Source organism: Patagioenas fasciata, chromosome 23 (assembly GCF_037038585.1).
Source record: "Patagioenas fasciata isolate bPatFas1 chromosome 23, bPatFas1.hap1, whole genome shotgun sequence".
NCBI classification, from domain to species: domain Eukaryota; kingdom Metazoa; phylum Chordata; class Aves; order Columbiformes; family Columbidae; genus Patagioenas; species Patagioenas fasciata.
This window is the reverse complement of record NC_092542.1, coordinates 6,233,671-6,346,381: the sequence shown is the minus strand read 5'-3', so window position 1 is coordinate 6,346,381 and position 112,711 is coordinate 6,233,671. Positions and strand designations below refer to the sequence as shown.

At 62.1% G+C, this 112,711-nt stretch overlaps 7 protein-coding genes across 35 annotated transcripts; 4 read left to right on the top strand and 3 right to left on the bottom strand.

The window, feature by feature from the left end:
• The first annotated feature begins 8,828 nt into the window (after window positions 1–8,828).
• On the top strand, window positions 8,829–21,219 carry PHC2 (polyhomeotic homolog 2). Of its 4 annotated transcripts, none has more exons than XM_065855215.2 (15): window positions 8,829–8,978; window positions 12,769–12,939; window positions 13,024–13,182; window positions 13,263–13,340; window positions 13,426–13,587; window positions 14,829–14,933; window positions 15,003–15,216; window positions 15,874–16,217; window positions 17,299–17,458; window positions 18,720–18,913; window positions 18,998–19,127; window positions 19,244–19,358; window positions 19,439–19,580; window positions 19,725–19,974; window positions 20,491–21,219. In XM_065855215.2, exons 2-15 carry the CDS (start codon window positions 12,796–12,798, stop codon window positions 20,643–20,645), a joined length of 2,352 nt encoding a protein of 783 aa, XP_065711287.2. In that variant the 5' UTR covers window positions 8,829–8,978; window positions 12,769–12,795; the 3' UTR covers window positions 20,646–21,219. The 4 variants fall into 4 exon arrangements, with proteins under 4 accessions (XP_065711287.2, XP_065711285.2, XP_065711288.1 ...); XM_065855213.2 differs by having other exon boundaries at window positions 19,668–19,974; XM_065855216.2 differs by lacking the exons at window positions 8,829–8,978; window positions 12,769–12,939; window positions 13,024–13,182; ... (4 more) ...; window positions 15,874–16,217; window positions 17,299–17,458 and adding an exon at window positions 17,900–18,050 and having other exon boundaries at window positions 19,668–19,974.
• Window positions 17,672–48,906, top strand: SVBP (small vasohibin binding protein). Of its 4 annotated transcripts, none has more exons than XM_071798528.1 (3): window positions 17,672–17,675; window positions 48,498–48,620; window positions 48,699–48,906. In XM_071798528.1, exons 2-3 carry the CDS (start codon window positions 48,501–48,503, stop codon window positions 48,783–48,785), a joined length of 207 nt encoding a protein of 68 aa, XP_071654629.1. In that variant the 5' UTR covers window positions 17,672–17,675; window positions 48,498–48,500; the 3' UTR covers window positions 48,786–48,906. The 4 variants fall into 4 exon arrangements, with proteins under 4 accessions (XP_071654629.1, XP_071654630.1, XP_065711534.1 ...); XM_071798529.1 differs by lacking the exon at window positions 17,672–17,675 and adding an exon at window positions 17,761–17,765; XM_065855462.2 differs by lacking the exon at window positions 17,672–17,675 and adding an exon at window positions 47,527–47,626 and having other exon boundaries at window positions 48,499–48,620.
• Window positions 21,172–34,468, bottom strand: ZNF362 (zinc finger protein 362). Of its 10 annotated transcripts, none has more exons than XM_065855434.2 (10): window positions 34,397–34,466; window positions 32,729–32,755; window positions 32,537–32,621; window positions 27,590–27,653; window positions 27,215–27,461; window positions 26,779–27,100; window positions 26,454–26,678; window positions 24,567–24,645; window positions 24,318–24,476; window positions 21,172–24,217 (listed from the first exon to the last, which is right to left on the bottom strand). In XM_065855434.2, the coding sequence occupies exons 1-10, from the start codon at window positions 34,404–34,406 to the stop codon at window positions 24,101–24,103; spliced, it is 1,335 nt and encodes a 444-aa protein (XP_065711506.1). In that variant the 5' UTR covers window positions 34,407–34,466; the 3' UTR covers window positions 21,172–24,100. The 10 variants fall into 10 exon arrangements, with proteins under 10 accessions (XP_065711506.1, XP_071654611.1, XP_071654609.1 ...); XM_071798510.1 differs by having other exon boundaries at window positions 34,392–34,406; XM_071798508.1 differs by lacking the exon at window positions 34,397–34,466 and adding an exon at window positions 33,597–33,636.
• TRIM62 (tripartite motif containing 62) lies at window positions 38,043–46,237 on the top strand. 4 transcript variants are annotated; one of them, XM_065855433.2, is made up of 6 exons: window positions 38,043–38,125; window positions 42,231–42,657; window positions 43,305–43,400; window positions 43,861–44,117; window positions 44,639–44,754; window positions 45,506–46,237. In XM_065855433.2, exons 2-6 carry the CDS (start codon window positions 42,250–42,252, stop codon window positions 46,054–46,056), a joined length of 1,428 nt encoding a protein of 475 aa, XP_065711505.1. In that variant the 5' UTR covers window positions 38,043–38,125; window positions 42,231–42,249; the 3' UTR covers window positions 46,057–46,237. The 4 variants fall into 4 exon arrangements, with proteins under 4 accessions (XP_065711505.1, XP_065711504.1, XP_071654598.1 ...); XM_065855432.2 differs by lacking the exon at window positions 38,043–38,125 and adding an exon at window positions 41,041–41,174; XM_071798497.1 differs by lacking the exon at window positions 38,043–38,125 and adding an exon at window positions 41,050–41,280.
• A 760-nt stretch (window positions 48,907–49,666) lies between the features above and the next one.
• Window positions 49,667–54,962, bottom strand: TMEM269 (transmembrane protein 269). 2 transcript variants are annotated; one of them, XM_065855464.2, is made up of 7 exons: window positions 52,173–54,962; window positions 51,231–51,266; window positions 50,572–50,713; window positions 50,400–50,497; window positions 50,175–50,318; window positions 49,898–50,098; window positions 49,667–49,822 (listed from the first exon to the last, which is right to left on the bottom strand). In XM_065855464.2, the coding sequence occupies exons 1-7, from the start codon at window positions 52,195–52,197 to the stop codon at window positions 49,686–49,688; spliced, it is 783 nt and encodes a 260-aa protein (XP_065711536.2). In that variant the 5' UTR covers window positions 52,198–54,962; the 3' UTR covers window positions 49,667–49,685. The 2 variants fall into 2 exon arrangements, with proteins under 2 accessions (XP_065711536.2, XP_071654624.1); XM_071798523.1 differs by lacking the exon at window positions 51,231–51,266.
• Window positions 54,963–55,086: 124 nt separating this feature from the next.
• Window positions 55,087–60,926, bottom strand: CELA3B (chymotrypsin like elastase 3B). Of its 4 annotated transcripts, none has more exons than XM_071798518.1 (10): window positions 60,809–60,926; window positions 59,833–59,972; window positions 59,111–59,305; window positions 58,961–59,037; window positions 58,792–58,889; window positions 57,572–57,706; window positions 57,355–57,491; window positions 56,471–56,616; window positions 56,238–56,390; window positions 55,087–55,169 (listed from the first exon to the last, which is right to left on the bottom strand). In XM_071798518.1, the coding sequence occupies exons 2-10, from the start codon at window positions 59,858–59,860 to the stop codon at window positions 55,152–55,154; spliced, it is 987 nt and encodes a 328-aa protein (XP_071654619.1). In that variant the 5' UTR covers window positions 59,861–59,972; window positions 60,809–60,926; the 3' UTR covers window positions 55,087–55,151. The 4 variants fall into 4 exon arrangements, with proteins under 4 accessions (XP_071654619.1, XP_071654620.1, XP_071654618.1 ...); XM_071798519.1 differs by lacking the exon at window positions 60,809–60,926 and adding an exon at window positions 60,048–60,167; XM_071798517.1 differs by lacking the exon at window positions 60,809–60,926 and having other exon boundaries at window positions 59,833–60,167.
• A 170-nt stretch (window positions 60,927–61,096) lies between these two features.
• On the top strand, window positions 61,097–112,240 carry HSPG2 (heparan sulfate proteoglycan 2). 7 transcript variants are annotated; one of them, XM_065855393.2, is made up of 94 exons: window positions 61,097–61,222; window positions 66,992–67,124; window positions 68,631–68,714; window positions 68,842–68,907; window positions 69,149–69,258; window positions 69,357–69,415; window positions 70,723–70,883; window positions 70,965–71,090; window positions 72,163–72,423; window positions 72,494–72,613; window positions 72,695–72,826; window positions 74,661–74,805; window positions 75,291–75,439; window positions 75,520–75,666; window positions 75,731–75,894; window positions 75,962–76,138; window positions 76,689–76,885; window positions 76,962–77,109; window positions 77,188–77,315; window positions 77,391–77,477; window positions 77,555–77,613; window positions 77,707–77,774; window positions 79,196–79,336; window positions 80,282–80,458; window positions 80,541–80,720; window positions 80,797–80,915; window positions 80,995–81,106; window positions 81,186–81,299; window positions 81,376–81,503; window positions 81,580–81,666; window positions 81,760–81,809; window positions 81,886–81,974; window positions 82,059–82,199; window positions 82,278–82,460; window positions 83,467–83,559; window positions 83,636–83,716; window positions 83,813–84,043; window positions 84,616–84,729; window positions 84,815–84,942; window positions 85,015–85,101; window positions 87,410–87,636; window positions 87,711–87,821; window positions 87,898–87,998; window positions 89,260–89,440; window positions 90,182–90,241; window positions 90,420–90,542; window positions 90,622–90,762; window positions 92,320–92,462; window positions 92,546–92,681; window positions 92,768–92,913; window positions 92,998–93,136; window positions 93,215–93,369; window positions 93,783–93,921; window positions 94,017–94,168; window positions 94,314–94,452; window positions 94,632–94,789; window positions 95,232–95,370; window positions 95,446–95,597; window positions 95,693–95,831; window positions 95,913–96,064; window positions 96,150–96,288; window positions 96,372–96,523; window positions 96,607–96,745; window positions 96,834–96,985; window positions 97,070–97,208; window positions 97,291–97,434; window positions 97,509–97,643; window positions 98,139–98,320; window positions 98,401–98,593; window positions 98,674–98,853; window positions 100,392–100,652; window positions 100,729–100,924; window positions 101,004–101,101; window positions 102,115–102,381; window positions 102,458–102,570; window positions 102,648–102,795; window positions 102,879–102,995; window positions 103,265–103,349; window positions 103,437–103,581; window positions 103,662–103,761; window positions 103,845–103,954; window positions 104,034–104,142; window positions 104,220–104,318; window positions 105,707–105,928; window positions 106,789–107,021; window positions 107,098–107,272; window positions 108,734–108,856; window positions 108,938–108,991; window positions 109,093–109,168; window positions 110,189–110,267; window positions 110,347–110,417; window positions 110,503–110,586; window positions 110,667–110,770; window positions 111,784–112,240. In XM_065855393.2, the coding sequence occupies exons 1-94, from the start codon at window positions 61,166–61,168 to the stop codon at window positions 111,945–111,947; spliced, it is 12,654 nt and encodes a 4,217-aa protein (XP_065711465.2). In that variant the 5' UTR covers window positions 61,097–61,165; the 3' UTR covers window positions 111,948–112,240. The 7 variants fall into 7 exon arrangements, with proteins under 7 accessions (XP_065711465.2, XP_065711467.2, XP_071654561.1 ...); XM_065855395.2 differs by lacking the exon at window positions 68,842–68,907; XM_071798460.1 differs by lacking the exons at window positions 93,783–93,921; window positions 94,017–94,168.
• Window positions 112,241–112,711: the final 471 nt, after the last annotated feature.

Sequence of the window (112,711 nt, the reverse complement as noted above, 5' to 3'; positions counted from 1 at the left end):
TCCGTTGCAAGTCTATTGCAAGCCCATTGCAAACCCCTTGCAAGCCCATAGCACATCCACTGCCAGCTCATTGTAAACCCCTTGCAAGCCCATAGCACACCCACTGCAAGCCCATTGTAAAGCCCTTGTAAGCCCACAGAGCACCCACTGCAAGCCCATTTTAAAACCCTTGCAAACCCCTTGAAGCCCTTTTCAAGCCCATTGCAATCTTGCAAACCTTGGAGGGTCACTGCAAACCCTTTGCAAGCTCATTGCAAACTCATTGCAACATGTTTGTAGAAACCTATTGCTTGCAAACCTGTGGCCAGGCCATTGCAAACACTTTGCAAACCCCTTGCAAATTTATTGTAAGCCAACTGCAAGTATATGGCCAGCCCATTGCAAACCCCTTGCAAGCCCATAGCACACTCACTGCAAGCCCATTGTAAACCCCTTGCAAGCCCTTTTCAAGCCCATTGCAATCTTGTTGCAAACCCATTGCAAACCTCGGAGGGTCACTGCAAACCCTTTGCAAGCTCATTGCAAACTCATCGCAACCCATTGCTTGCGAACCTGTTGCAGGCCCATTGCAAACCCTTTGCAAACTCATTGCAAATTCATTGCAAGCCAATTGCAAGTCTATTGCAAACCCAATGCAAACGCCTTGCAAATCCTTTGCAAGCCCCTTTCAAACCCATAGCAAACCTATTGCAAGCCCAATGCAAACTCATTGCAAACCCATTGCAAGTCCCTTCAGAACCTGTTGCAAAACCCTCCCAAACCCATTGCAAATTCATTGCAAGCCAATTGCAAGTCTATTGCAAACCCAATGCAAACCCCTTGCAAATCCTTTGCAAGCCCCTCTCAAACCCATTGCAAACCCATTGCAAGCCTCTTTCAAGCCAGTTGCAACCTCCTTGTGCAAACTGCTTGCAAACTCATTGCAAACCTGTTGCAAACCCATTGCAAACCTGTTGCAAACCTGTTGTAAGCTCGTTGCAAGCTCATTGTAAGCTGGAGCTGCTCTCAGCTCCCCGTCACACCCTATCACGGAAGCCACCCAGGTCCCCCGCTCCCCAATCCGCGTCTCCCATTATATTTTCTTTAATGAAATCTTTCCTGTTGGAAAAACGAGGGATGCGGGGAAGCTGAAAGAGAACACAGTCAAACGTGCCCTTGCCGTCCCCCTCAGCCCGCCGGGGCATCCCCCGCCGCTCCCAGCCCCGCCGGCTCAGCAGAACCCGCCGCCGGCCTCGTCGGGCCCCTGGGCCTCGTTAGGGCTCATTAACGAAGCGTCTGTCTTGCTTTTCCAAGCCGTCAGCGCCCATTACCATCCGGGTCTCCTTCACCCCGTCCCACGGGCTGGGAACGGACGGGAGCGGGAGGATCAAAGGCAACGGGTGTCCAGCTCCAGCGGGGCGGAATAATTTAATAGAGAAGCTTATAATTTATTTGTACAGGTTGTTTTGCTTTGCTATTACCAGTCTCAATTCAGCTCCGTCTGCTCCCATTCCACCTCCACCACCAGGAAAAAATGGGGTGGGTTTTTTGATTTTAATTAAGCTCAACATTTTTGGCAAATCCTGCTTGTCTCTTTCCAGGGAAATTCGGGTTTGCTGGAAAGGCCGGGCCGGGCGCGGGGAGCAGCGGGATGCTGGCGGGTTCCCGGTGTTCTGTGCCGGACCCGCTGCCGGAGCCAGGCAGGGGGAGAGGAGGAGGAGGAGGAGGAGGAGGAGGGGAGATGGTGCTGGTGCAAGCCCGTCCTGAGCATCCCCAGCCAGGGAAATGCAGGCAGTGGTGGGGATCCCAGTGCCGTGTCCAGCCTTGCAACCCTCTCCCCAGCACTGGAACCCTCTCCCCAGCACTGGAACCCTCTCCCCAGCATTGCAACCTTTCCCCACCATTGCAACTTGCTCTCCAAAATTGCAACGCTCCTTTCAGCATTGCAACCCTCTCCCCAATGTTGGAACCCTCTCCCCAGCATTGCAACCTTCCCCCCAGTATTGTAACCCCCTCCCCCCCACTGCAACCCTCTTTTCAACATTACCACCCCCTCCCCAGCTTTGCAACCCTCTCCCCAGCATTGCAACCTTCCCCCCAGCACTGCAACCCTCTTTACAACTTGGCAACCCTCTCCCAGCATTGCAACCCTCCTTTCAGCATTACAACCACCCCTCTCGGCATCACCACCCTCTCCCCAGCGTTGCAACCTTCCCCCCAGCACTGAGAACCTCCCCAGAATGGCAGACCCTCCCCAGAACCCTCTCCCAGCATTGCAACCCTCTCCCAGCATTGCAATCTTCTCCCCAGCACTACAACCCTCTCCCCACTGTTGTAGCCCTCTCCCTGGTGTTGCAACCCTCTCCCCACCACTGCAACCCTCTTTTCAACATTACCACCCTCTCCCCAGCGTTGCAACCTTCCCCCCAGCGTTGCAACCCTTTTTACAACATGGCAACCCTCTCCCAGCATTGCCACTCTCTCCCCACAGTTGCAACCCTCCTTTCAGCATTACAACCACCCCCCTCGGCATCACCACCCTCTCCCCAGTGTTGCAACCTTCCCCCCAGCACTGAGAACCTCCCCAGAATGGCAGACCCTCCCCAGAACCTTCTCCCCAGAACTGCAGCCCTCTCCCCAACGTTGCAACCTTCTCCCCACCACTGCGATCCTCTCTGCAGCATTGCAACCCACTTTGCAACATTGCCACCCTCTCCCCAGCATTTCGACCCTCTCCATGGCGTTGGAACCCTCTCCCCAGCACTGCAACCCTCTTTTCAACATCACCACCCTCCCCCCAGCTTTGCAACCCTCTCCCCAGCATTGCAATCTTCCCCCCAGCATTGCAACCCTCTCCCCAGTGTTGGAACCCTCTCCCCAGCACTGCGATGCACCAGGGCTCTTGTTTGCCCCACGTGTGGTCGGGCTCAGACTCCACTGGGAAGGTTTATTTAGAAAACCGGAGCCAGTTGCGGCCTCAGCTGGAGCCGCTTCTCCCCACGGGCTCTGGAGCACTGGGGGAGCAGTTTCACGGGTGACAAACCCCGGGCTCAGCCCCAGCGCTGGGTTCACCCTCGGGTCTGGGTAACTGAAAATCCCTCACGCCTGGAAACTCAGCAGCGCCCAGGGCCTCAGTGAGGGGTGTTGTGCAACACTGCTCCCCAGGAGCAACACCTAATGCACCAACACCTAATGCACCAACACCTAATGCACCAGAGCTAAATGCACCTACAATAAATGCACCAGAGCCAAATGCACCAACACCAAATGCACCAGAGCTAAATGCACCAACACCAAGTGCACCAGGGCTAAATGCACCGCAGTTAAATGCACCAACACCAAATGCACCACAGTTAAATGCACCAGAGTTAAATGCAGCAGAGCTAAATGCACCAACACCAAATGCACCAGTGCAAAATGCACCAGGGTTAAATGTGCCAATGCTAAATGCACCAACACCAAATGCACCAGCGCTAAATGCACCAGCAATAGATGCACCAGAGTTAAATGCACCAGAGCCAAATGCAGCAATGTAAAATGCTCCAGAGCTAAATGCACCAGAATTAAATGCACCAGCACTAAATGCACCAGGGCTAAATGCACCAGAGTTAAATGCACCAGAGTTAAATGCACCAGCACTAAATGCACCAGGGCTAAATGCACCAGAGTTAAACGCACCAGAGTTAAATGCACCAGCACTAAATGCACCAGGGCTAAATGCCCTGGTGCTAAATTCAGCAGCGCTTCATGCATCACTGCAAAACACAAAGATGCTTAATGCCCCAGAGTTAAATGCCTCTTTACTAAACGCCCCAGTGCTAAATACACCACTGCTCAACACCCTGGTGCTCAGTGCACCAACTCTTTATGCCCCGGCGCTAAATGCATGTGGTGCTTAATTCCCTGGTGCTAAACACCCCGATGCTAAATGCACCAACGCTTAATGCCCTGGGGTTTCAATGCACCGATGTTAAATGCTTTCTTGCTAAATGCACTAATGCTACATTCCTCAGATGCCAAATGCATCGATGCGAAATGCCCCGGAGCTAAATGCCCTTCTGCTAACTGCACCAGAGCTGAATGCACCAGCAATAAGCTCCCCGGTGCCCAGATGCCAAATACGCCAGAGCTAAATACTCCACAACTAAATGCCGCAGGAAATATAAACTCACGTTGCAACCAAGAGCAGCAGCTCAGTTTGGGGAGACCCCCCCATCCCGGAGGTTAAACCATTTCTGAACTAATCGGTGTGATTTAATTAACCCAAAGGAGATGATGGAGCAGACAGGAGAAGATTTAAAGCACTAAAAGGTGCTCGGTCCCCAGTGCCGATTCGGCACCCGGCGGGATTTCCAGCCCAAAAATAGGGGTTGAATCCTTCCTGCATGGATCCTATAGGATATTGATAACCTGGTAATTGTTAGCGCTAGTACATTAAGGCTGTAATTACAGGGAGGTGAATGGATCCCCCCAACTAAGCCAGTGGTTTGGGGGTTTGGGATGGATGGACAGACGGACGGTGGGAAGGGAGAGGGGGCTGGAGCTGACACCAAGAGGATGGAAATCACAGTTTCTGTTCCATGAGCAAAAAAGGGAGAATTTGGGGCAAAAATGGGGGGATTGTTAAAAAAAAAAATGACCCTGCAACGAAGCAAAATTGTGCAAAATACCCCAATTTGGAGCATCCAGAAGAAGGTGGGGGGAGGAGAGACCACGTCAGCCCGCGATTTCCTTTGGAAAAATACCCGAATCCACTGCAAATACATTAAATAACCCCCCAAAGCTGACTCAAAATATTTATATAACCTCGGTCATTGGCTTCTCCTCACTCTCCTACCCTGGAATGGAGGGATGCTGAGGACAGGGGGGCCAAAGGTGTTGGGGTGACAGTGACCTTTGCATCCCGGGATGCTCGTGCAGGGGACCGGGGGACGGACGGGGGTCCCTGGGGGGTAACGAGCTCCCAGCTTCATTAAACCACGCACCTTCGTTAAGAAAGGGATGCGGTGATGCTGCACATTGGTGACTCGGGGCCCACCGTGGTGTCCACAGGGCGGTGGGCGCCTGCCACTCACAATACCTAATTTCTCCCAAAGCAGCACCTTTTTTACCCCTAAAAAAGCCATTTCCCCCCCTCCAAAAAAAAGTCTTTCCCCCCCCAAAAAAAGCCTCTTTTCCCCATTTTTTTCCCCCCAAAAAAAGGCCTTTTTTTCCCTCAAAATATAAAACATTTTGCCCTTTTTTGCAGGGATTTCGAGCAGCTGGAGGCCGCAGGTAGGCGGATATGAACCGGCTCCGCTCACATCAGAACACATCCGGCCCCATTGTTCGGGGGGGGCCGCGCCGTGTCCGTGCTTTGTTCCCTCGGGACCTTTTTGAACCGCATAAATATTTGCAGAGCCTGCAAGGAGGCGGAGGAATTTTTCACCCCCCCTTTATTTTATTTTTTGGGGGGGGGTGGGGAGGTGGGGGGGAAGCAAATCTGCCTTTTTGTACCATCGGAGGGAAATTTCCGGCTGGAAACCCAACCCTGAGCGTGTTTGGAGGTTGAATGGTCGCCCCGCTGGGTGGAAACAATGTGGGTTTGTGCTTAAAAGCCTTTCCCGCCCGGTTCCCCGGGGCGCTCAGGAACCGCGTCCGACCGGCGGCGCCCCCGGGATGCACCGGGAACACCGGCACTTTGGCATCGCTCGGGTCCTTTTGGTTTTGGGTGGTGCGGGGCGGGGGGGGGGTTTAATGTGAAGATGTGGACCCCGGGATGGGGTGGGATGCGGGATGGGTTACCCCGAGTAAACCGCATCTCCGGGATGCTGGAGGTTTGCTGGATGAGCGCCGTTCTTACCCCGCGGTTGTACCCGATGGGGACCCCCCGCCCCATCTCTGCTGCGGTTGGTGATGTCGTTGCCCGGTGTGGCTGGTTTTTTGGGCTGAAAAGGGCAGGGTTTGGGTCGGGCGCTGCTCTGAAGTGGGTTTGGTGTGGGCTGGCAGAGGAGCTTGAGGTGTGGGGTGAAAGTAATGGGAAAATAAAAGGCGAGGGTGTGGGGAATAAAAAAGAGACAATAAAGGGGGGAGAGAAAAAGGGGGAAAGGGAAAAATGAGGTAAAAAAGGGGGAAAAAGGGAGAAATCCCGGCGGTGCGCGTGTCCCGTGGGACGGGCGGCATCGCCCCCTCGCGGCCGCAGCGTCCTGTGTTCGCCCATCGCCCCCCAGCGCTCCCCGGTAGCCCTCCCAGTGCCCCCACAGCTCCTCAGTGCCCCCCATAGGCGTCACAGCCCCCCAAGTGCCCCTATAGCCCTCACAGCCCCCTCCCCAGTATCCCCTACAGTCCCACCAGTGCCCCCCAGTACCCCATAGCCCTCACAGCCCCCCCAGTACTGCCCATAGCTCTCCCAGTACCCCCAGTATCCCCCCCATAGCCTTCACAGCCCCCCCAGTGCCCCCAGTGCAGGCAGGAGTGGGCAGCACCCACCCTGCAAGCCAAGCAAACCCATGGACCCCTTGTAAACCCACAGACCCTTTGCAAACCCACTGGCCCATTTGCAAACCCACAGACCCCTTGTAAACCCAAAAGCCCCTTTGCAAACCCACCAGTCCCTTTGCAAAACCACAAGCCCCTTTGCAAACCCACGGGCCCCTTTGCAAACCCACAGACCCCTTGTAAACCCAAAAGTCCCCTTTGCAAACCCACGGGCCCCTTTGCAAACCCACAAGTCCCTCTGCAAACTCTTGAGTCCCACGTGCAGACCCACGAGTCCCCTCTGCAAATCCTCACAGCCCACATGCAAATCCTCGAGTCCCCTTTGCAAATCCACGAGCCCCGCGTGCAGATTCTGCGAACCCTCAACTCCCGTTTGCAAACCTCAGGTTCCCGCGTGCGAACACAGGAGTCCCCTTTGCAAACCCACAAGCCCCCTTTGCAAACCCACAAGCCCCCTTCGCAAATCCTCAAGTCCCTTTTGCAAACCTTGGGTCCTGGTTTGCAAATCCTCAAGCCCCATGTGCAAACAGTTGAGACCTTTTTCCAAATCCTTAAGTTATATGTGGAAACCCGTGGGTTCCCTTCGCAAACCCACAAGTCCCTGTTGCAAACCCACACGTGCCCTTGCAAACCTCTGAACCCTGTTGCAAACCCACAAGCCCCATTGCAAATCCCCAAACCGCACTGCAAACCCACAAGCCCTGTTGCAAATTCAGAAGCCCCACTGCAAACCCACAACCCCCATTGCAAACCCACGAATCCTCTTGCAAACCTCCAAGCCCTGTTGAAAATCCAGAAGCCACATTGCAAACACACAAGTCCCTGTTGCAAACCCACAGGCCCAGTTGCAAACTCGCAAATGCCCATTGCAAACCCACAAACCCCATTGCAAATCCCCAAACCCTGTTGCAAATCCCCAAGCCACATTGCAAATCCACAGGTCCCTGTTGTAAACCCACGAGTCCCCTTGCAAACCCATGAGCGCTCTTGCAAACCCAGAAGCCCCATTGCAAACCCACAAGCCCCACTGCAAATTCAGAAGCGCCATTGCAAACCCACAAGCCCTATTGCAAACCCACAAGCCCTATTGCAAACCCATAAGCCCCACTGCAAACCCACAAGCCCTATTGCAAACCCATACGCCCCACAGCAAACCCCTTTGCAAGCCCCCAAGCCCTTCAGGAGCAGATATTGGTATTTTCCACGCTGGCAGCACCCCCAGCACCCCTGACATGTTTTATCCTCCCGGATTCGTTTCCCGACCCGGTGCCAGGTGCATGGGGCCAAAATCCAGCAGCCCCGGCGAGTGGACCCCCACCCTCCAGCTCCATCCAGCCCTGGGGGATTTGGGGTCACCTGATGGGTTGGGGGCTGCAGGGTTCTCTGGGCACCCCAGAAGAGCCCACAGTTAATTAGGTGTGATTAACCGCCCAACATTTGGTGCCCAAAGTCCCCACCAGCGGCATCGTCCCTGGGGGCAGTAAGTTGGGTGTCACCTTGGGGTGACGCCGCTCAGTGGTGGGGACACAGGGACTGAAGCACCGCCTGCCCAGCCCGGGCACCCCCAGAGCACCCTGGGGTGACAGCAGGAGACACCAGGGACCGGAGCCACCTCCCTCTGCCACAGCGTCCCCCCGGTGACACTGAGTGACCCCAGGTGGCTCAGGGGCCGCTGTCACCACCCCTCTGTGACAGCGCCCCTGTGGTGCCAGCCCTGAGCATCCCTCGGTGACCTCGGGCAGCACCGGTGACCGGTGTGACCTCCCCTGTCACATCATCCCACCGGTGCCGGCCCTGGCACCCCGGGGTGACCCCAGGCAGCAGCGGGGACGCAGGCACCGGCGCCACCACCCCTGTACTGCAGCATCCCACGGTACCATCCTGGGCACGTGGTGACGCCTGGTGACACCAAACAGCACTGGTGACCGGTGCCACCATCCCTCCAGTGCAGCGTCCCTCCCGTACCGCCCCTGAGCACCCCGGGGTGACACCGGGTGACCTCAGGCAGCAGCGGTGACCGGTGCCACCGTCCCTCCAGTGCAGCATCCAGCCGGCACCACCCCTGAGCATCCCTGGGTGACCCCGGGCAGCCCCGGTGACACGGTGACCGGTGCCCCCCACGTCCGGCCCCCCCCGGGCTCACCCGCTGCCCGGGGCGGAGCGGCCCCTCCCTCCCCTCGCCCCTCCCCGTTGCCATGGCGACCCCGCTCCCCCCCTCCCCTCCCCGTTGCCATGGCGAGGCGCGAGCGGCGGCCGCCGGCGCGGCGGGCGCGGGGCGCGGTGGGCGTGTCCCGGCGGGGCGGGCGGGGCGGCGATTGGCTGGCGCGGCCCACGTGACGCGCGGAGGAATGCAAATGAGTTATGGCATCGGGCCGCCGCGCCGCCGCCTGAGGGAGGAGGGAGCGGCCGCGGGCCCGGCCCCGCCGGCACCGGCACCGGGACCCCCCACCGCCCCCCGCCCGCCCCCGGAGCCGCCGGGGCCATGGCCGTGGCCGGCGGGAGCCGCTCCGCCCGGGCCGCAGGTACCGCGCTTGCCGCCGCTACCGGGCCCCGGCGGCTTTGTCTGGGCCGGGCCGGGAACGGGGAGGGGGGGGAAACAGAGGGGGGGTTGGGGGGGGCCGCGCCGCGCATGCGCCCCGGGACCCGCCGTGCCTCAGTTTACCCGTCCGCCAGGCCCGGCCTGGACCCCACCGGTGTCCGTGTCCCGCCGCCGTTCCCCGCCCTCCTTTGGAGCCTCCGGTTTCCCGCCCACCCCCCGTTACATCCCCCCCACTCGTGTTTCCCACCCCTCCCCATCATCTTGCCCCCCTCCTCTAATTTTACATCCCCTTATTATTATGTCCCACCCCCCCACTATCATGCCCCACTGCTTACTATCACATCTGCCCCCCATCATATTCCACTCCCTCTCGTTTCTATCCCACCCCCCATTAGTGTCCCCCAAAACTACCATATCCCACCCCCCCATCATCCTGCACCCCCCTCTGATTTTACACCCCCTTATTGTTATGTCTCACCCTCCACTATCACATTCCACTGCTTACTATCACATCTGCCCCTCCATCATATCCTACCCCCTCTATTCTATCCCACCCCCCCACTAGTGTGTCCCCCCCCAACCACCATATCCCACCCCCCATCATCCTGCACCCCTCTCTGATTTTACACCCCCTTATTGTTATGTCCCACCCTCCACTATCATCTTCCAGTGCTCAGCATCATATCTGCCCCCCCACATTATATCTGACCCCCATCTATCCCACCTCCCATTATGTCTCCCCGACTCACCTTTCCCACCCCCCCACTTTTATACGCCCTTATGATTACTTCCCACCTCCCCACTATCACGTTCCACTACATACTATCATATCTGCCCCCCCATTATATCTCACCCCCCTCTGTTCTATCCCACCCCCCACTAGTGTGTCCCCCTCACCAAACACCATATCCCACCCCCCATCATCCTGCACCCCCCTCTGATTTTACACCCCCTTATTATTACTTCCACCTCATCATGTTCCAGTGCTCAGCATCATATTTGACCACACACATTATATCTGCCCCCCCTCATTATATGTGACCCCTGTCTATCCCACCCCCCCCATTAAGTCTCCCCCACTCACCTTTCCCACCCCCTCAGCTTTATACACCCTTATTATTATGTCCCACCCCCCCCACTATCACATTCTACTGCTTACTATCACATCTGCCCCCCCGTCATATCCTACCCCCTCTATTCTGTCCCACCCCCCACTAGTGTGTCCCCCTCACCAAACACGATATCCCACCCCCCATCATCCTGCACCCCCTCTGATTTTGCACCCCCCTTATTACTACTTCCCACCCTCCACTACCATGTTGCACTGCTTAGCATCATATATGACCCCCCCACATTATATCTGACCCCTGTCTATCCCACCCCCCATTAAGTCTCCCCCACTCACCTTTCCCACCCCCTCACACTTTTATACCCCCTTATTATTACTTCCCCCCACTATCATGTTCCACTGCTCAGCATCATATCTGTCTCTATTATATCTGCCCCCCATCCCACCCCCCACTTGTGTTTCCCACCCCCCATCATCCTGCACCCCCCTCTGATTTTACACCCCCTTATTATTATGTCTCACCCCCCCACTATCATGTTCCACTCTTTAGCATCATATCTGAGCCCCCGTCATATCTGACCCCCGTTATATCTGACCCCTCCTCTCCTGTATCCCACACCCCAATTATATCCCCACTTGTGTTTCCCACACCTCCCCATCCTCTTGTGCCCCGCCATGATTTTGCACCCTTTTATTATTTCTTCCCACCCCCCGCTACCATGTTCCACTGCTCAGCATCATATCTGACCCCCCACATTATATCTGACCCCCATCTATCCCACCCCCTCATTAAATCTCCCCCACTCACCTTTCCCACCCCTCCTGATCTTGTGCCCCCCCTTCTAATTTTACACCCCTTTATTATTACTTCCCACCCCCCACTACCATGTTCCACCGCTCAGTATTGCATCTGACCCCCCCCAGTATATCTGAGCCCCCTCTATCATATTTGCCCCCCATAATTTTGCACCTCCTTTCTGATTTTGCACCCCCTTATTATTATTTCCCACCCCCCACCTCACCGCTGGCTGCCCTATCCCACCCCCTCTATCCTATCCCACCCCCCCACAATGATTTCTCGCCCCTCCATCACTTTGTACCCCATTTTGGGCTCAGCTTGGGGGGTTCCAGCTCCACAGCTGCTCCCCACACTGGCTGTGGGACCCCCCTGTGCCCCCACCCACAGTGGGTCCCGCTGTCACCCAGCAATGCCGGGATTCTGCCCCTTTTTTTGTTCATTTTGGGTGGGTTTAACGTTTTTCCAGGGGTGGGACGTGGGTTGTCCCAGTCACCCGTGGCTCAAAAGAGAGGTGGTCGTCCCTGACACCCCAATGTCCACGGGGGTTTGGTTGGGGGGGACGTGGTGAGGCGTCCTGCACTGTCCCCTTGCTGGGGGGGCTGGCTCTGGATGGACCTGGTCCCCATGTGTTGGTCGCTATGGTGGACACGTGTCCATGGACGGACAGGGCCGGAGTGTCACAGGCCACCCCCGGGGACACTGCAGGTCCCAGCAGGGGACACAACCCCCTGGGGATGTCACCGCTGCCACATCCCATGGGAGCCAGGTTGGAGGTGGCTGGTGTGGCCGTGATGTGGCCACTATGGCCATCGTGGCCACCTACCGAGGCCACCAAGGCCACCCACTGTGACCGCTGTCCATGGTCTGCAGTGTCTACACTGCTGTCCCTGGTCCTACCGCGGTGGCACCCATGGGGGTGGCACCCATGGCAGTGGTGCCCGTGGTGGTGGCACCATCATGGTGGCCCCCCTGGCCTGGTGGCACAGGGTCTGGGCAGGGACAGGGGTTACGGGTGGGTGACCAGAGGAACCTGGTGGCCATGAGTGGCTGTTGGTGGCCATGGAGTCTCGTGGCCACCGCGGTGCTGGTGGTGCTGGTGATAGTGCTGCTGCCCGCAGCCCCCGCGGCCTCCGCAGAGCCCTTGTCCTCCTCCTGTCCTTCTGTCCCTCCTGTCTGTCCCCTTCCTTCCACCCATCCATCCCTTTTCTCCCTTCTGTCTGTCCTTCCTTCCCTCTGTCCTCCCCTTGTCCCTTTCCTCTGTCCGTCCTTCCATCCCTACGTCCCTCTCCTACTTCCATCTGTCCTTCCTTCCTTCCATCCATCCATCCATTCTTTCCTGTCTTCTCTTTCCTTCTGTCTGTCCTTGCTCCCTGCTGTCGGTCTATCGTTCTGTCCATCCCTCCGTCTGTCCTGTCTGTCCGTCCTTCCCTCCCTCCCTTCTTCCATCCCTTTCTCCTTTCCGTTTACCCCTTTCCTCCTTCCGTCCTCCTGTCTGCTCTTTCCTACTTCTGTCCTCCTCTTCCTCCCTTCCTCTCTCTGTTTCCTTCCATCCCTTTCCTGCTTCCTTCTGCCTCGTCCTCCTTCCATCTGTCCATCTGTCCTTCCCTCCTGTCCTTTGTCCCTTCCTACTTCCTTCCATCATTTCCTTCCATCTGTCCTTCTGTCCCTCCCTGCATCTTCACCTTTGTCTCCCTTCCTTCCAGTCATCCCTCTGTCCATCCCTCCCTTTCCTCAGCCCTTCTGTCCATCCCTCTGTCCCTTCCCAACCTCTGTCCTTCCGTCCATCCTCCCCTTCCCCATCTCCTGCATCCTGGGGGCTCCTCCCGCCCATAACCCCTCAGACCAACATCGGGTTCCACCCTTGGGTGCCACAGGGTGCCCCCCTCACCCTCCCTTCCCCCCCAGCTCTAGCCTGACCCCCCCGACCCCACCATGGAGAACGAGCAGCTCCCGGCACCCGCGCCCGCCAGCAGCGCCGGCGGCACCGCCACGACGCCCAGCAGCACCGGCGCCGCGCGCCCGCCCGCGCCACAGATCTCCGTCTACAGCGGCATCCCCGACCGCCAGACCGTCCAGGTACCGCGCTTCGGGGGGGTGGCTGGAACCAGGGGGTGACGTTAGCGGTCGGGGTGCAGCCCGGGAACGTCCCCGCGCCCGCAGGTGATCCAGCAGGCGCTGCACCGGCAGCCCAACACGGCGGCGCAGTACCTGCAGCAGATGTACGCGGCGCAGCAGCAGCACCTGATGCTGCAGACGGCCGCGCTGCAGCAGCAGCACCTCACCAGCGCCCAGCTCCAGAGCCTGGCAGCCGTCCAGCAGGTACGGGGCACCCCAGGGGGCACCCGTGGGTGCTGCGGTGCCGCTCGCTGCTGACATTCCCCTCTTCTTGTCGTCCCCAGGCCAGCCTGGCGGCGAACAGGCAGAGCGGTTCTTCGGGCGGCAACGGCGCGCAGCCCGCACCGGCGCAGCAGCCCACGGTGAGTCCCCCGGCGCCCGTCCCGCCGGCGCCCGCGCTCCCGATCTGACACGGCACCCCGGTTTTCTCCTGCCGTCCCGTTCCAGATCAACCTGGCGACGTCCCCGGCGGCGGCGCAGCTGCTGAACCGCGCGCAGAGCGTGGGCCCCGGCGCCTCGGGCATCGCGCAGCAGGCCGTGCTGCTGGGCAACGCCGCCTCGCCCGCCCTCACCGCCAGCCAGGCCCAGATGTACCTGCGGGCGCAGATGGTAAGGGGGGGCCCTGCCCCACGGCGCCCTGGGGTTCCCCTCATCTTGTTGTGGGGTGCCCAGGACCCATGGGGTGCCCCTTGTCCTGCTGTGGGGTGGGCTGGACCCATGGGGTGCCCCTTGTTCTGCTGTGGGGTAGGTAGGACCCATAGGGTGCCCATCAGCCACCTGTGGGGTACCTAGGACCTGTGGGGTGTTCCTTGTCCTGCTGTGGGGTGGGCAGGACCCACAGGGGACTCGTCACCCCACAGTGGGGTATCCAGACCCTATAAGGTGCCCATCACCCCGCTGTGGGGTGCTCAGGACTCATGAGGTTCCCTTCATCCTGCTGTGGGGTGGGCAGGACACAGAGGGTGCCCATCGCCCCACAGTGGGGTACCCAGACCCCACAATGTGCCCAGGACCCATGGGGTGCCCCTCGGCCTGCTGTGGGGTGCCTGGGACCCACAGGGTGCTCATTACCTCACTATGGGGTGCCTGGGGACCTGTGGGGTGCCTGTCACCTTGCTGTGGGGTGGGCAGGACACAGAGGGTGCCCATCACTCCCCATGGGGTATCCAGACCCATGGGGTGCCCATCATCCTGCTGTGGGGTGCCCAGGACTTGTGGGGTGCCCTTTGTCTTGCTGTGGGGTGGGCAGGACACAGAGGGTGCCCGTCACCCCACACTGGGGTACCCAGACCCTACAGGGTGCCCATCGCCTCGGGGGTGCCTGGGGCCCGTAGGGTGCCCATTGTCCTGCTGTGAGGTGCCCAGACCCTACAGGGTGCCTATCAGACCCAGATGGGACACCCAGACCCCATGAGGTGCCCCCACACTGTTGGGGGTGCCCAAACCCCCCAGGGTGCTCCCACCCTCCTGTGGGGTCCTCAGACTCCTTAGGGTGCCTCTTACCCCCACTCCAGGGTCCCCAGGCCCCATAGGGGACATAGACCCTATAGGGTGCCCCCCGGCCCCCATATAGGGTGCTCTCTGCCCCACTGTGGGGTACGCAGCCCCACATGGCACCCACAGCTCCCTTTGGGGGTCCCCAAGCCCGGGGGGGGGAATCTTTGCCTTTTGGGGGTGTCGCCGCCCTGTGCGGTGTACCCCACCACACTGCGGGTGCCCAGTGCCTGTCCCTGGGGACATGAACAGGGGGACACGCGTGTCACCCCCTAGGAGCCCCAGGAAGGAGGGGGGACACACAGAGTGGCACCCCCAACATGGGGGCCATGCACCCGCTCTCTGTCCCCCCCCAGCTCATCTTCACCCCCACGGGCCCCGTCAGCGCCGTCCGGCCCGAGAGCCCCGCGCCGGCACCACCACCGGCACCGCCGCCCGCCCCACCGCCCGCCACCCCCCAGGTGAGACCCCCGCAGCCCCAGCACCCCAAAATCCCCCCCCCAGACCCCCCTGACCCGCTGCCATTGCAGGTGCACAGCCTGGCCCTTCGCCCCACCGGCCCCCACCTCCCCGCCCTGGCCATGAAGCCCCCCGGTGGCCCCCCACCCCGAGCCGGCCCCCCCCGGGGTCCCCCACCCGACCCCCCCGCCGAGCACCTCAAAAAAGCCGAGGGGCCTGACGCCCGCACCCACCCCCTGGCCCGCGCCGCCGCCCCCGCAGCTGCCCACCCGCTCGTCACCCCAGGTAAGGTGCTGCGCTGGGGCGGGGGGGGTCACCCGTGGGCGCTGGGGGAGCCATGGGATGGAGTGTTCACTCTGACACCTAACGATGGTTTTCTAGCCTGTATGTGGGACCAACGGCCCTATGTACCCACTTCAGGGGTGCATCGCCCCCTCCTTTGGTGCTCAGAAAATCAGGGTGAGGTGAGAAGGCTGAGCGCAGCCCTTAGCCAAACAGGGCGTTCACTCTGAAACCTAATGATGGCCCCCACTGGTGTTTCCTGTACATTGGCAGCCTGCCTGTATTTGGGACCTTGTGGGTCACACGTCCCCTCAGGGGACCTGCCTGGGAGAGTCTGAGCACCCAGAGGGTCCTGGGGTCCAGTGGGGTGCACCGGTGCAGGGCGTTGGAGCAGTGAGGGGATGGGCCAGGGGACCCCATGGGGTGATGGAGCCTGGGCGTGCTGTCCCAAAATGTGGGGGACTCCCCTGAAACACCCTGAGCCCAGCCCCCCATCCACAATAGGAGCTGGTAAAGCTGGTTGTCAGTAGGCACCAGAGTGAACAGACGCCAGGGCGAGGAGCAGCCTGGCAAGAGGGGAGGATCCTGGGAGCGGGGTCCATTGGGGCTGAGGTACCGGTGACGAGGGGGGGTCCCTGTCCCCCATCACTGTCCCCGCAGCCTACGCCCCGCTGCAGCCCCCCCAGTTCCTGCAGCAGCCGCCGAAGCCAATGCAGCCGCAGCAGCCGCAGCAGCAGCAGCAGCAGCAGCAGCAGCCGTTCGTCATCCAGCAGCAGCAGCTGGCGCCCCGCGGGCAGCCCCCCCCGGGCCCCCCCGCCGCCCCCCAGCTCCAACCCCTGCCCCCCGCCAGCCCCGGCCCGGCCCCGCAGCCCAAAGCGGGGGTTCCCCAAGGAGCGGGGGGCGAGGGGGGCCCCCCCAACGGTCACCCGGGCTGCCACGCTGCTCCCCGCAAGTTCCAGCACGCCTCGGCCGTCATCCTGCAGCTGCAGCCCGCCGGCGCCACGGTGAGGGGCGTCCCCGTGTCCCCCAGAGCCCCCCATGTCCCCTGACCCCCCGGCACCGTTTGGGGGTGCAGGGAGGGTTGGGGGTTGTCTGGGGAGGGAGCTGGGGGTGCATTGAGGGGCTGGTGTGGGAATGGGGGGGCTGATGTGTGCACACGTGTGTGCGCGTGTGCCCCTGGTCTGTGCACATGGAGGGGGCAGACGTGCCAGATCCGTGTCTGTATGTGTGCACATGCGTGTGATGTGTGTGCATGTGTGTGTGATGTGTGTGCACGCTCACGCCACATTCCGTGGGTGTGCACATGTGTGCTCGGTTCATGCACGTGTTTGTACACAGGCTGGCGGGATCCTGCGTGTGTGTGCACCCATGTGTCTGAGCCGTGCACACGTGTGTGTGCACCTGCATGCCTGAGCGGTGCACATGTGTGTGCACCCGTGTGTCTGAGCCATGCACACATGTATGTGCACCTGTGTGGTGCACATGGGAGTGTTGGGGTGTGTGGATGTGCACGTGTGCCCTTGCACCACGCATGTGTGTACACGGGTGTTTGGTCCACATGTGTCTGTGCACACCTGGGTGCACACTCATGCCAGATCCGTGCACGTGTATGTGCACGTCTGCCCCGGGTTTGTGCACGGGGGGGGTGCATGTGCCTGATCCCTGCATGTCTGCTTGATGCACGTGTGTGCACACTCGTGCCAGACCCCTGCGTGTGCGTGTCCCTGCTCTGCATGTGTGTGCACAGTGTACAAATGCGTGTCTGACCCACGCACGTGTGCCCCGCTCTGTGCACACGGGGCTGTGTGTGCGCCCGGTCCCTGCACGTGTGCTCGGTGCATGTCTGTGCACACGTGTGTACCTGCTCTGTGCATGTTTTTGCATGCGTTGGCCAGGTCTGTGACCACGCGTGTGCCCCTGCTCTGTGCACGTGTGCACCTGCGTGCTTGACCCGTGTGTCTGATCCCTGCACGTGTGTGTGCACACCCAACACATACATGCATGTGCACACCTGTGTGCTCTGCGCACACACCCACACACGCGTGTCTGACCCTCGCACACGCGTGTGCCCCCTCCCCGCCGCAGCCCCCGCTGGGGGTCCCTGAGGGCGCCCGCCGGGACCCGCTGCCCACCCCCAGGAGCACCGAGAGCCCGCCCACCGCCCCGCCGCAGCCCCCCGCCCTCTCGCCGCCCGCCGCCCCCCCGGGCCCTGACACCCCCGAGGGCGAGCGGCCCCCCACGCACGGTAAGGCCCCCCCCATCCCCCACGGGCACCCGCTTGTGGGGTGGAGCCGCCGCTACCATAGCGGTGGGAAACTGAGGCACGGGTGGGGGTGACACGGTGGGGTGGGGGTCGGGCTGAGCGCAGCGGGGTCTCTGCCCCGTTGGCTCCGCACACGGGTGGCTGCGGGGGGCGCCCCCCTCGCGTGGGGCACAGGCTACAGGGACCGCTTGGCCCCGCCCCTTCCCGAGGCTCCGCCGCACCGCACCTTGTCCCCGCCTCTCTCCGAGGCCCCGCCCCCATTGGCTCCGCTTAGTGGCTCGGCCCCGCCCCTCCCATTGGCTCCGCCCAGCGGCTTGGCCCCGTCCCACAACCCCCATCCAACCAGCGGCTCCGCCCACTGGCGGCGTGGGCGCGCGCGCGCGGCGGCAGCCAATCGTGTTGCGGGCACGGGGCGTGTCCAGCGGCGGCCCCGCCCCTCCCCGCGCAGCCGCCGCCGCCGCCCGGCCCGGCCCCGCCGCCGCCGCCGCCTTTGTCCGCGCTCGGCCGCCGCTGCCGCCGCCTGCCCGCCGCCTTTGTCCGCGCCATGGGGCCGCCGAGCCCCTGAGCGCCGCCGGTGAGTGCGGCCCGGCCCCGCCTACACCCGCCCCGCCGAGGCTCGGCCTGGTCCGGCCCGGCTCGGCCCGGCGGGGCGGCGGGCGCTGACCTCACTTCCGCATCCGCCCCTCCCTCGCGTTCCCCCCCCGCGCCGGTTCTGGCTCCGCAGCCGCGGCCCGGGCGGGGGGAGCGGCCTCCGCCGCCGGACAAAGGTGCTGGGGCCTCCCGGGCCGGGCGGGGGCGGCGCGGCCTGAGCGGGGCCGGACCGGGGGCGCCGGGGCGTACCGGGCTTGGCTGGGGCCGGTGGGGCCTTAACGGGGCGGATCGGGGCAGGTCGGGCCGTACCGGGTTGTGCTGGTGCGAGCTGGGCTGTACCGGGGCCTTGCTGGTGTTTACCGGGGTCTATTTGTGCTCTGTTGGGGCGCACCGGGCGTATTTGGGGCCTCTTGAGCCCCCGGCAGGCCCTTCGGGGGCAGCTCGGGCTCCCCGGGGTATTTCGGGCAGCGCTTTGGGGTCGGGGCCCCCCCAGTTCCCACCGGCCTCTCCGGGCCGCGCTGGGAGCGGCGGCAGCTGCTTCCCCCTCACCCCCCGCCCCCGGGCCAGCTGTATGGTAATAACGGCACCAACGGCCCCGGCGTCACCGCCCGCGTCACCGCGGCCCCGGACCCACCCGCGCGTGTCCCCGCAGAACCCGCCGAGCGCCTCCATGCGCAGCCGCCGGCTCCCGGCATGACCTCGGGGACCGGCAGCTCTGCCGCCACCGTCGCCGGCGCTGCCCCCCACAATGGTGAGAACAAACCCCCCCAGGCCATCGTGAAACCCCAGATCCTCACCCACGTCATCGAGGGCTTCGTCATCCAGGAAGGGGCCGAACCGTTCCCGGTAACGCATCCCGGGGTTTGGTTTCCACGCGAAGGGGGTGGGTTTTTATGGCGGGGGGGGGCACCCACGGGTGTTTTTGGGCAGGTGGGGCGCTCCTCGCTGCTGGTGGGGACGCTGAAGAAGAAGTATGCGCAGGAGCTGTTGGCGGAGAAGCTCCCGCCGCAGGACAACGCCACCACCACCGACTCCGAAATGGAGGAACCTTATTTACAAGGTAGCGCCCGGCCCCCCCGAAACGATTCCGAGCCCCCTCTGCCCCCATCCAAGCGACGTTTCGGGGCTGAGCTGGTTGGTTGTTTCTCTCTCTTGGTGTCCCCCCGCGCCCCCCAGAATCCAAAGAGGAGGGGAACCCCCCCAAACTGAAGTGCGAGCTCTGCGGCCGCGTCGACTTCGCCTACAAGTTCAAGCGCTCCAAGCGCTTCTGTTCCATGGCCTGTGCCAAGAGGTGACCCCCATAAACACACCCCCCACACACCCCACAGCACGGGGTGGTTGTCCCCCCCTCACCCCCGTCCCTCCCCGCAGGTACAACGTGGGCTGCACGAAGCGGGTGGGTTTGTTCCACCCCGATCGCAGCAAACTGCAAAAACCCGGCGGCCCCCCCCACGGCCGCCGCCGGACCTGCAAGGGGACGCTGCCCCCCCTCAGCAAAGACACCAAGAAGCAGGTGAGCGCAGGGGACGGGGCGGGATCCGTCCCCCAACGCGGGGTGACGCAGGTGGGCTCTGAGGCCGGGCGCTGCTCCGTCCCGCAGCCGCCGGTTTCTCTCCCGCCGGGTTCGGTGCCTCTTTCCGTGACGGCGTCGTTGCAGCTCAACCATAGCCAAGAGGATTCCAGTCGTTGTTCGGATAATTCGAGCTACGAGGAGCCGCTTTCCCCCATCTCGGCCAGTTCCTCCACCTCCCGCCGGCGCCAGGGCGAGCGGGACCTGGAGCTGCGCGAGATGGAGCTGCCCGACGTGCACGTCCGTGACCTGCCCGGCATCGGCCACCGGTTCCTGCCCAGCGAGCCCAGCAAGTGGAACGTGGAGGACGTTTACGAGTTCATCCGCTCGCTGCCGGGTGAGGGGGGGCTGGGTTTTCACGGGAGATGGAGCTGCCTGTAGTTGCGCCAGGGGAGGTTTAATGGGAGATGAAAGAGCTGGAGCGAGTTGAGAGGAGGGAACGGAGCTGGTGAGGGGCTGGAGCACAAGTGTGATGGGAGTGGCTGAGGGACCTGGGGGGTTCAGCTGGAGAACAGGAGCTGAGGGGAGACCTTCTGATCTCTGAACTGCCTGAAAGGAGCTTGGAGCCAGGGGGGTCGGGCTCTGCTCCCCAGGAACAAGTGCCAGGAGCAGAGGAAACAGCCTCAAGTTGCGCCAGGGGAGGTTGAGGTTGGATCTGGGAACAATTTCTTCCCCAAAGGGCTGTGGGGCATTGGAACAGGCTGCCCAGGGCAGTGCTGGAGTCACCATCCCTGGAGGGCTGGACAGACAGACATGAGGTTCTCAGGGACATGGGGTGGACTGCAGGGTCTCAAAACGATTCTGTGCCACCCCCCCACATTTTGGGGATGGTTCTGAGTGTGTCCTCCCCCAGGCTGCCAGGAGATCGCGGAGGAGTTCCGTGCGCAGGAGATCGACGGGCAGGCGCTGCTGCTGCTCAAGGAGGATCATCTCATGAGCACCATGAACATCAAGCTGGGCCCGGCCCTCAAGATCTACGCCCGAATCAACATGCTCAAGGACTCCTAGAGCCGCTGGGCCGGGGGGGGCACCCACGGGACCCCCTTCCCCACCCCCCTGTGCCCCTGGGGAGGGGGGTTATGGGGATGGGGGGGGCACTTTTGAGCACAACCCAACCCCGGGGCCCCCCCAGGGTGTGTACATAGCCCGTAGCTATAGTCTTCCCCCATATAGGGGGGTCACCCCCCCTTCTCTGGCAGGGAGGGGGGGTTCCCGCGTCTCCCCCGTGTGTCCCCCCCCCCCTCCCACAACGGCAGGGCGAACAGGACGATTGCCTTAATGTGTCCCCGTGTGTGTGTCCCCCCCCCCGCAATTGGGTGACCAGGCTGGGGGGGGTGGGGCGTGAGCCCTAGGGGGTTGGAGGCGTCACCCCCCACCCCACGCTGGGGCTGTTTCGGGGGCACCTCAGCAGAGGACGGTGGTGCCGGGGGGCCCCCCAGGCAGGTAAGGACCCCCCCACACCCCCCCCGGCCACCACGGTCTTTTTAAGAAAAGAAAAGAGAAAAAAAGGAAAAAAACACACAGTCCCCCCCCCTTCTCCCGTTTTTTTGTTTGTTTTTAATAAACACTGAAAAAGATCAAATTTTGGGGCCCCCCCACTTTTCCTCCCCCATTTCCGTCCTGGGTAAACTGAGGATGTCCCCAAGTACCACCGAGGGTAGTGGGACACCTGTGGGTGATGGGGACAGGGCTGGTGTCATCTCCTGGAGTCACCACCCCCGCAACCTTCACCCCCCTCACAGGATCCCCCAGGATCCACACCCATGGGGTGACCCCAAATCCCAGCACTTGGAGACACCCCCTGCGGTGTCACCATGGGGACGTGTCCTTGGGGCCTGTGGTGAGTGTCCCCAGGGTGGGTGGCCATGGTGCCATGTCCATGGGGTTGTACCTGCTGGTGGTGACACATCCTGGCAGCTGGTGGCTGTAGTGGGGACATGTCCCCAGAGCTGGTGCCCATGGTGATGTGGCCACAGAGGTGGTGGCCACGGTGATGTATCCCTGGAGGTGGCAACATGTCCCCAGAGCTGGTGGCCATGGAGATGGTGGCCACAGTGAGATGTCCCTGGGGTTGTACCTGTGGTGGTGACACATCCTTGGAGCTGGTGGTCATGGTGGTGAGGTGGCCATGGAGATGGTGGCCATGGTGACATGTCCATGGGGTAGCCATGGTGGTGACGTGTACCTAAAGCTGGTGCCCATGGTTATGTGGCCACCAAGTTGGTGGCCACTGTGAGATGTCCCTGGTGGTGGCAACACATCTTTAGAGTTGGTGGCTATGGTGGTGATGTGTCCCCAGAGTTGGTGACCATGGTGAGGTGGTGTCAATGTTGGTGACAAGTCTCAGAAGCTGGTGGCCATGGTGTGGATGCTGGCTGTAGTGGCCACAGTGAGATGTCCCAGAGCTGGTGGCCATGGTGAGGTGGCCCTGGAGGTGGTGACATGTCCTTGCAGCTGCTCCCCACGGTGGTGACGTATTGCTGAAGCTGGTGGCCATGGCAAGAAGTGTCCCCAAAGCCGGTGTCCCTGGAGGTGGTGGCCACACTGAGATGTACACAGAGCTTATACCTGTGGTGGTGACATGTCCTTGGGGCTGGTGGCCATGGTGGTGACATGTCCCTAGAGCTGGTAGCCATGGTGAGGTGACCCTGGAGGTGGCGACATGTCCTTGCAGCTGCTCCCCATGGTGGTGACGTATCACTGAAGCTGGTGGCCATGGCAAGAAGTGTCCCCAAAGCTGATGTCCCTGGAGGTGGTGGCCACACTGACATGTACATGGAGCTTGTACCTGCAGTGGTGACACTTCCTTGGAGCTGGCGGCCGTGGTGGTGACATGTCCCTAAAGCTGGTGACCGCGACCACGGTGAGGTGGCGATGGTGGTGACGTGTCCCTAAAGCTGATGACCATGGTGAGGTGTCCACGGTGGTGACGTGTCCCTAAAGCTGGTGCCTATGGCTGTGGTGCCCACAGTGACGCATCCCCAGAGCTGGTGTCCCCCAGTGCTGCTGGTCCCCAGCTCTGGCCACCGCCCCTGGGGACACCCCCAAACTGCCGGGTGACCCTCAGCTCCACCACCCCCACATGTCCCCAGGGTGGCCCCTCCCCGCCTGCGTTTCCACTCAAATCCTTCACAAAATTGATGAACATTTTTTTGTTCGTTTGTTCTGGTTTATTCTTCTTTTTTTTTTTTTATCCTTTTTTTCTGTTTTTTTGGAAACGGGCACCAATTTTGGGGGGGTTTCACTCCTTTTTGACACCGCCACCGCGGGTCTCCCCCCCCGGCTTCTCCATGAACCACAATGCAAGACAGCGGGGGGGGCGGAAAGGGCTTTTTTATCCTTATTTTCTCTTATTTTCTCTTTTTCTCCTTTTTTAATAAGGTACGAACTATCTCTAGGGACGCGTGGCCTGGATTTCCAGCGAGGAACACTTAAAAAATAGCCCCAAAACGGGGAGGGGGGGCAAGGAGGGGGGGTGTTAAGTGTATAAGAGGCGTATTTACACGGTATTAACATGCTGACAAAAAAGATTACACTATAGAGTATCGTACAACATCGAGGGGAAACGAGGAATGGGGGGGGGTAAAAAATAACGGGGGGGGTTAAAAATAACAAGGGGGGGTTAAAAATTAATAAAAGGAAGGTAAATAAAACACCCTGGCAAAAAAAAAAAACAACGAAAACAACAAACAGAAATAAAACGATGAGTTAAGGCTTAAAAAGTGTATAAAAAAATAACAGTTAATATCCAAAAAACGGAACCGAAAAGTACAGAATATAGATGAGTTTTTGTGGTTGTTGTCGCAGTTCGGCGGGGGCGCGACGCCCCCCCCCCGGGGTTATGTACAGGCGGGCACAAGGCAAAGCGATTTATGCCCCCCCCTCCCCCGGCACCGTCACCCCCCAAAGCGGAATTTTGGGGCTCCGCGGGATTTTGGGGGGGCAGATCCAGCCCCAGTTGCTCCCTGGGCAAGGAGCCAAAATAAAACCCCCAAAAATGGTTAAAAATAAGCCCCCAAGGAGGTGACGACCAAGTCCCGTTTGCTCCCGCCGGAGAGTCCGTGGGGGGGTGGCAGAGAGACACCCCCCCGCAAAGCTTCGTGTTTTCTTTTACTCCATCCAAGGTTCATTTTGGGTCTGATTTCTGTTTTTTTAGCAGCACCAAGTTCTTGGCCAATAAATATATATATATATTTGTATCCAAAAAGTGAGAGGAAGGGGGGAACACGCTCCTGGGGGGAGGAGAAACCTCCTGTGTGTGTCCCCCCCCCAAAATAAACAAAAATAAACCAAACCGCAGAGATTCAAAGTGCTCTGAAACCGTCTTTGGATGTCACCGATGTCACCAAACCTGCGGGGGGGGACACACGTCCCGCTGGGCTCTGGGGCTGCTGCGGGGGGCGTCGCTGCTTCCTCTTCCTCCTCCTCCTCTCGGCGGGGGGGTGTCTGGGGTTCCCCCCCTGTTAGATGAGGGAGATCCGGACGGGGATGCCGGGCGAGTCCGTCCGCTGCGGCGAGTGCTGGCTGACCAGGTGCTCCACCACTGTGTGCTTGGACATGTGCTTCATCAGGTAGGTCTCCTGCGGAGAGGGGGCGTCAGCGGGGAAGCAGGGGGTCAGTTTTGGGGTGGGGGGCTGGTTTTGGGGCAGGGAGTGTCCCTGGGGCGCCCCCCAGGCTCACCGAGGTGTAGGCACGGCCGCACATGCTGCAGCAATAGGCCTTGGCGTGTTTGATGGCGTGAGCCGAGAGGTGGATCTGCAGCGAGGCCGAGTCCGTGTAGGCGCGGTAGCAGTTGGGGCACTTGTAGGGTTTGTCCTTGTTGTGCTGGCGCTGGTGGGACTGTCACACGGGGGGGGACAATAAGGTTATGGTGGTGACCCCAACCCTCTGCCCCACCTCCCCCAGGGGTGTTTTGGCCCCCCTGCTGACCTGGAGGTTGGAGAGTTGCGTGAAGGCCTTTTCGCAGCCGGGGTGTGGGCACTTGTAGGGTCTGTCGCCTGTGTGGATTCTGGGGGGACATCAGGTCATTGTCACCTCGCTGTGACCACCCCCTCCCAGTCCCTGCGGTTTGTGGGGGTCACAGGAGGGAGTGGGACATTGGTGTCACGTGGAGTGATGGGGCAAAGCGGGGACGTGGGGGTGAGAGGGCATGAGTGGAGATGATGACAGTGATGGGGATGATGAAGGTGAGGGAGACCATGAACGTGGTGGATATGATGAAGGTGGTGGGGGTGACAAACATGGAGGGGACAGCAAGTGTGGTGGGGACAATGAGAGTTCTGGAGATGATGAGCATGGTGGGGAGGAAGAAGGGGGTAGGGACAATGAACACAGTAGAGATGATGAGTGTGGTGGGGATGATGAAGGTGGTGGAGACTATGGAAGCGGTGGAGGTAATGAACGTGGAGGGGACAATAATTGTGGTGGGGAGAGATGAGCATGGTGGGAAAATAAAGGTGGTGGAGATGACAAACATGGAGGGGACAGCAAGTGTGGTGGGGACAATGAGAGTTCTGGAGATGATGAGCATGGTGGGGAGGAAGAAGGGGGTAGGGACAATGAACACAGTAGAGATGATGAGTGTGGTGGGGATGATGAAGGTGGTGGAGACTATGGAAGCGGTGGAGGTAATGAACGTGGAGGGAACAATAATTGTGGTGGGGAGAGATGAGCATGGTGGGACAATAAAGGTGGTGGAGATGATGAGCACAGTGGGGATGAAGAAGGTGGCAGGGACAATGAACACAGTGAAGATGATGAGTGTAATGAGGGTGATGAAGATGCTGGAGACTATGGCAGTGGTGGAGATGATGAATGTGGAAGGGACAGATGAGCACGGTGGGGACGACAGCTGTGGAGATGGATAAGGGTGGTGGGACAACAAACATGGTAGAGATGATGAGTGTGGTGGGGATGATGAAGACAACGGGGACACAAGTGTGGTGGAGACAGATAAGTGTGGCAGGATAAAGTAGGTCATAGGGACAACAAGCGAACTGGAGATGTGTGAGTGAGGTGGGGACAGTGAAGGTGCTGGAGATGATAAGCGAGGTGGTGGGGATGACGAAGATGGTGGGGTCGATGAAGGTGGTGGAGACTATGAATGTGGTGGGGATGAAGAGCATGGTGGGGATGGATGAGTATGGAAGGATTAATAAGGTGGTAGGGACAATAAATGTGGTGGAGATTAGCGTGGGGATGACAAAGGTAGTGGGTACAATAAGTGTGGTGGGGACAGATAAGCATGGTGGGGATGAAGAAGGTGGTAGAGATTATAAGCATGGTGGGGACGGATGAAGGTGGGAGATGAGTGTGGTGGGGACAATGAAGGCAGTGGGGACAGATCGGTGTGGTGGGGATGGATGGGCCTAGTAGGGATGAAGAAAGCAGTGGGGACAATGAGCATGGCAGGGACAGATGAGTGCGGTGGGGATGATGAAGGTGGTGAAGGCAATTAATGTGGTGGAGATGGACAAGCGTGGTGAGGACAATGAAGGTGCAGGAGATGATGAGTATGGGTGGGGATGATGAAGATGCTGGAGATGACAGGTGTGGTGGAGATGATGAGTATGGTGGAGATGATGAGTACGGTGAGGATGGTTGAGCATGGCAGGGATGAAGAAAGCAGCGGGGACAACGAGGACAGTGGAGACGAAGAAGGTGGTGGGGATAAGCAGCATGATGGGGTCAACAATCAGAGCACCAGAGACACCAGGCACACACCCCACCACCCCCTAAGGGACAACAGGTCTGCAGGGCCCCTCCCCCAGCCCCCTGGGACCCCCCCAAGCCCACGGTGAGGCCATGTCCCCTCACCGGGTGTGCTGCTGGAGGTGGGAGAGCTGCCGGAAGGACTTCTCGCAGTAGGAGCAGTGGTAGGGCTTGACGCCCAGGTGGATGCGCAGGTGCTGGGCCAGGTAGGAGGCGTTGGCGAAGGACTTGGAGCAGTGGGGACACTTGTGGGGCTTGGCCTCCGTGTGCGACTTGGAGTGGATCTGCATCTCCGACTTGGTGAAGAACGTCAAGGGGCAGACCTTACACCTGCAGAGCAGGGGGACAACCCCGCAGGGAGTGGGTTGGGGTGTGGGGGACACCCCGCCACCCCCCCAAATACCCCCAAAAGGGGTGGGAGGGCACCTACCTGTAGGTCTTGCCCTCCTTGGCCGTCTCCCCCGAGGCCAGGATGGGGTACGGCACCACCAGCACCGGCGGTCCCGAGGGGTTTTCCGCTTTGATCTTCTTGCGGCCTCGTTCAGTTTTGGGGGCCCCCAACAAGCCGTGGCCTTGGATTGTCTTGATGGAGTCGAGGAGGGGGGGGCTGGTGATTCCTGAGATGAGGGTGGGCGAGGAGGCGATGAGGCGGCTCTGGCTGGTGGACGTGGGGGTGGAGGGGGTGGTGGTCCCTGTCCCCGGGCTGGACTCCGAGGTGCTGACCGCTGGCGCGCGGGACGCCAGCCCCAACCCTGCCGAGCAAAGAAAAGGGGACACACATTAATTTTGGAGGGGTTCCACCCTTCTTCTCTCACAGCGAGGTCCTAAATTCGGGGGAATTGTCCCCAAAATGTTGGTGCAGCTACCTGTGACAGTGCTGGTGGCCGGTCGGGCGTGCAGGGCCACGTCGGGCTGGGGGACGGCTTGAGGGTGGAGACCGGGAACCTGCTGCAGTTTGGGGAGGGACATGATGGACTGGCTGCTCTCAGCGGGGGAGGGGGGCACCAGGAGGGGCTGCTGGGAGGCCACCGAGGTGGGGGGCAAGTGGGGGGGTCGGATCTTCTCCGCCATCAACTGTTCCTTGATTTTGTTGATCAAGACCAGGTTGTCCAGCTGGTGGATGTTGGGGGGAGAAGAAGACAAAGAGGTGGGTCGGGGGGTAGGAACCAGCACCCCCCCAACCCCTCCCATGTCTGTATGTCCTCCCTCCTCCCCAAAATCCCACTGTAGGGGGATCCTACCTGACTGGGCATGGTGGGGGGTGGCGGCCAGAAGTAGGGATTGTTGAAACGAGGCTCCGCCATCCTGTGGGAAGAAAGTCAGGGGGGTTATGGGGAACACCAACCGCCAGACAGAGCCCCCTCCCACCTCCCCTCAGGGTTGGAACCCCCCCAATACCACCACCCCCCTCAAAAAAAAGCAACCCCCAGGCTCTGCGAGCTGGCAGGGAGTAGGTGTGGAACCTCCCTCTGGAAGCTCCTGCAGGATGCGGGTAACACCAAGCACACCCCACAGGGGACCTCGAAACGAGCGCCTGAGGATGCAATTTAGCAAAGGGGGGGGGAAGGAAATTTGGGGAAAAACCCCCAAATCTCCCAAGGTATCCATGCTGCTCCCCCGGTATCTCCAGGAGGGATTATGGAGGGGGATGAGATGGTGCGATGGGAGCAATGGCATTGAACACAGAGCCACCCCAAAAAATCCCCCCCTAATCCCAAGCGACAAGACCCGTGATGTCCGCAGGTGCGAAAACCCAGAGATTTATAAAGACGCTTAAACACGTTAGGAAAAACTAATTCGAAATCCATCTTGGGGTAACAGGAAATACATGAAAGGGGGACGGTGAGAAAGCGACAGTGGCAAAACGGTGTCGCTGCGGTGTGGCCGGGCACTGTCACGCCAGCACGTCGCGTTATGGGGCGGTTTAGGGGTAAAGTGTATAAGGGAGCTCGTGGAGCACATAGGAAAGGTCCCCGAGGAGCTCTGATATAAACCAGGCCGTGACCGGGAGAAATGAGAGCGGCGTCTCCAGCAAAGCGTGTCCCCGAAAGCCCCAGTCCCTGCGGCAGGGCTGGGGAAACTGAGGCACGGAGAGCCCCAGGTCCCAGCTGCAGGGATTCAGATGCCATCCTGCAAACGGCGCCGGTGACGCCGCTGTTGGGAAGCACCCTGGGGCTGGGATGGGGTGATGAGCCTCCGTCCTCCTCCTCGGCTTAAACCAGACCCTGAGCTCCCTGGGGTCTTCACAGGGGGGTGGGCAGCACCCAGAGGGGTCCTGGTCCTGTGGGGCCTCAGCACTCAAATAACCACCCCAGCCCCAAAAAAGAACCACTGGCTGGACCCTTCTGGGCTCATTTGTTGGGGGAAACTGAGGCAGGCAGAAGTGGATCACCCGACCCTCGCGATAAGAGCGGCGCAGGACACGGCACATTTTGGGGTGACTCAGACCGACATCCCACTCCCCGTCACCTCCCAGCTGCCCATGCACCAAACTGAGGCTTTTTCGAGCAAAAGCAGACCCAGATCCTCGCAATATCCCCAGGAACAATTTTTTTTTCCCCCATTTTCTCCCCGTCCGCTGTATTTACCCCCCACTGGCACACAGGCAGGCGAAGGGCAAAGCCTGCGCGAAATCACCAGGGTTATTAAATTCGCTTCCCTGTATGCGCACACACCCGTCGCCGGCGGTTATATACATTATATATGTACCCGCACGCCGCCTACGTGGCACGTTTACCCCCTGGCTATGTATATACATCTATAAGGCCACTCGGGGTGATGAGCACAGGACAGAGGGGTGATGGCATCAACCCCATGGCCGTGGCATGGGAAAACAGGAAGCTGGAGTTACAATGAAGAAAGGGACTTTTGGAGCTGTCCCCCTGGTGCAGCAGGTGTCCTGCGACCTCCAGCCTCCCCGGCTGTCTGTCTGTCTGTCTATCCTTCTCCCAACAGAGGCACCAAGAAGGATGGAAAGCGCCGGCACGGCTCCCAAACCACAACAGAGTCCCAGGGCCCCTCATGTAAAGCTGGAGAGGCAAAGGCGCGAAGCGCGTTTTGGGGAGAAAAGCGCAAATATTGCAGGTATCCCTTCCCCCTGCCTCCACACCTGAGGAGGTCTTACGGAATTAATTATAAATGATTTGCACAACCGGTGCGATCAGAGCTTGATGAACCTGAATAAAGAGGAAAGAAACAGTTTATGTGTGAAAAAATAAATAAATCCCTGTTCCTGTCCCGATTTAATGTTATAAATCATGTGGTGTTTCACGGGGAGCGGAGGGAGCGGCTTCCCCCTCTCCCAGGGCTGCGATATAAAGCAGATGGAAAAAAAATATATATATATATAAACTCCCTTTTTCTATATTCTCAGCTAACTATGAAAAATGGAAGCTGACACACAGCAAGGAAGAAAAAAGAAGAAAATCCATTAAAATGGAAATTATAAAGGGTGGGGAATGCTGCAGCGCATCTCCCCGTCTCTGCGGGACATGGGAGTGAGGGGTGTGTGTCAGGGATCTCTGTACCCCTGACATTTTGGCCACAGAGGGGGGAACCTCCCCCGTAGGTAACAATTTCCTGTGGCATGGGGTCCAGTGGCCCAAACCGTGGGTGGGGGAGCCCCTGGCATCCTCCGCAGGCACCGCATTCGGCCAACTCTTGCCAAGGAGACGCCAAAGGTTGTCCCGGGGGACACGGGTGGGCACAAAAAGCATCACGGCCGCCTGAGCTGGGGGAAAGGGACACAGAAAGAGCCAGCAAGAAGATGCGCAGAGCCCCAAAACAAGGGCGGAACCCCGAATCCCTGCAGAACACCGCAGCACCCAGCGTCGCCGCTCAACCGGGAGAAGCGGCAGCATCTCGGGACACCCTAAAAAGCCACAAAAATCATCCCCTCCGCAGGCAGCGGGAAGGAAGAGAGCATGAGAAGCCGGCAAGCTGGGGGGGGGACGCGGAAAGGGGTGCGTCGGCAGCAGCGGGGGGCTCGGCAGTGACGAGATAATGGCAGGACGCCGGTGTTTTGGTACTCACAGGCTGGCCTCAGAAGCCAGGTGGCCGCAGCTGCCTGGGGAGACGTGTCGATGAGGCTCCAGAGTGATGGGAGGTAGATGATGGCACGGGCGGGCACCAGCTCCCTAGAGCCAACTTCCAACTTCCTACCCCACTGCCGCTAAGTCAAGCTACAGTTCTCTAGGGAACGCCTCTACCTTGGCAGCCCTCTCTGTCTCGCCTTCGCTGAAATAAAAAGAAACAAGAGATTTCTTTTCACGGCACCGCTGGGAGAAAAGGGGCAGCTCCCCGGTAGCAGGAACCCTGAGGATGGGATGGCGTCACCCACCCGGTACGGCCGGTGAACGGGGTGGGGCTGGGAAGCAAGGGGAGGGATTTGGGGCGACCAGAGTGATGGTCGGTGTGTCTGAACGTGCCCTTGAGAAGGCGAGGCCTCAGTGTCCCCGACCACGGTGTCCTGTCCCCAAGGGTCCCGGCGAGAGCATCGGGGCACAGATCCCCCCCTCACGCCAAGCGGCGAGCGCAGGAAAGCCGACGGTGGCCCCAGACGGCGCGGCGGGCAAGAGCCAAGCGGGGTGATGTCCCCTGCGTCCCCCCATCCAAATCCCAGCACACCCTTGGCACCACAGGACAGACAGGGGATGGTGACACTGACACAGCCATGTCCCTGCTACCCACCATGGGCAGGCAAAGGTAGAACCCGCCTCTGCCCCATGCCGTGCCTCAGTTTCCCCCAAAACACGAAGCCATGGCCCTTCTCCCCGCTGCGCGCAAGCAGAGTTTGCCCAGAGCATCATTTTCAAGGGAAAGCGAGTGCCCCTCCCACAAAAAAACCCCATCCCAAAGCCACTGGGGTGGGACGCGGCATTCGGCACCGTCCGCCTTCCACACTCAGGGAAGCCACGTCCCTCCCTGAGCAGATTGTCCTGATTCAGGAGGGATTTGCCCCAAAGCAGAGGTGGCGGGAGGCAGGAACGACAGGAGAGACCCAAAACCCCCATCGCTTGGGGAGGGGGGGCCGGACTGCGCGCCAGAAGAATTCACCCAAGATGGAACCAATTAAACCCCCCGTTTCCGCCCCCTGAAGGGCCGTTAACTGGGGTTTCTCCTTCGGATTTTCAGCAAAATCCACCCATAATGAGCCCCGGTATAAAACCCGTCCTGGTGTGGGGGTCCCCATGTGGAAAAGGGGGTGTGCGGGGGTGAGGAGCCAAGCACCGTCAGGAAGCAAAAGGGGAGGCAAAGCCACACTGGGGACCACCGCGGTGTGTCCCAACCCGGCATGAAGGAGAGGGGAACTGGGGAGGCAATGCTCCGAAAAGATGGGGACTCCCAAATCCTCAGGGTCAAAACGCCGCCCATCAGTCCCATCACTGATGGGACCCACCAAAGGGGACATGGGGACAGCCCGTGGGGTGACGCGCCAAACGTAGGGGCCTGTGTCCCTCCCAAAACACACCGTTCCGCGGCGCTGGGGGGGTGAGCTGCTCTCCCAGACCCCCAAATACACTCACCCCCCTGCATGAGACCGGCCAGGCACCCCAAAAACCAGCCAGATGGGGGGGAAAGTGCCCCTGTCCCCCCCACACAGCAAAGGGGGGTCTGGGGAGCACCCATGGGTGACGCCGCGCACCGACGGGACCAGCGGCGGGTGGGGAAACCAAGGCATGAGCGGGGGGTCTGTCCCGAGGAGCCAGCGAGCGCGCGCCCGATCCAACATGCACTTGTCGTGGTGACACCGCGCCCGCCGACCCCAAATCCACATTTTTTAAGGGGGGGGGGAAATAATGAGGAGGCGGGGGGGTGGTGAGGGAGAAAAAGATGATTTTTACGCAAATAAATACATGGAAATGGCAATTCTGAGCGGACACACGCCACAAGCGGGGTCCCCCCCGCCACAGGATCCGGTCCCCTCCCCGCAAAGGGGGGGGCAGGTGGCCCCCCCCACTCCTCCCAAAATCCCCCAGGGAGGGCCAAAATCTGCCCCCGCTTATCAATAACTACATATACGCACACTGTAATATCTCTGTTATTACATGCACATATATATTATTTTTATATGCGTATATATAACTACGTGCATACACACTAAGCACATCTACGTTATTTTATGATGCAAATATGTATAAATTGGCTTTTTTATCCTCGGAACCCCTCGATAAAGCCGGTGTGCCCACCTCTGCGAGTACTGGCGTTGCTTCCCCTTATCCGCGTCCATCTCCAGCTCTAGCTGAGCCCGGGTGCTGCACGCGGGGCGTTTTTCTACGGGGGGACAAGGAGGACAACTTCACACACCCCGAACCCACCGCCAGCCCCCGGCGCGCGAGATCCCAGAGCGGAGGAACAAAAGCGAAGCGGCTCCGACCTACCCGACCCGTGGGAACGTGGGGTTTTTCCTGAAAATAGAACAAAAAAAAAAAATAATAATAAAAATAAAAAAAGCAATGCGGTTGTTTGGTTTTTGTTTTGTTGTTTCTTTTCTCAACCCCAAGGTGCCTGCGAAGCCGAGGGACGCGGAGCTGGCTGGAAAATCGGGGTTGAAATCCATTCCCTCGGCAAACTGCACGCCGCGAGGGACTGAAAACTTTTGGGGTTTTTATTTTAACTCTCCGCTAAAATATCACTTTATAATCTCAAAAGGCCTCGGGCTCGAAGCCGCTATCGCCCGCTCCATCCTCCCCGGGTTAAAAAACCACGGCCGGTGTCCAAAGGAAATAAAACCAAGAAAAAACAAGGAGCATCATCCAACCTTGCGGGGTATTTGCTGGAGAAAAAAAGAAATACAATCAAATTAATCATTCCTGGGTTAAAACGCATCTTTGGCTTCGCCACGGCCGCACAGGCTCGAAGCTCCCCCCCCCGGGCCCCCAACGTGGCCGGGAGATTATGGATGTATAAATAGTATATGGCTAAATATACGTCCAGACAGACCTCGCTAAGCACGGCCACGGAAATTTGGGTCCCTCGCTAAGGCTGCCGCATTCCTGCCAAAGCGCGATGCAAAAATGTTCCCCCCGTTAGACCTTCCAGCCAGCGAGACCACTTTCTAGACAAAACCGGTTAATGCGGAAAGAGAGGAAAGGAAAAGGGGGGGCGGGGGGGAGGAATAAAAATGATAATAATAATAATAATAACCACCCCCCCGCGCTTCTTCCGCCACCCCCTGCGTAAGAAAAAATCAGATGAAAAAGCAAACGCCAGCCCCCCCCAACATGCAACATCCACAAAAATAGGTACGTTCGGCTGCAATTAACTTTTCCATTAGACCATCCAGAGGGAGAGAAAAAGCGAAAATCCAGCAAAATGGGGATTTTCCTGGATATCCCCCCCCCCCCTTTTTCCCCCCCTCCCCCTTTTCCTTCTTCTTCCTCCTCAGCGAAGGTGGCGGGGGAATAAAATATATATATATTTTTTTTTTTTAAAGAGGTGGAAAAAGGCGAAGTTTGGCGTTAAGTGAAGTTGAAATCCTCGACCTGGGAGGGGAGATGGGGGGGTGGCCTTTTTTTTTTTTCCAGACAAAAAGGCCGGGGGATGGGGATGGAGCGGGGGGGCTGGGGGGGGTTTGGCCCGGCCGGGAGCTTCTGCCCCCCCTTCATCCGCCGCCTCTCCCACATTCTCAGACGGTTTTATTAAAATTCGCAGACAAAAGGAAAACAAAAATGGCAGCCCCGGCTTATTTTTAAAACGCTAGGACGGGGACGCCATATTCTGCAGATCTGCGAGGAAGGGAAGGCGGGGGACGAGGGGAAAAATGTGAGAAAAAATGAGAAAAAATCATTTAAATTTTTAAAAAAGAAATAAAGCACCCAAACGCAGCGTGGGGGGGAGGGGGGGGAAGGAGGGGGGTGTGGGGCCGCCCGCCCCCCGCTCGTACCCGGGTGAGAGGGGTTGGGTTGGGGGGGTGAGGTGTTTTGGAGGGATGGATGTTGGGGGGGGAAAGCGGGGGGAAGGAAGGGAAGAGGAGGAAAAAAAAAAGGGGGGGGGGGGGGGGAGAAAAGAAAATGAAGGGGGGGAAAAAAAAAAGACACTTCCTATACCAACAGCCATGCTGCCCCGCCGCGTCCCGCCGGCTCCGCCGCACGGAGAAGATGGGCGCCCCGCGCCGCCGCCCGCCCCCGCGCCGCCCACACCCCCGCCCAGCCCGGCAGCGCCGGCCCCCCCACACCCGGGAAAGGGGTGGAGGGGACGGGGTCCTGCGGGTTCCCCCAGAGCCCCTGGAAGCTTCTCAGAGCCCCCCCCGTGTTCCCTCGGTGCTCCCGGGTCGCCTCACACCCCGCTTCCCCTCAGCTCCCCAGGTCTCCTCAGCCCCCCAAATCTCACCAGAACTCTCCGGGGTCCCTCAGGGCTCCCCGGTCTCCTCAGTCCCCTGGATCCCCTCAGCACTCCCAGATCTCCCCCAGCGCACCCCAAGTTCTCCTCAGACCCCAGTTCTCCTCAGCTCCCCAGGTCCCCTCAAATCTCAGCCCCTCCAGATCTCCTCAGCCCCCCCAGTCTCCACAGAACCCTCCGGGTTCCCTCAGCGTTCCCGGGTCTCCTCAGACCCCGGTTCCCCTCAGCTCCTCAAATCTCCTCAGACCCCCAAATCTCATCAGAACTCCCCAAGTTTTCCTCAGATCCCAGTTCCCCTCATGTTCACCAAGTCCCCTCAGATCTCCTCAGCCCCCCCCAAATCTCCTCAGACCCCATCAGATTCCTTCAGCCCTCCCAGGTCGCCTCAGTCCCCCGGATCCCCTCAGTCTCCCCAGCACTCCCAGATCTCTCTCAGCACACCCCAAGTTCTCCTCAGATCCCCGTTCCACTCAGCTCCCCAGGTCTCCTCAAATCTCCTCACCCCCCTCAAATCTCTTCAGAACCCCCCAATCTCCTCAGAACCCCCTGGGTTCCCTCAGCTCCCCAGGTCTCCTCAGAACTCCCAGCTCTCCCTCAGTGCACCCCAAGTTCTCAGGCCCCGGTTCCCCTCAGCTCTCCAGGTCTCCTCAGACCCCCAAATCTCATCAGAACTCTCTGGGTTCCCTCAGTGCTCCCGGGTCTCCTCAGTCCCCTGGATCCCCTCAGCCCCCCTCAGTCTCCTCAGCACTCCCAGATCTCCCCCAGCACACCCCAAATTCTCCTCAGACCCCGGTTCTCCTCAGCTCCTCAAGTCTCCTCAGACCCCCAAATCTCACCAGAACTCCCCAAGTTCTCCTCAGATTCCAGTTCCCCTCATGTTCCCCAGGTCCCCTCAAATCTCCTCACCCCCCTCAAGTCTCTTCAGAACCCCCCAATCTCCTCAGAACTCCCCAGTTCCCCTCAGCTCCCCAGGTCCCCTCAGCCCCTCAAATCTCCTCAGCCCCCCCAAATCTCCTCAGAACCCCCCAGTCTCCTCAGAACCCCTCGGGTTCCCTCAGCTCCCCAAATCTCCTCAGAACTCCCAGATCTCCCTCAGCGCACCCCAAATTCTCCCCAGGCCCCAGTTCCCCTCAGCTCTCCAGGTCTCCTCAGACCCCCAAATCTCATCAGAACCCCCCGGGTTCCCTCAGCATTCCCAGGTCTCCTCAGTCCCCTGGATCCCCTCAGCCCCCCTCGGTCTCCTCAGCACTCCCAGATCTCCCTCAGCGCACCCCAAATTCTCCTCAGACCTCGGTTCCCCTCAGCTCCCCAGGTCCCCTCAAACCTCCTCAGCCCCCTCAAATCTCCTCAGAACCCCCAAATCTTGTCAGAACCCCCCAGGTTCCCTTGGCATTCCCAGGTCTCCTCAATCTCCCCTCAGTCTCCTCAGCACCCCGGGATCTCCTCAGCCCCAGGATCTTCTCAGCACTGCCCGATCGCCCTCAGCCCTGCCAAGTTCTCCTCAGATCCCAGGTTCTCTCAGCTCCCCAGGTCCCTCAAATCTCCTCAGCCCCCCAAATCTTGTCAGACCCCTCAAATCTCCTCAGAACCCCCCAGGTTCCTTCAGCCCCCGCTGTTCTCCTCAGACTCCCCAAACCTCCTCAGCACCCCTAGATCTCTTCAGTGCCCCAGGTCTCCTCAGCACCCCATAATTCTCTTCAGCCCCCTCATCCTCCTCAGTCCCCCCAGTTCTCTTCAGCCCCTCAAACCTCCTTAGCAAACCCTGGGTCTCCTCAGCACCCCCAGGTGTCCTCAGACCCCATTTCCCTGGGGGCTCCCCAACCCCTCTCAGGGTCTCCCCCCATCTCAGGTTCCTCCATCCCCTCTGCAGACCCCCAGGGTCCCCCCAAACCCTCAGCTTTTGCAGCCCCTTAGGCCTCCCCATTTGTTTTCTCCTCCCCACATCCCTTTCAGGGAGCATCCATTTAAATATATATATATTTACCATTTTTTTTAATCGTTTTATCCATGTGTCCCCATGCCCCAAATCAGCAGATACAGCCCATAAGGGGAGCAAAAGTGGGGGCAAAACCCACCCGCTTCTCCTTCTTCTTCTTCAAGGCCCAGGGGATGATGCTGCTTCTGAGTTTCCAAACTCAAAATAATTTTAAAACTCCAAAATTGGGGATTTTTTTAATGCTTTCCCAAAACACTGCATCACAGAGAGTGATGGAGAGGAGAAGGATGTCCTGAGTGGATGGAACTGTAATTAGCAAACCCAAATTATGCACCTGAGTGGTGAGGAGCAGGGATGGGATGGGATGGGATGGGATGGGATGGGATGGGATGGGATGAGATGGGATGGGATGGGATGGGATGAGATGGGATGGGATGAGATGGGATGGGATGGGGTGGGATGGGGTGGAGATGGGATGGGATAGGACGGGGATGGGGTGGGAATGGGATGGGGGTGGGGTGGGGTGAGCTTCCAGGGGGTCTTCACCGAAGTGCAGGGTCCGTCTGCACTTGCCCTGGGCATGAAGACCCCAGGGAAAGTCCTGGCCAAGGCGATGGCGCTGAGGAACAGGTGCTGTCACCTCCCCAGTGCCCTCTCAGGTCTGGCCGTGTCCCCCTACTCGCATCCCCACCACTTCTTTAGCACCACAGGTCTCGGACCTCCCCATTGCCCAACATTTCCCTGCCTTGGAAGGTCCCCAAATCCATTAATTATCCATGACTCAACCGAGAAGCAGAGCCAGCAGCTCGAAAACCCCCTTTTTATCTGATTTTCAGCTGTTGACACCTAGCAGTTGCGCTCGGTGCTGATGTTACCCCAAAACGGGACACAGGAGGGACCGGAACATCTCAGAGCTTCCCTGATGTCCCTTAACCACCGATATCCATCCCTGATGCCACCGAGTTCCCCCTCGCTGGGTTTACTTTCATGGTGCTTTCGCTTCCTCCCGCAGCGCCGGGGCTTTCGGCTGCTGGGATTTTTCTTTTTGTCGTGATTGTGAAACCGGTGGCTTTAAACCTCTGCACCATTTTAGGTGATTCTTGACTTTTGCAGGGGGTGTCTGACACCAAATCTGCGGTGGGAGGACACAGTGTGGATCACCCCTGAGCTTTGGGGTCCATCAAGGGTGGGTGATCATCTCCTGGGACCGTCCGTGTTGAGACTGGCTGAGATAGGCAACGCTCCGGGCTTTTTTCTGACCCTGCGTTGGGTGGATTTAATCTTGGGTGTGGGAAAGGGGCCCCTTTCCTGGGGAGGTGGTTGGTATGCAGAGATAAAAAAAAAAATAAATAGGAATAATAAAACCCTGCCCGTCTCCATCCCAGGTTGCAAAATCGAGGAAATAAGCTCTCGCCTTCCGAAAAAAATACGGTTCCAAGGCTGGTTTTGCCCCCGGGATAGATCCGACCGCGATTAAAAGGAGAGGAAGGTGGGAGCGGAGGTAAATCGCAGCCGCAAATCAGTGCCGCGGGGTTTTCGGCAGAGCTGCTACACCTGCACACCGCCCCGGGGACGCTGGCCCCGTCCCATCGCGGTGTCACCGTCAAGCCGGATCCGTCCGGCACCGCCGGCGCCTGGTAAAACCACAGCGGGTGCCTGGGTGGGGAAGGGGAGATGTTTGTGCGGGGCCACCTGGGATGTCCTCATGGGAAAACCTGGTCCCCAAGGGGTGACATGGGGCTCCCCTCTGTTTTTTTTGGTGTCCCCAAAGCCTTTGTCCGCGTCTTGGGGACAGCGGGAAGGAATTCCTTTGGGAAATGCCTCTCTGAAACTCTTCCACCCCCCCCCCGCGCTCCTTTCTTTCACACAAAATCCCTTGTTTTCCGTAAAAAGCTGGTGAAAGCACCCACTGTCTGCGCCAGAGGAGGTTTCCCCATGACAAGTGGCCATGCCGGGCATCGGTGATGCTGGCGTTCCCGGTGCTGCTTGGGCCAGATGGGTGAAAATCCACATTCCCGGCTTCTCAGGGTCAACAAACCCATAAAGCGTGTTTTTCACCCCAGAATCCCGGCGATCGGGAGGTGCCGAGGTCCTCGCCAATGCTGGAGCAAAGCATTGGGGGTGTTGGGTTAGGAGGGAGAATTAAAAAAATGAGGGTGCATGAGCTTCCTTTCTCCCTGAGAAAGGGCGGGCCATTTAGTTCTAATTAGGTAATGAGTTAATTAGGATTAATTAGTTAATGTTTGCAAAGCACTTAGGAGATGAAAAGCAGCGGCTTTGTGCATCTCCATGGATGGGTGCGGGGGGGTTTGGCTAAAATCCCTGTGACACCCTTAGGAGGGGACTTCTTAAGCCAAGCCTAGCTAGGCCAGGCTTAAAACCCAGCAAGAAGGAGGGCTGCCATAACAGGAGGTTTGGAATGGCGAGGGGCGCTCCCGGCACTCCGCCGTGGCGAAAAGCCGTGCTGGGATGGCGGCGCACACGCCGCAAGCCAAGCGAGCACGTCCCGGCGTGCCCGTGGTGCCGGCAGCGCCGGTTTCTCCAGCGGCGGGGGGAAGATTCCAGCACCGTGGCTCAGGGGCCTCCCTCCCCGGCAGCGTCCCGCGGGCACAGCCGGCACACGCGGCACACGTGGGAAGCAGCTGGGTTTTCCCTGCCCGACGGGCGCATTACCGGATCGGCCAAAACCCTCACCTTGTCTTGGCATCCTCCGGCACGCCGGAGCTGAAAAGCGGCTGCGTACCCCCAAAAAATTGAGAATCAAGTCACAGCGGAGCCCCCCCAGCTCGCACTGGGGTTACTGGGAGGTAATGAAGCCAATTTACTAATTAACTGGGATTAATTTCCCTGTTTGCCCAAACACACGGTTTCCCTTCGTGGACAATCCCAGCTGCCCGCCACGCGGTCCTGCGGGACGATGTTCCCCGTCGCCCTAATTTCCCGGGTATTTTGGGATACAAATTAAATGATAAACCAGTAACAACCCATTTTTGGACCTTCCAGGCCTGAATGTGAGCCGGGCAGGATTTGGGGTGAAAAAAGGTGGTTTTTTTTTGCTTTCCTCTGGTAGAACCGGCCCCATCCCCGGCTCTTTGATGAGATAATTTCAGCCACTCCTCGGTCCCTGGTGGGTCCCGGCGGGGAGACAGGACCTGAATTCCTAATGCAGAAAAACAAGCAGAAAGAAAAAAAAACAAACCCATGTGGGTTTATGTTTATATATCTATTTTTTTGGCTTTTTCCAAGCTTTTCGGGCCTGGCGGGAAGAGGAACCAAGCGGGTGGTTATTCACCAAAAAAAGGGGAAGGGATTTGGGGGGCACACAGTGGGGGGGTGGTAGAAAGGGGGGCACTGGCAGTTGGAGCGGGGCGGTTTGGGGCGAAAACCGAGGAGTTTGTTCCCTTTGGCTCCCGGCCAGGCATTCACATCGCCTCCAAAATATGCAGCTTGACCCCTCCCTGGGGAATTGTGTCCCCCCCCCTCTGCCTCCATCGTCCCCATCCAGCCACTGCCTGCTGTCCCCATCCTGACCCAGGGTTGGGGGGACCCATCCTGGTGTTTGTATGGCCCTTGAGGAGGGACCAGATGGGTCCCCAGGGCTCCCCAGGGACTTTTGAGGGGCGGAAAAGTGTTGCCGTGGGGCAACCGGCGCTGCCAAAGGTCCCCATAGGTCCCCATATGTCCCACAGGTCCCAAAGGTCCCCATAGGTCCCCAAAGGTCCCACCATGGCCAAACGTCACGGTGCCACGGGAGGGGACAGTGGGAGCTCGTCACCCAAAACTCCTCTCAACCTGATTTTTGGCCAACTTGGTAAAATTTGGGGAAACCCAGGTGTTTTCTCAGCGATACCTGTGCCAGCGTCCCCTGTCCCTTGTCCCCACGGGTCCCCTGCTGCTCTGGGTGGGGGTGGGATGGGGCTGACACTGGTGGGCACAGAAAGCTGGGAGGTGGACAGAAGGACAGACAGAGAGACAAAGGGGTGGGTGGAGGAGTGGCAGGATGGACAGATGGAGGGACAGGGAGGGACAGAGGGACGGAAGGACAGATGGACAAATGGATGGAATAAGGGACAGACGGGGACATGGCTGGATGGGGCCTGAGGGACGAATGGACGGACAGAAGAACGGACCCAGGGCAGGCTGGGTGAATGAGTGGCGGCTGGCGGGACAGACAGATGGACAGGGCACGGGTGGAGATGCCGCGGGAGGGGGGCTGCGGAGCTGCGGGTCGGTCACATCGCGGCCCCTTTAAGCGCCCCCCAAGTGTCGCCGCGGCCCCTTTAAGCCCTCCCCCCCTAAACGCCGGCGCGGCCCCTTTAAGCTCCCCCCCCCGCGGGAGGGCGGTGGTACGCGCCGGTGGGCCGCGCCGCGCGGGGGACAATGGGGCGGGGGCGGTACCACTGTGGCTGCGGGGGGGCGGGCAGGAAGTGCCGCGCGGCCCCGCCCCCTCCTGCTCCGCCACCCCCCGCCCGTCGCGGCGGGGCGCGCTGTGAGGCGGAGGGATCGCTCCCCCCTCCCCGGGCACCGGGAACCGGCACCGCTGCGGCTGGGTGAGGGCAGCGGGCACCGGCGGCCGGGACAGGCGGGGCCCGGTCTCGAACCTGGGGTCTTGGCGGGGCGCGGAGCGGGGAGCGGTCTCGAACCTGGGTACCTCCGGTGCGGCCTCCCGGCAGCTTCATCCCCGGAACCCCCGATTGCAGCCCCATTGCATCCGTCCCCCCCGGGTCCCCTCATATCAGCTTCACCCCCAGTCCCCCCATTGTATCCAATCCCCTCAATTCTCCCATTACAGACCCCCCCAGTCCTCTCATTGCATCCAGACCCCCCAATTCTCCGCCATTTCACCCCCACATTGCATCCAGACCCCCCAGTTCCTCCCCATTACAACCCCTTCAGTCCCCAGTTACATCCAGACCCTCCAGTTTCCCACCATTGAACCCCCCCATTGCAGCCTGACCCTTCAATTCCCCCCATTGCAACTCCCCTGTCCCCCCATTGCATCCAGACCCCATAATCCCTCCCCCATCACAATCTCCCCAGTCCCCCCATTGCATCCAGATCCCCCAATTCCACACCATCGCACCCCCATTACAGCCTGACCCCACAGTCCCCCCCATTGCAGTTCCCCCTAATCCCTCCATTGCATCCAGACCTTCCCATTGCAACTCCCCTTCCCTCCATTGCATCCAGACCCCTCAGTTCACCCCATTACAAGCCCCCAGTCCCCCCATTGCATCCAGACCCCCCAATTCCCCACCATTGCACTCCCCCATTGCAGACTGACCCTTCAATTTGCCCCATTGCAACTCCCCTGTCCCCCATTGCATACAGACCCCATAATCCCTCCCCCATCACAATCCTCCCAGTCTCCCCATTGCATCCAGACCCCCCAATTCCACACCATTGCATTCCCCATTACAGCCTAACCCCCCCTCCATTTCTCCCCCACATTGCAGCCTGACCCTCCAATTCTCCTCATTACAACTCCCCCAATTGCATCCAGATCCCCAATTCCCCCCACTCCAGCCCCCTCATTAGCAGCCTCACACCCAGGCCCCCCATTCCCTCACCCCAGGACTCCCCTTTACCATCTCCCCCCGCTCCAGACCCCCGCGGCCCCGTGCCATGGCCTGCAGCCTGAAGGACGAGCTGCTCTGCTCCATCTGCCTGAGCATCTACCAGGACCCGGTGAGCTTCGGCTGCGAGCATTACTTCTGCCGCCGCTGCATCACCGAGCACTGGGTGCGCCAGGAGCCCCAGGGCACCCGTGACTGCCCCGAGTGTCGCCGAACCTTCACCGAGCCCACCCTGGCCCCCAGCCTCAAACTGGCCAACATCGTGGAGCGGTACAGCGCCTTCCCCCTGGACGCCATCCTGGGCGCCCAGCGCAGCCCCTTCCCCTGCAAAGACCACGAGAAGGTCAAGCTGTTCTGCCTCACCGACCGCGCCATCGTCTGCTTCTTCTGCGACGAGCCCGCCATGCACGAGCAGCACCAGGTCACCAACGTGGATGATGCCTTTGAGGAGCTGCAGGTGTGTGCTCCCCTCCATCCATCCCTCCATCCTTCCATCCCTCTTTCCATCCATCCTTCCATCCCTCCATCTGTTCCTCCATCCCTCCATCCATTCCTCCATCTTCCATCCATCCATCCCTCCTTCCATCCCTCCCTCCTTCCATCCCTCCTTCCATCCATCTATCCATCCCTCCATCCATCCATCTATCCCTCCATTCTTCCATCCATCCATCCATCCATCCATCCATCCCTCTGTCCATCCCTCCATCCTTCCAACCCTCCATCCATCTCTCCATCCTTCCAGCCCTCCATCCTTCATCCCTCCATCCCTTCATCTGTCCATACTTCCATCCATCCCTTCCTTCCCTCCATCCCTCCCTGTCCCGGGAACATCATCCCTACCCTGAGCTGCTCCTCTGAGCTCCTCTGTCCCCTCTCGGTGCCAGCTCCTGTCCGTCTGTCCATGTGCCTTTTCTGGCCCCGTCAGTATCAGCCCTGTGGCATCTTCCCATCCGTCTGTCTGTTGATCCACATGCTTACCATGCCCCCGGCACCCCCTGCACCCCTTTTTCCAGGACCTCGCACCCCATGAGCTGGGTTTGTCAGGACAGCCGCCTGCTGGGATCCCTTTTTTCCCCAAATCCCCTATTTTCTGTCTTTTTCCAGCGGGAGCTGAGGGAGCAGCTCCAGGGGCTGCAGGAGAGTGAGCGTGGCCACACCGAAGCCCTGCAGCTTCTCAAACGGCAGCTGGCCGAGACCAAGGTACGAGTGTGCCCCAAAAACCTCCGTCCTGCACCCTCACCAACCTGATTTTGGGACCTCCAATGACCCCAAACCCCACAGTTTTGTGATTCTGCCCCATTTTCTCCTTCCTTGATACCCTGAAACCCACTAGCAGGTTGATGAACCTCCCTGTCATGCTGTCTTTCATTCCCTTTGGGGCTGCTTTTATTTATATTTTTAGTTCATTTTTATTTTATATTTATCTCCTTATTCTTGCTCGGGGGTTCAACTTTCAGCGAGGTCCCATTTTCTCTCCACCCCAACAGCAATGCGATTTTTTTAGCTTTTCTGTAGGGATATTGGGTCAAACACCCATCCTTGGGTGCTTGGAGTGTTCAGAATAATTTTGGTTAGTGGCGTTTATTTGGGGAATTATGGATTTGTGGAATGGTTGGGGCAGGATTGGGGGAATCTTAACAACCACCTGCACCCCAAAAAGTCCTCGGCCAAGAGCCTGCGCGTGACCATCGGGGAGGCTTTTGAGCGGCTGCACCGGCTGCTGCGGGAGCGGCAGAAGGCGATGCTGGAGGAGCTGGAGGCCGACACGGCGCGGACGCTGACGGACATTGAGCAGAAGATCCAGCGCTACAGCCAGCAGCTGCGCAAGGTGCAGGAGGGCAGCCAGATCCTGCAGGAACGCCTGGCTGAGGCCGACAAACACATCTTCTTGGCCGGCGTGGCGTCCCTTTCCGAGAGGTGGGTGACAACGAGGGGACAGCACGGTCAGTTTTGGGCAAGAAAGGCCTTGAGGTGCTGGAGTGAGTTGAGAGAAGGGAATGGAGCTGGTGAGGGGCTGGAGCACAAGTGTGATGGGAGCAGCTGAGGGACCTGGGGGGTTCAGCTGGAGAACAGGAGCTGAGGGGAGACCTGATCTCTGAACTGCCTGAAAGGAGCTTGGAGCCAGGGGGGTCGGGCTCTGCTCCCCAGGAACAAGCGCCAGGAGCAGAGGAAATGACCTCAAGTTGCACCAGGGGAGGTTGAGGTTGGATTTAGGAACAATTTCTTCCCCAAAGGGCTGTGGGGCATTGGAACAGGCTGCCCAGGGCAGTGCTGGAGTCACCATCCCTGGAGGGTTGGACAGACGGACATGAGGTTCCCAAGGACAGGGATTGGGTTAACAGTTGGACTTGATCTTGAGGGTCTCTCCCAACCAAAATAATTCTATGACACCGGGGTCTCCCGTATTCTCCCCCCCTTCTCCATCATCTCCTTCGCAGGCTGAAGGGGAAGATCCACGAGACCAACCTGACCTACGAGGATTTCCCCACCTCCAAGTACATGGGGCCGCTGCAGTTCACCATCTGGAAATCCCTGTTCCAGGACATCCACCCCGGTGAGGGTGCAGGGACAGGGGCTTCCTGGGGAGGGATGGGATGGGGACATGCTGGCAAGGGATGGGGACAGGGACATCACTGGTGAGTGATGCGAATGCATTGGTGAGGGATGAGGATGTCACCGGTGAAAGATGGGGACAGGGATGTCCCCAGGAAGGGATGAGGATGCACCAGCAAGGGATGGGGACAGGGACAGCACCAGTGAGGGGCAGGGACATTCAGGCAAGGAATGGGGATGCACCAGCAAGGGACAGGGGTGGGGACATCGGTGTTGAGGGACAAGGATGCACTGGCAAAGGATGGGGACAGGGACACTACTGGTGAGGGATGGGGATGTGCCAGTGAGGGATGAGGACACGCCGTCAAGAGATGGGGACAGGGACATTGCTTCTGAGGGATTGGAGCGCACCAGCAAGGAATGGGGGACACCCTGGTGAGGGTTAGGGACAGCCCCAGTGAGACATGGGGACAGAAACGTCACTGGTGAGGGATGGGGACAGGGACATTACTGTTAGAGGGATGGGGACATGCTAGCTCACACTGGTGAAGGACAGGGACGCACTGGCCGGAGATGGAGACAAGAACATCACTGGTGAAGGGTGGGGACACACCAGTGACCTCAGCACCGTGGTGCTTTGCAAACTGGTGGGGCAGAGCCACCTGCACCAGGTCTGGGGACCTGAATTTACACTTGTCTCCCCTTGTCCCTGTGTCCCTCTGTGTCCCCCTGTGTCCCTGCTCCCTCCCCAGTGCCAGCAGCCCTGACACTGGACCCCGGCACTGCCCACCACCGCCTGATCCTCTCCGACGACTGCACCATCGTGGCGTACGGCAACCTGCACCCCCAACCACTGCAGGACTCCCCCAAACGCTTCGACGTGGAGGTGTCGGTGCTGGGGGCGCAGGCGTTCGGCGGGGGGGTGCACTACTGGGAGGTGGTGGTTTCCGAGAAGACCCAGTGGATGATCGGTTTGGCCCACGAAGCCGTCACCCGCAAGGGCAGCATCCAAATCCAGCCCAGCCGGGGCTTCTACTGCATCGTCATGCACGACGGCAACCAGTACAGCGCCTGCACCGAGCCCTGGACGCGGCTCAATGTCAAGGGCAAGCTGGAGAAGGTGGGGGTGTTCCTGGACTACGACAAGGGGCTCCTCATCTTCTACAACGCCGATGACATGTCCTGGCTCTACACCTTCCGCGAGCGCTTCCCCGGCAAGCTCTGCTCCTACTTCAGCCCCGGGCAGAGCCACGCCAACGGCAAGAACGTGCAGCCGCTGCGCATCAACACCGTGCGCATCTGACGGGGCTTCGGCGCGGCGCCCCCTCCCCACTGGTGTGCTGGGGGAGGTTTGGGCTGATCCTGCCGCAGGAACTGGCCCCGGTGTGGGGCAGGATGCGGCCGTTGTGGCCCCACCATTGCTGGGCTGCGCTTCCAGGGGGGCTTGGGGGGCCGGGCTGCTGCAATAAAAGATTTGGAGAAAAGGGGCTGGGTGGTGAGAGCCCCGGGGGCTGCGCCAGGACGTGCCGTGCAGCGCCGTGTTGTGCATACTGCAGCCTTTTGTGCCATACGTGCTGTGCCGTGCTTATGGCACCATGCTGCGCCACACCATACGTCCTGCACTGTTGTGTGCCATACGTACCGCGCTGTGCCATGCCAGACATACTGCACCGTGCCATATGGCACTGTGGTGTGCTGTGGCGTACATACTGCACCCTCATGAGCCATACGTGCTGTGCCGTCCCACACTATATGTCCTGTACTGTTGTGTGCCGTACATACCGCACTGTGCTGTATGGCACTGTGATGTGCCACACCATGCATACTGTGCTGTGCCATACATGCTGTGCCACACTGTATGTACTGCACCATGCCATACGTGCTGCACTGGGCTGTGCTGCACCATGACGTGCCACACCATGCGTTCTGCACTGTGCTGTGCCATATGTGCTGTGCCGTACATACAGCACCGCACTGCGGTGCACCATTCTGCTCTGTGCTGTCTGTACCATGCTGTGCCATTCGCACGGCTCTGTGCCGTTGTGCACCATACTGAGCTGCACCGTATATACAGCGCTATGCCATTGTGCACCGCGCTATACCATGCCATACATACTGCCCTGTGTATAGTGCACTGTGGTGCGTCACGCCATATGTACTGCACTGTGCCGTGGTGCACTGTGCCGTGCCATACTGCGCCATGCTGTGCCATACCATGCCATTCCATGCTGTACACACCACACGTGCTGAATGGTGCCGTGGTGCCCTGTGCCGCACTGCACCGTGCCCCGCCATGCTGTGCCATGGTGTCACAGCCCTGGGGACGCCAGGGCGAGAAGGAAGGGTCCATATAGGGGTGCTGCCGACGTATAGGAGCAGCTCTCATATAGGGAATACTGCCTGTGGGGAGGGGCTGAGATGGAGGGGTATATGTATATAGGGGGGATGCGACATGCAGAGCAGGGCTCTGCTATAGTGTCCTGCATAGGTACCAGGCTGTATAGGGTCTGTGCTGTTAATATATAGCGGGTATGATCTATAGGGGGTGTGATATATAGGGGTGGACTATACAGGGCGTGCGACATATAGGAAGTGTGATGGGGGCTATATAGGTGCCGGGGGGAAGCTGCGGGTAATTGAGGGCACTGAGGACAAACGGGGGCACTGGTATCGTACTGGGAGCGCGGGGGTTGCCGCGGTTCCCCTCCCGCCCGCCAGGGGGCGCTGTTCCGCCCCCGTCACCCTCTCTGTGGCTCAGTCCGGAGCGCGCGGGCGCGCCTTCCCGCACATGCGCAGTGCCGGCGGTGAGGGCGCGGGAGCGCGCCCAGGGGGCGGGGCTCCTCCGCCATCTTGCCCCGAGCGCGGCCCCGCCGGTACCGGAGAGCGGGGGGACAGTGAGGGACCGGGGGACAGTGAGGGACCGGGGGACAGTGAGGGGCAGGGGGACAGTGAGGGACCGGGGAACAGCGAGAGGCCGGGGGGCGGGACAGGGGATGTCGTGGGGCTGGGGGACCGGTAACGGGGGGATTTGGGGGGAGATGGGGCAGTTGAGGGGACTGGGGAACATGGGGGTGTTGTGGGGAGGAGCCTGTGGGGCTCGGGGTGTCTGTGGGTCGGGGGGGCACCTGTGAGGCTCAGAGAGGGTGTGGGGGGCACTTTTGGGGCTTGGGGTGTCCGTGGGTTGGGTGGGGGGGGCTGTGGGGCTCAGGGGGGTGTGTGGGGAATCTATGGGGCTTAGGGCCCCTGTGGGGTGTGGGGGGCACTTGTGGGGTTCAGGGTGTCCATGGGTTGTGGGAGGGACCTGTGGGGCTCGAGGGGGGTGTAGGTCTGGGGGGGGACCTGGGAGGCTGTGGGGGGCTCCTGTGGGGCTCAGGGTGGATCTGTGAGGCTCAGGGTCACTGTGGGGTGTGTGGGGCACCTGTGGGGCTTAAGAGGTGTGTGGGGGGCACTTCTGGGGCTCGGGATGTCCGTGGGTTGGGGGGCGCTGTGGGGCTTAGGGGGGCGTGGGGGGAATCTGTGGGGCTTAGCGTCCCTGTGGGGCACTTTTGGGGGTCAGGGTGTCTGGGGCGCCCCCTGTGGGTCCCTGGTTTGGCTGTGGGGGTGTCAGGGTCTGTGGGGGGGCAGTGGAGCAGGGGCAGAGCCGCAGCCCTGGGGGGAAGCCCGGGGGGGCTGTGCGTGGGTCTGGGGGTGGTGGGGCTGGTGTTAGAGATGGGGGGACCGCAGGGTGACCCCCACACCCCCCCAGCCATGGAGCCCAGCGGGGGGGCGCGCAGGGAGCGCCCGAAGCCGCGGGAGCCGGCAGCGCGGCTGGAGAAAGCCAAGCAGAAATCAGCCCAGCAGGAGCTGAAGCAGCGGCAGCGGGCGGAGGTGAGCGAGGGGGGGACACGGGGACCCTGGCGCCGAATCCTGTCCCCCCATCACCTTTATTTCCCCCCCCCTTTCCAGATTTACGCCCTGAACCGCGTGATGACAGAGCTGGAGCAGCAGCAGTTCGACTCCTTCTGCAAGCAGATGCAGGCGTCCGGCGAGTGAGGATCGTGATACCCCCCCCGCCTCTGCGCGGCCGCTTTTCTAACCCCTTTTGTTATTTATTTACCAAATAACTGCTCTTTTTGTCCATGTTTTTTCTAAAATAAAATCTGTGGTGGTTCCATGTCTCTCGTGGTCCCTCGGCGAGGCCGGATCAGGGCCAGGTGCCAGAACAGCTGCGGCCGTTGGGCGCCAGCGCGACCTCGACCCTCAGTTCAGTGCCTGGAGGGGGAAGGGTCCTGCCCCCCCTGCCGCCACGATTCGGGGTCCACGTCCAGCTCTCGCAGCTGCTCAGCGCCGCGGGGGCTTCCCCGGGGACCCCCTGGGTGTTTCTCTCTCTCGGGTTGACCTTCGTTTCCTTCCTCCACCCACACACCCTTCGCTTTCCAGCCGCCGCTTTTCCAGAGAGTTCGGATCGGCGGCGTCAAACCCGCGTGTTCCCCCCGGGGAACAAACACCGAATAATGCACATCAGAGAGAGAATTTCCTTATGGTGATGGTTAAAATAATAAATAATCAAAACACTGCGGCAAATCAGGTTTCAAACAGACCCTCTGGAGGTTTGATCGGTGAATTCCCCCCCACAATCAAGGGAGGTCTTTGATTTTGGGGGTGTGAACCTTCCCCCTCGTGATAAATTCCCAATATGCGGTGGGAGCAAACCTGAAATTTCACCTTCCCCAATGTGGGGAGGGGTTTTGGGGTCCCTGTCACGGGGGGTTCGCTCACCCCCCACAAATGCTGGGGTGCGGGGAGGCTGTTTTGGGGCCTCACCCCGAGCGGAGCTTTCCTTCCCACTTCATTATTTCCCTGTTGCTTTTCTCTACGGGCTCCTCGATCTGGGGAGCGGGGACCCCGAGGAGACGGCGCTGGAGAGCGAGGAGGAGGAGGAAGACGAAGGCTTTATTGGGCGTTAGGTGGTGGTGAGGGGGGGGATTTGCAGCTCCACACGGCGAAGGGGAAGACGATGTAGGACGTCGACCACGCGACGCAATAAACCGAAGCCACCGCCGCCGGCGAGAAGAGCACGGTCACCACCCCTGCGCCGGGAAAGCACCGTCAGGATCCTCCCCTTCCCCCTCGGCGCTTTAATTACCCCATTTTAATTACCCTACCTCCGGCGTAAACCACTTTTTTCCAGAGCTGCGACTCCAGCACCTTGTCGTGGGGGTAGGAACCGCGGTCCAGCATGAAGACGCCCATGACGGCGGCGGTGACGCGCAGCACGGTGACGTCCCCCCCCGTCAGCAGGAAGGTCCCCGCCAGCAGCGAGGACGCGTAGGGACAGGGCAGCCCGCGGTAGGTGAAGGGGATCCCTGCGGGGTGCTGGGCGTTGAGCTGGGGTGGGGGGATCACCCCAAAACCCCCCTCCCCATGAGGTGCCGGGCTTACCGCTGGAGAAGAAGCAGAGGCGCGCGAACACAGCCAGCGCGTAGGCGACGGCCAGCAGCCCGTCCAGGACGCCGTGTGGCTGCAGCAGCAGCGCGGTGGCCAAGCCGAAAGTGGTAAAATCGGCAAAATCATCCAGTTTTGCACCTGTGGGCAGCACACGAGCGGCTCAGGGGGGTTTTGGGACACCCCACGGGGGTGGGTTTGGGGGTGGCGCGACCCACTCACCCAGCGCCGAGCAGGCGTCGAGCTGCCGCGCCACGGCTCCGTCGGCCAGATCCAGCAGGAACCCCACCAGCAGCAGCCAGCACGAGTGCTGGTATTGCCTGGGGGGGGCAAAACCGCTGTGAAACCCCCTTTTTAACCCCACCATGCGCCCCTCCTTGTAACATTTCCCCACCTGTTGAGGCTGCAGAGCACGGAGGACAAACCGGCTACCAGGTTGGCCACCGAGAGCCCGTTGGCCGCATTCTTCCGGACGAACTCCAGCGCCCGGCCCCGGCCCGCGCTCAGGAACAGCTTCTGCGGGGGCTGGAAAACACCTGCAAAGCGCCGCGGCCGCCGGTGAAACGGCCGAACCCCCTTTTCGCCAAAGCGGGGGGGATCCTTTAAACCCCCCCGAGGTCGCGGGTCGGCGCTTTGCTCCCCCCTCCAGCGCTGGGAAGGGGCTGGAGGAGCTGTATTTTAGGCTATTATAGGTTATTCTTGGGGGTGCTGGCGCCTGCGGGAGCCTCGCCGGCCGTTCCCCGCCTCAAACCAAAGCCCCAAAAGCGTTTTGAAGCGAGCGGTGGGTTTTTTTTTTTGCCATTTTATTTTAATATATTTTCTTTTCACGAGCCCTGCCTCTTATCTACCCACTGGACGTGCAAATAAAACCGAACAAATTAATACAAACTGCCGAAAAAAAAACAAAACCAAACCACGAAACAAATCCAAACCCAAGCTTAAGACTAAAAGCCAACCCCAGTTTGAAGCTTGATGCGTCTTATATACCTATAGGGCTAAGCTTTAGAGACAGAGTTTAAGGGTCATGTCCTACTAGTGGGCTTTGCACCCTGCCTGTGCCGCGGTCCCAAAGCTGGGGAGATCCTTCATCTGCAAGAAAACAGCACGTCAGAGCAACACAAGAGCCGCCCCCCCGCGCCCCCCCAAAACACCTCCCGCCGTGCATAGGAACACCTGCGATTGCGATGGATGGAGCTCGAGCGCTGCGTTTCGGGGGGTTACTGGGGACGTGGGGACGTGAGCGGTGGCACTGGGACCTTTGGCCACCGCGCCCCGCGCCGCCAGCACGGGCTGGGGATGGAAAATCCCTCCCGACCTGCCGGGGCGGTTGTTGCGCCGCGTCGGATTTTCCGGGATCTTTTGGGGGTTTTTTATTTTGGGGAAGGTGGGGGTTAAACCATCACCCGGCGCCGTCCCCCTCGCTCCTTTGAGGCAGATCTGGTGGGTTTTGAGGGTGAAAAGGGCAAAAATAGCCATTTTGGGGCTCGCTGTCACCATCCCCGGCATTGAGCGGGATTGGGGACCCCCCGGGGGGCGTCACCGGTGCTGCGGCTGCACCGGCAGCGTCACGATCCCCCAGTATGTGCCTGTTCTTGGCGTTTCTAAGCCCAAAAAGGAAGGGCAGGAGGGACTTTCTCAAACCGGTGCCACTGCTTTTTATTACTGTTTTTTGGGGGAAAAAAAGGTGGTTTTGGCTCTTCCCAAATGATCTTGGGGGGATTGTGTGTCCTGGGGGGGGGTCTCACCCCCCAGGGCTGAGGAGAAAAGGGGGTTGAGCTGGCAGAGGCGCAGAATTACCCTGATGTTTTGGGGCCGCTTACATTCTTTTCACACTTTTCCGCCCCAATTCACGGCGCTGAGCGAACGGCGCTCGGCCAACGACCCCGATTTTTCCGCCAAACCCCCCAAAACGGCGATTTTTGGAGGCTGTGGGGGGGGTGAGGAGGGAGGAGATGCCCCGTGAAGAGGCATCGGGAGCATGGAGGTGGCACTTACCGACCGGCGGGGACACCATCCACATGGCTGCGGCGGGGAAACCGAGGCAGGGGCGGCTCGGCGAGGGGAAACTGAGGCAGGGAGAGGTCGGCGAAGGGGAAACTGAGGCAGGGAGGGCTCGGCGGGCGCTCGCCCGGCGCGGCCGTGACGCCGCGTTATATAAGGAAAAGCTTCGCGGCTGAGTCACCCGCGGGGGTGGGTCCGGCCAGAGAACACGGGGGTTTCGGAGGCGCCTGGCACCACCGGCGAGGGAGGAGCTGCCGGGGGGGCCGGGGGCCGTGCCAGGGCTGGGGACACTGTGCCAGGCCTGGGGACACTGTGCCAGGTCACAGCACCGATGCCAGGCTCGCAGCAGCCGTGCCAGGTGTGGGCCGCTGTGCCAGGCTCACAGCACCCACTGCACGCTCACAGCACCCACTGCACGCTCACAGCACCCATTGCATGCTCACAGCACCCATTGCATGCTTACAGCACTCATTGCACACTCGCAGTTCCCATTGCACACTCGCAGCTCCCATTGCACGCTCGCAGCACCCGTTCCACGCTCACAGCTCCCATTGCACATTCACAGCACCCATTGCACGCTCACAGCTCCCATTGCACATTCACAGCACCCACGACATGCTTGCTGCACCCATTGCACAGTCACAGCTCCCATTGCACACTTACAGCACTCATTGCACGCTCACAGCTGCCATTGCACGCTCACAGCACCCACTGCATGCTCACAGCTGCCATTGCATGCTCACAGCACCCATTGCATGCTCACAGCACCCATTGCACGCTCACAGCTCCCACTGCACGCTCACAGCTCCCACTGCATGCTCACAGATCCCACTGCACGCTCACAGCTCCCACTGCACGCTCACAGCACCCATTGCACACTCACAGCACCCATTGCACACTCACAGCTGCCATTGCACACTCGCAGCACCCATGGCATGCTCACAGCACCCACAGCATGCTCACAGCACTCATTGCACGCTCACAGCACCCACAGCACACTCACAGCACTCATTGCACGCTCACAGCACCCATTGCACGCTCACAGCACCCATTGCACGCTCACAGCACCCGTGCCAGCCTTGCACCGCCCATCCTTGGCTCGCACCACCCATATCGGGCTTGTAGTAACCACACTGCTCATAGCACCCATACCGTGCTTGCAGCACCCACGCCAGCCTTGTGCCACCCACGTCAGGCTCACAGCACCCGTGCCAGGCTCGTAGCACCCGTGCCAGGCTTTGCAGCACCCCCGCTGTGTTTTGTAGCACCTACACCACTCTCACGGCACCCATAGCATGTTCACAGCACCCATGCCAGGCTCATAGCACCTGTACCGTGCTCATAGCACCCGTACTAGGGTCACAGCACCCACACCATGCTTGTGGCACCCGTGCCAATCTCACAGCACCCATACCATTCCCATGGCACCCATACCATGCTCACAGCACCCATAGCAGGTCACAGCACCTATACCAATAGCCATATCATGCCCATAGCACCCAAACCATTGCTCACAGCACCCATACCATGTTTGTAGCACCCATACCAGGCTCACAGCACCCATACCATGCCCGTAGCACCCACACCATGCCTGTAGCACCCATACCATGTTTGCAGCACCCATATCAGGCTCACAGCACCCATACCATGCCCATAGCCCCCATACCATGCCTGTAGCACCCATACCATGTTTGCAGCACCCATATCAGGCTCACAGCACCCATACCATGCCCATAGCCCCCATACCATGCCTGTAGCACCCATACCATGCTCACAGCACCTATAGCAGCTCACAGCACCCATACCACACTCAAAGCACCCATGCCAGCCCCAGCACCCCGGCACCGCTGTGTCCCCTCACCCCGTGCCTGCTGTCACCCCTGGGCACAGCACCACGGCACTCAATGGACATCTCGGCCCCGTCACCGCTCTCACGACCCCATGGGGGTCACAGCTGGTGCCCCCCACCCTGTGCCAATAAAGCGCCAGCTCAGCAGGTGCCCCTGGGCTGGGTCCCCCCTCTGGGTCCCCCGGCGGGCGGCACCCACTTGTTGGAGGGTGTCACGAGTTGGGGCGGCCTCAGCCCCCCCGTCCCCTTGAGCAAAGGGCCCGCGATAGCGGCTGGGCCGGGGCGGCCGCCGGCGGTGATGCCGGAACGCGGTGGGGAGAGCAAAGGTCCCCGGGGCACCGTGACAAGGGGACAATAAAACTTGCACAGCCCCAGTGTCCCGCAGCAGGAATTTTCCACCTGGATTCCCAGGGGAATCGGGGGGTGCGTGTAGCACCCATCCCCGCGGGGGGCTCAGGGGGGACCTGGGGGTCCCAGGGGTGCCAGCCATGGCGGGGTCGCGGGTGAAAGGGCCCTTTGTTTGCTGGTCACGCGCTGGCAGCGGTTGCGAAGCGACGGAGGGCAGGAGGCGGCGGGAGAGAAGGGCGGCCATGGGCGCCTGGCCTTGGGGCACCCGGGGGGGGACCGTCCCCAGCGCCTCGGGGCGCCTCAGGGGGCCCATTCGTGGGCGTGACAGGATGGCGCGGGGTGCCCATCACTGTGGCATCAGCGCTCAGCTGAAGGGCTGGTGCCTGTGCACATCCCCATGGCATCGTGGCATCTCAGGGTGCCCGTCCCTGTGTCACAGTGGCAGCTCTGGGTGCCCATCCCCGTGGCTTCAGGGCACCTCAGGGTGTTTGTCCCCATGGCACCTGGGTGCCTTTGGGTGCCCCCATGGTATCTGGGCACCGCTGGGTGCCCATCCCCGTGGCATCGCAGTCACATCCCCGTGAAATCTGGGTGTCTGTCCCTGTGACACTGGGGTGTCTCTGGGTGCCCATCTCCAGGGTATCTGGGCACCCCTGGTTGCTCCCCACGCCTCCCCAGGCGTCCCCACGGCCCAGCACAGGGACACACGTGGTGCCAGAGCTGCGGGTTTATTTGCCCGATGCCACGCCGGGAGGGCACTGTCACCGTCACCACGCTCAGTTCTGGCTTATGATCTGGAAGGGAGAAGCTGCTCAGGGGGGCGCAGAACCCAGGCAGCCCCCCCAGCCCTGGCACCATGGCACCCAGCACCCTTGTGCACCAGAGCCTGGACCCTGCACCCCAGAACCCTGGTACCCCAGCGCCCAGCACCCCACTATCCTGGCACCCTGATCCCTGACACCCTGGTGCCCCAGAACTCTGGCACCCAGCACCCTGGTGTCCTACATCCCAGCAGCCCAGCTCTCCCATAGCCTGGCAGCCCAGTCCCCTGGCACCCTGGTGCTGCAGCACCCCAAGACCCTGGCAACATGGGACCTCAACACCCTGCACCCTAGCACCCCAACACCATGGCACCCCAGCCCCCTGGTCCCCTGGCACCCTGCACCCAGCACTCTAGCAGCCCAGCACCCAGCACCCCAGGCACCCTGACACTTTGACACCTCGTAGCTTGGTGCCCTGACACCCCAGCACCGTGACACCACGTCACCCTGGTACCCCATCCCTCAGCACCCTGGCAAACAGCACCCCAACACCTCAGCTCCCTGGTACCCCAGCACCCCACTTCTCTGGCACCACAGCACCCTGGCACCCTGATGCCCTGGTACTCCAACACCATGGCACCCCAGTACCCTGGTCCTCTGGTACTTGCACCCTAGCACCCCAACAGCATGGCACGCTGCCACTCCCATATCCTGGCACCCAGCACCACGGCACCCAAGCACCCCAGTATCCCAGCACCCTGATGCTCTGGCACCCCAGGCACCCTGAAACCATGGCATTTCATCACCCCAACACCCTGGTACCCATCACTCAGCACCCTAGCACCCTGGTACCCTGGAACCCAGCGCCCCAACACCCCAGCTCCCTGGTACCTTGGCACCCTGTACTCAGCACTCCGGTACCCCAACACCACAGCACCCAAGCACCCCAGTGCCCTGGCACGTCAGCACCCAGCTCCCTGTCACCCCAGGCACGCTGACACCCAGCACGTGAGTCTCGTGCTACCCTGGCACCCATTGCCCCAGCACCCCTGTACCCTGTCCCCTGTCCCCTGTCCCCCTGTCCCCTGTCCCCGTCCCCACCTCGGCGATCCAGTCCTCGAAGGCGGAGACGCGGGTGAAGACGGTTGGTTTCTGGGGGGTGTCGCAGCCCAGTGATGAGACAAAGCTGGCGATGCCATGCACCTCCCATTGCCCCTCATCCCCCTGGCAGTTCAGGGGACCCCCCGAGTCGCCCTGGGGTACAGCACAGGGTGGAGGGTGAGCACCAGGGGGGTTCCCGGCGGGTGTCCCCCCCACCCCAGCACGGCACTCACGTTGCAGCCGGCCTGCTCGGCGCCGCCGGCACAGACCATGGTTTGGCGGACGGTAAGGGGGCCCCACCAGTCAGACTGGGTGCAGCGCTCATGGGACACCACGGGCATCAGTGCCTGCTGCAGCCGATCGGGCAGCGGCCCCCCCGCTGCCAGGGGGGTCAGGGGGAAAAGAGGGCCCGCCTGGTGGCCCTGGCTGTCCCATGGTCATCCATCTATCCATCCATCCATCCATCCATCCATCCATCCACCCATCCATCCATCCATCCACCCATCCATCCATCCATCCATCCACCCATCCATCCATCCACCCATCCATCCACCCATCCATCCATCCATCCATCCATCCACCCACCCATCCATCCATCCATCCACCCATCCACCCACCCATCCATCCACCCACCCATCCACCCACCCATCCATCCACCCATCCATCCATCCGCCCATCCATCCATCCGCCCATCCATCCATTCATCCATGCATTCGTCCCTGCATTCTTCCCTCCATCTCCCCCCATCCCACCATTCATTCATCCCTACATTCTTTCCTCCAGCCTTCCCTCTGTCCCTTCTCCTCCCCATCCACCACCCCATCCATCCATCCCTCCAACCATCTCCCCATCCATCCATCCATCCCTCCCTCCCTCCCTCCCTCCCTCCATCTCCCCATCCCTCCCTCCCTCCATCTCCCCATCCCTCCTTCCATCCATCCCTCAGTCTATCCTTCCATCTCCCCGTCAATCTCCCCAACTATCTCTCCATCTCCCCACCCATCTCCTCATCCATCTCCCCATCCCTCCATCTCCCCTTCCATGTCAGCATCCCTCCATCCATCCCCCGTCCTTCCATCTCCCCATTCCCCCGTGTCCCCTGTCCCCTGTCACGCACTGCTCAGCCGTCCCCAGCCGCTCAGGTAGCAGGGGTACCCATCGGGCAGGACGGTGTCCGGGGGGGGCAGCTGCACCACCTGCACCTCAGCGCTCAGCACCGCTGGGTGCTGCAGCTTCAGCAGCGCGATGTCATTGCTGCCGTGCAAGGACACGTGTCATGGGGTGGGGGGGTGCTGGGGACAATGTCCCCAACCCCCCCCCGGGACCCTGCTCACCCGCAAGACAGGCAGGAGCTTTGCCATTTGGGGTGGACAAAGATGTCGGTGGAGGCCACGGGGATGCGCTGCTCAGTGCCCTCCCCAGCACTCATGTCGTACTCGCCCAGCACCACCTCATAGGTGCGTGAGGATCTGCCAGGGACGGTAGGGGACATCAGGGGATGTGACAGCCCTCCTGCACCCCTCCTGCACCCTGCACCCCCCCATGCATCCTGCAGCCCCCTATGCACACATCCTGCACTGTACATCACCCCTGCACCCATCCTGCACCCAGCACCCCCTCCATGCAGCCTGCACTCCCCATACCCCTCAATACCCTCCATGCACCCATCCTGCACCCTTCACCTCCTCCATGTGCACCCATCCCTGCACCCCCTCCATGCACCCTGCACCCCCATGCACCCACCCTACACTCTGCACCTCCTTCCTGCACCCTGCACCCCTCCCTGCACTCATCCTGCAGTGCAGCACCCCCACACCCATCCTGCACCCAGGACACCCTGCTGCCCCCATCCCCCTCCATGCACGCATCCCTGCACAACCTCTGTATGTTCTGCACCCCCTCCTGCACCTCCCCTGCACCCTGCAACCCCCCACTCATCCCTGCACCCCCCACCACTCTCCTGCACCTATGGTTGACTCCCAGCACCCCTCCTGCACCCTACATCCCCTGCACCCCCATCCGCTGCATGCACCCATCCCTGCACCCTGCACAACCTCTGTGCACCCTGCACCCATCCCAGCTCCCCACATCCCCCTGCATCCCCCCATCCATCCCTGCTGTACCCCTCTTGCACTCTGCATCCCCCTGCACCCTCCAGCACCCTCCTGTACCTAACCCTGAGCCCCAGAACCCTACATCCCCATCCCCTCCATGCACCCATCCTGCACAACCCCTGTGCACCCTGCAGTTCCTCTTGCACCCCTCCCTGCACCCTGCATCTCCCCACCCATCCCTGCAACCCCTGCACCCTTTGCTAACCCCCAGCACCCGCCCTGCACCCTGCAGCCCCCTGCGCACCCATCCCTGTGCAACCTACATGCACCCAGCATCCCCCCTACACCCATTCCTGCAACCCCCACCCGTCCCTGCACCCCCTACACCCACCCCTGCCCCCTGCACCCCTCCCAGCACCCCCGATCCGCGCCACGCATCCCCGCACACCCTCTGTGCACCCCCACCCCCAGCACCCTCCCGTGGGTCTGGGGTCCCTCACGAGATGCAGTGCGCGGCCGTCAGCACCCAGTGGGGCGCGATGAGGCTCCCCCCGCAGGTGTGCCGGAAGGTGCCGTCCCGCTCGTACTGCAGCGAGATCTGCGGGGACAGCGGTGGGTGCCATGGCACCCATGGGTGCCACCCCCTGCCCAGTCCCCCGGCCCCCTCACCTGCCAGGGCCAGCTATAGGGTGCAGCATCCTCCCCGTTGACCACCCGCTGGTTCGGCACCAGCGCGGCGCGGCTGCCTGCGGGACACAGCACCTGTCACCCGCCTGAGGTTGGGGACGTGGGGACATGGGGGGCTTGGGGACAACTCACCGCCAGCCACCAGCAGCAGGAGGAGGCCCAGCATCATGGTCCTGGCTCGGTCAGGGTGTCCAGGGGCGGCCGCCGGCCTTAAATCCCCCCCGGTATCGGGGGCGCCCAAGGGCGGCCCTGGGAACGGGCACCCGGCACCCACCTGGCTGCGGGGGAACCGGTGACCTTGGACTTGGGGACACGTGGCAGCGGCACCTGGCCAGGGGCAGCCAGCGGAGACCCTATAGAGCCCTGTACCCCTATGGACTCCATACCCCCCTGGCCCTGGTGCCCCCATAGCCCCCATAACCTGTGTCCCTTATAGCCCCTATACTCACCTGCCCCTGGTGCCCCCATGGCCCCTATAACCCTTGTGTCCCCTATGGACTCCATACCCCACTACCCCTGTGTCCCACATAACCCCCACCCATGTTCCCCAGACTGCCCCATGCCCCTTGTGTCCCCATATTGCCCCTATGACCCCCATGGACTCAGTGCCCTATAGCCCCCATGCCCCTGGTGCCCCTATAGCCCCTGTAACCCCTGTGTCCCCTATAGCCCCTACACCCCCCCGTGCCCCTGCTGCTCCCACAGCCCCTATGACCCCTGTGTCCCCTATGGACTCCATACCCCGCTGGCCCTGTCTCCCTCGTAGCCCCCACCCATGTCCCTCATACTCCCCCATGCCCCTTGTGTCCCCACAGTCCCAGAATCCCTGTGTACCCTATAGTCTCCATACCCACCATGTCCCCAGGGGCTGTGGGGTCCCATGGGGTCACCATGTGTCCCTTTGGTGTCCTCGTGTCACCCCGGGCACCTCTCACAGGAGCACTTGTGTCCCCGGGTATGTGGTACAGGTGATGTCCCCACGCCCCTCGTGTCCCTGTGGGTGTGCACACAGGTCACCCGGGTATCCCCGTGGGCATGCACACAGGTGTCCCCAGGTGTCCCCAGGCACCTGCGTCTGCCTGTGCACCTTCACAGAGCTGCCACACAGGGTCCCCACACACCGCCGTGTCCCCGTGGAGCTTTCCAGAGATGTCCCACATTTCCTCCCTCGGTGTCCCCACGCACCTCGTGACCCCGTGCAAGTTCACAGACGTTCTCCCCCTTCACCCCGCGGTGCTCCCACGTCCCCCGTGTCCCCCTGCAAGTTCCCAGATGTGCCCCCTGCACCCCCGTTGTCCCCACGCCCCCCGTGTCCCCGTGGGCGTGCACAGACCTGTCCCCCAGTGTCCCCGCACAAGTTCATAGAGGTGCCCTCCGTTGTCCCCTCGCGTCTTCACGCACCCCCGTGTCCCGTTCCCAGAGGTGCCCCCCTGCACCCCGCAGTGTCCCCACGTCCCCCCGTGTCCCCCTGCAAGTTCTCAGAGGTGCCCCCGCCGTCCCCATGACCCCCGGTATCCCCGTGGGCGTGCACACAGCTGTCCCCATTGTCCCCACGCACCCCCGTGTCCCCCTGCAAGTTCCCAGAGGTGCCCCCTGCACCCCTCGGTGTCCCCACGCACTCTCGTGTCCCCGCACAAGTTTATAGAGGTGCTCCCCGTTCTCTCCCCATGTCCCCACGCCCCCCATGTCCCCTTCCCAGAGGTGCCCCCATGCACCCCCCGCTGTCCCCATGCTCCCGCGCTGTCCCCGTGGCCGTGCACAGAGCCGTCCCCCGGTGTCCCCACGCACTCCCATGTCCCCCTGCAAGTTCCCAGAGGTGTCTCCACGCACCTGGTGCCCATACAAGTTCCCAGAGGTGTCCCCCTGCACCCCTCGGTGTCCCCATGCTCCCCGCGTGTCCCTCTGAGCGTGCACAGAGCTGTCCCCCTTGTCCCCACGCCGCCCGCCGTGTCCCCGCACAAGTTCACAGAGCTGCACCCCGTTCCCCTCCGCGTCCCCGCACGCGTTCCCAGCGCTGCCCCCCCCCATGCTCGTGCCCGTCCCCCCCCAGCCCTGTGCGCGCCCCCGGGGCCCCGCCCCGCGCGGGCCGGGATGGGCGGAGCGGCCCCGGGGCCGGGACCGGGCGGGCGGCGGCGCGGAGCGAGCGGAGCGATCGGAGCGGCCGGAGCGGCGGGGCCGGAGCGGGCGATGGGACCGGGGGGAGCGGCGGCGCTGGGCGCCCTCCTGCTGCTCGGAGCCCTCGGAGTGAGTGTCCCCGGGGTCCCCAGGAGAGCTGGGGTCCCGTACGAGGGTTGGGGTCCCCTGAAGGGCTTGGGGTTCCCCCGCGGGGCTGGGAATCCCCCCTGGAGCTGGGGTCCTGTTCTGTTGCCTTGCAAGAGTTGAGGTTCTTTGCAGGAGTTCGGGTGCCTTGGAGAAGTTGGGGTGCCCTAAAGGAGTTGGGGCTCCTTGCAGGAGCTGAGTTCTCTTGTAGGACTTGAGGTCACTTGCAGGACTTGGGGTCCCTTGCAGGAACTGGGGTTTTTTTCAGGACTTGGGGTCCCTTGTAGAAGTTGGGCTCCCTTGCAGAAATTGGGGTCCCCTAAATGGTTTTGAGGTGTTGCCCTGTACCTGAAGGGAATTGGGGTCCCCTCCTCTGAGCTACAGGAGGCGGTGGGGCCCCCAACATCATGCCTTAAGGGAATTATTGGGGTGTGTTGCCCCCTTACCAGGGGGATGTGGGGACTCGGCCTTGCTCTGGCAGGGAATTGGGGTCCCCCTGGGCACTGAGGAGATGTGGGGTCCCTGTCCCCTGTGGCATTGGGGTGTCCCCCCCAGGAGCAGGGGTTGCAGGGACCCTGGGATCCTGCCCTGTCCCATCAGGGAATTGGGGTCCCCCAGCATCAAGGGGATGCGGAGTCACCATCCCCTAAGAGACTGGGGTGTCACCCCCCTGTACCGGGGGCACATGGGGTCCCTGGCACCCTGCTCCGGTCCCTAAGGGAGTTGGGGTGTCCCCCCCCATACCAGGGGCATGCGGGGACCCCAACATCCTGCCCTGTCCCACCAGGGAACTGGGGTCACCAAGGGGTCCCCATCCTCGTGCCCTGTCCCATCTGGAAATCGGGGCCCCCCATGAATCCGTGGCACACGGGGTCCCCCTCACCCCCCCATCCCTTCAGGGAATTGGGGTCCCCCTGGGATGCGTGGGGTCCCTGTCACTCCCCCGTCCCCTCAGGGTACCCCAAGCCCTGGGGTGGGGGGTTCCCATCACCCCCAAAGCCACCCATGGTCCTTGACCCCACAGGTCAAGCTGTGCCCCCCCGGGACCTCACTGGCCCCCTCGCCCTGGGGAGGGGGCACATATAGGGGCACGTCCTGCTTTTGGGGTGCTGCCCCCCCCCCAAACCCCATCCCCCTCTCCCGCCTTGGCTAAATTTAAAGGGTGACGGGTGGCGCCGGCCACCCTAAAAATAACGCTCCCGAAATACCCCCCCGGGAGGGAGGGGGTTGTGTGTGGGGGTGTCCCTGGGGGGTCACACCCAGCTGGGGTGCAGGGTGTGGGGGGGGTGACCCCTCTGGGTGCCCCCCGAGGGGGCACGGGGTGTGTTTGTGCTGGGGAGCTGGGAACCCCCCATTTGAGGAGGGGTCCCCAAGTGGGGTGGGGGGGCTGGTGGTGATGTGGGGGGGCCCCCCTGTGTCGGAGGGGGTGGTTTGGGGCTGGGATGGTGCCCAGGGCTGAGAACAGAGGGGGCCTTGTTGCTCGGGGCCATGCTGGCAGCGCTGCCCCCCCGCGTGGGGCTCCCACCCACGGCCCGGGAGGGGCTGGTGGGGATGGAGTGTGTGTGTGGGGGTCCCACTTTGCACCCCCCCCGCCCCATTCTGCTATGGGACAGGGGGATCTGGGGACACCCTGCTGGGTTGGCACCCCAATATCCCTCCCCCCCCCCGATGCTGAGGAATGTGCCCCCTTAAAAAATACAAAGGGGGGGCCCACCCACTGCATGGGGGGGCTGGTGTGGGGGGTGATGGGGGTGCCCCCCCCGGGGTGTGAAGGGTTAACGGGGGTGAGGGCACAGCAGGAATGTGCGATAAGATCTGCCAGGCCTGGGGGGGAAGGGGTGGGGAGCGGGGCGGGGGACGGGGGGGGCCACGCGTGTGCACGAACACGCACCCCCCGGGCACTCCCAGCACCCTCGTGCTTGCACGCTCGCTCTTGCACGCTCGCGTGTGCTTGTGCACGCTTGTGCACGCTTGTGCATGCATGTGAGCGCTCCTGCCGGCTTCGCTCGCCCCTAAACTTCTGGGGGGGGCTCGTGTCCCCCGTGGGGACCCTTGGGGACATTTGGGGACCCCCCAGGGCCCCCCCGCGAGGTCCCAGGCGCACGTGGCCCCGCGCGCTCCCGGCGCTTCGGCTCTTTCCCATCGCCAAAGATGGCCTGGCCGGGAGGAGGAGGAGGAGGAGGAAGAGCAGGGGGTGGCCAGCCCGGACGCCTGGGTCCCCGCCAGGACGCCTGGGTCCCCCTGTGCCCCCGGGGCGTTCCCATTCCCCCCCCTCGCCACCCCAAAGCCGGCTCTTTTGGGATAAATTAGGCAATGCCAGCAGGGAGGAATGCGGTGCGGGGGGGGGGGCACATATTTTGGGGCCCCCCCGTGGGAGGGACTTTGACCCCGCAGCTGTTTTCACCCCCAAATCACCGGGGGCGGGTTGAAGCAGCTGCCTGTGCCCCCCCCAGGGACCAGCATCCCGGCAGCTGCACTGGCAGCCCCCCCAAAACATGGGGGGGGGGGGTCCCGGCCTTCCCCCAAACCTGGGGTGGCTCAGCACCTCAGGGGGGTCCCTCAGTCCCTAGGGATCCCCAGGGGAGGAGAATAGGGGTTTTTTCTCGGGGGGGGAAACACCTTGTAGCTGCGACCTTGGGGGAACAATAAGGCTGGGGGGGCTGCTATTAATAACCCCCCCGGTTATTATTCCTGCTGTGCGTCACCTCCTCTTCCTCAGCCGGATGAAGTAAGGGGGGGGGAAATCCAGATTTGGTGGGGGTCATTGCAGTTGGGACAAGGGGACACATCCAAGTTGGGGTGGAGGTTCGAGTGCCCCCCCCCAGATTTGGGACACAAGGTCAGTCGAGCGACGCTGCACGTGGGCCAGGGTGGTGCTTCCTCACCCTCCTCTTCCTCAGCCCCCCCCGTTTTCCCCAGGGTGCGGGGCAGGATTTGGGCCGGCCAGTGGAAAAAGTGAGCGGCGGCGGCGGCCGTGGCGTCCGGCCGGGCGCGGTGCCCCGGCGGCGGGGGGAACCCAGGCGTCCGGCTGCGGGGCCGCGGCGCGGGGAGGCTTCCGGTAACAGGAGAGGGGTGACTGTCCCCTCCCCGGCCGCCGCCGGTGACCCACGGGACAGGCAGCTGCTCTTCCACCTCCCGCCGTGGGGCTGAGCACCCCCTGCTCCATGCGTGTGCGGGGAGAGCAGAGACCCCATGAGCTCAGTGCATGTGTGGGGAGAGCAGAGACCCCATGAGCTCAGTGCATGTGTGGGGAGTGAGAGCAGAGACCCCATGAGCTCAGTGCTTGCGTGGGGAAAACAGAGACCCCATGAGCTCAGTGCATGTGTGGGGAGAGCAGAGACCCCATGAGCTCAGTGCATGTGTGGGGAGTGAGAGCAGAGACCCCATGAGCTCAGTGCATATGTGGGGAGAACAGAGACCCCATGAGCTCAGTGCATATGTGGGGAGAGCAGAGACCCCATGAGCTCAGTGCTTGTGTGGGGAGAACAGAGACCCTATGAGCTCAGTGCTTGTGTGGGGAGAACAGAGACCCCATGAGCTCAGTGCATACGTGGGGAGTGAGAACAGAGACCCCATGAGCTCAGTGCATATGTGGGGAGAGCAGAGACCCCATGAGCTCAGTGCATGTGTGGGGAGAGCAGAGACCCCATGAGCTCAGTGCATACGTGGGGAGTGAGAACAGAGACCCCATGAGCTCAGTGCATGTGTGGGGAGTGGGGCTGAGCACCCCCAGCTTGGTGCGTGTGTGGGGAGCAAGAAGAGACCCCATGAGCTCAGTGCAGGTGTGGGGAGTGGGGCAGAGAACCCACGTGCTCAGTGCACATGTGGGGAGTGGGGCTGAGCACGTACACACTCAGTGGATGTGTGTGGGGTGATGGCGGAGACCCCCCCATGCTAAGTACATGTGTGGAGAGTGGGGCTGAGCACCCCCAGCTTCCTGCATGTGTAGGGAGTGAGAACAGAGACCCCACACGTTCAGTGCGTGTGTGTGGGGCGGTGGCAGAGAACTCACATGCTCGGTACATGAGTGGGGAGAGGGGGCACAGACCCCACACGCTCGGTGCACGTGTGGGGAGTGGGGCAGACACCCCACGTGTTCAGTGTGTGTGGGGAGAGCAGAGACCCCGCACGCTCGGTGCACGTGTGGGGGGAAGGGGCGCAGCACCCCCACGCTCCCTGCACCCGTGGGCTCCTCCGTGCCTCAGTTTCCCCTCTGCACCCCCCTCCTGAGCAGCCAGGGCTGTGCTGGCACACACGGGGTGCTGCGTCCCCCCCGCCTTGTGTGGGCAAGTGGCCACGTCCCCCCTTGTCCCCCCTTTTTGTCCCCCCCCCGTGCACCCGCTTAATCCCCCGGCGTTGTTTGCACAGCAAAGTGCTGCCCCATCGGATTCCTGGGCGCCGCGGGCGCCGGGGCCGGGGGGGCGCCCCACACTGGCACCGCACGGGTGGGGGGCACCCACGGGGGGGCACACGCGTGTGTTTGCGCGGTTGGGAGTGCAAATGGCACGTGGCGCTGTGGGGGTGCACACACGGGGGCGAGTGCACGCTTGGGTGTTGGTTTGTCGCTGCCCACGCGTGTGCGTGGGTTGGTGCACGTGTGTGCACGTAGCGCGGTGCAAATGGGTGTGCGCGGTCACGTGTGGGTGCACACGTGGTGGTGCAAATGTGTCTGCACAGCTGCAGGTTGACGCGTGCAGCGACACGGGGGTGCAGAGCCACACGCCACCGTGCGCACGCGTCCCCATGTCGGTGCATACGTGCAGTGGTGCAAACACACATGCACAGCCGTGTCATTGTGCACACGCGTCCTCGTGTTGGTGCACACGTGCAGTGGTGCAAACACACGTGCACAACCGTGTCATTGTGCACACATGTCCTCGTGTTGGTGCACACATGCAGTGGTGTGAATGCATGTGCAGCCGTGTGTCAGCGTGCACTTGTGTCCCCATGTTGGTGCAGGAGTGTAGTGGTGCAAATGCGTGTGCACAACCCTGTGTCAGTGTGTGCACGTGTGCCAGTGCGCACATGTAGTAGTGCAAACACACGCTCAGCCACACGCTACTTTGCATGTCCCTGCATTGGTGCAGGCACATAGTGGTGCAAACGTGTGCACACGCATCCCCGGGTCAGTGCACATGTATAAAGGTGTAAACGTGTGTGCACAGTCACGTGTCAGTGTGCACACATGCATCCCTGTGTCTGTGCATGCACGTAATGGTGCAAACACATGTGCACACGCATCCCCAGGTCAGTGCACATGCACAAAGGTGCTAACGCATGTGCACAGCCACGTGTCAGTGTGCACACGCATCCCTGTGTCTGTGCATACATGTAATGGTGGAAACGTGCACACACATCCCTGCGTCTGTGCATGCATGTGATGGTGCAAACACGTGTGTGCAGCCCTGTGCCAGCGTGCACACATTCCTCTGTTGGTGCACACGTACAATGGTGCACACACGTGTGCATGCAGCCATGTGTCAACGTGCACATGTGCAACGTTGCACACATGTGTGCCAGCCCGCTCTCCCCTCACCCCGTGCTGCACACACGTGTGCCAGCCCGCTCTCCCCTCACCCCGTGTTGCACACGCGTGTGCGCTGCCGTGGCGCTCAGGAATGCAGGGGGACGATGAGCTCATCCCCGCGGTGACGCCACCGCGCAGCAATGCAGCCCTGACCCGGCCCCCCGTGTCCCCCCCGCGGTGACGTGGCCGGACACCCAGCGGGGGGGTGACCGGTGTGTGTCCCCCAGGTCACCCGCGGCACCCGGGGCGTGGCCGAGACCTCCTTCCCCGAGGACACGGTGGCCGATCACGTCGGGGGGACGCGGGGACGCCGCTACTACGCACAGCTTTCCGACGACGAGGACCTGGTGGCATCCGGCGGTGAGTGACACCGGGGGGGGTGTCACCATGCGGGTGCCACCTGGGTGCTACTCGTGCTGTCCCCATTGCAGATGGCAGCGGGACCTGGTGGCATCTGGGGGGAAGGTGGCGCTGGGTGCCATGAGGCGGGGGGTGTTACCCCTGCGGTCCCCATTGCAGATGGCAGTGGCATCTGGTGGCATCTGGCAGTGAGGTGGCACTAGGTCGGTGGGTGCCGCTCTGGGTGGGTGTCACCGTGGAGGAGTGTCACTATGAGTAGGTGCCACCATGGATGGGTGCCCCCCGGGGTGCCACTCGTGCTGTCCCCACTGCAGATGGCAGCGGGACCTGGTGGCATCTGGTGGAAAGGTGGCACCGGATACCACCGTGGGTAAGGTGTCACCATGAGTGGCTGTCACCGTGGGGGTGTGCCATCATGGTTGGGTGCCACGCTGGGTGCCACCTCCACTGTCCCCATTGCAGATGGCGGCGGGATCTGGTGGCATCTCTTGGAAAGGTGGCACTGGGTGCTATGAGGGGGTGGGTGTCAGCATGGGCGCCACCCCTGCAGTCCCCATTGCAGATGACAACAGGACATGGTGGCATCTGGCAGTAAGATAGCACCAGGTGGGTGGGTGTCACCATGAAGTGGATGTCACTTTGCGTAGCTGTCACCCTGGGTGCCACCCACCCTGTCCCCATTGCAGATGGCAGTGGGATCTGATGGCATCTGGCAGTAAGGTGGCACTGTGAGGGTTGGTGCCGCCATGGATGGGTGTCACCCTGGTGGGTGCCATCATGGTTGGGTTCCACCCTGGGTGCCACTTGCACTGTCCCCACTGCAGACAGGAATGGGATTTGGTGGCATCCAGCGTTAAGGTGGCACCAGATGGGTTGGTGACACCGTGGCTGAATGTCACCATGGGCAGATGCCACTCGCACTGTCCCTCATCCAGATGGCAGTGGGATATGGTGGCATCTGGTGGAAAGGTGGCACTGGGTGCTATCACAGGAAGGTGTCACCATGGGTGGGTGCCACCCTGGGGGTGCCATCACGTCTGGGTGCCATGCTGGGTGCCACCTCTGCTGTCCCCATTGGAGATGGCAACAGGACCTGGTGGCACTCGGCAGAAAGGCGCCACTAGGTGGGTGGATGCCACCCTGGGTGCCACTCACACTGTCCCCATTGCAGATGGCAGTGGCATCTGGCAGTAAGGTGACACTGTGAGGGTTGGTGCCACCATGAGTGGCTGTCACCCTGGTTGGTGCCACCCTGGGTACCACCCTGGGTGCCACTCGCACTGTCCCCACTACAGACAGGAATGGGATTTGGTGGCATCCAGCGTTAAGGTGGCACGGGGTGGGTTGGTGCCACCATGAGTAGGTGCCACCATGGGTGCCACTCGCACTGTCCCTATTGCAGATGGCAGTGGGACCTGTTGGTACCGGGTGGGTTGGTGCCACCCTGGGTAGATGTCACCACGGGTAGGTGCCACCCTGGTGCCACCCACGCTGTCCCCATTGCAGATGGCAGCGGCGAGGATGGCAGCGGTGTCACCTGGCCACCAGCGACCACCACCCCTGTCTCCATCGACGGGCTAGCACCCACTGGTAAGGGGACGCCGTGGGGTGGCCCCTGTCCCCGGGCTGTCCCCTGTCACCGCTCTCAAGCTCTGTCTCCATCCTCCTCTTCCTCCTCTTCTTCTTCCTCCTCCTCCTCCTCCTCCTCGGGGGGCAGCGCCCGGGCCCCCCCCCGCGCCGGCGGGCATGGTGGTGGCCGAGCCCGAGGACGACCCCCCGCTCAGTAAGTGACACATTTTGGGGTCCCCCTCCTTTGCCACACCCACACTTTTCCCCCTGACTCCCATATATTCCACCAACCCCTAAGATTACAACATCTGGAAGGGGGAGGGGTGGTCACGTCTGGATGGAGGTCACATCTGGATGCGGGAGGGGTGGCACAGAGGGGTATTTTTTGGGGTGCAGATTTCACCCCCTCACCCATTATTAACCCCCGTCCCCCCATTTTTCGCCGTCCCCCCCAGTTTATTTCCGCGCGCTGGTGAACTTCACCCGCAGCATCGACTACAGCCGGCAGCTGGAGGACCCCGACTCCGAGGAGTTCCGGGAGATTTCCGAGGCCGTGGTGGATGCGGTAAAGGGGGGGTCCCCGGGACGGGCTGCTGGGGGTGGGGGACACCCAAGGGTCCATGCTGACCCCCCCATTTTTTGCTGTCCCCCCCCCCCAATCAGCTGGAGTCGGAGTATTACAAGGTGCCCGGGGAGCAGGTGGTCAGCGTGGTCTTCATCAAGTGAGCGGTTTGGGGGGGCCCGGGGGAATTTGGGGGGGCTTGGGAGGTTTGGGGTGCAAGGGGAATTGGGGGGATGTGGGGGTTGGGGTGATGGGGAGTTGGGGGGCACTGGGGAGATTGGGAGGGATTGGGGGTGCAGGGGAGGTTTGTGGGTACACGGGAGGTTTGGGGGGCTGTGGGGAGGTTTTGGGGGTGCTGGAGAAGTTTGAGGGCACAGGGAGAATTGCGGTGATTGGGGAAGCCAATAGTGAAGTTTGGGGGGGCTATAGGGGGTTTGGGTGCAGGGGAGGTTTGGGGGCACAGGGAGAATTGGGGTGACTGAGGAAGCCAATAGTGAAGTTTGGGGGGGCTATAGGAAGATTAGGGGTGATGGGGAGGTTTGGGGGTGCAGGAGGATTCGGGGGGCTGGGGAGTTTGGATTGAGGGGTTTAATGGTGATGGGGAGGTTTTGGGGGTACTGGGAGGTTTGTGGGTGCAGGGGAGGTTTGGGGGGCTGTGGGGAGGTTTTGGGGGTGCTGGGGAAGTTTGGGGGCACAGGGAGAATTGGGGTGATTGGGGAAGCCAATAGTGAAGTTTGGGGGGGGCTATAAGGGGGTTTGGGTGCAGGGGATGTTTGGGGGTGCAGGGAGGATTGGGGTGATTGGTGAGGCCAATGGAGAAGTTTGGGGGGCTATAGGGAGGGTAGGGGTGTTAGGGAGGTTTGCGGGTGCTGTGGGGGGCTTGGGGGAGCAGAGGAGGTTTGGGGGTGCAGGAGATGCTTTGGGGGTACAGGGGAAGTTTTGGGGATACAGGTGAGGTTTTGGAGTGCAGGGGATGTTTTGGGGCTGCAGGGCAGGTTGGGGATACATGTGAGGTTGGGGGTGCAGGGGAGGTTGAGGATAAAGGTGAAGTTTTGGGGTGCAGGGGATCTTTTGGGGGTACAGGGCAGGTTGAGGATACAGGTGAGGTTTTGGGGTGCAGGGGATGTTTTGGGGCTACAGGGCAGGTTGGGGATACATGTGAGGTTGGGGGTGCAGGGGAGGTTGAGGATACAGGTGAAGTTTTGGGGTGCAGGGGAGGTTTTGGGGGTACAGGTGAGGTTTTGGGGTGCAAGGGAATATTTTGGGGGTGCAGGGGATGTTTTGGGGTGCAGGGGATGTTGAGGATACACATGAGGTTTTGGGGTGCACGGGAGGTTTTGGCGCTGCCAGCAAAATTTGTGGGTACAGACCCATCCAGCAAATCAACGGGGAGATCTGGGGGTGCAGGGGAAGCTTGGGCTGCACAACCGAGCAATTTTGGGGTGCTGACCCCCCGTTCCCCCCCAGAGAGGTGGACGGCGACGTGTTCGTGGAGCTGGACGTGGGCTCGGAGGGGAACGGGGACGCGGCGCAGCTGGGGGGGGTCCTGCGGGACCTGCTGGCCGGGGGCTCCATCGCCTCCTACCACACGTCCCCCCTGGGCTTCCAGTTCCGTCACCTGGGGGCTGGTGAGCACCGGGGGGAAATGGGGGTTCTGGGGGGGTTGGGGGGCTCGGAGCACCCCATGGATCCCATCGCCTGTCACACAGTGACCCCCCGCCCGCGCGCCTGCACCCCCCTGGAGTTCCGCTGCGGCAGCGGCGAGTGCGTCGCCAGCGAGTACCGGTGTGACCGGCGGCACGACTGCCGCGACGGCTCCGACGAGATGGGCTGCGGTGAGACCCCCAGAGCCCCCCCTGCGCCCCCAGAACCCCGCTGCACCCCCAAAAAACACCCTGCACCCCTAGAGCCCCCCTGCGCCCCCAGAACCCCGCTGCACCCCCAGAATTCTGCTGCACCCCCGTTTCTCCTCATAGCCCCCCCACCCACCCCTCTTTCCCCCGTAACTGCCCCCTGCACCCCCACAACCCCCATTTCCCCCCATAACCCTCTTGCACCCCCATATTGCCCCCTTGCACCCCAATTTCCCCCATAGCCCCCCATGGCCCCCCGCAACCCCCATTTCACCCCCATAACCTCCCTGTGCCCCATTCCCCCCATAGACTCCCCCTGCATCCCCATAGCCCCTCACATCACCCCGCACCCCCATTTCCCCCCATAAACACCCTTGCACCCCCAGATTGCCTCCTCACACCCCCATTTCTCCCTCATAACCCTCCAGCACCCCATTTCCCCCATAGACTCCCCCCGCACCCCCATTTCCCCCCATAAAGCCCCCTGCACCCCCAGATTGCCCCCTCACACCCCCATTTCTCCCCCATAACCCCCCAGCACCCCATTCCCCCCATAGACTCCCCCCGCACCCCCATTTCCCCCCATAACCCCCCTGCAACCCCGTATCGCCTGCTCACATCCCTATTCCCCCCCATAGTCCTCCACAACCCCCTGCACCCCCATATCCCTCCCACACCCTCATTTCCCCTCATAAACCCCCCTCCACCCCCATATCCATCCCCTCACCCCATTTCCCCCCCATTTCCCCCATTGCCCTCCCATAACCCCCCCTACACCCCCACAACCCCCATTTCCCCCCATAACCCCCCTGCACCCCCAGGTTGCCCCCTCACACCCCCATAGCCCCCCACAACCCTAATTTCACCCCCATAACCCCCCTGCACCCCATTCCCCCCATAGGCTCCCCCTGCACCCCATTTCCCCCCTCTCACCCCATTTCCCCCATAGCCCTCCCATAACCCTCCCTACACCCCCACAACCCCCATAACCCCCCTGCACCCCATATCCCTCTCTCGTACCCCCATATCCCCCATAACCCCCCGATCTCCACAGACCCCTCCACGCGGGCGCCCGCCACCACCACCCGTCCCGCCGCCACCACCCGCCCGCTCAGCACCGTCACCGCCGCCACCACCCCCCCGCCGGTCCCCCGCCGCCCCCACACCCCCCGTCCCCCAAAACCCGCCGTGCCGGGGGGGTACAGCGGGTGCCAGGCGGGTGAAGCCGCCTGTGCCGACGGGCGCTGCGTCCCCCGCGACTACGTGTGCGACGGGGAGCCCGACTGCGCCGACGGCAGCGACGAGGAGGCGTGCGGTGAGTTGGGGGGGGACGCGTGGGGTTTTGGGGGGCACCCTATGGGTGCTGACCCCCCCATGTCACTCAGGGACCCCCTCGCCCTGCGAACCCAACGAGTTCAAGTGCGCCAACGGGCACTGCGCCCTCAAGCTCTGGCGCTGTGACGGCGAGAACGACTGCGGCGACGGCTCCGATGAGAGCGGCTGCCGTGAGTTGGGGACGCGCGGGGTTGGGGACACGCGCGGGGACGCGCCGCCCGTTTGACCGGGTGGTGCTGTCGCCACTGCAGCCACCAAAGCGCCCGGCGCGGCGTGCGGGCCGGCGGAGTTTCGGTGCGTGGCCAGCGGGACCTGCATCCGCGCCAGCTACCAGTGCGACCGCGAGCCCGACTGCCCCGACCGCTCCGACGAGGTCGGCTGCGGTGAGTGACAGCGGGAGGGGACAGCGCTGCCGGGGGGGGACAACTCGGCCAGGCATGGGGGATGTGGTGCCGGTGCTGGGGGTGCGGTGCCTGAGCTGTGCCGGGGATGTGGTGGCACCGGGCTGGGCACACTGTGCCTGAGCTTTGCCAGGGACCCTGTGCAATGGCATCAGGCTGGGGACACTGTGCTTGGGGACCCTGTGGCATGTCACCAGGCTGGGGACACTGTACTCAAGCTGTCCCAGGGGCCCCAAGGTCTGCCAGGGACCTTGTGCCCAAGCTGCCTTGTGGACACTGGGCTGGGGACACTGCACCAGGGACCCTGTGTCATGGCACCAGGCTGGGGACACTGTGCGTGGGGATGCTGTGCCATGGCACTGGGCTGGGGACACTGTGCCCAAGCTGCCTTGGGGACATAGGGCTGGGAACACTGTGACCAAACTGTGCAAGGGACCCCCAGGTCTGCCAGGGACCCTGTGCCATGACACCAGGCTGGTGACACTGTGCCCAAACTGCCTTGGGGATACTGGGCTGGGGACACTGCACCCAGAGACCCTGTGCCATGGCACCAGGCTGGGGACACAGTGCCCAAGCTGCCTTGGGAACACCATGCTGGGGACACCGTCGTGGTGGTGTGCTAGGATGCTGCATCCACAGGCTGGGGACACTGTGCCTGGTGACACTGTGACACGGTACCAGGCTGGGGACACTGTGCCTGGGGACACTGTGTCATGGCACCAGGCTGGGGACACTGTGCCTGGGGACTCTGTGTCATGGCACTGTGCTGGATACAGCACTGGGGACCCTGTCCCCAAGCCACGTTGGGGACCTGGTGCTGGTGACCCTGTCCCCAGGCAGTGCCACACTGGAGATGCAATGGCACAGCAGCGTGCTGCGCGCCACACAGGTGACACTGTCCCCAAGCTGGTGCTGGTGACCCTGTCTCCAAGCCAGGGTGGGGACCTGGTACTAGTTCTCCTGTCCCTGAGCAGTGCCACACTGGTGACACTGTCCCCAAGCAGGCTGGGGACCCAGTGCTGGTTCCCCGGTCCCTACAGTGCTGGTGGGGCAGGCGGTGATAGGGTGGTGCAGGCAGTATCCCCACTGGTGGTGATGGTGACAGTGTTGGTGACAGGGGGGTGCGGGCAGTGTCCCCACTGGTGGTGATGGTGACAGTGTTGGTGACAGGGGGGTGCGGGCAGTGTCCCCACTGGTGGTGATGGTGACAGTGTTGGTGACAGGGGGGTGCGGGCAGTGTCCCCACTGGTGGTGATGGTGACAGTGTTGGTGACAGGGGGGTGCGGGCAGTGTCCCCACTGGTGGTGATGGTGACAGTGTTGGTGACAGGGGGGTGCGGGCAGTGTCCCCACTGGTGGTGATGGTGACAGTGTTGGTGACAGGGGGGTGCGGGCAGTGTCCCCACTCGTGGTGATGGTGACAGGGTTGGTGACACGGGGGGGCGGACAGTGTCCCCACTGGTGGTGATGGTGACAGGGTTGGTGACAGGGGGGTGCAGGCAGTGTCGCCACTGGTGGTGACGGTGACAGTGTTGGTGACAGGGGGGTGCGGGCAGTGTCCCCACTGGTGGTGACAGTGACAGTGTTGGTGACACGGGCGGCAGGCAGTGTCCCCACTGGTGGTGACGGTGACAGTGTTGGTGACACGGGGGGCAGGCAGTGTCGCCACTGGTGGTGACGGTGACAGTGTTGGTGACACGGGGGGGCGGGCAGTGTCCCCACTGGTGGTGACGGTGACAGTGTTGGTGACACGGGGGGCGGGCAGTGTCCCCACTGGTGGTGACGGTGACAGTGTTGGTGACACGGGGGGCGGGCAGTGCCCCCGCAGGTGGTGACTCTCCCGCGGGAGTCGGTGCGGGCGGTGCCGGGACAGACTGTGACCTTCACCTGCGTGGCCACCGGTGTCCCCACCCCCATCATCACCTGGCGCCTCAACTGGGGCCACACCCCCAGCAGCCACAGGTGGGCGGGGCTTCCGTGGGCGGGGCATAAGGGGCGCGGTCTAAGGGGATTGGTTGGCAGGGGCGAGGGCAGTCAGCTGTGGGGTTTGGTGGGAGGGACTTGGAGGAGGGGGTGGGGCTTATGATGGGAGGGGCTTATCCTTAGGGAGGGGCTTGTGATTGGGGTGTGGCCTGTGGTGGGCGGGGCTTGTGCTTTAGGGCTGAGGTAGTGAGAGGGGCTTGTGCTTGGGGTGGGGCCTGAAGTGGTGGGAGGGGCTTGGTCTTTGGGGGTGGGAGCTCTGGTGGTGGAAGGGGCTTAGACATGGGGCGGCGCTTTGTAAAGGGGCGTGGGCTACAGTGGTGGGCGGGGCCTGTAGTTGGGGGCGGAGCTTGATGTGGGGGCGGGGCCTGGGTGTGAGCAGGGCGGGCAGCGGGGCTGTGCTCCCCCCGGGGTGCTGGTGCTGGTTTTGGGTGCTGGGTGTGCCGGGTGCCAAGGGTGCTGTGCAGGGTGTCGATCGTGAGCGAGGCCGGGCAGGGGACGCTGACCATCCGGGACGTGAAAGAAGCCGACCAAGGCGCCTACACCTGCGAGGCCATCAACAACCTGGGCATGGTGTTCGGCATCCCCGACAGCATCCTCACCGTCACCCGCCCCGGTGAGCGTCCCTCCGCCGTCCCCTCCCCAGCCCGCCCCCCCGGCCGTGGCGCCATCCCCGTCACCCGCTGTCCCCCGCAGGGCCGTGCCCCGAGGGCCACTTCCAGGTGACGGGGACATCCCGCTGCCGGCCCTGCTTCTGCTTCGGCGTCACCACCTCCTGCCGCGCCACCGCCCGGCGCCGCCACCGCCTGCACCTGCGCTTCGACCGCCCCGATGACTTCAAGGGTGAGTCTTGGGGACAAGGGGTGTGGGACAAGGGCCACGGCAGGGGCTGAGCGTGTCCTTGCAGGTGTCAACGTGACGGTGCTGGCGGCGCCATCCTCGCCGGTGCTCTCGGCCACCCAGCTGCACGTGGATGCGGGCGCCGAGGAATTCCAGCTCCTGGACCTGTCCCGGCGCTTCCTGGCGCTCGACGCCTTCTGGGCACTGCCTGACACCTTCCTTGGGGACAAGGTGACAGCGGGGGGAACATAGGGCTGGGGACAGCGGTGGTGCGGGCGCTGACGTCCCGCTGGTGCAGGTGGATGCCTACGGGGGAGCGCTGAGCTACGGCGTGCGGTACCGGCTGGGGAGGGGCCCCCCCGAGCCCACCAGCCACCCCGACGTGGTGCTGCGGGGACACGGGCGGCAGCTGCGGGCGCGTGCTGGGGCCACCCAGCCCGATGTCCCCAACCGGAGACACCTGCCCCTCACCGAGGTGGGTGGGAGGTGGAGCGGGGTGGTGATGGTTGGGGGGGAGGATGATGGGGTGTGATGATGGTGGTGCTGGTGCAAAATGGTTGATGATGATGATGGTAGGGGGAGTGATGATGATGGTGGGAGCGTGATGGTGTGGGGTGTGATGGGGGGACCATGTTGGTGCTGGTGCCAAATGGTTTATGATGATGGTGGTGGGGTGATGGGGGAGGTTATAGGGGGTGATGGTGGTGGGGGGCAATGGTAGGGGGGTGGTGGTGATTCTGGCACAAGATGGGTGATGATGATGATGGTGGGCAGGGGTGATGATGATGGGGTGGGGGCAATGGTGGTGCTGATGCCAAATGGGTGATGACAATGGTGGGTGATGTTGGGGAGTGTGGGGTTATGGGGGTGATGGTGGGCGATGAGGACGATGATGGTGGGGGCGATGCTGCTGGTGGCAGGTGGGCGATGCTGGTGGTGCCAGGTGAGTGACACCAGTGTTGTTGGTGAGTGGGTGATGCCAGCGCTGGCACCCCTGGGTGACATGGGTGTCACCGCACCCGCAGGAGCACTGGGAGGATGAGGCGGGGAACCCGGTGAGCCGGGAGCTGCTGCTGCTGGTGCTGCAGGGGCTGGAGGGCATTTTCATCCGTGCCGTGTACGACGGGCGCATGGCCAGCGTGGGGCTCAGCGACGTGGCCATGGATGTCACTGGCCCCGGTGACACCGGCCTGGGACCGGCCGGGGACGTCGAGGAGTGCAGGTGACCGCTGGCAGCGAGGTGGTGGGTTTGGTGCCACCGCCATGGCGATGCCACCATCACACTGCTGTGTCCCCAGGTGCCCCGTGGGCTACGCGGGGCTGTCGTGCCAGCGCTGTGCCGCCCGCTTCGAGCGGGTGACAGGGGGACCCTACTTGGGGACCTGCTCCGGTTGCGGCTGCCATGGCCACTCCAGCACCTGTGACCCCGTTTTTGGGCACTGCCTGGTAAGGAAGGGGGTCACAGGGTGACGGGGGATGTGGTGGGGTGTCACCACCCTCCCATGTCACTCGTGTCCCCTCCAGAACTGCCAGCACAACACGGAGGGTCCCCAATGCGAGAAATGCAAACCCGGCTTCTTTGGCGATGCCACCAAGGGCACGGCCACCGCCTGTCACCCGTGTCCCTGTCCCTACACTGAGCCAAGCCGCAGGTGGGTGCCAACCCCAGGAGACCCCCCCCCACTGAAATGTCCCCTTCCCGCTGTCACCGTCACCATCACCCACAGGTTTTCGGAGTCATGCTTTATGGACACGGACGGCCAGGCCACCTGCGACGCCTGTGCGCCCGGTTACGCCGGCCGGCGCTGCGAGAGGTGAGTGGGGGTCCCTATGGTGGAGGGGAGTCCCTATAACCCAACACCCCCCACCCACCCACCCCCTGTCCCCATAGGTGCGCCCCAGGCTACGAGGGAGACCCCATCCAGCCGGGTGGCAAGTGCACCCCTATCGGTGAGTGCTGGGGGCTGCTTGCGGGGTCCCCCGCACCCATGGGTGCCACCCCCCACCCATGGGTGCCCCCACCCTCACTCTCGCTGCCCACAGGCCAGGAGCTGGTCAAGTGCGATGTGCGGGGGGGCAAGGACGGAGCTGGTGGCACCTGCAGCTGCAAGGTGGGGACAGGGACCGGGGGAGGGGGCAGGGCTGGGTGCTCCCAGCCCCCACCACACCCTGTGCAGTCCCCTATAGCACCCAGTGTGACCCCTCTGTGGCACCCAGTGGGGTCCCCAGTCTCATCCCCACTATTCTGAGCACCCCTTTGTGGCACCCAGTCCCACCCCCATAGCATCCAGTGTTATCCCCCGTACCACCCAGTCTGCCCCCCAGCACCCATTCCAACCCCCATAGCACCCAGCCCAATCCCTGGGGCACCCAGTAGGTGCCCCTATAGAACCCAGTCTGGTCCCCCTACCAGCACCCAGTCCCATCCCCATGGTACCCAGTCCCATCCCTGGGGCACCCATTCCAACCCCCAGAGCACCCCATTTGATCCCTATGGCACCCAGTCCAATCTCTGGGGCACGCAGTGGGATTCCCTATAGCACCCAGTTCGGTCCCCTCCCAGCACCCAGTCCCACCTAGTCTCACCCCCTGGCACCCAGTCTGACTCCCCCTAGCACCCATTCCACCCTTGCCTCATGGCACCCAGTCTGCCTCCCCCAGCACCCATTCCAGTCGCTCATAGCACCCAGTCTGCCCCCACAGCACCCAGTCCAGTCCCTGGGGCACCCAGTGGGATCCACTGTAGCACCCAGTGTGCCTCCCCAGCACCCATTCCGGTCTCCCATAGCACCCAGTCTGCCCCCATAACACGCAGTCCAATCCCTGGGACATCCAGTGGGATTCCCTATAGTACCCAGTCCGGTATCCTCCCAGCACCCATGCCAACCCTCCATAGCACCGTTTACCAGTCCCAAATAGCACCCAGTCCAACCCCCTCCCAGCACCCAGTCCCACCTAGTCCCACCCCCCGGCACCCAGTCTGACCCTCCCAGCACCCATTCCAGTCTCCCATAGCACCCAGTCTGTCCCCACAGCACCCAGTCCGATCCCTGGGCCACCCCGTGGGATCCCCTATAGCACCCAGTGTGCCTCCCCAGCACCCATTCCAGTCCCCCATAGCACCCAGTCTGCCCCCGTAAAACCCAGTCCAATCCCTGTGGTGCCCAGTGGGATCCCCTATAGCACCCAGTGTGCCTCCTCAGCACCCATTCCAGTCTCCCATAGCACCCAGTCTGCCCCCATAACACGCAGTCCAATTCCTGGGACATCCAGTGGGATTCCCTATAGTACCCAGTCCGGTATCCTCCCAGGACCCATGCCAACCCTCCATAGCACCGATTCCAGTCCCCCATAGCGCCCAGTCCAACCCCCCAAAGCACCCAGTCCAGCCTCCATCACCCACCCCCCACCACAACTTCCACTCCTCAGCAGACCCCACCCCACAGCACCCCCCACCCCAGTCCCCCATTTCCCAGCCCCCAGCTGCTCCTGCCCACCCTGGTACCCCCACCCACCCTCCGTGTCCCTGCAGCCCAACGTGCGGGGCCGGCTCTGCGACTCCTGTGCCGCCGGCACCTTCCACCTGAGCGCGGCCAACCCCGAGGGCTGCCTGCCCTGCTTCTGCATGGGCGTCTCGCGGCACTGCGCCAGCTCCGCCTGGAGCCGCCACCAGGTACCCGCCACGGGCCACGCCAGGCCATGTTGTGCCATGCTGCGCCATCCTATGTCATGTTGTGCCACGCCGTGCCAGTCTATGTCATGCCAAGCCGTGCCGTGCTATGCTGTGCCGTGTTGTGCCGTCCTATGTCGTGTCAAGCCACATTGTGCCGTGCCATGTTGTGCCATTGTGTGCCATGTCTTGCTGTGTCATGCCATGGCTTGCCATGCTGTGCCATGCCATTATGTGCCATTATACGCCATCACATGCCACGTTTTGCCATGCTGTGCCGTTATGCCATGCTGAGCCTTGCCATGCTGTGTCATGTCAAGCAATGTCATCTGGACCCTGCCATGTTGTGCCATTGTGTGCCATGTCTTGCCACATCTTGCTGTCATGCCATGGCATTATATGCCATCATGTGCCATGTCTTGCCATGCCATGTCATGCCATTATGTGCCATGTTATGCCACGCTACACCTTACTGTGCCATGCCATACCATGTCAGGCCATGCCATGTCATGCCATGTTGTGCCATATCTTGCCATGCCATGCCATGCAATGCTACATCATGCTGTCATGTCCTGCCGTGCTGAGCTATACGGTGTCTTGCCATGCCATTTTATGACACACTGTAACATGCCATGCCATGTAGTGCCATGTTGTGCCATGTCACGTTGTCCTGTGCCATGTCATGCATTGGCATGCCATGCCCTGGAGTGCTGTGCCATGTCATGTAGTACCATGTCGTGCCGTGTCATGTAGTGCCACATTATGCTGTGTCTTGCTGTGCCATGCGTGCTGTATTGTGCCATGCCATATAACGCCATTCTGTGCCGTGTCACGTTGTCCTGTGCCGTGTCACGTGTTGGTATGCCACGCCGTGGTGTGCCACGCCGTGGTGTGCCATGCTGTGATGTGCCATCCTGCGCCCACCAAACCCCTTCCCTGTCCCCGCAGGTGACACTCACGGCCGAGGAGTCCCCGCCGCTCAGCCTGGCCAACCTGGCCGGCACCCGCACGGTGGGCGAGGGCACCCGCTTCTCCTCGCCGCGGGAGCTGCTCTTCACCGCCTTCCACACGCTGCCCCGCGACGTCTACTACTGGGTGCTGCCCGCGCCCTTCACCGGGGACAAGGTGCCGGCAGCGCTGGGGACACCTGGGGGACAAACCACCCATCCCCAAACCTGGCTTAGCCTCATCACATCCCGCCCCACAGGTGACATCGTACGGTGGCGAGCTGCGGTACACGGTGATGCACCGGGCACCGGCGAGCGCCCAAGCGCTGCCGCGCCAGCCCGACGTGCTGCTGCAGGGCAACGGCATCCTCCTGGAGCACTTCTCCGACACCAGCCCCCCCGCCGGTGTCCCCACCGCTGTCACCGTGCCCTTCCGCGAGGTGAGGAGCAGTGGGGGTGTCCCCCACCCTGGGGTGGGGTTGGGGACGCGGTGTCACCTGCCGGTTGTGGCCACAGCGTGCCTGGCGCCGGGCGGACGGGCGCGACGCCACCCGTGAGCATCTCCTGATGGCGCTGGCCGATGTGGACCTCTTCATGATCCGGGCGTCCTACTCGGATCACCAGGAGGAGAGCAGGTACAGGGGACGGGGGGACACTGGGGACATGGGGATGGGGGTGGGCAGGGCGGTGGGGACGTCCCCTCTTGCCCCGCAGGCTGGCCGATGTCACCCTGGACGTGGCGGTGCCACACGCCACCGGCCGCCCACCAGCACTGGAGGTGGAGGATTGTGCCTGTCCCGCCGGGTACCGTGGAGCCTCCTGCCAGGTGAGACCCTCGCTGTCCCCTCCCCAGGGTCTTGGGGACACCGAACAGTGGCCAACTTGTCCCTGTGTCCCCTCTGTAGGACTGTGACACCGGCTACACCCGCAGCACTGCCGGGCTCTACCTGGGCACCTGTGAACCGTGCCAGTGCCACGGCCATGCCAGTGAGTGCCACCCTGAAACCGGCATCTGCCAGGTGAGCTGGGGACACTGGGGACACCTTGGTGACACCCATGGCAATGCCAGCGACGCCATCACCCCCTCCTTCACAGGGCTGCCGGGATCACACAGAGGGTGACCAATGTGACAAGTGCCAACCCGGCTACTATGGTGATGCCACCCGCGGCACCCCGGGTGACTGCCAGCCCTGTCCCTGCCACGGACCCCCCGGTGACACCCAGTAGGTTCCCCCCCAGCCCCTGCCATATCCTTGGGGACACGGGCTGGGGGTCACCTGTTCCCTTGTCCCCTCACAGGGTGACCAAGAGCTGCTTTGAGGACAGTGACGGGCAGCCCACCTGCAGCGCCTGTGCCCCAGGACACAGCGGGCGCCTCTGCGAGAGGTACCGGGGGGCACCATGGTGAGGGGGCAGTGGGTTTTGGGGTGTGTCCCTCCCCCACTCCTCATGGGCTTTTTGTGGTGTCCCCACCCACAGGTGCGCACCCGGGTATGTGGGGGACCCGCTGCGGGGGCAGCCGTGCCGAGGTGAGTGTCATGGGGAGGGGACAAGGGGGTGTCCCCACACTGCGGGGGGCTGTGTGTGACTGCTGTCCCCCCCCAGCACCGGGTGTCCCCACCGACCAGTGCCAGTGCGACCCGCGCGGCAGCGTCGGTGACGGCTGTGACGCCGACGGGCGGTGCCGCTGCAAGGTGAGCCCTGTCCCTGCCACCCAAACCCCGCCAGAGCGGGTGACAGGGCCATGTCACCCATCCTGTTTTCCCCCACTAAAAAAGGCCAACGTGGAGGGTCCCCAATGTGCCACCTGCCGTCCCCACCACTTCCACCTGAGCGCCGGCGAGGCGGGCGGCTGCCTGCCCTGCTTCTGCATGGGCATCGTCCAGCACTGCGCCAGCGCCGCCCGCGCCCGCGCCACCGTGAGTGTCCCCCGCGTCCCCGCGGTGTCCCCAGCTGTCCCCACCCGTCCCCACCCTGCTCACCGCGTCCCCCCGCAGGTGCGCACGCCCTTCGTCCCCGGGGACGCCCAGGGCTTCGCGCTGGTGAACCGGCAGCACAGCACCCGCGTGGGCAGCGGCTTCGCCGTGGAGCCGGGGCCCCGCCTGAGCTACAGCCGCTTCGGGGACCTGCCCCCCGACTCCTACTACTGGCAGCTGCCACCCCCCTACCAGGGGGACAAGGTAATGGGGGTGTCTCCGTCCCCCCTCCCCAGAAACAGGGGTGCCTGTGGGAGCTCCCAGCCCAGCGGCTGCACCCAATGTCCGGGGGCACCCCTGGGTGCTCGCCCCATAGGAGGTGGGCACAACCTCCCCATCGCCTGCCTTTCCCTTCTTCCCTTCTTCCCTTCTTCCCTTCTTCCCTTCTTCCCTTCTTCCCTTCTTCCCTTCTTCCCTTCTTCCCTTCTTCCCTTCTTCCCTTCTTCCCTTCTTCCCTTCTTCCCTTCTTCCCTTCCCTTTTCATCTTCCATTTTTCCTCTTTTCCCTTTCCCCCCTTTCCACCCCTTTTTCCTCCCTTCCCCTCTTTCCTCTTCCCTTTTCCTTTTTTCTCTCTCCTTTCTCTTTTCTTTTCCTTTTTGCATCTCAACCCCATCCTATCCCCCTTCCCCATCCCCATCCTATTCCCCTTCCCCATCCCCATCCACATCCCCATTCTTGTCCTATTCCCACCCACTTCCTCTTCCCTTTCCCATCCCAATCCCTCTCCCACCCTGTCCCATCCTCTTCCTCTTCCCTTGCACTTTCCCCATCCCCATTCCATCCCATTTCATCCCAATCATCCCCATCCCATCCCCATCCCATTCCATCCCATCCCATTCCATTCCATCCAATCATCCCCATCCCCATTCCATCCCACCATCCCCATCCCATCCCATTCCATCCCATCCCATTCCATCCCATCCCATCCCATTCCATTCCATCCCATTATCCCTATCTCATACCATCCCACCTCATCCCATCCCATCCCATCCCATCCCATCCCATCCCATCCCATCCCATCCCATCCCATCATCCCCATCATCCCCATCCCATCCCCATGCCTGTCCCTTTCCCTTTTCCATCCTCTTCCTCATCCCGTCCCTGGTCACATCCCCATCTTCTTCCTTTCTCTTCCTTTTCCCCGTCCCCATCCCATCCCCATCCCGTCCCCATCCCATCCCCATCCTGTCCCCATCCCATCCCCACACAGGTGGGCTCCTACGGCGGGCGCCTGCGCTACACGCTGACCTACACCCCAGGGGGGCAGGGAGCCCCCCTGCCTGACGCCGACATCCAGATCACGGTACAGGGGTGCTGGGGTGGGGGTGGGGGGTGACATGGTGACACCAGGACCCCCCTTTGACCCCCCATATCCACAGGGCAACGACATCACGCTGGTGGCGTACCAGCCCGACCTGCCACCGCGCACCCCCCAGGCCTTTGAGATCGTTTTTCGGGAGGTAAGAGGATGTTGGTGGCTTTTGTCCCCAATGTCCCTTGTCCCCACGATGCCCCAAGCCACTGTGCCCCCCCTTGACCCCCTCCTCTGCCCGCAGCAATACTGGCAGCGGCCGGACGGGCAGCCGGCGACACGGGAGCATCTCATGATGGCTTTGGCCGACCTGGACGAGATCCTCATCCGAGCCACCTACTCCACCAGCATGGCCACCGCCAGCATCGCCGATGTCACCATGGAGGTGGCCGTGCCCCCCCAGCCTGGCCTGCCCCCCGCGCCCGAGGTGGAGGAATGTCGCTGCCCCCCTGGGTACCAGGGACTGTCCTGCCAGGTGAGCCCCAACATCCCCCCAACATCACCCCCAGCATCACCCCAACATCACCCCTGCGTCACCCCCATCAGCCCCATATCACCCCCCACATTACCCCCAGTATCACCCCCATAATCACCCGAGCATCACCCACAACATCACCCCCATAATCACCCCAGCATCACCCTCAGCATCACGCCTGTGTCACCCCAACATCACTCCCAAAATCACCCTCAATATCATGCCAACATCACCCCAGTATCCCTCCCAGTATCCCTCCCAGTATCCCTCCCAGTATCCCTCCCAGCATCACTCCCAGTATCACCCCCAGCATCACCCCCAGTATCACCCCCAGCACCACCCCCAGCACCACCCCCAGCACCACCCCCAGCATCACCCCCAGCGTCACCCCCAGCGTCACCCCCAGCGTCACCCCCAGCATCACCCCAGTGTCACCCCCAGCATCACCCCAGTGTCACCCCCAGCGTCACCCTCCGCATCACCCCCAGCATCACCCCAGTATCACCCCCCTTCCCAGGGATATTTAGGGGGGCTCACAACTCTGAACCCCATTTTTCTGTTGTCCCCGGCAGGACTGTGCCCCCGGTTACACGCGCACCGGTGGGGGGCTGTACCTGGGGCACTGCGAGCTCTGCGAGTGCAACGGCCACTCCGAGAGCTGCCACCCCGAGAGTGGCGCCTGCTCTGTGAGTCCTTCCGTCCGCATTATTTGGGGGGGCTGAGTGTCTTATCACACGTGTGCACCCCCAAATATTTGTGTGTTCCCCCCAGGGATGCTTGCACAACACAGCAGGGGATTTCTGTGACCAATGTGCCCCCGGTTTCTATGGGGATGCCACCGCCGGGACCCCCGAGGACTGCCAGCCCTGCGCCTGTCCCCTCCCGTACCCCGAAAACCAGTGAGTGCCGGTGCTGGGGTGGGGGGTGCTGGGGAGGGGACGCACCCCCACATTGCCCTGTGTCCCCTGCAGGTTCTCCAGGACCTGTGAGAGCCTGGGAGGCGGCGGGTACCGCTGCACCGCCTGCGAGCCGGGCTACGCCGGGCAGTACTGCGAGCGGTGAGGGGCTGTCGCACCCCCCCCCACACACCCCCATGTAGTCACCCCCGTATACCCACCCTGATATACCCACCCTGATATACCAGTCCTGATATACCCACCCCGATATACCCACCCTCCATATTCTCACCCCGATACACCACCCCTCATATACCCACCCTGATATACCATGTCCCCATATACTCCGCCTGATATAGCCACCCCAATATACCACCCTCCATATACTCACCCTGGTATACCACCCTCCATATACTCACCTTGATATACCCACCCTGATATACCACCCTCCATATCCTCACCTTGATGCACCACCCCCCAGATACTCACCCTGATATAGCACCCACCCTTATATACCAATCCCAATATACCACCCCCATATTCCCACCCTGATATACCACCCCCCATGTTCCCACCCTGATATACCACCCTCCATATACTCACCCTGATATAGCACCCCCCTTATACCCAAGCTGATGGGCCCACTTCCATAAACATGCCCCCCTATACCCACCCCAATACACCCACCCCCTTATAGTCGACCCAATGAGCTCACCCCCATATATCCACCCTGCTATACCCACCCCTCATATACCACCCCCCATACACCCATCCTCCTACCCCAACCCTGAAATACCACCCTCCATGTACTGACCCTGATATCACACCCCCACAAAGGTGTTCTCATATAGTCACCCCAATGTACACACCCTGATATACCCACCCTCATACGGCCACCCCATATCCCCACCCCATATACCCACCCCAATGACCTCACCCCCATACACCCCCCCTGATGCCCCCGCCTCAATGTGCTCATCCCTGTACCCACCCCAACACACCCTCCCCAGTGTGCTCACCCCAACATACCCACCCCAAAGCGGTCACCCCCATATACTCACCCCAACACACCCACCCCAGGGTGCTCACCCCCATATACTCACCCCAATACACCCACCTCAACATACTCACCCCGATGGGCTTCCCTGATATACCCACCCCAACGTGCTCACCCTTACACCCACCTTCATATACACGCCCCGATGTGCTCACCGCAAAATACCCCCCAAAGTGCCCACCCTTACACTCACCCCCATATACTCACCCCAAAATACCCACATCAATGCACTCCTCACCCTTGTACCCACCCCAATATACCAGCCCCGATATACTCACCCCAAATACCTACCCCATATACTCACCCCAATGTTCTCCTCCTGCTATACCCACCCCAAAGTGCTCACCCCAATATACTCACCCTGATATACCCACCCCAAAATACTCCCCCAAATATACCCACCCTTATATACTCACCCCAAAATACCCCATCAATGCACTCCTCACCCTTGTACCCACCCCAATATACCAGCCCTGATATACTCACCCCAAATACTCACCCCCATGAACTCACCCCGATGTTCTCTTCCTCCTGTATCTACCCCAAAGTGCTCATTCCAATGTGCTCACCCCCATATATGCACCCCAATAAGCTCACCCCACTTATACCCTCCCCCATATACTCATCCCATTATGCTCAGCCCCAATATATGCACCCCAATGGGCTCACCCCTCTATATGCACCCCAATATGCTCACCCTAACGTACCCACCCTGAATATGCTCCCCTGCTCACCCCAATATACCACCCCAGTATAGTCACTCTGGTGGGCTCACCCCATTGTACCCACCCTGATATGCTCATCTTGATATTGCACCCCAATATTTTCACCCTGCTATACCCACCCTAATATGTTCAGCCCCCATATCCCCACCCCAAAGGGCTCGCCCCAATTCTTGCACCCCAGTATCCCCACCCCAATGTTCTCACCCCAATATTTGTGCCCCAATATGCTCACCCCAGTATATGCACCACAAAGGGCTCACCCCACTATTTGCACCCAATATCCCCACCCCAATGGGCTCACCCCACTATTTGCACCCCAATTTCCCACCCCGATGTTCTCACCCCACTATTTGCACCCAATATCCCCACCCCAATGGGCTCACCCCACTATTTGCACCCCAATTTCCCACCCCGATGTTCTCACCCCGCTATTTACACCCCAATATCCCCACCCCAATATTCCCACTCCAATATTTGTGCCCCAATATGCTCACCCCAGTATATGCACCACGAAGGGCTCACCCCACTATTTGCACCCCAGCGTCCCCACCCCAATGGGCTCACCCCACTATTTGCACCCCAATATCCCCACCCCAATGTTCTCACCCCAATATACACCCCCACTATCCCCCCATACCCATCCTGCTCTACCCCCCGACATCCTCTCACCCCCTTTTCTCCCCCGCAGCTGCGCCCCTGGTTACGTGGGTGACCCGACGGCGCGGGGCCAGGCGTGTGTCCCCGCGGGGTCCCCGGTGCCGCTGGCCGTGCGCGTGCACCCCCCGCGCAGCGCGGTGACACAGGGCAGCGCCGTCACCCTGCGCTGCCACGCCACCGGAGAACCCCCCTTCTATTACCACTGGGCGCGGGAAGATGGGCGACCCCTCCCCGAGGGTGCCCAGAGCCGGCGACAAGGTACTGGATGGCTCAGGGATAGGGGTGTCCCCAAGGTGGGGGGACTGTGGTGTCACCTACATGTCCCCCGCCAGGTGAGGAGCTGCACTTTGCCAGCATCCAGCCCTCTGAAGCCGGCGTCTATGTCTGCTCCTGCCGCAACCTGCGGTACAGCAACGCCAGCCGCGCCGAGGTCATTGTCACCGGTAGGTCATTGTCACCGAGCAGGGGACATGGGGACCGAGGAGAGGAGCGGGGCTCAGCTCTTCTGTCCGGGCACAGAGACCCCTGACAAGCCCATCACCGTCACCGTGGAGGAGAAGCGGGTGCAGCGGGTGAAGCCCGGGGCCGATGTCACCTTTGTCTGCACCGCCAAGAGCAAGGTGAGGGGTGGGGGACACAGCATGGGGTGGGGATGTGCAGGGCATGGGGACACCCTGGGTGGTCATGGGGATGTGCAGGATGCACAGGGACACCCCTGGGTGCCGCCAAGGCATGCAGATACCCCAAGGTACCCATGGGGACATGCAGGGTGTGGGGACATCCCTGAATGCCTACCTGGGCACACAGACACTTCTGGGTTCCCACAGGGATGTGCAGGGGACAGGGAGAGCCCTGGGTGGTCATGGGGATGTGCAGGATGCACAAGGACACCCCTGGGTGCCGCCAAGGCATGCAGATACCCCAAGGCACCCATGGGGACATGCAGGGTGTGGGGACATCCCTGAATGCCTACCTGGGCACACAGACACTTCTGGGTTCCCACAGGGATGTGCAGGGGACAGGGACAGCCCTGGGTGCCCATGGGGACATGCAGGGGGCAGAGACACACCTGGGTGCCCGTGGGGATATTCAGTGTGCACAGGGATGCCCCTGGGTGCCCCCAAGGTGTGCAGACACCCCTAGGTGCCCATGAGGACATGCAGGGCATGGGGACACCACTGGGTGCCTGTGGGGGCATGCAGGGGACAGGGATGCCCCTGTGTGGCCATGGTGACATGAAGGACACAGGGACACCCCTACCTCCTCATGGGGACACCCAGCGAAACTCTTGGGTGCCTATGGGGACATGCAGGACACAGGAACACCCCTGGGTGCCCCCAAGGTGTGCAGACACCCCTAGGTGCCTATGGGGACATGCAGGGCATGGGGACACCCTTGGGTGTCCACGGAGACATGGAGGGCATGGGGACACCACTGGGTGCCCGTGGGGACATGCAGGGGACAGGGACAGCCTTGGGTGCTTGTGGGGATGTGCAGCCTGCACAGGGACACCCCTGGGTGCCCCCAAGGTGTGTGGACACCCCTAGGTACCCATGGGGACATGCAGGGCATGGGGACACCTTTGGGTGCCCACAGGGACATGCAGGGCGTGGGGACACCTTTGGGTGCCCACAGAGACATGCAGGGCATGGGGACACCACTGGGTGCCTGTGGGGACATGCAGGGTGCACAGGTACACCCCTGGGTGTCCATCCAGCCATATGACCCCTGCAAGCACCCTCAGGTGCCCACCTGCCTCCACGGGTCACCCCTCACCCCTGGGTGCCCATCTGTTCCCCCTGGGTGCGCAGACAACCCTGCAGTGCCCCCTACCTCTCTGTGTGCCCATCGCCGTGGCCTCAGGCCCCTCTCTCCCCGCAGTCTCCCGCCTACACGCTGGTGTGGACGCGGCAGAGCCACGGCTCGCTGCCGCCCGGCGCCGTCGACTTCAACGGCATCCTGACGCTGCGGCGCGTGCGCCCCGAGGACGCCGGTGTCTACGTCTGCACCGGCTCCAACATGCTGGACATGGACCAGGGCACCGCCACGCTCTACGTGCAGGGTGGGCACCGGGGAGCTGGGTGGGCTGGGCGCCCAGATGACGGGGTGATGGGCACACTGGGAGCACAGATGCTGGGGTGGCTTGGTGCCCAGATGCTGCGGTGACGGGTGGGCTGGGTGCCCAGATAATGGGGTGATAATGGGCCACTGGTTGCCCAGACGCCAGGGCAATGGGCAGGTTGGGCACCTAGACACTGGGGTGAAGGGTGGGCTGGGCGCCCAGATGTCAGGATGACGGGCACACTTGCCCAGGTGCTGGGGCGATGAGTGGGCAATGGATGTCGGGGCAATGAATGGGCTGGGTGCCCAGATGCAGTGGTGATGGGCACACTTGGCACCCAGATACTGGGGTGTTGGGCAACACCTGGCGCCTGGACACCAGGGTGATAGGCATCCTGGGCACTCAGATTCTGGGGCAATGGGCACATTCACTGCCCAGATGTCAGGGTGATGGACGCATCCAGCGCCCAGACATTGGGATGATGGGCACATTCACTACCCAGATGCCCTGGCAATGGACAGGGTCACTGCCCAGACACCAAGGTGATGGGCACACTTGCCACCAAGATGCTGGGGCAACGGGCATAGTCAGCACCCAGTTGCCAGAGCGCTGGGCGCAATGATGCCCAGTCACTGGGGCGATGGGCATGGTGATGCCCAGATGCCAGAATGATGGGAATGCCGATGCCCAGATGCCAGGGTGATGGGCACGCTCTCCTGAGATCCCCCCTCCTTCTTGCAGCCCCCTCCAAGACTCAGATGTTCTACGGCCCCGTTGAGTTCATGGAGGGGCACAGGCCGGGTAAGTCACCGCAGGGGGACTTGGGGGGGTCCCCATGCTCCCCCCGCACCCGCTGCACGCCGGGGCTGCACCGCGCACCCCCCACTGGCTGTGCCACGCCACCCCCGCTTCCTACCACCCCCACTGCACCATGGGGGGGCCCCGGTGAGCCCTGAGCCCCCCCCGCCTATCACCACAGCCGCCACCGCCGCTGCCCCCACCGCCGCCGTGGAGCCGGCGCAGCTGAGCGTGGCGCCGGGGCAGCCGGCCGAGTTCCGCTGCGTGGGCACCGGCAGCCCCACACCCACCCTCGAGTGGCTCGGTAGGTGCTGCTGGGGACGGGGGGGACATCGGCACTGGGTTTGGGGACATGGGGGTGACGCGGGGCTGTGTCTCTGCAGGGACGCTGCCGCCGCGGGCGGTGGTCCAGGGGGGGACGCTGCGTTTCGGCGCCGTGGAGCCCGGTGACGAGGGACACTATGCGTGCCGGGCGCGCAGCAGCGCCGGGCAGCACACGGCGAGGGCCTTCCTCCATGTGCACGGTGCGTGTCCCCATCGGCCCTGTCGTCCCCATTGTACATCCTCAGCATCCTCAGCATCCTCATCCCCATCATTCCTATCATCGTGGTCCATCCCCATCATCCCCATCCCAGTTGTCCCATCATTTCCCATCATCCCCATCACCCCCATTGTCCAGATCATCCCGTTTTCCCCATCATCTGCATCATCGCTGTCTGCCCTTTTGTCCCCATCATCCCTGTCACCCTCCGTGATTCCTATCATCCATCCGCATGATCCTATTGTCCCCATCATTCTCATTACCTGCATCATCCCTGTCACCCCCATTATCCCCATCACCCCCTCATTGCTGTCAACATCATCTCTATCATCTCCCATTGTCCATCCCCCTCATCCCCATCATCTCCCTTACCCCCGATGTCACTATTATCCCCGTCATCACTGTCACCGCCATTGTCTCTGTAACTGCTCATCGTCCCCATCACCCTCATTGTCCCCATCATCCCCCATCCCTGTCACCCCCATCATCCCATTGTCCCCGTCATCCTCATTGCCTGCATCATCCCTGACACCCTCATTGTCCCCATCATCCCACTGTCCTCATCGTCCCCATCATCCCTGTCATCCCCATTGTCCCCATCATCCTCATGGTCTGTATCATCACTGTTGCCCCATTGTCCCCATTATCCCATTGTCCTCATCATTCCCATCATCCCTCTCACCTCCATTGTCCCCATCATCCCTGTCATCCCCATTGTCCCCATTGTCCTTGTCACCATCATCCCTATCACCCCCATTGTCCCCATTATCCCTGTCACCCCCATTGTCCCATTGTCCTCATTGTCCCCATCATCCCTGTCACCCCCATTGTCCCCATCATCCCTGTCATCCCCATTGTCCTCATCATCCCCCTCATGGTCTGTATCATCACTGTCACCCCCATTGTCCCCATTATCCCATTGTCCTCATTGTCCCCATCATTCCTGTCACCCCATTGTCCCCATTGTCCTTGTCACCATCATCCCTGTCACCCCCATTGGCCCTATCATCCTCATGGTCTGTATTATCACTGTCACCCCCATTGTCCCCATTATCCCATTGTCCTCATTGTTCCCATCATCCCTGTCACCCTCATTGTCTCCATCATCCCATTGTCCCCACCATCCTCATCATCTCCATCACCCCTCTCGCCTCCATTGTCCACATCATCCCATTGTCCCCATCATCCCTGTCATCCCCCTCATCCCCATTGTTCTCATCAGCATCATCCCTGTCACCCTCATTGTCTCCATCATCCCATTGTCACCACCATCCTCATCATCTCCATCACCCCTCTTGCCTCCATTGTCCACATCATCCCATTGTCCCCATCGTCCCTGTCATCCCCATTGTCCCCATTGTTCTCGTCAGCATCATCCCTGTCACCCCCATTGTCCCCGTCATCCCATTGTCCCTATTGTCCTCATTGTCCCCATTGTCCTCATCATCCCTCTCACCTCCATTGTCCCCATCATCACATTGTCCCCATTGTCCCCATTGCCCCCACCCCCCAATGCCACCCTGACCCCCGTTTTGCGCAGCGGCCGATGCCCCGCGGGTGCAGGTGAGCCCGGAGCGGACCGAGGTGCAGGAGGGCTCCACAGTGCGGCTCTACTGCCGCGTCGCCGGGTCCCCAGCTGCCACCATCACCTGGGAGAAGCAGGGGGGCACCCTGCCGCCACAGGTGAGCCGGGGCAGCACCCTTGGGTGCTCCTGGGGTGTGTGGGGGCACCGCGGGTGCTGCTCACACTTGCCCTGCTGCCGCAGTCCCACGCCGAGCAGGGTGACATCGCCACGCTGGTCATCCCCACTGTGACGGTGGCCGATGGTGGCATCTACCTCTGCGTGGGCACCAGTGCCGCCGGCACAGCCCGTGCCGCCATCGAGGTGGCCGTGGTGCCAGGTGAGCAGGGGGACACTGGTGGGGTTCAGGGAGGGTTTTGGGGGGGTTGCAGCCCACCCACGTGTCCCCCATTTACCTCCCTGCAGGGGCAGCGCCACCCGTTCGCATTGAGTCCTCGTCCCCGTCGGTCACCGAGGGACAGACCCTGGACCTCGACTGCCTGGTGGCCGGATCGGGCCCCGCCACGGTGACCTGGTACAAGCGCGGTGGCTCCCTGCCCGCCGGCCACCAGGTGGGAAATGGAGGGGTCACCCCAAGTCCTGCGCTGTCCCTCTGCTCTCCGGCACTGACGTGTCCCCAAATTGTCCCCTCCCAGGTGTCGGGCACCCGCCTGCGCATCCCCCAGGTGACAGCAGCCGATTCGGGGGAGTACGTGTGCCGGGTGACGTTGGGGACCACCATGCGGGAGGCGTCTGTTGTTGTCACTGTGGTGGCTGGATCCGGCTCGTCCTATGGTGAGACCAGGCGTGGTGGCACCGAGAGGGACATGCCAGTCCCCAACAGGTGGTCACAGCTCTGTCCTCTTCCCCCAGGGCCACCAGCTTCGGGTGTCCCCATCCGGATTGAGGCGTCATCGTCCACCGTGGCCGAGGGACAGAGCCTGGAGCTCAACTGCGTGGTGGCCGGGCAGGGACAGGCCACTGTCACCTGGTACAAGCGTGGGGGGTCCCTCCCAGCCAAACACCAGGTAGGGGACAATGTCACCAAGGGGGGGTGTTGGGGTTGATGCACAGCTCTGTGCAAGCTTGGGTGGCCCCGTGCAAGCCCAAGTGACCCCGTATAAGCCCAAGTGACCCTGTATAAGCCCAGGTGGCCCATGGAAGCCCAGGTGACCCCATGCAAGCCCTGGTAGCTTATGCAAGCTCAGATGACCTCATATAAACTCAGGTGGCCCCATGAAAACCCAGGTGACCCCATGCAAGCCCTGGTAGCTTATGCAAGCTCAGATGACCTCATATAAACTCAGGTGGCCCCATGCAAACCCAGGTGACCCAGTGGAAGCCCAGGAGGCCCCGTGGAAGCCCAAGTGACCCCATATAAGCCGAGGTGGCACATGCAAGCCCAAATAGCCCCGGTGATGCCTGTGTCCCCTCCTCACAGGTGTCCGGGTCCCGGCTGCGGCTGCTGCAGGTGACAGCGGCCGACTCAGGCGAGTACGTGTGCCGGGTGACCAGCGGGGCCACCACCAAGGAATCTGCTGTAATGGTGACAATCCAGCCCAGCGGGGCCAGTGCCTACCGTGAGTGGGGATGTAGGGTGACAATGCCAGCAGGGGGTCACCGTGGGCCATGACGCTCGCAGTCACCGGTGTCACCCTCCCTTTTGTGTCCCCAGCCCCGAGCAGCACGACCCCCCTGCGCATCGAGTCCCCGTCCTCCGCCGTGACCGAGGGCCAGACCCTGGACCTCAACTGCGTCATTGCCAGCCCCACACAGGCCACTGTCACCTGGTACAAGCGTGGGGGGTCCCTCCCGGCCAAGCACCAGGTAGGGGACACGGAGGGGGATGTCCCCAAGGGGGTGATTGCGGTTGACCTGTCATCCCCTACCAGCCCAGGTGGCCCCACTGAAGCCTCAACAGCCCCATGGAAGCCCAAATAGCCCTGGTGACGCCCGTGTCCCCTCCCCACAGGTGTCCGGGTCCCGGCTGCGGCTGCTGCAGGTGACAGCGGCCGACTCGGGCGAGTACGTGTGCCGGGTGACCAGCGGGGCCACCACCAAGGAGACCTCTATCATGGTGACAATCCAGCCCAGCGGGGCCAGCGCCTACCGTGAGTGGGGACCAGAGGGGACAGGGGACGTCACCCATGGGGTGGTAACACCGCCCTGCGGTGTCCCTGGCTCTGGGATGACTGGATCCCTGGGGAAGCTGCCATGTGTGTGCTCCTGGTGTCCCTTGGAGGGTGACACATGGTGATGGCCACAGTCTCTAACCAGTCTCTGTCCCCAGCCTCGGGCAGCACGACCCCCCTGCACATCGAGTCCTCGTCCTTGTCGTCCCCGGTGACCGAGGGCCAGACCCTGGACCTCAACTGCGTCATCGCCAGCCCCACACAGGCCACTGTCACCTGGTACAAGCGTGGGGGGCCCCTCCCGGCCAAGCACCAGGTAGGGGACATGGAGGGGGATGTCCCCAAGGGGGTGGTTGGGGTTGATGTACAGCCCTGTGCCAACCCTGGCAGCCCCATGCAAGCCCAAGTGCCCCCATGCAAGACCAGGTGGCCCCATGCAAGCGCAAGTGATCCCATACAAGACCAGGTGGCCCCATGCAAGGTCAGGGGGCCCCATGCAAGCCCAAGTGACCCCATATAAGCCCAAGTGACCCCATATAAGCCCAGGTTGCCCATGCGAGGCCAGGTGTCCCCATGCAAGCACAGGTGGCCTGTGCAAGCCCAGGTGACCCCATATAAGCTCAGGTGGCCCCATGCAAGCCCAAGTGACCCAATGAAAGCCCAGGTGTCCCCATGGAAGCCCAAGTGACCCCATATAAGCCGAGGTGGCTCGTGCAAGCCCACATAGCCCTGGTGACACCTGTGTCCCCTCCCCGCAGGTGTCCGGGTCCCGGCTGCGGCTGCTGCAGGTGACAGCGGCCGACTCGGGCGAGTACGTGTGCCGGGTGACCAGCGGGGCCACCACCAAGGAGACCTCTATCATGGTGACAATCCAGCCCAGCGGGGCCAGCGCCTACCGTGAGTGGGGACCAGAGGGGACAGGGGGACTGTGCCACAGTTTTCCTGAGGTGACCTTCCCTTCTCTGTCCCCAGCCATCGGTGTCACCCCCCCGCTGCGCATCGAGTCCTCCTCCTCCTCTGTGGCCGAGGGACAGAGCCTGGACCTCAACTGCCTGGTGGCCGGGCAAGGACAGGCCACTGTCACCTGGTACAAGCGTGGGGGGACCCTCCCGGCCAAGCACCAGGTATGAGACACCTGAGGGGCCATTTGGGGTGGAAAGGGGGTTTTTTTGGGTTCTGAGGGGTTTGTGTTGCCTTCTCACGTGTGTCACCCCCCCAGGTGTCGGGCACCCGCCTGCGCATCCCCCAGGTGACAGCGGCCGATTCGGGGGAGTACGTGTGCCGGGTGACATCGGGCAGTGTCACACATGAGACGTCGCTCATCGTCACCATCCAGACCAGCGCCGGCTCCGCTTACGGTACTGGGGACAGGTGGAGGGTGACACAGGGACATGACAGGGACGCGGCGGCTGTCCCACTGACCCCGTTGTCACCCCCAGCTGTCGGTGTCACACCACCAGTGCGGATCGAGACCTCGTCTGCCGCTGTCACCGAGGGACAGACTCTGGACCTCAACTGCATGGTGGCAGGACAGGGCCACCCCCATGTCACCTGGTACCGACGCGGGGGGGCTCTGCCCCCCAACAGCCAGGTGGGACACTGGGGAGGTGACGTCACCCCGCAGGGCACAGCCCCGTGCCTGACACTCATGTGTCCCCAACTTGTCACCTCTCCAGGTGTCAGGCACCCGCCTGCGCCTCTTCCAGGTGGCGGTGGCTGATTCGGGGGAGTACGTGTGCCGGGTGACGTTGGGGACTGTGACACAGGAGGCATCTGTCATTGTCACCATTCCCGGTGGCACCGGCGCCTATTACCGTGAGTGTGAGCCAGAGGGCAGTGCTTGGGGACAGACAGGTGGCACCTCCGTGACAAACATCCCTGTTCTTTGTCCCCCGCAGCCTCAGGCGTGTCCCAGCCCCTCCGCATCGAGTCCTCATCCTCGGCCATTGCTGAGGGACAGACCCTGGACCTCAACTGCCTGGTGGCCGGATCGGGCCCCGCCACGGTGACCTGGTACAAGCGCGGTGGCTCCCTGCCCGCCGGCCACCAGGTGGGACACGTGGGGTCACCCCAAATCCTGCCCTGTCTCTCTGCTCTCCGGCACTGACGTGTCCCCAAATTGTCCCCTCCCAGGTGTCGGGCACCCGCCTGCGCATCCCCCAGGTGACAGCGGCCGATTCGGGGGAGTACGTGTGCCGGGTGACATCAGGCGGCGTCACGCAGGAGACATCCCTCATTGTCACCATCGATGACGGAGCCAGCCCATCCCACCGTGAGTGCCACCCTTGGGGGAACAGGGACAGGTCCCCAGTGCTGCTGGGAACCAGTGGGGACGTTAACCCTCAACTCTGCCCGTGCAGCCGCCGGTGTCACACCCCCCATCCGCATCGAGTCCTCAGCGTCCTCTGTCACCGAGGGACAGACCCTGGACCTGGACTGCGTGGTGGCCGGGCAGGGACAGGCCACCATCACCTGGTACAAGCGCGGGGGTACCCTCCCGGCCAAACACCAGGTATGTGAGGACACCAGCAGATTGAGGGGACGGTGGCCAAGCGCAGCCGGTTGACGCCACCACCCCCTGCAATCGTGTCACCAGATTTCGGGATCCCGCCTGCGGCTGTCACAGCTCTCAGTGGCTGATTCGGGGGAGTACGTGTGCCGGGCAGACACAGGCAGTGTCACCCGCGAGGCCACCATCACAGTCACCGTCACCTCCCATGACAGCTCCAGTTACCGTAAGTGTGGCCATGGGGCAAGGGAGGACACTGGGGGGACACGGGTGACCTTGGTGGCTTCCCCGTCCCTTTGTCCCCACAGGTCTGCAGAGCCCCATCATCTCCATCGACCCGCACAGCATGGCAGTGGCACCAGGTGAAGACGCCACCTTCAAGTGCCGTGTCCATGATGGCGCCCGCCCGGTCAACGTCACATGGCGGATGGGACCTGGCCAACATCTCCAAGGTACGGTGGTCCCCAGGGTGGCCCTGGCACAGTCCCCAGGGTGGCCCTGATGTTGACGGCTCCTCCTTGCCCAGACAACGTGAAGATCAGTGCCAACGGCTCCGTCATCTCCATCGTTGGCGCCCACGTGGGCAACCAGGGTGCCTACCACTGCGTGGCCTCCAACCGCTTCGGGGTCGCCAGCAGCGTCGTCAACCTCCTGGTGCAAGGTGCGAGGTGGCCACCGTGTCCCTGTCCCCATCTCCATGGGCTCCAGATGCTCCTGAGGTGGTGATGCCCCCACCACCATCTCCACACTGGTGTCTCCCATGTGTTCTAGATCCCCCTGGGTTGGTGGGTGTCCTCATGCCCTCCATGTGCTCCAGGTGGACCCAGGGTGGTAGTGTCCCTGTCTCTATGTCCCCCAGAGGCCCTCAGGGTGGTGGTGTCCCCATTGTCATCCTGTGTGTGCTCCAGGTGCCCCCAGTGTACTGGTGTCCCCATCCCCATGTCCTCTCCATGCTTCAGGTGCTCTTGGAGTGGTGGTGCCCGTGTCCCCATGGTGATGTCCTCCAGGTGCTCTGGGGTGGTGGTGTCCCCATCCCCATGCTGATGTCCTCCATGTACTCCAGATGTCCCCAGGATGATGGTGTCCCCATGGCCATGCCAATGTCCTTAGTGGTGGTGTCCCCATCCCCACACTGATGTCCTTCCCCCATCTCCAGGTGCCCCCACAGTGTCGGTGATGCCCCCGGGGCCTGTGACGGTGAAGGAGGGCAAGTCCATCAGCCTGGAGTGCCTGGGCCGGGGGGAACCACGGCCGCTGGTGCGCTGGAGCCGGCCGGGCTCCCGGCAGAAGGTGGAGCACCAAACGCTGCTGCACATGGACAGCCAGGCCGTCCTGCAGGTGCGTGGGGACACCCGTGGATGCGGGGGACACCAGTGGGTGCCAGGTGCTCCCCACCCACCCCGTGTCCCCTCCACCAGCTCTCACCGGCCAAGCCAGAGCACACCGGCGCCTATGTCTGCACGGCACACAGCGCCCTGGGCTCGGCACAGGCGCGGGTGGACGTCACGGTGGAGACGGCACAGCAGCAACCCGGTGCCCCCGAGGTCACCGCACCCTCCAGCATCACCGTGGTGGCTGGGGACACCGCCACGCTGCACTGCACGGCCACAGGTACCGGGTGGGTGGTGGCAGAGGGGATGTGCTACCGCGGTGGCCGACGCTGCGGTGATGGACACCAGTGTTGGCTGCAGGGGAGCCGGCGCCGCAGGTGGAGTGGTCGAAGCTGCGGGCGCCGCTGCCCTGGCAGCACCGCGTGGTGGACGGCAGCCTGGTCATCCCCCGCGCCGCGCAGCAGGACTCGGGCCAGTACATCTGCAACGCCAGCAACGCTGCCGGCTACGCCGAGGCCTTCATCACCCTCGACGTGGAGAGTAAGGGGGTGATGGGAGGGTGGGGTGTCCCCTGGGTCCCTCCTGCCGTCTACACCGGCTCCTTCACCCCATTGCCCATCTGTGGCTCCTCTCTGTCCATCCTCGGCACATCTCTATCTCTGTCACTGCTCCCACCCTCCCATCCAGCTCTTCCTCGTGGATCCATCTTCATCCGTCCTGGCACTGCTCCTCCTCTCCACGTCCTCTCGAGCTCCTCCATCCAGCCGTTCCTCACGGATGTGTCCTCCTGCTTGTCCCATCCCTGTGCACATCCGTCTCTACGTCTGCGCTCTCTTCCATCCATCCCCTGTTCATGGACCTGTCGTCGCTCAACCATCCCAGCTCACACCCAGCTCCCCATCTCAAACATCTCCATCCACCCCTTCCTGGTGGGTTCATCCATCGCTCATCCATCCCAGCTCACGCCCAGCTCTCCAGATTCTCTCACACCCACCGTCAGTCCCTTCCTCGTGGATCTGTCCATCTCTTGTCCATCCCAGCACACGCTCATCTCTCCATCTCCTCTCAGACTTCTCCATCCACCCCTTCCTGGTGGATTCATCCATCACTCAGCCATCCCAGCTCACATCGACCTTTCTGTCTCCTCTCAAACCCCTCCAACCATCCATCTCTTCCTGGTGGATTCATCCATTACTCAACCGTTGCAACGCAAGCCCATCCCTCCATCTTCTTTCAAACTTCTCCAGCTGTCCTTTCCTTGTGGATTCATCCATCGTTCATCCATCCCAACTCACACTCACCTCTCCATCCCCTCTCACACCCTTCCATCCATCTCCTCTTTGTGGATTCATCCATCATTCAACCATCCCAGCTCACACCCATCTCTCCATCTCCTCTCAAACTCCTCCATCCATCCATCTCTTCCTTGTGGATGCAACCATCACTCAACCACATCCATCTCTCCACCTCCTCTCAGACTTCTCCATCCATCACTTCCCTTGTGGATGGGTCCAGCTCTCATCCATCCCAGCACATGCTTGTCTCTCCATCTCCTAACTTCTCCAACCATCCCTTCCTTGTGGATCCACCCATCATTTGTCCATCCCAGCCCACATCCACCTCTCCATCTCCCCTCTCACCCCTGCATCCATCCTTCCCCTTGTGGATCCATCCATCTCTGCTCCATCCCAGCACATGCCCACTTCCATCTTCACTCACACCCTCCCACCATTGCCCTGTTGACCCACTCATTGCCCCATTGACCCGCTCATTGCCCTGTTTTCCCATTATTGCCCCATTGACCTACTCATTGCCCACTGGACCCACTCATTGCCCCATCAACCCATTCTTTGCCCTGTTGTCCTGTTATTCCCCCACTGACCCACTCATTGCCCCACTGACCCACTCATTGCCCCACTGACCCACTCATTGCCCTGTTGTCCCATTATTGCCCCATTGACCTACTCATTGCTCCATTGACCCACTCATTGCCCAGTTGACCCATTCCTTGCCCCATTGACCACCCTTTGCCCCATCCGGCTGTGGCCGGGTGCTGACGGCACTGCTTGTCCCCACAGCGCCACCGTACGCCACCAGCCTGCCGGAGGAGAGCGCGGTGCGCGCCGGCGATGCGCTGCAGGTGCAGTGCCTGGCCCACGGCACCCCCCCGCTGCTTTACGCCTGGGACAAGGTCAACGGCAGCCTCTCGGCACGCGTCGCCCACCGCGGCGGCCTCCTCCGCATCAGCCCGGTGCTACCTGCCGACGCCGGCACCTACCGCTGCCTCGTCACCAACCGCGTCGGCACCACTGAGGCCTTCGCCCACGTGGCCGTCCACGGTGAGACCCTCTGCCCAAGCAGGGATGCTGCTCGCTGGGGACGCCGGGTACCATCAGGGCTTTGCATCCTGCCCAGGTGAAGCCAGTGACAGTGGGGACGGCGGCGGCGGTCCCTTGAGTGTACGGGTGACGCCGGGGAGCCTCGTCCAGGGGGTCGGCAGCACCGCCGAGTTCGCCTGCACCATCTCAGGGGACCCCCAGGCGCGTCTGGAGTGGCTGAAGGACGGTGGGGAGCTGCCCCCCACCCACAGCGTGCGGGATGGGGTGCTGCGGTAAGGACGGGGGACAGGGCGGCAGGGACCCCTCTGCTGTCCCCCCCGCGGGGTCCCACACGCCGCCGTGTCCCCGCAGGATCCCGGAGCTGGCGTGGGGGGCGCAGGGGGTGTACGTGTGCCGCGCCAGCGCCCCGGGCGTGCAGGCGGAGGACAGGGCCACCCTCAGCGTCCAGGGTAGGAGTGACACCCGCGAATGGGGGCACGGGCACCCCCCAACCTGTCCCCAACAACACTGGCACCCCAGCTCCCCAAATCCAGGGGCACCCCCGAACCCCTTACCCCATCCCCACAGACACCCTGGTATCCCCATCCCCCCATGCCCTTGGGCACCTCAGTGCCCCCCAAATTCCTACACCCACAGGCACGCCGGTACCCCCATCTCTCACCATATCCCCCAAATCCCGGCACCCCCCATCTCTCCCCACATCCCCCAACACTCTGGTATCCCCCAAATTCTTTCCAACCCTACAGGCACCCCCACTGCCATCTCCATAGCTGTGGGCACCCCAGTACCCCCAAACTCACCCTGTGCCCACAGACACCCCTGTACTCCCATTTTCCCACACCCACGGGCACCCTGATATCCCCTGCACCCCAGCACCCCCTATTTCTTCCCACACCCATGAGCACCGCAATAGCCCAAAATCCTCCCCATACCTGCAGGTAGCCCAGTACCCCAGCTCTCCCTGTACCTGTGGGCACCCCGATACCCTCAATCTCTCCTGACACCCATGAGCACCCCAATATCCCCAAACTCTCCCCATGCCCACAGGCACCCCAGCACTCCCAATCTCTCTCTATGCCTGTGGTCACCCCAATATCCCAAATCTCTCCTGACACCCATGAAAACCCTGGCACCCCAAATCTCTCCCCATGGCCATGAGCACTCCAATAGCCCCAAACTCTCCCCATGCCCACGGGCACCCCAATACTCCTCATCTCTTCCTATGCCCAAGAGTACCCCAATACCCCAATTTCTCCCCATGCCCATGAGTACCCCAATACCCCAAATCTCTCCCCATGCCCACAGGCACCCCAACACCCCGATTTCTCCCCATGCCCAACGCTCTCCCCACAGCCTTGAGCACCCCATTTCTCCCCATCTCTCACTCCCCCGGTTGGCACCCCAGACTGCATTACCCCCCTATACCAGGGGTCACCCCAAAACCCCACCGCTCCCCCCCAAGCTCTCCCCAGGGCGCTGATCAACGTGCGGACAGCGGTGCAGACGGTGCTGGCGGGGACAATGGTGGAGCTGGAGTGCCTGGGGTTGGGGGAACCCCGTCCCCACGTCACCTGGAGCAAAGTGGGGGGTCGCATCCGCCCCGGGGTGCAGGTCCGTGCCGGCACCCTCACCTTCGAGCGGGTGGAGCGGGCGGACGCGGGGCAGTACCGCTGCACCGCCGCCAACGCCGTGGGCACCGTCCAGTCCCACCTCATCCTCCACGTGCAAGGTGAGGGCTGGGGACACAGCGCCGGGGACGCACGCCACGTCACCGCGGGGTGGTGACGCTTTTGCCGTGTCCCCAGCCGCCCCGCAAATCGCCGGGCAGCCCGAGGTCAAGGAGGTGGCGGTGGGTTCGGCGGCTGTTCTGCCCTGTTTGGCGTCAGGATTCCCAGTGCCGGAGATCACCTGGAGCAAGGTGAGGGTGCGGGGGCAGGGGGCACCCTATGGGTGCTGACCCCCCATGTGGGTGCTGACCCCCCTGCTGTGCCGCAGCTGGAGGGGGAGCTGCCGGCAGGGGCGCGGGCGGAGGGGAACGTCCTGACGCTGCCGGCCGTGCGCCACGAGGACGCTGGCGTCTACGCCTGCGCCGCCACCAACGCCCGCGGCCGGGAGACGGCGTATTACGTCCTCAAGGTCCGAGGTGAGGACAGACGGATGGACAAACAGACGGGAAGAGTGGGAGCGCATGTACCCGCACCCCTCCTGACGCCCCTGTCCCCGCAGAGCACCTGGTCCCCTATTTTGGGCAGACGCCGCACTCCTTCCTCCCCCTGCCCACCATCAAGGACGCCTACAAGAGATTCGAGATCGTCATCACCTTCCGACCTGATGCTGCTGATGGTGAGCGTGCCCCTGTGTGTCCCCTCTGTGTCCCCCATGCATCCCCTATGTGTCCCCTCTGTGTCCCCCATGCATCCCCTCCACATCCCCTCCATCCTTTCCTCCTCCATCCTCCCTCTCTCCCTCCTCTACCTCCCATTCTCTACTCAGCCACCCCCCTCGCCCCTTACGGGGGTTTCTCCTCCATCCTGGGGGTGTTTCGGGGTCCCTATGAAGGTGACACCCGCCAGGGGTGGGGACCACCCTCCCTGACCCACTGATCCCCCCAGGGCTCCTCCTCTACAACGGGCAGCGGAAAAACAGCGGCGCCGACTTCATCTCCTTTGGGCTGGTGGGCGGCCGCCCCGAATTTCGGTGAGACCCATCAGCGGGTGCTAAGGGTGGGGGAAATGGGTGCCAGCACCCTCCTACACCCATTGTCCCCCCCAAAAAACTCCCCAGGTTTGATGCGGGTTCGGGCATGGCCACCATCCGGCACCCCACGCCGCTGCGCCTGGGCGAGTTCCACACCGTCCGGCTGCTCCGCAACCTCACCCGGGGGTCGCTGGCGCTGGACGGGCACCCCCCGGTTAACGGCACCTCCCAGGTATTCTGGGGAGGGGGGTTGGTGTGTTTGGGGTGGGGGTCGGGGTGCTGGAGGGGGTGCCCACCCGCCTGTGCCCACAGGGGAAGTTCCAGGGGCTGGATCTGAACGAGGAGCTGTTCCTGGGGGGTTACCCCGATTTCGGCGCCGTGGCCAAGACGGGGCTGAGCCGCGGGTTTGTGGGTGAGTGACGGGGTTTTGGGGGGTGGGGGGGGCGCTGAGCATCCTGTCAGCTCCCGGCTTCCTCCATCCCTGTCCCTCTGCAGGCTGCGTGCGCCAGCTGCGCATCCAAGGGGAGGAGGTGGCTTTTGGGGACATGGACCTGCAGGCGCACGGTGTCACCAGCTGTCCCACCTGCCAGGACCGGCCGTGCCAGGTGAGGGTGGCCGTGCCGGGGGTTGCCCACCCATCCCCAGCCACCCCCACCTGTCGCTGACACCCGTGTCACCCCGCAGAACGGCGGCGTGTGCCAGGACGCTGAGAGTGGCACCTACGTGTGTCGCTGTCCCCACGGCTTCACCGGCAGCAACTGCGAGTACTCGCGGGCTCTGCACTGTCACCCGGGTAAGGTGGCCGTGTCCCGCGGGGATGTCACCCCGTGTCCCTCCCCACATGGGTACTGATGATTTGTCACCCTACAGAGGCGTGTGGGCCTGATGCCACCTGCGTCAACCGGCCAGACGGGCAGGGCTACACCTGCCGCTGTCACCTGGGCAAGGCTGGGGACAGGTGTACTGAGGGTGAGCACCGCGGGGACACGGGGACAGCGCTGGCACCACCCCGGGGACACGGGCATGGGTGGGGACCACCCTGAGGAGATGGGGACATGGCTGGGGACCATCGTGGGGTCACAGGCCTGATGGGGACAGGGGATTAGGTACTGTCTGGGGAGATGGGCATCACAGATGGGATGGAGATGGGTCACTGGGTACCACCCCAGGGAGATGGGCATGATGGGGGACTGGGTACCACCCCAGGGAGATGGGCATGATGGGGGACTGGGGACCACCCTGGGGACACAGGCTGAGTCCCACCCCGGGGAGATGGGCATGAGATTGGGTACCACCTTGGGGACATGGGGATGGGGATGGGGACCACAGCAGGAACATGGGAACAGGGCTGGGGACCATCCTGGGGAGATGGGCACCATGGGGATAGGGGATTAGGTCCCACCCTGGGGAGATGTGGCACCATGGGGCTGGGACCACCCTGGGGACACAAGCGTGGGGTGGGAACCCCCCCAGGGAGGTGGACACGTGGCTGGGGACCATCCCAGGGACATGGGGACGGGGCTAAGGGCCACACCAGAGAGATGGACATGGGGCTACAGACCATCCAGGGGATGTGGGGACAGGGCTGGGGACCACCCCAGGGAGTTGGGCACAGGGTTGGCACTACCCTGAGGACACAGGGACAGGCGTGGAGACCACCATGGGGAGATGGGCATGTGTCTGGATAGTGCCCTGGCGACATGGGGATGGAGCTGGGGGCCACCCTGGGGAGATGGGCACCATGAGGATGGGGTCCCACCACATGAGATGGGCACCATGGGGATGGGGGATTGAGGACCACCCTGGGGACATGGGCTGAGGACCACCCTGGGGAGACGGGCACCATGGGGTTGGAGGTTTGGGTCCTACCACAGGAAATGGGCACCATGGGGATGGAGGATGAGTTCCCACCATGGGGAGATGGACACTATGGGGATGGAGAACTGGGTCCCACCACAGAGAAGTGCGGATGGGGCTGTGGACCACTCATGGGGATGGGGGATTAGGGACCGCCCTAGGGACACAGGCTGAGGACCACCCTGGGGAGACGGGCATAGGTCTGGGTACCACCATGGGGACACGGGGACAGGGTGGGGGGCCTATCCTGGGACATGAACATGGAACTGGGGAAATGGGCACCATGAGGATGGAGTCCCAGCCCAGGAGATGGGGTCGCCGTGGGGCTGGAGGTTTGCGTCCCATGCCAGGGAGATGGGGATAGAGGGCGAGTTCCCACCTTGGAGAGATGGACACTATGGGGATGGAGAACCGGGCCCCACCGTGGGGATGGATCTGGGGACCACCCTGGGGCCACCCTGGGGAGACGGTCCCCATGGGGTGCTGACGGGGCTGCGCAGGCGAGGCGGTGAGCGTGCCGTCCTTCGGCGAGGCCGGGGCCTTCGTGTCCTACCCGCCCCTGACCAACGTGCACCACGAGCTGCGCGTGGACGCCGAGTTCCTGCCGCTGGCGCCCGACGGGCTCCTGCTCTTCAGCGCCGGCAAAGCCGCCCCCGTCGAGGACTTTGTGGCCTTGGCCATGGCCGGCGGCCACCTCGAGTTCCGCTACGAGCTGGGCTCAGGTGAGTGGCACCGGGACCCAGGATGTTGGGGGGCAAGCTGGCATTACTGGGTTCCCCCAATATCATAGGGGTCCCTGAGCTGTGGTGGGGTCCCCTGGCATCAGTGGGGACCCCAAGTGTCACTAGGGTCCTCTGGCATCATTGGGGTCCCCAGGCGTCCCTGGGGTCCTTTGACACAAGTGGGGTCCCCAAGCATCACCAAGCTCCTTTGGTGTCATTGGAACCTCCAAGTGTCACCGCGGTCCCTTGGCACCACTGGGCACCCCGGGAATCGCCAGGGTCCCTGGGCATCAGTGCGTCGGTGGGATCCCCAAGTGTCACTGGGGTCCTTTGGCACCACTAGGGTCCCCAAGTCTTAGTGGGGTCCCTTGGTGTTATTGGAGTCTCCAAGTGTCACCAGGGTCTCTTGGCATCATTGGGGTCCCCAGGCACCACCACTGGGGTGTCACTAGGGTCCCTTGGTGTCATTGGAGTCCCCAAGCATCACTGGTGTCCTGTGCCATCATTGGAGTCCCCAGGTGTCACCGGGGTCCCTTGGCCTCATTGAGGTCCCTGGGTATCACCGGGATCCTCTGGCACCACTGGGGTCCCCAAATGTCACTGGGGTCCCTTGGCATCACTGGGGTCTCCAAGCATCACCGCGGTCCCCTCGCATCACTGGGGTCCCCAATTGTCACCAGGATCCCTTGGTCCCATTGAGGTCTCCAGGCTCTGCCAGGATCTCTGGGCATCATGGGGGTCTCCTGGTGTCACCGGAGTCCCCTGTCACCACCAGAGTCCCCCAGCATCACCCAGGGCACCTCTCAGCTCACCCTGTGCCCCCAGTGTCCCCATGTGATGCCACCACCCCGTCCCCACAGGCCCAGCGGTTCTCCGCAGTGCTGAGCCGGTGGCACTGGGCCGGTGGCACCGGGTGACAGCCGAGCGGGTGCACAAGGACGGGACGCTGGTGGTGGATGACGCCGCCCCGGTGAAACGCTCCTCGCCCGGCAAGAGCCAAGGGCTCAACCTCCGCTCCCCCCTGTACCTGGGGGGCACCGAGCCGCCCCTGCGCCCCCCGACCAACGTCTCCTTCCGCGGCTGCATCGGAGAGGTGAGACCCCTATTCCCCCAACCCAGACGCCTGGGTCCTCTCCTTGATTCCCCTATTTGATGTGTCCCCCCACCAGGTGTCCATCAACGGGAAGAAGGTGGATTTGGGGTACAGCTTCCTGCGCAGCCGCGGCGTGGGGCAGTGCGGGCAGCCGTCGCCCTGCCTGCGCGCTGCCTGCCTGCACGGGGGCCGCTGCCTGCCCCTGCCCGACGGCACCACCCACCGCTGCCTGTGCCCCCCCGGCTTCGGCGGTGAGTGCCGACACGGGCACGTTGGTGTGTGTGCACCGTGCGTGCGAGCTGGGAGTGCATGTGTGCTGTGCACGCGTGTGCTGTGCACATGTGTGGGCATGTGTCGTGCGTGTGTGTGCACTATGCGTGCTGCATGTGCGTGCACGTGTGCTGTGCAAGCGTGTGTGCTGTACGTGCACGTGGGCTGTGCGTGCGTGTGTGCTGCGTGTGTGTGTGCTGTGCATGCATGTGTGCTGTATGTGCATGTGGGCTGTGTGTGCATGTGCACTGCATGTGCAAGCCTGTGTGTGCTGTGCATGTGTGCTGTACATGCACATATGAGCACTGTGCATAGATGTGCTGTGCATTGTGCACTTGCAGGATGCGTGTGTGCTGTGTGCGTATGCAGATTGCATGTGTGCACTGCATGTGTTTGCTGTGCACATGTGTGCTGTGCATGCATGTGCACTGTGCACGCATGTGCTGTGCGTGTACGTATGAGCAGTGCGTGTATATGTGCTGTGCATGCGTGTGCGCTGTGCATGATGCGTTTGCATGATGCATGCGTGTTTGCTGTGCATATACCGTGTGTGCACATATGTTGCACGTGCACGTGGGCTGTGTGCTGTGTGTGCATGCATGGGCAGTTTGCCTGCGTGCACTGAGTGTGTTTGCTGTGCATGCATGTGCACTGTGCCTGCATGTGGGCACATACACTGTCCATGCATGTGCATACTTGCACATGCGTGTGAGTTGTGCACCTCTTGTGCATGCTTGCACACTGTGCATGCAAGCGTGTGCACTCTGCGTGCACGTGCGCTGTTAATGTGTGTGTGCTGTGCATGCAAGCTTGTGCACTGTGCACACATGTGCTGTGTGTTCACAGATGAGCACTGCATGTACGTATGCTGTGTGTGCACTGTGCGTGGTGGATCTGCAGCATGCGTGTGTGTGCTGTGCATGCACTGCGAGCGTGTATGTGCTGCACGTGCACCATGGCTGCATGTGTGGGCAGTTTGCCAGCGGGGGCATCTGCTGTGCACGCCCACTGTGTGCATCTGCCGTGCATCTGCAGCGCCTGTGGGTGCATGTTGTGTGTGAGTGCATTTGGTGCACGTGCAAGGCTGCTGTGCACACCATGTGCACTGTTTGCACGTGGGTGCATCTGCTCCACGTGTGTCTGCATCTGCTGTGTGGTGCGTGCAATTCGTGTGCATGCGTGTGTGCTGTGCACAGGGTGCAGTTTGCACGTGTGTGCATCTGCCGTGCACACGTGTGTGTGTGTGTACGTGTACACACTGCACATACACGTGCACCATTTGCACAGGTGTGTGGCGTGCACAAGGGTGCACTGTGGGTGCTGTGCATGCACAAGCTCCTCATGTGCATGCTTGCACGCATGTGTGTGCAAGAGCACGCCAGGGAGGGCAGCAGACCCTTGTACCCGCCTGTGTCACCCACTGTCACCCTCCGTGTCCCCAGGGCCGCACTGTGAGCAGGAGGAGGACCGCTGCCTGCACCGCAACCCCTGCCTGCACGGCGGCACCTGCAAGGACAACGCCTGCCTGTGCCCACCGGGCTACAGCGGCCCCCTCTGCCAGCACAGTGAGTGGGGAACGCCTGGGGACACTTGGGGACGTGGCGGGGGACACATGCCACCCCATCCCCAACCCCTCTCGCCCACAGATTCAGCGCTGGCGGAGCTGGAGCAGGACTGGCAGGAGGGCAGCGGGGGTGGCGGTAGGTCCCTGCACCCATTTTCCCTCCCTTTGCACCCAAAAGTGATGCTGCGGGGTGGGTGGGTGGGGGTGGCCCCCCCTTATTCCCCCTTCTCCCCACAGACGCCCCCGGCCAGTTCAGCGCCGCCTTCCAGGACGGATCGTACCTGGCCCTGCCCGGTCACCTCTTCCCCCGTGGGTGAGTGACACTGGGGACGGGCACCCCTGAGTGGGTGCTGCACCCTGTCCCGCCGCATTGCACCCCTTCTTGCAGCATTGCACCCATTGCAGCACTGTACCCCTTCCTGCAGCATTGCACCCCTTCCTGCAGCATTGCACCCGTTGCAGCACTGCACCCAGTGCAGCATTGCACCCACCATTGTGTTGCACCCACCATTGTGTTGCACCCATTGCAGCACTCACATCCTTCCCGGGGTGCTGCACCCTCCCCGCTGAGTTGCACCCTTCCTTCTCACAGCATCGCACCCTCACCGGGTGCTGCAACCCTTCCTGCAACATTGCACCCATTGCAGCATTGCACCCCTTCCTGCAGCATTGCACCCATCACCACTTTGCACCCTTCCCCAGGTGCTGCACCCAGAGTGGCGTTGAACCCTCCCATGGTGCTGCACCCATTGCACCCATCCCAGGGTGCTGTGCCCTTCTTGGGGTGCTGCGCCCTTCTTGGGGTGCTGCAGCCTTCCCAGGGTGCTGCACCCATCATGGCTTTGCAACTTGCCAGAGTGCTGCACCCATTGCACCCTCTTGGGGTGCCGCACCTTTCATGGCACTGCACCCAACACAGGGTGCTGCATCTATTGCATCCATCCCGGGGTGCTGTACCCTTCTCGGGGTGCTGCACCCATCATGGTCTTGCATCTTTTCTGGGGCGCCGAACCCATTGAGCCGCTGCACCCATCTCAGGGTGCTGCACCCATCATGCCATTGCACCCATTCTGGGGTGCTGCAGCTTTCCCAGGGTGCTGCACCCATTGCACCCATCCCGGGGTGCTGCACCCTTCTTGGGGTGCTGCACCCATCATGGCATTGCAACTTCCCAGGGTGCTGCATCCATTGCACTCATCCCAAGGTGCTGCACCCTTCTCATGGTGCTGCATCCATCATGGTCTTGCCCCCTTTCTGGGTGCTGCACCCACCTCAGGGTGCTGCACCCTTCCTGGGGTGCTGCACCCACCGCACCGTCCCCCTCTCCCCGCAGCCCCCCCGAGGCGCCGGACACCATTGAGCTGGAGCTGCGGACAGACAGCGCTGAGGGGCTGCTGCTGTGGCACGGGGCGGTGAGCAGGGGGGCACCGGCGGGGAGGGGACCTCAGGGTGGGGGTCAGGGTGCTCCTCACACCCCCACTGTGCCCGCAGGAGCCCAGCGAGGGTGGCAAAGCCAAAGATTTCATCGGCCTCGGCTTGAAGGACGGACACCTGGTGTTCAGGTGAGCGGGGACACCCAGCGTCACCCCAGGGTGCCCCATGTCACCCAAGGGTGCTCCCCACACTGAGCCCGTCCCACCCCTGCAGCTACCAGCTGGGCAGCGGTGAGGCCACCATTGTCTCTGAAGACCCCATCAATGACGGCGAGTGGCACCGGGTGACCGTGACGAGGTGGGTGGGGTCGGGGCAGGGCCGGGGGGTCGGGGTGCAGTGCTGATGGGTGCTGATGGTTGCTGACGGGTGCTGTGCAGGGAGGGCCGGCGTGGGCGGCTGCAGGTGGACGGGGAGGAGCCAGTGACCGGAGAGTCCCCAGGAGCCAACGTCATGGCCAACACCCAAGGCAGCGTCTACGTGGGTACGGTGACACCTGGGGACACAGCGGAGGACATGGGATGGGACATGTTGGTGGGACAGGGAATGGGACACAGAGTGGGACATGGAATGGACACAGGATGGGACATGGGCTGGGACGCATCATGGGAGAGGGGATGGACATGGGATGGGATACGTGGTGGGACATGGGGTGGGACAAAAGATGGGACACGGGGTGGGACAAAAGATGGGACACAGGATGGGACATGGGCTGGGACATGTGGTGGGACAGGGCACAGGGTGGGACACAGGCTGGCTCATGGGAGGGGTGACATGATGGGACTTAGGAGGGGATCCAGGACAGGACACAGGACAGGATGGGATAAGGGGTGGCATATGGGAGGGGACACGGGTTGGACATGGGAGAAGGACACCTGATGGGCTGCAGGACAGGGCACAGGGTGGCCATGGGATGGGACACAGGAGGGGACATGGGATAGGGCATGTGGTGGAAGTAGGATGGGACATGGGGGGGACAGGGGGTGGGGACAGCTGATGGCACATGGGATGGAACCTGGATGGGACAGATGATTGGACAGGGGACAGGCACGGGCTGGGACATGGGATGGACACAGCGGGGGGACATGATGCAGTGTGATAGGGGACAGACATGGGCAGGGGACACAGGACTGACATGGGGTGGCGATACCTGATGGGATATGACATGGCACACGGGACGGACATGGAATGTCACACGGAATGGACAGGGGGTGGGGACACATGATGGCACGTGGGACAGAACCTGGATGTGACACAAGATGGGACACATGATGGGACATGACCCAGGGAACGGACATGGGGTGTGTTCACCTGGTGGGAGATGATATGGGACATGGGATGGACATGGGGTGGGGACATGATGGGACAAGACATGGCACAGGGGACGGACATGGGGTGGGGACATGATGCCATGGGACATGTGATGGACATGGGCAGGCACACGGGGGGTGGGACACCAGGTGAGCTCCCACACCCACATGTCCCCCATGTCCCCAGGCGGTGCCCCGGACCCCCGCGCTCTGACCGCCGGCAAGTTCAGCTCGGGTGTCACCGGGTGCGTGCGGGGGCTGGTGCTGGCGCCCTCCGGGGCGCTCCCGCACCCCATCGACCTGCGGCACGGCGCGGTGGGGGGGTCCCCCGCCCCCCCTTGCCCCTCCTAACCCTCCCCAAAGTATATTTGGGGGGAATTTGGCCACTGTTATTATTTTCCAAAAAAAAACCAAAACCCAGGAGGAAACGGTGCTTCGCTGCCCCGGGGTGACACCGGGGGGGGGCCGGGACCCCCAAAAATGTTTACACCCCCCCCACCCCCACCGCACTTCCCCCCCCCGAAACTGAGCAGGGGCGGCCGTGCCGCCTGGTGCCCCCCGGGGTGGCAGTGGGGGGGACGCAAGGGACAATCGGGTGCTGGCGGGGACCCTGCGGGGGGGCAGCATTAAAGGAGCGAGAACCAGTGGCTGTGTCTGTGGGGGCTGCGCCGGGGGGGCATGTGGGATATCGTATGGGGGGTATGGTATAGGTATGGGGTGGTGGGGGGTGTATTATGGGTGGGGGGTGCAGGGGGGATTATGACATGGAGGTATGGGGGGGTATGAGATGGAAGAGTTATGGTATGGGGGTGCAAGGATGCATGGTATGAGTGGTGTATGGTATGGAGGTGTGGGGGGATGCTATGGGGGGTGTACGGGTCCCTGGAGGTGGGGTTAGGGGTGGTGTGATATAGGGAGGGGATGGTATAGGGGTTGCTGGGCCGTATGAGGGTGCAGGTGGGTATGGTATGGGGGTCTGAGGGGGTATGAGGGGGCATGGTATGGGAGGTATGGTGTTCTGGGGGGGATGCAGAGATGGGGATGTATGGGGATGCAGAGATGGTATGAGGGGCTATGGTATGGGGGGGATTATGGTATGGGGGGCATGGGGGTGT

Coding starts and splice junctions, on each gene's coding strand:
- PHC2 (XM_065855213.2), top strand. CDS start 12,796: ATGGAGAACGAGCAGCTCCCGGCACCCGCGCCCGCCAGCAGCGCCGGC. Junction 16,218..17,298: donor TGCAGCCCGCCGGCGCCACG/GTGAGGGGCGTC, acceptor TCCCCGCCGCAG/CCCCCGCTGGGGGTCCCTGA. Junction 19,359..19,438: donor TCCATGGCCTGTGCCAAGAG/GTGACCCCCATA, acceptor CCCTCCCCGCAG/GTACAACGTGGGCTGCACGA.
- ZNF362 (XM_071798508.1), bottom strand. CDS start 33,621: ATGGAAAAGTTAATTGCAGCCGAAC. Junction 27,101..27,214: donor GGCCACCAGCACTGTCACAG/GTAGCTGCACCA, acceptor TTTGCTCGGCAG/GGTTGGGGCTGGCGTCCCGC. Junction 26,679..26,778: donor AAGGAGGGCAAGACCTACAG/GTAGGTGCCCTC, acceptor CCTGCTCTGCAG/GTGTAAGGTCTGCCCCTTGA.
- TRIM62 (XM_065855433.2), top strand. CDS start 42,250: ATGGCCTGCAGCCTGAAGGACGAGCTGCTCTGCTCCATCTGCCTGAGC. Junction 43,401..43,860: donor GGCAGCTGGCCGAGACCAAG/GTACGAGTGTGC, acceptor CACCCCAAAAAG/TCCTCGGCCAAGAGCCTGCG. Junction 44,755..45,505: donor GTTCCAGGACATCCACCCCG/GTGAGGGTGCAG, acceptor CTCCCTCCCCAG/TGCCAGCAGCCCTGACACTG.
- SVBP (XM_065855462.2), top strand. CDS start 47,542: ATGCGCAGTGCCGGCGGTGAGGGCGCGGGAGCGCGCCCAGGGGGCGGG. Junction 47,627..48,498: donor CCCCGAGCGCGGCCCCGCCG/GTACCGGAGAGC, acceptor ACACCCCCCCAG/CCATGGAGCCCAGCGGGGGG. Junction 48,621..48,698: donor AGCAGCGGCAGCGGGCGGAG/GTGAGCGAGGGG, acceptor CCCCCTTTCCAG/ATTTACGCCCTGAACCGCGT.
- TMEM269 (XM_065855464.2), bottom strand. CDS start 52,197: ATGTGGATGGTGTCCCCGCCGGTCG. Junction 50,099..50,174: donor CCTCTGCTTCTTCTCCAGCG/GTAAGCCCGGCA, acceptor AGCACCCCGCAG/GGATCCCCTTCACCTACCGC. Junction 49,823..49,897: donor AAAAGTGGTTTACGCCGGAG/GTAGGGTAATTA, acceptor TTCCCGGCGCAG/GGGTGGTGACCGTGCTCTTC.
- CELA3B (XM_071798518.1), bottom strand. CDS start 59,860: ATGGGACCCCACAGCCCCTGGGGACATG. Junction 57,707..58,791: donor ACGGCCGCGCACTGCATCTC/GTGAGGGACCCC, acceptor CGTCCCTGGCAG/ATCCTCACGCACCTATGAGG. Junction 57,492..57,571: donor AGCTCCTGCCTGTCTTGCGG/GTGAGCAGGGTC, acceptor CTTGCACGGCAG/CAATGACATCGCGCTGCTGA.
- HSPG2 (XM_065855393.2), top strand. CDS start 61,166: ATGGGACCGGGGGGAGCGGCGGCGCTGGGCGCCCTCCTGCTGCTCGGA. Junction 71,091..72,162: donor CTCCGACGAGATGGGCTGCG/GTGAGACCCCCA, acceptor CGATCTCCACAG/ACCCCTCCACGCGGGCGCCC. Junction 81,300..81,375: donor CTGAAACCGGCATCTGCCAG/GTGAGCTGGGGA, acceptor CCTCCTTCACAG/GGCTGCCGGGATCACACAGA.